The 127003-nt window shown below is 58.9% G+C and overlaps 6 protein-coding genes and 3 long non-coding RNA genes across 23 annotated transcripts in view; 4 read left to right on the forward strand and 5 right to left on the reverse strand.

Moving 5' to 3' along the window:
• The first annotated feature begins 20390 nt into the window (after nucleotides 1-20390).
• On the forward strand, nucleotides 20391-54314 carry WNT3A (Wnt family member 3A). 3 transcript variants are annotated; one of them, XM_002723853.5, is made up of 4 exons: nucleotides 20391-20625; nucleotides 30225-30463; nucleotides 50916-51181; nucleotides 53835-54314. In XM_002723853.5, exons 1-4 carry the CDS (start codon nucleotides 20555-20557, stop codon nucleotides 54312-54314), a joined length of 1056 nt encoding a protein of 351 aa, XP_002723899.2. In that variant the 5' UTR covers nucleotides 20391-20554. The 3 variants fall into 3 exon arrangements, with proteins under 3 accessions (XP_002723899.2, XP_069932033.1, XP_069932032.1); XM_070075932.1 differs by lacking the exon at nucleotides 20391-20625 and adding an exon at nucleotides 28623-29213; XM_070075931.1 differs by lacking the exons at nucleotides 20391-20625; nucleotides 30225-30463 and adding an exon at nucleotides 41331-43950.
• Nucleotides 52828-54284, reverse strand: LOC138850108 (uncharacterized). The gene is made up of 2 exons (XR_011389623.1): nucleotides 54160-54284; nucleotides 52828-53536 (listed from the first exon to the last, which is right to left on the reverse strand). It is a non-coding gene; the product is annotated as an uncharacterized lncRNA (long non-coding RNA).
• A 12034-nt stretch (nucleotides 54315-66348) lies between the features above and the next one.
• On the reverse strand, nucleotides 66349-69195 carry LOC138850035 (basic proline-rich protein-like). Its single transcript, XM_070075731.1, has 3 exons — nucleotides 69167-69195; nucleotides 67379-68628; nucleotides 66349-67121 (listed from the first exon to the last, which is right to left on the reverse strand). Exons 1-2 carry the CDS (start codon nucleotides 69193-69195, stop codon nucleotides 67560-67562), a joined length of 1098 nt encoding a protein of 365 aa, XP_069931832.1. The 3' UTR covers nucleotides 66349-67121; nucleotides 67379-67559.
• Nucleotides 66902-81192, forward strand: ARF1 (ARF GTPase 1). Of its 7 annotated transcripts, none has more exons than XM_070075936.1 (6): nucleotides 67700-67806; nucleotides 71216-71266; nucleotides 79063-79246; nucleotides 79361-79471; nucleotides 79625-79749; nucleotides 79887-81192. In XM_070075936.1, exons 3-6 carry the CDS (start codon nucleotides 79099-79101, stop codon nucleotides 80046-80048), a joined length of 546 nt encoding a protein of 181 aa, XP_069932037.1. In that variant the 5' UTR covers nucleotides 67700-67806; nucleotides 71216-71266; nucleotides 79063-79098; the 3' UTR covers nucleotides 80049-81192. The 7 variants fall into 7 exon arrangements, with proteins under 7 accessions (XP_051696045.1, XP_051696046.1, XP_051696044.1 ...); XM_070075937.1 differs by lacking the exon at nucleotides 67700-67806 and adding an exon at nucleotides 68204-68309; XM_051840085.2 differs by lacking the exons at nucleotides 67700-67806; nucleotides 71216-71266 and adding an exon at nucleotides 66902-67078.
• On the reverse strand, nucleotides 80284-84256 carry C6H1orf35 (chromosome 6 C1orf35 homolog). The gene is made up of 7 exons (XM_002723855.5): nucleotides 83911-84256; nucleotides 83779-83824; nucleotides 83593-83675; nucleotides 83426-83498; nucleotides 83202-83287; nucleotides 82500-82631; nucleotides 80284-82404 (listed from the first exon to the last, which is right to left on the reverse strand). Exons 1-7 carry the CDS (start codon nucleotides 84153-84155, stop codon nucleotides 82287-82289), a joined length of 783 nt encoding a protein of 260 aa, XP_002723901.1. The 5' UTR covers nucleotides 84156-84256; the 3' UTR covers nucleotides 80284-82286.
• A 3528-nt stretch (nucleotides 84257-87784) lies between these two features.
• On the reverse strand, nucleotides 87785-90014 carry MRPL55 (mitochondrial ribosomal protein L55). 4 transcript variants are annotated; one of them, XM_051840083.2, is made up of 5 exons: nucleotides 89848-89969; nucleotides 89419-89596; nucleotides 89262-89344; nucleotides 88856-89057; nucleotides 87785-88010 (listed from the first exon to the last, which is right to left on the reverse strand). In XM_051840083.2, exons 3-5 carry the CDS (start codon nucleotides 89285-89287, stop codon nucleotides 87861-87863), a joined length of 378 nt encoding a protein of 125 aa, XP_051696043.1. In that variant the 5' UTR covers nucleotides 89288-89344; nucleotides 89419-89596; nucleotides 89848-89969; the 3' UTR covers nucleotides 87785-87860. The 4 variants fall into 4 exon arrangements, with proteins under 4 accessions (XP_051696043.1, XP_008250900.1, XP_008250899.1 ...); XM_008252678.4 differs by lacking the exon at nucleotides 89419-89596 and having other exon boundaries at nucleotides 89848-90014; XM_008252677.4 differs by lacking the exon at nucleotides 89419-89596 and having other exon boundaries at nucleotides 89262-89347; nucleotides 89848-89983.
• Nucleotides 90015-90050: 36 nt separating this feature from the next.
• Nucleotides 90051-106755, forward strand: LOC103346516 (uncharacterized). Its single transcript, XR_011389624.1, has 2 exons — nucleotides 90051-90144; nucleotides 99116-106755. It is a non-coding gene; the product is annotated as an uncharacterized lncRNA (long non-coding RNA).
• A 9081-nt stretch (nucleotides 106756-115836) lies between these two features.
• LOC127489113 (uncharacterized) lies at nucleotides 115837-116537 on the reverse strand. The gene is made up of 2 exons (XR_007917095.2): nucleotides 116413-116537; nucleotides 115837-116076 (listed from the first exon to the last, which is right to left on the reverse strand). It is a non-coding gene; the product is annotated as an uncharacterized lncRNA (long non-coding RNA).
• A 2027-nt stretch (nucleotides 116538-118564) lies between these two features.
• The window catches only part of GUK1 (guanylate kinase 1), an 8933-nt gene continuing 494 nt past the window's right edge, over nucleotides 118565-127003 (forward strand). Inside the window, exons 1-7 of one of the 4 annotated variants that reach the window (XM_070075942.1) lie at nucleotides 118565-118721; nucleotides 123930-124043; nucleotides 124294-124335; nucleotides 125507-125603; nucleotides 126175-126313; nucleotides 126388-126472; nucleotides 126865-127003. The exon at nucleotides 126865-127003 is cut by the window's right edge and continues 92 nt beyond it. In XM_070075942.1, the coding sequence (XP_069932043.1) occupies nucleotides 118661-118721; nucleotides 123930-124043; nucleotides 124294-124335; nucleotides 125507-125603; nucleotides 126175-126313; nucleotides 126388-126472; nucleotides 126865-127003 (677 nt within the window). In that variant the 5' untranslated portion in view covers nucleotides 118565-118660. Of the gene's footprint in view, nucleotides 118722-120015; nucleotides 123169-123929; nucleotides 124044-124293; nucleotides 124336-125506; nucleotides 125604-126174; nucleotides 126314-126387; nucleotides 126473-126864 lie in introns of those variants that run through there. The other 3 variants (XM_002723851.4, XM_070075944.1, XM_070075943.1) reach the window with 3 other exon arrangements.

A 127003-nucleotide genomic window follows, 5' to 3' on the forward strand; every position in this document is an offset into this window, starting at 1 on the left:
ATCTTTCTGGCGTTTCCACATCTGCCCAGGCTGTCAGCGTCAGCCCAGCCCCACGGTGCACAGCATCTGCACCTGCCGGGAGGTGTGTCTCCCCATCTGTGTCGACTTCCACCTTTCTCCTGTGTACAAAGGGGACAAGAGCTGGGAGAGGAGGGAGGCCCGTGAGGTGGGACAGGGACAGGAAATGGCTGGCGTTCTGCACCTCCTGATGCTGAGCGGCTGGAGGTGATGGCTGCAGCGGCTATTTGATGGAAGACCATTAGCGAGCACCTGCTAAGCCCCTCCCTAGATGGCAGACTGGGCCCCTAGAGCCTGGCAGAATTCACCTGCCTGTGGTGCACAGCAAGCTGGGGGGACAAAGCCTGCACTGGCTGAGCCATGTCAGGGTGGTTTCCCCAGTCTCGGGCAGTGTCGGGAAGGGGTACTCTGCAGGGAGGGCACACTCTCTGCTGCACCCATGTGGTGCACTGCAGCCAGTGGTCCTGTGTCCTGCTAGTGAGGCGGGACTACTGGGTTTCCCTGGCTCCCCACCATGGCCCCCAGGCCAGAGAAGTCACCTAAGGAGGTTGGAGGGGGTGGGGGGCAGCCCAGCGGCTGCAGGGCCAAGTCAAGTGACCAGAGGTCTGATTCAGTCTTAACAGAAGCGCATGGCCCCTGAACCCCAGGCTGGCACCCCTAGGCCCCTTAGAGCAACAGAGGTTGGGTCCCCATGATGAAGAACCCCAATAAATGGCCACTCAACCCAGGCTGGCACCCCTAGGCCCCTAGAGCGACAGAGGCTGGGTCCCCTTGATGAAGGATCCCAATACATGGCTGAAAACTTTACTGTTGCTCTTTCAGCTTCTCCAGAGGGACCCCAAAGGACTTTTGTTGGGGAAAAAGAAGTAACCAGACCTTTTGAAGATGCCAGGACCTTGACTCTGGCCTGACATTGGTTCCAGAAGACCCCCGACATCCCTGCATCCTCCAGTGTGATAGGGCTTGTGGACCCAGTGGTCATGAAGTCTGGCTCCATCTTAGGATGGCCTCATGGCTGCCAAAACCTGTCTTGTGTTCATTTTCCCACTTCCAGAGGCAGGATTGGAGTGGACACACCCAGCAGCTAGCAGAGTCACCATGGGTGCAAGGGAGAGTGAAAAGAGGCTTCAGGCTGGGCTGGATCTGCCTCTGCCCCTGCCCCATACACCCAGGGTTTAGAGCAGGGGCCAGCACAGGCACAGCCCTGCCAGGGTGGCCTTAGTGTTGGGAAGGGGGCGTCCACTCAGAAAGGAATCCCCCGGCTAAATGGAGAAGCAAGGGCAGCAGCCATGGATCCAGGTACAGCATCAGGGAGACTTCTGCCTTGTGAGCTGCTAGCATCCACACAGCTGTGAGTCCCTGGTTATGCTGATAGGAGGGGGTGTCTGCTGGGACCCCAGCCTGAGCAAGGACAGCCCACCTCCCTGGGCCATGCCCACCCTCTTCCAGACCCAGCCTGGATCCTGATGCCTCAGGGCAGCAGCAGAAACTGGGAATTGGAGGGCTCAGGGCTTGCAGCCTTTCATGACGGGGCCCTCTAGTAAGCCAGGGAGCCCTGTTAGGCAGAGCAGAATCCCAAAACTGAGTTCACCCCTCTCAGAAGCAAAGGCTCATCCCTGGAGACCCCTCAGGAAAAGTGGACGCTTCAGAGGCAAGACCCTCAGGGAACTCTCGCCAGGGCTCCTGCTGCATCTCTTATGTATGACAGCGACCATGCGGTGCACAGTGGCTGGGCTGGGCCTCAGGACCATCAGGGATTCCTCCCCTGTCCCTCTCACCCAGCCACAAGTGTCCAAATCTGAGCCAGAGTCAGAGATGGACACAGACAGCCTCACTTCCCAGACATGTGCCAGAGTCAAAGATGCACAGAGACAGCCCCGCCTTCCAAACCCGGAACACGGTCAGAGATGGACAGGGACAGTCCTGCCTCCTAGACCTGGGCTACAGGCAGAGATGGACAGGGACAGCCCCGCCTCCTAGACCCGGGCCACAGTCAGAGATGGACAGGGACAGCCCCACCTCTTAGACCTGGGCTACAGGCAGAGATGGACAGGGACAGCCCCACCTCTTAGACCTGGGCTACAGGCAGAGATGGACAGGGACAGTCCTGCCTCCTAGACCTGGGCTACAGGCAGAGATGGACAGGAACAGCCCCACCTCTTAGACCTGGGCCACAGTCAGAGATGGACAGGGACAGCCCCACCTCCTAGACCTGGGCCGCAGTCAGAGATGAACAGGGACAGCCCCACCTCTTAGACCTGGGCTACAGGCAGAGATGGACAGGGACAGCCCCACCTCCTAGACCTGGGCTACAGGCAGAGATGGACAGGGACAGCCCCACCTCTTAGACCTGGGCTACAGGCAGAGATGGACAGGGACAGCCCCGCCTCCTAGACCTGGGCCACAGTCAGAGATGGACAGGGACAGCCCCACCTCTTAGACCTGGGCTACAGGCAGAGATGGACAGGGACAGCCCCACCTCCTAGACCTGGGCTACAGGCAGAGATGGACAGGGACAGTCCTGCCTCCTAGACCTGGGCTACAGGCAGAGATGGACAGGGACAGCCCCACCTCTTAGACCTGGGCTACAGTCAGAGATGGACAGGGACAGCCCCGCCTCCTAGACCTGGGCCACAGTCAGGGATGGACAGGGACAGCCCCGCCTCCTAGACCTGGGCCACAGTCAGGGATGGACAGGGACAGCCCCACCTCTTAGACCTGGGCTACAGGCAGAGATGGACAGGGACTGTGGGGAGCAACTGGGAGCAACTCGGACTAGACTAAGTTACTGGAATTAAGACTTATTCTATGCATCTGCTCTCCCACAATATGGCACTGGGAGAGGAGGAAACAGCTTCTACACAGCTGCCTCCAGTTCAACCAATAAACTGTAGGACCTGCTCCTGATTGGAGGAGAGCAGCGTACTCGGCGTGTGGGTAGCAGAGTTGGGATTGGTGGAAGAGGACTATAAAGGAGGAGAGAGACAACATGCACCAGGAACATCTAAGAGGAACACCTGTGCAGCCCCCGAGAGAGCCGGCCGGCGGTGTGCCGCTCCCCCGCGGAAGTGGGGAATGTGGCAGGGGGAACCGCCCTTCCACGGAGGTGGAAGGGACGGTAGCCAACCCGGGAAGGACCAGCAGCCAACCCGGGAAGGACCAGCAGCCAACCCGGGAAGAACCAGCAGCAAACCCGGGGAGGGCCGAGCAGACAAAAGAACAGCGCAGGGTCCTGTGTCGTTCCTCCACGAAGATGGGGAGCGACAGGGACAGCCCCGCCTCCTAGACCTGGGCCACAGTCAGAGATGGACAGGGACAGCCCCACCTCCTAGACCTGGGCCACAGTCAGTGATGGACAGGGACAGCCCCACCTCTTAGACCTGGGCTACAGGCAGGGATGGACAGGGACAGTCCTGCCTCCTAGACCTGGGCCACAGTCAGAGATGGACAGGGACAGCCCCACCTCCTAGACCTGGGCCACAGTCAGGGATGGACAGGGACAGTCCTGCCTCCTAGACCTGGGCCACAGTCAGAGATGGACAGGGACAACCCCACCTCTTAGACCTGGGCTACAGGCAGGGATGGACAGGGACAGCCCTGCCTCCTAGACCTGGGCTACATTCAGAGATGGACAGGGACAACTCCACCTCCTAGACCTGGGCCACAGTCAGGGATGGACAGGGACAGCCCCGCCTCCTAGACCTGGGCCATAGTCAGGGGTGTACAGCGACAGCCCCGCCTCCTAGACCTGGGCCACAGTCAGGGATGGACAGGGACAGCCCCACCTCTTAGACCTGGGCCACAGTCAGAGGTGGACAGGGACAGCCCTGCCTCCTAGACCTGGCCACAGTCAGGGATGGACAGGGATAGTCCTGCCTCCTAGACCTGGGCCACAGTCAGGGATGAACAGGGACAGCCCCACCTCCTAGACCTGGGCCACAGTCAGGGATGGACAGGGACAGTCCCGCCTCCTAGACCTGGGCCACAGTCAGAGATGGACAGGGACAGCCCTGCCTCCTAGACCTGGGCCACAGTCAGAGATGGACAGGGACAGCCTCACCTCCTAGACCTGGGCCATAGTCAGGGGTGGACAGGGACAGTCCTGCCTCCTAGACCTGGGCCACAGTCAGGGATGGACAGGGAAAGCCCCACCTCCTAGACCTGGGCCATAGTCAGGGATGGACAGGGACAGCCCCGCCTCCTAGAGCTGTGGTGCGCAGCAATCAGCGCAGGACATGTCCTAGATGTGTCCAGGCAGATCTGGGCTCAGTTCATGATAGAAGTTTCTGCACTTCACCCAGCAGAGTGAGGGTGGGAGAGGGAGAGGGATATGTGGGCCCTCCTGAGGACTCTCAGAGGCAGAGAAAGAGTGGACACCTTCTCCCTAGCTGACAGAGTCCTGAGGCTCCTGGCTCCCTGCACTGGGACCTGGGAGATCATGTGAGAGGCTGGGCTGGGGAGACCAGCTGCCCTCTAGGGTGGTCTGGAAGGAGTATGGAGAGGGCCCCTTATCAGGAGACATTGCCGAATTGAGAGGGTTATGGGGCCAGGCAGGGGGGTCTCCCTGGGGAGAAGTCAAAACCTACTCATGAGTCACTTGAAATGGAGCCTGAGAAAGAGCTCAAGCAGGAAAGATCTCACCCCAACTGCCAGCCACAGGCAGAATGAGCTCAGCTCATGAGCGTATAGGCACGCGCCCACGTGTGTGTGTGTGTGTGTGTGTGTGCACGCACACCACAAATCCAGGCTGACTCAGCCCAGCCAAGTGCACTTACACCAGGCTGCCACCAAGGCCAAGGAGGGAAGCCCATGCACCCTGCAACAGCACCCACATCAGCACCACATCAGCACCCACATCAGCACCACATCAGCACCCTGTAACAGCACCCATATCAGCACCCACATGGCCCCTGCAACAGCACCCACATCAGCACCCTGCAACAGATCCCTCTGACAGCCTGGGTGATCCTGCAGGACACACACAGTGACTGCGCTCAGCCACAGAGGGAGGGGTGCTGCCCCTGTGACAGCCTGGGTGATCCCGCAGGAGACTATGGTAAGTGAAGTAAGTTGGGCACAAAAAGGCAAGACCCACTGGTGGGAGTTCTCTAAAGCATTCCCATTTAGTGTGCTGTCTCCTGGGCTGGGGACTGGGTGTGGGGAAGGGGTGGGGTCGGCTCTCGGGAGCGCACAGCAATGCAAAGAAAGGCCCCCAGGGATGCGTGCATTTGGCAGCTGTACCGTGCTGTGCACACGAGAATGGCTAAGGAGCAGGATTGCATGTACTGTGTTTCAGAGCACAGTAAATCAGGACACGATTCCACATCTGTGTGGTAGCACCTGGAGGTGGGGCTTAGGGCAGGAGGAAGCCTTGAATCAACTTTGGTGCCCTGGGAAAAGAAGATCCACAGACAGTCGCTGTGTCTGCCAGGTGAGGACCGGGAGAGGCGTCTCCTACATACCAGGAGGCAGACCTGCCTTGCTGGGTCTCCAGTGTCCAGCCCACAGACCGTGAGAAGCAGAGCTCATGGCCAGCACCATCCCATCCACGGTCCACACTGTGTTCATCACAGGCAGCCCCAGCCGCCACAGGGAAGCATCAAGAAAGAAAAATAAATAAAACAAAAACTGGACACGGAGAACCGCTGTGCAGGATGGGAAGCCAGCCCGCGCCGAGGGGCGGGGTCTGCAGCCCTGCAGACTGCATGGCCTCTGTGAGAACTCAGCGACATGTTTGTCTAAAAACACAGAAGCAGAAAATCTGATCTGAAAATTTATATCAAATCTCGGAGACACTGATAGCCACAGCAACATTCAGAGGAAGAAAGCTGAAGTTCGCATGCTCCCTGACTTCAAAAGTTGCTATAGTGAAGTCATCAACACAGGGCTCTGGACCAAGAGCCGGAGAGAAGCCCTGTACTTGGGCAGTTACGTCGACAGGGATGGCAGCTCAGATGGACAAGGTCCCTGTGCCCACAGTGAGGGGCGGGAAGGTGCAGTTCAGATGGTGGAGGTCCCTGTGCCCACAGTGAGGGGCGGGAAGGTGCAGTTCAGATGGTGGAGGTCCCTGTGCCCACAGTGAGGGGCGGGAAGGTGCAGTTCAGATGGTGGAGGTCCCTGTGCCCACAGTGAGGGGCTGAAAGGTGCAGCTCAGATGGTGGAGGTCCCTGTGCCTACAGTGAGGGGCTGAAAGGTGCAGCTCAGATGGTGGAGGTCCCTGTGCCCACAGTGAGGGGCTGAAAGGTGCAGCTCAGATGGTGGAGGTCCCTGTGCCCACAGTGAGGGGCTGAAAGGTGCAGCTCAGATGGTGGAGGTCCCTGTGCCTACAGTGAGGGGTGGGAAAGTGCAGTTCAGATGGTGGAGGTCCCTGTGCCTACAGTGAGGGGCGGGAAAGTGCAGTTCAGATGGTGGAGGTCCCTGTGCCTACAGTGAGGGGTGGGAAAGTGCAGTTCAGATGGTGGAGGTCCCCATGCCCACAGTGAGGGGCATGAAGGTGCAGTTCAGACGGCGGAGGTCCCTGTGCCCACAGTGAGGGGTGGGAAGATGCAGCTCAGATGGCGGAGGTCCCTGTGCCCACAGTGAGGGCTGGAATATGCAGTTCAGTTGGCCGAGGTCCCTGTGCCCACGGCGGGTTGGGAGCTGTAGGCTAGGCCCCTGCCAAGGCCTCGTCCTGGTGTGTAGGAGACCATCTCCTCTCCGTGCCCTCAGGGATCTCCCTTTCACCGGGCACACTCTAGGAGCGGGTGCCCAGGTCTCTGCTGCTGCTCTCCCCAGGCCAGTAGGCCTGCCCTGGACCCTGATCACCTCCAGGGAGGTCCCAGCTCCATAGGCAGTTGGTGTACAGATTCCATGCAAATGGTCAGCTGATTCCAATGAGGGTGTCAAGACCATGTAACGTGGGAAGGGGGTTTTTCTGCAAACTTCCTGAGGCCATGAGAATTCCCAGCTTCGAGTGTCACCGCAAGACCCTCACAGGGAGACACGGCGATCACGGCACTGGATCCTGCAAGAGTGTCTTAGCCGAGACATCAGAAGCAGAAAAATAACAGTACTTTGTCATAATTTAAATCTTTTGTGCATCAAAGGACACAGAGTGAACAGACAGGCTATAAGATGGGGGAAATACTCACAAACCATGTTTTGGATGCCAGATGAATGTCCAGAAAGCACACGGGCCCTGAGGACCCAGAACCAGGTCTCAGAGTCGCACCACAGGGACCCAAGTGGGACCTGGCTCTGCCCAGGAGCCTCCTTTTTTTAAAAAAGTGACTCTTCCTCATTTAAATTTTTTTTGACGGGCAGAGTGGACAGTGAGAGAGAGAGACAGAGAAAAAGGTCTTCCTTTGCCATTGCTTCACCCTCCAATGGCCGCCGCGGCCAGAACGCTGCGGCCGGCACACCGCGCTGATCTGATGGCAGGAGCCAGATACTTATCCTGGTCTCCCATGGGGTGCAGGGCCCAAGCACTTGGGCCATCCTCCACTGCACTCCCTGGCCACAGCAGAGAGCTGGCCTGGAAGAGGGGCAACTGCTTTTAATTATTTTTATTGTCATTTATTTGAAAGGTAGAGAGACAGAGATCTCCCATCTGCGACTGACTCCTCAGGTGCCAGACAGGTGGGCAAGGCTGGTGCCAGGAGCCAGGAGTTTAACTCAGGTCTCCCATGTGTGCACAGGGTCCCAGGTCCTCGAGCCATCACTGCTGCCTCCCAGGGTGCAGGTCAGCAGGGAACTGGAATGGGAAGCAGAGCTGGGGCAAGTGCCCAGGCACTCCGATACGGGGCACTCATGTCCCACGTGGCAGTTTAGCCTGCACAGAATGCCTGCCTGCTGGATGCTCTTTCTAAACAGGCGCCTTTGGGATGGCCAAGGACCCTGGAAAGTGGTCACGGGGCAGGTTAGCGTCCTGATTTCAGCTGTGGTTTTCAGAGTCCCCAAGATTCTGCCTCCTGGGCACCCACTTGTCATTCAACCTGACCTAACTCCTCCCCCAGCCCACAGCTGCTATCCTCGCCCCAAATCTCCCCAGGCTACTAAGATTTAAAATGTTGGTGGAGGGGCTGGCACTGTGGTGTAGCCTGCAGTGCCAGCATTCCATGTGGGTGCTGGTTTGAGTTCCGGCTGCTCCACTTTAAATCCAGCTCTCTGCTATGGCCTGGGAAAGCAGTGGAAGGTGGCCTAAGTGCTTGGGCCCCTGTACCCGCATGAGAGACCTGGAAGAAGCTCTTGGCCCCTGGCTTTGGCCTGGCCCTACTCCGGCTGTTGTGTTCATTTGGGGGGATAAACCAGTGGATGGAGGATTTCTCTCTCTCTCTCTCTCTGTGTCTCTGTACCTCTATCTTTCAGATAAAATAAATGACTCTTTAAAATGGGAAAGCTGGTGGAAGGGGTGAGGACGTCTCATGCTGTTGGGGAATTTGAATTGGGTAGAGGTTTGCGTGAGACTGAATGACAGATGTAGCAAGTGTGCAGGTGCCACCTTTGGGGGTTAACCCACAGGAGAGCTCCAGGGAAGAGAGACCACTCACCTGTCCGCTGGCGGCAACAGGCACCTCCAAGGAGTGGGGCTCTCTCTAGCCCCACGCCCTGTCCACCCTCTCGGCCTTCAGCCTCTCAGAGAGCGAACTTCCCAGAGCAGCCTGGCCAGGCGGAATGGAAACATCTAGGGCGCACACTCAGCAAACAGACCGTGGGGTTCTCTTGTGCCTTCTCTGGAGAAGGTCAGCATGGGCCTGGGGGAGGAGGGGGTGTCCCAGGGGAGAGGGAAGGGTGGTGAGGCAGCGCCTGCATGAGGAAGGCACGCAGGGGAGGGGGCGGCCTGGAAGGGATGGCCGAGCAGGGGCTGCAACAGAGGCCAAGGTGCCCAGCAGCAGGAGGAGGGGACTGGATGGGGTGGGGTCTCTATCACACAACACACCTCGGGAAGTAAGACCCCTGCTGCAGGTGCAGAGTTAGGATCTGTCTTCGCCGTGTCGTGTGGACTGCAAACCCTACTGCCTTCTGAGGAGGCCAGGGCTGGGTCCAGTGCCTGCCCCACTGAGCCTGACTCAGCTGGGATCTGCCAGCTGCGGCCCACCTGGGGCAGGTGAGCTCTCCACGGCAGATTTCGGGCACAGCCAGAGCAAGCTGAGCTTGTGAGCTGGCCAGACTGCGCGGAGAGGAGGGTCTCAGAGCAGGGCCCACTCCAGGGCAGGGCAGGGCTCTGCTGAGCTGCTCCTGGCAGTGGTCACTTGCGTGCGAGCTGGAGTCAGAGTACATGCCAGCTGCATGTGAGCTGGGGCACAGACACCAGCTGTTTCCACCAGTCAGGCAGCCCTGTGGATCAGGGCTGTTGACACAGATCCCTTCATTCAGCTAACAAGTTGTTTGGTAAGTGCTGGGGGCCGAGACCTGTCCGGGATGCCGGTCAGACCCAGGAGGTGGACCTGGAGGCAGGCAGGTAGATGACAGGACCCAAGAGTTTGTGAGAAATGAACTTAGAAGACAAGTTTTGCCTGGTACAAAAGTATTTTGAAATCATGGGCCAGTCTTGTGGTGTAGTGGGTAAAGCCACTGCTTGCAGTGCCAGCAACCCATACGGGCACCGGTTTGGGTCCCGGCTGCTCTACTTCCAATCCAGCTCCCTGCTAATGCACTTGGGAAACCAGCAGAAAATGATCCAAGTCCCAGCCATATGGGAAACCGGATGGTGTGCCTGGCTCCTGGCTTTGTCCTGGCCCAGCCCTGGCCTTGCCTCCATTTGGGGAGTGAGCCAGAGGATGGAGGATCTCTCTCTCTCTCTCTCTCTCTCTCTGTAACTCTGCTTTTCAAATAAACAAGTAAATCTTTAAAAGCCAGTTTGAAATGCATGCATACAAGGGGTCCTCAAGAAGTTCATGAAAATGCATCTCATGAGAAAACTGCACCTGCAGGATTTTCCTGCAAAAAATAAGCCCTTGTAGGCGATGGGCAGTAAATAGATGGATACACTCAAATCCAAAAAACAGGCAGCTGCCTCGACAGGTGTCGGGAAGGTGTTTGACGAGGTCTGGCATCCAGGTGGAAACTCAGTGGAGCAGGGACGGCATGGACTGCCTCGGCCGAGCAGCCGCCCGGGGTAAGCAGAGGTGCTTGGAGCCTGCACGCCATGGAGACCACCGTCCAGGAACCTGCACAGAGCACTAAATGCATGTGGCATCCCAGAGAGGCCCTCGTGGGGGGTCTCCAGCGAGCCTCGTAGTCAGAGCCTGGGGAAGCAGCCTCAGGGCTCACAGTCGCTGCTGGAGTGGGGGGAGGGGGAGGCCTGGGAAGCTGGTGGTCTCAGTTCCCCTCTGACATGGGACAGGAGATGCCTGCAGACAGAGAGCAGGCCAGGAGGCAGCTCAGGGCCTCGCAACTCCTGGCAGCCAGGGGGGATGCAGTGGGCAGTGGGCCACAGAGCTGAAGACAGAGGTGCAGGGTACTGGGGCCCCGGCCCCTGCCCCTGCCCAGGGACCACCAGGGCAGTGGGCAGAGGTGGACAGGAGCATCAGGGGTTCCAGGCTGGGGGTATCCAAGGACCTTGAGCTGGGCGCTGAGGCCACAGCCCTGATGTTTTCTCCCTAGCAGCCTGCGGAGCAGGCAGGGTGCGTTGCCTTCTTTCTTCACTTCCCGGCATCTGGGGCCTGGGAGCACCTCTCTTTGGTCTCCCAGGAAATGGTTCCAGTTCTGCCCTGAGCACACCAAGCCCTTCCTCTTGCCTCACTCTGCTTCGGAGCAGGGTCCCCAGCTTGCCCTGGAGAGCTCTGGCAACCTCGGTTCCACTTTGAGATCAGCATTTAAGCTCCTGCCCGGACGCAGGCTGTGTCTCTATGCTGGAAGCCTCATTCCCCTGCACGCTGTCAGACAGTTCCATGTCCCCTGGGAGGCTGAGTGCACCCGACACGTGTCCACCCACTCCCACTACACTCTGTACTCCCTGGGTGCACCCCAAGTGTGTCCACCCACTCCCACTACACAGTGTACTACCTGGGTGCACCCCACACACATAAACCCATTCCCACTACACTCTGTACTCCCTGCGTGCACCCCCACGTGTGTCCACCCACTCCCACTACTCTCTGGACTCCATGGGTGCACCCCACGTGTGTCTACCCACTCCCATCACACTCTGTACTAACTGGGTGCACCTCACGTGTGTTCACCCACTCCCACTACACTCTGTACTCCCTGGGTTCACCCACATGTGTCTACCCACTCCCACTACACTATGGACTCCCTGGGTGCACACGACACGAGTCCACCCACTGCCACTACACTCTCTACTCCCTGGGTGCATCCCACATGAGTCCACCCACTCCCACTACACTCTGTACTAACTGGGTGCACCCCACGTGTGTCCACCCATTTCCACTACACTCTGTACTCCCTGGGTGCACCCCACGTGTGTCCAGCCACTCCCACTACACTCTGGACTCCCTGGGTGCACCCCACACGAGTCCACCCACTCCCACTACACTCTGTATTCCCTGGGTGCAATACTACATGTGACCACGCACTCCCACTACACTCTGTGCTCCCTGGGTGCACCCCACATGCGTCCACCTACTCCCACTACACTCTGTATTCCCTGGGTGCACCCACGTGTGTCTACCCACTCCCACCACACTCTGTACACCCTTGCTGCAACCCACACGTGTCCACCCACTCCCACTACACTCTGTACTCCCTGGGTGCACACCCACGTGTGTCCACCCACTCCCACTATACTCTGTACACCCTGGGTGCACCCCACACGTGTCCACCCACTCCCACTACACTCTGTACTCCCTGGGTGCACACCCACGTGTGTCCACCCACTCCCACTATACTCTGTACACCCTGGGTGCACCCCACATGTGTCCACCTACTCCCACTACACTCTGTACTCCCTGGGTGCTCCCCACATGTGTCCACCCACTCCCCCTACACTCTGAACTCCCTGGGTGCACCCCACATGTGTCCACCTACTCCCACTACACTCTGTACTCCCTGGGTGCACCCCACATGTGTCCACCCACTCCCACTACACTCTGTACTCCCTGGGTGCACCCGATGTGTGTCCACCCACTCCCACTACACTCTGTACTGCCTGCGTACATCCCACACGAGTCCACCCACTCCCACTACACTCTGTGCTCCCTGGGTGCACCCCACACGTGTCCACCCACTCCCACTACACTCTGTACTCCCTGGGTGCATTCCACACGTGTCCACCCTCTCCCACTACATTCTGTACTCCCTGGGTGCACTCCTCCATGTGTCCACGCACTCCCACTACACTCTGTGCTCCTTGGGTGCACCCCACATGTGTCCACCCACTCCCACTACACTCTGTGCTCCCTGGGTGCATCCCACACATGTCCACCCACTCCCACTACACTGTGTACTGCTTGCTGCAACCCACACATGTCCACCCACTCCCACTACACTCTGTACCCCCTCGGTGCACCCCACGTGTGTCCAACCACTCCCACTACACTCTGTACTGCCTGGGTGCACCCCACATGTGTCCACCAACTCCCACTACACTCTGTGCTCCCTGGGAACACCCCATGTGTGTCCACCCACTCTCACTATGCTCTGTACTCCCTGGGTGCACTCCTACATGTAACCACGGACGCCCACTACACTCTGTGCTACCTGGGTGCACCCCACACGAGTGCACCCACGCCCACTACACTCTGCACTTCCTTGCTGCAACCCATACGTGTCCATCCACTCCCACTACACTCTGGACTCCCTGGGTGCACCCCCACGTGTGTCTACCCACTCCCATCACACTCTGTACTAACTGGGTGCACCTCACATGTGTCCACCCACTCCCACTAAACTCTGTACTTCTGGGTGCACCCACGTGTGTCTACCCACTCCCACTACACTATGGACTCCCTGGGTGCATCCCACACAAGTCCACCCACTCCCACTACACTCTGTACTCCCTCGGTGCACCCCACATGAGAGCACCCACTCCCACTACACTCTGTACCCCCTGGGTGCTCCCCACATATGTCCACCAACTCCCACTACACTCTGTGCTCCCTGGGTGCACCCTACATGAGTCCACCCATTCCCACTACACTCTGTACCCCCTGGGTGCACCCTACGCGTGTCCACCCACTGCCACTACACTCTCTACTCCCTGGGTGCACCCCACATGTGTCCAGCCACTCCCACTACACTCTGGACTCCCTGGGTGCTCCCCACACGTGTCCACCCACTCCCACTACACTGTGCTCCCTGCGTGCACCCCACACGAGTCTATCCACTCCCACTACACTCTGTACTCCCTGGGTGCACCCCCACGTGTGTCCACCCACTCCCACTACTCTCTGCACTCCCTGGGTGCACCCCCACGTGTGTCCACCCACTCCCACTACACTCTGTACTCCCTGGGTGCTCCCCACATGTGTCCACCCACTCCCCCTACACTCTGAACTCCCTGGGTGCACCCCACATGAGTCCACCCACTCCCACTATACTCTGTACACCCTGGGTGCACCCATATGTGTGTCCACCCACTCCCACTACACTCTGTACTCCATGGGTGCATTCCACACGTGTCCACCCACTCCCACTACACTCTGTGCTCCCTGGGTGCACTCTTACATGTGACCATCCACTCCCACTACACTCTGTACTCCCTGGGTGGACCCCGACTTGTGTCCACTCACTCCCACTACACTCTGTACTCCCTGCGTGCATCCCACACGAGTCCACCCACTCCCACTACACTCTGTGCTCCCTGGGTGCACCCCACGTGTGTCCACCCACTCCCCCTACACTCTGAACTCCCTGGGTGCACCCCACACGTGTCCACCCACTCCCACTACACTCTGTGCTCCCTTGGTGCACTCCTACATGTGACCACCCACTCCCACTACACTCTGTACTCCCTGGGTTCACTCCTACATGTGACCACCCACTCCTGCTACATTTCCTCCCTGGTGCTGAGTTCACCCCCATGTGTCCACCCAATCCCGCTACACTGTGCTCTTTGGGTGTTGGGTGTACCCCCACGTGTTCACCTACTAGCCCACTGTCGTTTCTGCATCTCAGCTACTGTGAGCACAGCAGCAATAAATATCAAATAATGTGACGTTTGGATTTCCGTCTTCCTGTAGGCCAGGAGTGAACTATCAGCTCCACCGAGGTCCCCGCGTGTTTCCACAAGGTGGCAGTGTTCACTCAGAAGCGCAGCTGTGGCAGGGGCTCCTGACACACAAACCCAGCTAGCAAAGGCTGTGCTCTAAGGCCTTGGCCTCACGGGGGCGGAGCCTCGGCCAGGGGTGGAGCCAGCACCCTAGCCTGTGTAGACCCTGGAGTTCTGAGCCCAGATCTGCGACCCCCAGAATCCATGAAGCCAGACTGGTTGTGTCCCCGTGGGCCATCTCTGGGATTCCAGGACGCAGCATGCAGGGCTGCCCGTGTAGGGACCCCAGGACTTGAGCTCCATACCCTCCCTCACTCAGTGGCTCTGGGTCCTGAGATTGGTGGTGGCTCAAGAGCTTGGGACCCTGCCCGCCCTCACACGGGAGACCTGGATGGACTCAGGTCATTCCAGGCAGGTGGGCAGTGAGCCGGTAGATGGGAGCACTCCCTCTGCCTCTCAAATCCATAAATAATGTAGCATTGGGACTTGAGCTGTGGCATAGAGGGTAAAGCCATTGCCTGCAGTGCCCGCATCCCATATGGGTGCTGGTTCAAGTCCCGGCTGCCCCATTTCCAATCCAGCTCTCTGCTATGGCCTGGGAAAGCAGTAGAGGATGGCCCAAGTCCTGTGGGAGATTGGGAAGAAGCCCCTGGCTTCAGATCGGTGCAGCTCTGGCCATTGCAACCATCTGGGGAGTGAACCAGCAGATGGAAGTCCTCTCTCTCTCTCTCTCCCTCTTTCTCTGTGCCTCTGACTCTCTGTAACTCTGGTTTTCAAATAAATAAATCTTTAAAAATAAATAGCACTATTTTTAAAAGAAGAAGAGGGAGAGAGGCCAGAGCACACGACGCGGGTGCAGCCCTGGGGCTCTGCCTGACTGGCGCCTCCAGTTTCACCTCCACATGGGCAGAATAGTCCTCGGCTCTGCCTGAGCTGGCAAATTCAGATGGAATTCTAACTCACAGCCTGAGGAGGCTGGGTGGGTCGGAGCAGGCAGTGCCGCCGGACAGAACCTGGGAGCCACACCCACCCTAGCCTGCCCCACCCCAAAATCAGCCAGCGCTCTGGTCTTGCTCTTGTGGGAGATGCAGCCCACAGAGAGAGGTGCCTGGGGTACAGTGTTCTGTCCAGGGGTCCCAGCAGGGAGCTGCGCACACAGCGGGCACCCCCAGCGTCCACTCCAAGGTCTTGAAGAAGTCATCCAACCACCTTGCCCTCCAGTGTGAACCTTCAGGAGAGCTGAGCAGTCACGGGAACCAGGGCTCTTGGCTGGACCCCCCCCAGCCCATGGGGGCTCCGTTCCAAGAGCTCAAGGGATGCCAGAGACCCTGGGCCATAAACTCTCCCTGTTCTTTCCCTGCACGTGCACATCTCTGATGGGGCTGAATTAGTGCATCATGCACAGTAAGAGATGAGCTGACGATAAGACGGAGCAGTCATAGCAATCAGCTGCATGGAAGTCCGGCAACCCTTTCCTTGCTGGGGATGCTCTGTCATTCCAGTCAGTGTCGCCTTTTATGCCGTGGGGTGCACCGAGGAAAGCCGGTGCCTCAGACCAACCAGGACGGGGCGGCAGGAGTCTCGCCATGCCAGTCATGGTGAGGCAGAGTTTGAATCGCCCTCTCGGGGACTTCAGACTGTAGCAACTGAAACCATGGGGTGGGGGGGGGCGGGTAAAGCGACTCTGTAACCCCAAGTGCAAAGGACAAGCGAGGAACAGACGCATGCACAGCCAGGATGGAGGCCGAGGAGGAAGGCAGCGGGGGAGGGACAGGAGAAGCAGAGAGGCCCGGATCACCGCATGCATGGAGGGGTCGGCAGGGCAGAGACCCTGGGTTTCAGAGCTGGCAAAGGAGCAGCTTGGAAAAGTGCATGGGGGAGGCAGGGACAGCCGAGCCGCACACAGGCTAGGAGACCCTACACAAACACAACACACAGGACCAAGTGACCCTCGGGAGATGGACTGTCCCAAGCTTGGAGCTGCCACCGCCAAGGGCAAGCAGGGACACACGGCTCCCAGGCTGAGCAGCAGGGAAGAGGGTACAGGGACGTGGAGCTAGACAAGTGCGTGGGAGGGCCCACGGCTGTGACAGCAGACACCTGCGGACCAATGGAAAGACAAGACAAGCAAACCCAGGCATGGCGGGTGGGGGAGGCAGGCAGAGCCAGGCCTGCAGCCCCAGGGGAGCCTGTGCCTTGTGGCTCCCCTTGGGTCTGGCTCAGATGAGCTGAGCACCAAAGGACCGGCCCTGGCTGCCTCTTCAGAGCCAAGGCACCCTGGTGCTGCAGCAAGTGTCCAGAGACTGCAGAATCCCCTGGTCCCTGCAGGTGGACATGACGTGCTGGCTCCTTCCACAGACCCCTCCCCTTGTGCAGCCAGGTTTGGGGCCACTGCCATGGTTGGCAGGGAGGGCCTGGTACGCATCAGTGTGGCTCGGGTGGGTGGCACAGGTGGTGGCACGGTGGTGGCAATGGGTGTGCAGGCATCGCTTGGCACAGCAGGTGACTGCAGCTATTCGGGAATGAAATTTAAAATGTCTTTACTTCTTGGAGCAGGTGTCAGGCACAGGGTGAAGCTGCAGCTGGGGACGCCCACATCCAAGGTCAGTGCCTGGGCTCGAATCCTGGCTCTTCTCCTGATTCCAGCCTCCTACTAATGTGCATTCTGGGCGGCAATAGTCACTGCTTGAGGGGTGGGGGACCTGAACTGGGCTCCTGGCCCCTGGCTTTTCCTGACCCAGCCTCTGCCGTTGCAGCCATCTGGGGAGTGAACTAGCAGATGGAGATCTCTCTCTCTCTCTCTTTCTCTCTCTCTCCTCTTTCCTGTTACTTCCAAATAGACTTAAAATTTTTAAATACATTATTTAGGGCTGGCATTTTGGTGCAAAAGCTTAAGCCCCTCTTACGACACCCAGCATCCTATATCAGAGTGTGTTCAAGTCCCGGCTGCTCCACTCCCAATCCAGCTTCCTGCAGTTGAAGGTGGCCCAAGTACTGCCATCTACGTGGGAGACCAGGGTGGAGTCCCTGGCTCCTGGCTCCAGTCCAGCCCAGCCTTAGTTGTTGCAATCATTTGGGAAGTGAACCAGTGGATGGGAGGCCTCCATCTCTCCTCTCACTGTCATTCTGCCTTTCAAATAAATATATAAATCTTAAAAAAATACATTATGTCTTTAATGCACATAAGTTTTTAGAAACTACTAATTATTACATCATTTGAACCTCATCACATAATACACAAAGCGGCTAGGTATTTCTTTTTTAAAACAATTAATTTATTTGAAAGGAAGCATGAGAGAGAGAGACTTCCATCCACTGGTTTACTCCTCAAATGGCCACAATAATGGCCACAATGGCCAGGGCTGAGTACGCCAAAGCCAGGAGCCAGGAGCATCCTCTGGGTCTCCCATGTGGGTACAGGGGTCCACTGCTTTCCCAGGCATATGTGCAGGGAGCTGGATTGGAAGTGGAGCCGCCAGGACTTGATCTGGCACCCATAAGGAATGTCTGCACTGCAGGCCAGGGTTTTACCTGCTGCACCACTGTGCCAGCCCCTGTTAGGTATTTCTGTTCACACAAAGGGAAAGTCTGGGGCCCTTTGCCTCTGAGCTCAGAGGACCCACCCTGCAGGTCAGAGAAGCTTCCGGAACAGATGAAACCCCCACTGGCCAGGGGGTGGGGGTGGAGGGTGTTGCCTCTTCTGACTCCTGAACCCCACTCTGTCCTGCTCACTGGACCTCATTCTCCAGCTCTGTGGCTCCCCAAACTCTTCCCTGGGTCAGGCAGAAATACAGGCTCTGCACCACCACACAAAGACCGCCCATCAGGGATGGTGGCCTCCTCTAGGTGCTTGCTCTGGAAGCCCACCCCAGGGCCCTCCAACAGCCCCACGATGGACCAGAAACCTGTCTCCTGCAGACTCACCCATAACTGTGGTCTCTGTGTCATCAAGCCTGTGGCCGCCCCTCCTCCCAGGTACCCCCACCATCACCACAAGCCACTTTCCCACGTGGGCTCCGGAGGTCTCGCTCTCCTCCCTGTCTGCACCTACGTGCTCTCCAATGGGCAGGCCAGGGCTGCGGGCTGCTCACCAGATGCCTGTCCCATGCCTGCCCCATGCGGAGCAGGGTCTGGCTGGTCAGGGACATCTTTCATTGTCAGCCATGGCCAACACGGAAGGGGCCCTGGCATAGTGCTTAGCACTTCTAGGGCAGTGAGCACAGCCTCAAGTCGGACTGGACGCTGGCACAGTGCGTAGCACTTCCAGGGCAGTGAGAGCAGCCCCAGGTCGGACTGGATGCTTCAGGCTGCAAATCAGAGATCTTGTCTCCTGCCTCTGCTTGCACTGACTGGAGATGGCCTGGGGGACCCCAGCTCAGCTTGCCCCAATCAAACCATGCTCAGGGCCTTTGATGGAGCCCAGAAAACAGTTTCTGTGCCAGCCTGTGCCAGGCACAGGGCATCCCCTGCCACCCAAGCAAGAGTCCCTGCCCCTGCTCCCCTCTCCACCAATTCCAGCCCCACATAGCTGTCCAAGGCCAGCATTCTCACATAGACCAAAGGAGGCAAAGGCAGAGCCCCCTCAGCAAGGGGCCCCACACAGGGAAGGGCAGCCCTGAACGACCCCAGCCAAGCACCACCTTGCAGCCCATCCTGCCAGCGCCCCTCCACGGGTATCATTCCAGTCTCTGAGAGTGTGCCGGGGAAGAGCCCCCGCCTGGGAGCTGAAGCCTTCTCTGCCTTCTGGGGCATGGCGAGCGGCCGGGCACCCATGGGCAGGGGGCAGGGGCTCAGCAGGATCCATGGAAGCAGCAAGGCAGAGGCCAAAGGGGCAGGAGGCCAGGCTGCAGGATGGTGCCTGCCTGACAGCTGGGAGGCTGCTGGGCAGCTTGGGCATGGCCACCCTGATCCGTGGCCCCACCCACCTCGTTCCATGGCCCAGGTCCCCCAGGAGCACAGTATGTATTCGGGATCTCCACGATTGGACAGAGGGTGCTCAGAGGAGAAGCCAGCCCCTGCCCCTTCTCTGCCTCACCCCAGAATTCTTCCCCCTTCCCCTGGGGTGGGAGGCATGCAGCCACTAGTGGGGGAGCATGAGAACACTGAACTGGGTCCCCAAGGTGATGTGAAGGGAGCTCCTCCTGAGTGGGAACAGCGCTCTCTGTGCCTTGGGGACAAAACCCCAACTGCACGGCTCCCTTGGGACACCAGGAAGTGGGGAGTGGTCAGCCTTCTCTGACTGTGCAGCCAGGCCTCTCCCCACACCAGGCAGCAAGGCTTGGGGCCGGGAGCCGCAGGGTCCCCAGGGCTCAGTCTGAGGCCGGCATCTCCAGGAGCCTGCTCAGCTCAGGGACAGGACCAGGGTGGGGTCTCCGGCTTGGGTCTTCCCTGCTCCAGCCACAAGGGTGACCTCAGCAAGCCACTCTCCCTCTCTGTTCTTCGCTGCCGTGTGGCGTCTAACACAGAAATGATTGCCTTTGGAAGGTCCGGGTCTGGAGCGCTGGAGCTGGAGCAGAGGCTGCCTTCCCCCGGCCCCCGCCCCTCCCCGTGCCGGGCCGTGTGCTCTCTTCCCCGTGCGTGTCAGAGACAAGCGGAGGGGCCTATCCTTGGGCCGCAGGCAGGGCCAACTCTTCCCGGCGTGACCAGAGAGCGCCCATCGGGCCGCTCTCCCTAGGCCAGGTCACGCGCTCCCCGGTCTTGCGCACCGGCCAAGACTCTCCAGCAGCGCAGATCGTGGCTGAGCAAGGTCTGGTCGAAGACAGAGGAGCCAGGGGCGGCCAACACTGCCCCTGCACGGTGACGGGACACGACAGAGGAGCCAAGCCATCTTGGGGCCGAGACGCAAGTGCTCAGAAAGCAGGAGCGCCAATGCGAGGCAGACCGCGCGTCCCACGGAGAGTACAGGGCGGGCGCCGCGCGAACCCCGCGGGTGCCAACTGACCGTGCAGTCCCGGGCCCCAGCTGGCCCGCTCCACCCACGCACTCCGGCACTGGAGCACACCTGGACACGCCACCCGAGCGCGCCGCGCACCCCGCGCACCTGCAGCAGCTCGAGCGCACCCGCGCACCCACGGCCTCACGAGGGGCCGGCGCCGCCGCCGCCGCAGTTCTAGCTCCCCAGCCCCGCCCCGCCCCGCCCGGGCGCTGGCCCGGGCCCCGGCGGGCGCCCCCCGCAGCGGTGCCCCGCCCCTGCCGCCCCGCGCCGCCCCGGGCCTCGGCCCGCCGCCGGGCTGCCGGCCCACCTGGCGCAGCGCCGCCCTCGGAGCCCGCACTGCCGCGCACTGCCGCGCACCCGCGGCCGCAGCAGCCGCAGCTCCCAGGGCCCAGCCCTCACGGGCGCCCGCGCTCTCAGGCGGACTTCGGCCTTGCGCGCTCTCGCGCGCGGCGATGGCTCCGCTGGGATACTTCTTGCTGCTGTGCAGCTTGAGGCCGGCGCTGGGCAGCTACCCCATCTGGTGGTGAGTGAGCCTCCCCGGGGCCCCCAGGGCGGCCGTCCCCTCGGGAGTCTGCACCCACGGGCAACGGACCGATGCCTTCCACGGCGGCGCCTGGGACTCGGGTGGTTGAGCTTCCGGGGACATCGACTCCCGGAGCCCGTGGAGGGGGTCGGGCAGGGTCCCGGCCAACCCTGGCGTCGGGCAGGGAGAGGCGGGCAAGCTATGTTCACATCTTGCGCTGGGCGAGAGCGGAGGGCAGGCGGCGGCCGCGCGCGGAGACGGAGGCTCGCGGGGACTGTGCTTGGTGGCTGCATCTCTCCCCCCCACCCCCACGCCCTAAAACAAAGTCGCTGAGACAAGACCCAGCTCGGCGGCGCGGTTACGTAAAGGCGACCCGGGCCCGGGCGCACTAGGCAGTCCCAGCGTGGGGACCCCGGGGCCTCTCCCGGAGCGCCGGCCCGCAGCTGCCTGCGGGCGGGGGTGTCGCGTCGGGTTAGAGCGAGCGGCCCGCACTGGGGAACCCACTGCCCGGCACCTTGTGGTCAGATCCTCGCCAAACCCAAGCGCCTCCCGGTCACACATCCCGGGAGAGAGGGGAACCGAGGGACCCTTCCTCAGGGCGCGTCATTCCGCAGAGCCTGGGTCACTGAGCCAGGATCCTCCGGCCCTTGGACGCCCACGGTGCGGAAATGCGGGTGCCCGAGGGCGGGGGCGCGCGGCTAGAGACCCGAGGTGGAGAGAGGCTTCCCTGCCCGGGAACCCGCTCCGACGGCTCGCCTGGAATTATAATAATTACGCCGAGGGGAAGGGGGAAGCCCGAGCGAGCGAAGTACATCTAATCCGATAATAATTTTTCTCTCCGAGACGGTTCAGGAGCTGGGGAGCCGGGTCTGAGGCGCGGGGCGGGGCGGGGCGGGGCGAGGGACAGCCCCGGCCCAGCATGGGGCCTGGGAGAGGTGGCGGGGTCCGCAGGGACTCCTGGTGCGCTCTGGCTCCCTCCGCACGTACGGCTCCCGGCTCCCGGCGCTTCCCCGAGCGGGCGCGCCCTGGGGCGCAGGCCCTGAAGCGCATGCCGCCGGCCACAGGGAGCTGGGACTGCTCGCCCGAGGGCGCCCCGGGAGCTGCCCCATCCCGCGCCAGGCTTCTAATTAGGACCCGCCGCCGCCTGCAAGGCGCTGAAGGGCGCACCCCTTCCCCGCGCTACTCCTAAGCAAGGGCCCGGCCGCTGCACCTGGCCACCCCGCGCCCCGGCATCTGCGGTCCGCAGCCTCACCCAGCTCCCCACGCGCAAACACTACTCTTATCATCTGGGCCGTCCGCGTCCTGTGTCTGGGCCTCTCAGGGGCATGCGCGCCCTCTAGGGCAGGGGGCAGCCCTTGGCCCCAGGGCAAAGGGGCACAGGGAGCCCCCAGGACTGCAGGGATGTGGCTAGGACCCTGTCTCACCTCCTCCTCCGCGGCGCCTTTGTTCTCGGTGGGACTCCACACTTTGCGATTCTCTGCTTCCTGAGGAACCCCTTGGGGAGGTTCCCCTGGGGACACCAAGACTCCCACCTCCAGCCCTCTTTGCCTAAGGGGGGGGGGCACTCGTCTGGTGAGGAGGGGGCTCACGGAAAGAAAGGAACAGCGCCTTGGGGGGAGGGGCGCCTGCAATCGGAGGAGGGCCTCGGGTGAGGGCTCCTGGTTTCGCTCACCCTCCCCAGGTAGGCATCCCCCTGGGAGGAAGGAGGTGCTCCTGACCGCGCTGGGTTAGCCCCGGCTGCGGCAGAGCAGAGACCCAGCCTGGGAGACCTCTCTCTAAGTTGCCACCTGTCCTCACCCCTGGCTGGGTGGTCTGCTTTACCCTCCCTCCCTAAAGGGAAGTGGGGGGGGGGGGCGGGCTGCCTTCCAGCCCTGCCCCTCGCACCTTGCATAGGAAAGAGAAAGTGACTTCAACCTGGGAACCTCTGTTCACCTGGAGAAACCAAGCCGGAAAGCAGCCCAGCCCAGCTCTGGGTGGAGTGGCCCGAGGTGTCTAGGTGTCCGGAATGCCAGGACCACCAGGAACATCTCTAATCCGTGGTGGCACGGCAGACCCCAGGTCCACTCTAAAGGCAGAGGGGTCCCGAGTGGGCCACTCTTGCGCATGCCCCTCCCCCCACACCCTTGTCCAGACTGAGTTCTCTTCTTGTGGAATTGGAATGAATGACAGAGACTGTGGGCGCAGAAGACTGGCCTGGCTTGGTGGCACCGGCTCCCTCCTGCCCCAGCCTCCGCCAAGGGCTTCTCGGGATGTCCCTGTGTCTCCCAGCAGGCCCTAGGGGTCAGCCAGGGTCCGAGCCCACAGGGGCCAAGCACTCCATCCCTCTGTTCCTTGCACTGTCTTCATCCCTAGTCCTCAGCCCATCCCGTTCCTCGGGCCCCACACCCTCTCAGCAGCCTGGACTCATTGCTTGCAGTGGCCGATACCCTGGCTGTCCTCAGAGGCGGGGTGAGGTCCTTTATGTTCCAAGAGTCCCACCCTGGCCCCCTTTCCCTCTGGGAACCTTCTCACCAGCCCCTCTAGTGCCCTCTGGACTGTGGGCTCCACGAGCACCCAGGCAGAGCCATCAAGTGCAATGGTCACTCAGTGTGCAGCCCGTGTCCAGCCTTCTCCCTGGCCATGGACTGTCAACAGCCTGAGACAGGCTGAGCCAGGACAGAAGCCCATCAGTGACCCCTACTTCTGCAGGGCCAGCCCCAGATCCCTCTCAGCTCCCCTTCCCACACACCTTCCAGGAAGCCAGTGCTCAGCCCTTGCCCCCTGCTGCCCCAAAGGCTGGTTCAGCTGTCACCTGCCTCCTAGTCTGCACAGCCCCTGGCCAAGGTTGCCCCCAGGGGGCTCATCACATGGAGTCTTCACTGTCCTCACATGGCAGTGAAGGATGGGGGGCCACAGGTCTCACCACATGCCCACGGACCATGGGGTGAGTGAAGTAGGTGCCCATGGGGTTGAGGCACAGACGGAGGGGAGAGTTCCGGTTGGGATGTACAGGCACATGGAGGTACTGGAGACTTTGTGATAGGTGAGTGGTCAGCTGCAGCATGGAGAAGAGGTGGAGATGGGAAGGGGACATCTGGGCAGGGACAGGCGGCCCTTGGAGACCCAGGAAGTTGAACAGGTGTCTGAGCTTCTCAGGCAGCCAGTTGCACCTCTGCTAGTTCCTGCAAGGGAGCCTTCTCCTTCCTCCTTGTCTTCTCCCTGCACCTGTATCTGCCTCTCCCTGTCTCTCTCCATCTCCCTCTGCCTCTCTGCACCCCCCAAAGCCTGGGGGTGACTAGCAGGTGAAACTTGCAGATGAGAGAATGGGACTCCAGGCTGACCTCCCCCCCCCCCCCAGCAGTGCTGTCAGCTTGAGGAGTTCGGGGGCAGCCCTGCCTCCTGCAGCTTTCCTCAGGGCACTGTCACAAGTGACCACAGCCAGACCACCCGTCTCAAATCACCGGGATCCGGGGCCCGGACCAGCCACACAGTCCCCCACCTGGCGTCCTCAGCCTGCTGGCCCATCCATGTTATCAGACTCGTTGCCTTGACTCCCTTTTAAGTGTGTTACGTTCATGTGGCAGAGAGCACAGGATGCGTCCACAAGCACCTGCTGGCCACTTTTTCCCTGGGGGGAAAGTGGGGCCACAGCCCACCTCTGAGCACTGGGTTGCCTGCCATGAAGCACAGGCAGACCTGGGGGAAGTGATTGGTGGCCTCGGGGCCTGAAGGTGCCGTGGCACTTCCTGCGCCCAGGCCTCCCTGGGAGGGGTTTCGGCCCCAGCGGGAGATTTCACATTTGCCCCGTCTGAGAAGGAAGGGGAAGGAGCTGCTGCTGCTGCCCACTTCGTGGCATGACTGGTGGTTGGAGGAGGCTCAGACTCCGTGTGGCTCCACAGGCACTGGGAGCAGAGGCTGCAGGTGGCAGGGAGGCAGATTTGACACAGGGTGGGCAAGAGTTCCTAAGAAGGTGAGCTGCCAGAAACAAGCTCGAGAAAGGGGGCTGGGCTGTGGGTGCAGACAGGGCCAGGGCTCCGTGGTCCCCAACTCTGTGAGCTACTCCAGGGTGAGCTGAGACCCTGGACCTGAGCTGTGTGATGGAGGAGGTGCAGATCCCGTGCAGAGTGGGCCAGGTGTGGCTGTGTCTCACTGACCATGGGACCTTTTGGAAACGTGTCCGTGGCACCCCCAGCACCTGGGCACGGCTTTCAGTGAGTGGACATCACCATTCTGCCTCCTTTCTGGCATCTCCAGAGTCGCCTGTTGCTAAGCAGTGAGGCTGGGGTGGACGGACTCTTGCCTGTGAGAACCGGAGCGTCATGGTGTGAGGATGAAGCTTGCTGTCTCTGCAAGTCCCCTCCTCACCCTCAAGGAGGTCCCAGCCCTGAGCCTGGGGCATGTGGCAGCCTCTGCCTCAGTCTCCCTCCTGGCCTCTCAGGTGACACTCTGCCCGTGTCTCACCCGTTGGCACGTCCACATTCCTTCCCAGGGAAACGTGCCGCTGCCGCCCAGGGAGGCTGGCAAATGCCTGGCCGCGGGCACGGGGCCTCCCCGCCTGCCGGGACTCGCCCAAAGTATGTGTCGGTAATCCTGGCCCTGCGGGCAGCACCAGGCGCTGCTGGGAGGGCTCCCGGCAGGGATGGGGAGCCCGGGGCGGGGACGCCTCTGGCCCTAGCTGGGAAGAGAAAGCGGAACCTTGGGGGCAGCCCCATTCCAGAGGGGACAGACTGTCCCGGTTGGCTGGGGGCCGCCCACCCCCAGGGGCCACTGGTCTGAGGATGGGACCCTCACGCCCCTCCATGAAAAGGCCCTGACCCTAGCAGCACGGAGGTGCCCAGGCCTCGCTGTACCTGCAGAGACCGCGGCTCAGCCAGGGTCCTCCATAGTGCTCCGCCTTCCCAAGGCGCTGGCTCTGGGCGGCCCTCTTCCTCACGGCCAGGGAGGTGGCTGACAGGGCTGGGGGCATCCGGTGCCTCCTTGAGGTGCCCTGTCCACTGACACGCCCAGGTGGCACTGAATGACCCCCAGCCAGGCAGTGACCACTGCGCATCCACTCCTCACCGTGCTCTCGCAGCCTCAGGCAGAGCCGACCTCGATGGATGGGGAACAGGCCTGGGAGGGGGCGCCGCTGGAGCTCCCCGCAGACCCCTGCCTGTAACCAGAGTCCCCCAGGACTTCTGCGTGACCACTCTGGGTCTGTCGGCTTCAACCACAAGGAGAGAGGTGCCGAGACGTGGCACCTCTTGCTGGGGCCTGGCAGGCGGGCTGGGTGGCTGCACGAGGCGAGGGTGTCACGAAGCCCCTCCCCTTGCCCCAAGCCGCTGTCCACAGGGAGCGGCCAGCATCAGCATCGTATGGCCACGCACAAAGACGATGAAATTCACACGGGACCAAACAGAAGCTGGAGGCCCTCGGCTCGGCCGGGCTGGGCTGGCCGGCCGCCCGCCTCCTTCCTCCCCTGCAAGTCACAGCCAGCGCCTCTGCTACAGCCCTGGCCAGGTGCCCGGCCTTTCGGCAGGAGGAGGGGAGGAGGGGGAGAAAAACCATTAGTGCTCGTGGGCTGCAGGCGTGGCTCACATGGCCACGGCCACGACTGACACTGTGAGGACAGGGACAGGCAGAGTGCAAGGCAATGGCTTCCCTGACAAATGGGCTGTGCACACAGAATGAAGCTGGGGCCTGGAGACACACGAGGGGGAGAGCAGTCCCTTGGGGTGAGTTCTGCACCCTGCAGTCCTTCTGGGGTCCTCTCGACGGCTGCCTTGTGGTGACACAAGCTCCACGGTGCACACCTGCGGTGCAGGAGGCTTCTCCCAGCTGGGCCGGGGGAAAGGCAGGGTGACAGGTGGGGATGCCCCATCCTGGGGGCTGGAGGGGCTGGAGTTCGGTGTCACACTCCTCCCAATCGCATCCTCCCATGGAGCTGGCGGGGAGGGCAGGTGTGGGCAGGTACGTGCCACGAGGGTGGTCTCTCGACCTCTCCCATGGACCCCGCAGCACGGCCTGGATCTCGCCATGCCCAGGACAGAGGAACCCAGGTGTGAATGTGAAATGACCAGATGCCTCCCCGATCTGGGCCAAAGACAGGGCTACGGCCTGAGCCCCGGCACCCTGGCCCCTTCAGCAAATGACCCCAAGGCAGGCCCCTCGGGACACAGGAGGACGGGTGGCAGACCTCATACTAGGGACCCCAGCAGGTGCTCAGGGCTGGCACCTGGGGCATAATTAGGGCAGTGCCCACTCAGGCCAGGAGCCATCCCAACCACCTTCCCAGCACCTGATGCCACGGCCCAGCCTCTTCTGGGGCTCCAGCTCCTGGGAGGCTGTCGGGACCTGCCGTGGAGAGCAGGTGCAGTAACCAAGGGCCTCCCAGTTCAGCCGGGGGACAGGGGTGAGGCTTGAAGGTGGGGGGGCTCCACCACATCCCCCCTGTGACCACGCCATGTCAGCAGCAGGGCTGCAGTAGGCATGGTTGGTACTGGACGGGCTCACAAGTGTCCCCTCGCTCATCCTGGTGTTTAGTGCATTTTGAGGGCCTTGTAGGGTATTGGAAAAGGGAGTCCCTGGGAGGCAGATGTGCCAGGACCTCTGTGCTGCTCCAGGAGGGCTCTGGACTGTCTGGCTTAGGTTTTGTGGGCCTGTGTGCGGGTCATCGCTGGGCTTCCACAGGTGACAAGGCAGGTGGGGCCAGCTGAGGGGCTGAGTGGTTGGCAGGCGGCATGCCGGAGCTGGGGCGTGCAGGAGAAAGGCACCTGGGTGCAGGCAGAGGTGCAAACCCCACAGAGACCCCCTCTGCAGGTGCCCCAGTGAGCAGCACAGGGAGGCAGCTTCTGTTAGCGCTCAGGGACAGAGGGGTCCTCCCAGCACCCAGCTCGGGTCGGGCTTGGGGTGGGCTCAGCTGCATACGCCGCTTGAGGCTCATGGGAAACACCTCTGCCCTTTGAGGCCAGGTTGTCCAGCGCCATTCCCTCAGGCACTGTCCAGCTGTGGCCAGGATCAGTCACAGCGGTCCGGGGACGCCGTGACCTGAGGGCAGCAGTTAGCTCCCTCCAGCTGAAAACTTGCAGAGGCCCGGCAGCCTCCAACCTCCAGCGTCTCCCGCAGGCAGCCGTGCACCAGACGCGGGGTGGGGGTGCAGGTCTGTGAAGCCAGTGTTCGTTTGGCATCATGTTTTAGGTGTCCTGAGAACTGGGCCCTGGAGAGACGCGTCCCCCAGGATGGGGACCTGGCGCCCCATTCTTTCCTGGTGAGACCCCCCGACAGGCCATGCTGCCATCCTCGGAGGCCCACTTGGGCCGTGCAGCCGTGGGTCTCCCCCAGAGCCCCCAGGCCAGAGCCTCGCCTCTTAGAAGGGCTTCGCAGGCGCCGCCTGCTGGAGCCTCGCGTTCTCCCTGCCTGCGACGTCTGAATCCGAGGGCTCTGCCGGGAGGTGTGGGACAGGGCACGTCTGCGGTGGGCCCCGTCCCCCACCCCTCCAGGGGCCACACTGCCCAGCTACTCAAGGAGCTCCAGGCGTCCCGGGGCCCCGGGAAAGCAAGAGAAGCCCCAGGCACTCCAGGTCTCTGGATTCGAGCACGAGGGAGCCAGTCAGGGCTGGCGGGGGCCGGAGCAGCTGGAGCAGCTGGCGCTGCCGCCTGCGCCGCCGCCGGGGAGGTGCGAGCCGGGGCCTGCCCGGAGCCTGAGCAGGCTGAGCTGACTCAGCAGCCCGCGCAGGGAGTCCCCGACACTGTCCCCGCCAGGTGAGGCAGGCAGGGGGCCAGCGGCCCCGGCTCTGGGCTGTCCGAGGAGGCTTCAGGCTGCCCGGTGTCCAGCAAGGAGCGGCCAGGCTCGGTCTCAGCAGAGTCCTCTGCTCTGCGCGTCTCCGGTCTCCCCAGTGTGGAAAAGCCCGGTCCAGCAGGCAGACCCTTCGCATCCACCGGAAAAGTCCGCGGGGCTCACACAGACGCACAGGGACCACCTGCCAGCGCCCCAGTCCTCTACCCAGCCCCACGCACACGGCCACCGGCTCTGCGCCCTCCGCACGTGGGCATGCGCGTCACTCCCCTGCGCCCTGAGCACGTGGGCAGGCGCGTCGCTCCCAGAGCCCCCACCACGTGGGCAGATACGTCACTTCCGCCACGCCCTCAGCACGTGGGCATGCGTGTAGCTCCCCTGCGCCCTCGGCACGTGGGCATATATGTCACTTCCGCCGCACCCTCAGCATGTGGGCAGGCGCGTCGCTCCCGGAGCCCCCATCACGTGGGCATATACGTCACGCTCCTGCGCCCTCAGCACGTGGGCAGGCGCGTCGCTGCTTTGCTCCGCATATCGAGGATAACACCGCGAGGAGCGGCGCCGCGTGGCCCGGTGGAAGCAAAGGTTCCCGCCCGTAGGGCACTGGCGGGCACCTGCTGGAAGCCACGTTGGCCCTGGGCAGCTGAGCAGTGGCCCGCAGCCTCGCAGGGCCTTGCTGGAGCTCCTCGAGACTCTGAGGTGCCGCAGACAGTTTCATGGCCACCTCCGCCCTTTCTCCGCTGAGGAAGAGGGGGTTTGGGGAGCTGACAAGGGCCCTGGACACCGGGTGCCCCAGGCGCCGTGTGCTGGAGCAGCACGAGGCCCTCCCATGTGCGGTGAGTGTCAAGTCAGGGCCAGCGCTCACGGGAGGCTGCTGGGTGGAGGGCAAGCAGAGGCCTGGCAGCCGTCACCCCCACCGTCAGGCATGCGGGGGAGGCCTGGGGGCCCGCTCTGCGGCGTTCACTCGCTTCTGGGCGCTGGGCCCCTGGGCTGGTCTCTCCTGTCCCGGAGGCTGCTGATCGCAGCTGCGGGGCCGCAGGTGTCCCCCGGGAACGGAACTGTGCCCTCCTTGGGCCAGGTCTCACAGCTTCCAACCGCAGGCGGCTGTCCAGGCTGTCCCCAGAATCACCAGGACCCAGGCAGGGGACGCCAGCCCCTGGACCCCACAGACGCCTGCAGCTGCTGCGGTGGGTGATTGGGGGGCCCGCACTGGGGGGCCTTGGTCCTGTCGCTCAATGGAGACAGACGGAGGCAGGGCCCTGCCAGCCCAGGGCCGCAGGTCGCATCTGCTGTGCCCCCTGTGTCCATGCGTCCCCTGTGCACAGTCAGCTGGGTGTGGACGCACGAGGAGCGAGAGCGTGAGCACGCAGGCGCCCACTTGTGGACAAGCGAACATCCGGGGAGGAGCTGGCGGTCCCGGCCACCCCATCAGCTATGTCCCGGTGCCTCCCACCTTGCACACTGGGTCGGAGTCTCCAGAGTGGGGTTCAGCAGCGGGTCTACCAGGAGAGGGGGTGCGATGTGGTCCCCACCCCAGAAGCCTCCCAGGGCTGACCTGTTCCCATCTGCCCCAGGGTCTACCTGAGGCCCCTTAGCGGCCACCACCCACCCTGCCTTCGGGAGCCCAGTGTCCATGGGGCCCCTGCAGCCAGACAGCAGGGATGGGCTCTGGCCGCCTCACGCAGCAGCTGCTGGAGTGTTGTGTTTGGAGCTACCTCGAGGGTGCAGGGTAGGGCAGGTTTCCTTACAAGGGAGCTGTCTGCTCCCCAGGGGAAGGCTGGCCTCCGCAGATTTCGCACGTGTGGCGTCCCGGGCCTGCAGCACTGACCCTCGTCCCTCCTCCCCAGGTCCCTGGCCGTCGGGCCGCAGCACTCCTCGCTGGGCACGCATCCCGTGCTGTGTGCCAGCATCCCCGGCCTGGTGCCCAAGCAGCTGCGCTTCTGCAGGAACTACGTGGAGATCATGCCCAGCGTGGCGGAGGGCGTGCGGCTGGCCGTCCAGGAGTGTCAGCACCAGTTCCGCGGCCGCCGCTGGAACTGCACCACCGTCGACAGCCTGGCCATCTTCGGCCCTGTGCTGGACAGAGGTAGGCGGGGCCGGGGGTGGGGGGACAGCTGCTTGTTCAAGGCCCCATGGGAGGGCTTTGGGCAGGTCCGCCACAGCACAATCACCTGGGGCCTTGTGGGCTGTGTCCCTTCCCTGTCGTGGGCAGACAGGAGGGACAGAGACAGAGGCAGACAGATGACAGAGATGGAGGGAAGCAGACGTAAAGACAGATAAGTAACAGCACACAAGGTGCAAGCTTAGCGCCTTCGTTTAAAATCCGGGAGAGTTGTGTTCTGTGGTCTTTGTGTGGATCCAGCAGCTCCTGGGATGCTGGAAACGTGCGTTCCTCACCTCGATCCACTCCCAGAATGCCCTGCTCCTCCTGAAAAGGCTCAGGGCTGCTGTGTGCCCTGCAGTGGCCGCTGCACGCTGCCCTGCGGGAGCGCCTACCCCTGCCCCTCCTGGATGCAGGGTCCGCTCCTCTGGCTGAGCCACCCCTCCTGGATGCGGGGTCCTCTCTGGCTGAGCCGCCCTTCCTGGACACTGCTCCTCTCTGGCTGAGCCGCACTTCCTGGACACTGCTCCTCTCTCACTGAACACCCTGCCTTCTGGCTCACCCCCACTGCAGCGGCCTTCTCATGAGTGAGTCCTCCACAAGTGCGAACCCGGGTGCCCATGCGGGTCCTCTGAAGCTGTGGCTCCCACTGCTTGGATGCTGTTGATGAGCATTTGCTGGGATGCTTGCTTTCGGTTCCTATGGGGCTTGCACCTGGAGGCAGAGTTGCTGGGTCCTGTGGCGATTCTGTGGTGTTTGGAGGCATAGTCCCATTTCCTGCAGTGCCTGCCTTGTTTTGCATCCCGACCTGCAGCTGCATCTGTGCAGTTTCCCGTTCCTCCACGTCCCCACAACACTTGTGGGTCCTGCTCCTTTGGCCACCACAAAGGCTGGGAGCTGGCGACTTGGCCTGGTTTTGTCTGCACGTCGTATGGCTGACGTGATGTGCTATCTCTGGAGAAGGAGTCTCGGTGTCTGTCTGTCTGCTGTGAATGGAGGAGGAGGAACCTCAGGTCGTCTGTCTGTCTGCTGTGTCTGGTGGAGGAGGAATCTCAGCTCGTCAGTCTATCTGCTGGATCTGGTGGAGGAGGAGTCTTGGTCGTCTGTATCTGCTGTGTCTGGTGGAGGAGGAGTCTCAGGTCATCTGTCTGGTGTGTCTGGTGGAGGAGGAATCTCAGGTCATCTGTCTGGTGTGTCTGGTGGAGGAGGAATCTCAGGTCATCTGTCTGGTGTGTCTGGTGGAGGAGTCTCAGGTCGTCTGTCTGGTGTGTCTGGTGGAGGAGTCTCAGGTCATCTGTCTGTCTGCTGTGTCTGGTGGAGGAGGAGTCTTGGTCGTCTTTCTGTCTGCTGTGCTGTGACTGGTGGAGGAGGAGTCTCAGGTCATCAGTCTGTCTGCAGGATCTGGTGAAGGAGGAGTCTCAAGTCGTCTGTCTGCTGTGTCTGGTGGAGGAGGAGTCTCAGGTCATCTGTCTGTCTGTCTGCTGTGTCTGGTGGAGGAGGAGTCTCAGGTCGTCTGTCTGTCTGCTGTGCTGTGTCTGGTGGAGGAGTGCTGCTGTGGATTTGTTCCTGAGAGGAAGAGGTGGTGAGGGCAAGAGGCACGGAGTCACCCCACATACCCACCACACAGATCCTGGGAGTCCGGTGAAAGCAGGCCTGAGGCCAGCAGCCTGTAGACTCGTTTATATCAGTTGCTTCAGCAGCTTATGTAGCCAAGGCAGCCAGTCTGGTCAAGGGGCGGTCTATGCCCGAACCAATCACAGCCTGTTGCCAGGCAGTTTCTGTTGCTAGCGGCCATCTTGGCATGACCTCATTCCACCACAGAGGAGGAGTTGGTCCTCTGTCTGTCTGTCTGCTGTGTCTGGTGGAGGAAGAGTCTCGGTTGTCTACTGTGGTGTGTGACTGGAGGAGGAGTCTGGGTCGTCTGTCTGCTGTGGTGTGTGACTAGAGGAGGAGTCTTGGGTGTCTGTCCGCTGTGCTGGATCCCTCTGTCTCTTTGGACACCAATCCCTGCTCAGGTGTTTGACTGGCAAACATTCACTGCCTCGTGGCAGTTGTCTTTTCTCTTAGGTGATTGGGTAGGGTTTTTTTTTTTTTCTTTAAGAGTTATTTATTTGAAAGAGAGGGTTTCCATTTGCTGGTTTTTTCTGCAAATGGCCACAACAGTCAAACTGAGGCAAGCAAAGCCAGGAGCCCAGAATGCCATCTGGGTCTCCCACATGGCTGGCAGGGGTCCAGTCTTCTGCTGCCTTCCCAGGCCATAAGCAGGGGCTGGATCAGAAGTGGAGCAGGCTGGCGCCACGGCTCAATAGGCTAATCCTCTGCCTTGTGGCGCCAGCACACCGGGTTTTAGTCCCGGTCGGGATTCTGTCCCGGTTGCCCCTCTTCCAGTCCAGCTCTCTGCTGTGGCCCAAGTGGTTGGGCCCTGCACCCGCATGGGAGACCAAGAGAAGCACCTGGCTCCCGGCTTTGGATCAGCATGGTAAGCCGGCCGCAGCAGCCATTGGAGGGTAAACCAACGGTAAAGGAAGACCTTTCTCTGTCTCTCTCTCTCTCACTGTCCACTCTGCCTGTCAAAAATTAAAAAAAAAAAAAAAGAAGTGGAGCAGCACCCATGGGATGACAGAGCTGCAGGTGGCGATGTAACCCCTGCGCCACAGCACCAGCCCCTGACTGGGTTTGTGCACAGAAGTCCTATGCTGTGATCAAGCTCAGTTCATCCAGATGTCCTAGGAAGACAGCAGCCTCATCTGAGTCCCACACCGGCCTTTTGTTCCCAGAGTGTGACGTTCTGTCTCACGCATTCAGGTATTGGATCTGTGCAGAGGCAATCTGCAGTTGGCAAGATAGGGGTCCAGCTGTGTCCTTTTCTGCCCATGGTGTCCATTGTTCCAGGGCCTTCTCCTCCTCTAGAATGGGCATGGCTCCCTCCCCAAAATCTGCTTGCCACAGGCGAGCTGGGCTGTTCCTGGCCCTCAGCTCCTCTCATCAGCCTGTGTGCCAGCCCTGCTACCCATGCCACTCCTGGGGTTCTTGTAGCTCTGTGGTGAGTGTGAAACCAGCCAAGGGGAGTGTCCAGCATTGGTCAGGTTGGGTGGCCATGGCTGTGGCACTTTGCTCCACGTGCAAGGGCAGTGACTCACTTTTGATCTTGTGTCTTTAAACTGCTTAATTCACTAGTTCTGGGAAGTTGTGTGTTTCCTGTAGAATCTTTTTTTTATTATTATTTTTTGACCGGCAGAGTGGACAGTGAGAGAGAGAGACAGAGAGAAAGGTCTTCCTTTGCCGTTGGTTCACCCTCCAATGGCCGCCTCGGCTGGTGCGCTGCGGCCGGTGCATTGCGCTGATCAGGAGCCAGGTGCTTCTCTTGGTCTCCCATGGGGTGCAGGGCCCAAGCACTTGGGCCATCCTCCACTGCACTCCCTGGCCACAGCAGAGAGCTGGCCTGGAAGAGGGGCAACCGGGACAGAATCCGGCGCCCCGACCGTGACTAGAACCTGGTGTGCCGGCGCTGCAAGGTGGAGGATTAACCTATTGAGCCACGGCGCCGGCTTTGTAGAATCTTCTACCTGTAGTGCCATCTTATTTGGGAATATACAGTGTTGCTACTTTTTTTAGGGGCCATCACCGTGTCATAGTCGGCTAAGCCTCCGCCTGTGGTGCCAGCATCCCATATGGGTGCCAGCAATTCATGTACTGACTGCGTCTCCAATCCAGCTCCCTGCTAATGTGCCTGGGAGAGCAGCAGAAGATGGTCCCAAGTCCTTGGGCCCTGCACCCACGTGGGAGACTCAGAAGAAGCTCCTGGCTTCAGATTGGTGCAGCTCCAACATTGCGGCCATTTGGAGAGTGAACCAGAGGACGAAAGATCTCTGTGTTTCTCTGCCTCTTTCTCTTATTCTGCCTCTCAAATAAATAAATAAAATCCTTCAAAAATATGTATTTATTTGAAAGGGGCAGTTACAGAGAGAGACCTTCTGTAGAGAGCTGGATCGGAAGTGGAGCAGCTAAACTGAACTGGTGCCCATTTGGGCACTTTACCTGCTGCCCACAGCACTGGACCTGCTCTTTCTGATCGGACACTTTTCATTTCTTGTCTTCAGCTAATTCCTCTGGCTGGGCCCTCGGTGCACACTGAGCACAGGTGGCCTGGGTGGGCCTTTGCCGCAGGCTTTGGGTTTTCCACAGGTGCCTGAGTCTCAATGAACAGCTTGCTGAGCTGCCTCAGCCCTGGCAGAGTTCCGAGTCAGGTGAAACATAGGCTTTGGCCCAGACAGGTCCACACAGCTCCTGGGGTGCGGTCCACCCACCCTGAGGAGGCTGCTCTCTGTCTTCCAGATATCCTGGGACTGTGAGGCTGGGGCGTGGCTTCCTGGCAGATGCTGGTCACCACTTCCGAGAGATGCAACCCCATGTCCTGCTTTTGCCCACTGCAGTCAGAGCTTCCCTGGGTTCCTGTGTGGGACACACTGAGCTCTCTGGCGCCCCCAGACCACCCTGGGAGAGCAGCCTGGAGCTGGGATATGCATGCTGTGGCGGCTTAGAGAAGTGCCGTCCACACCAGGGTGTGCTCCCTCGGTGCCGTCCGCACCTGGGTGTGCTGTCTCAGTAATACCGTCCGTGCCTGGGTGTGCTGTCTCGGTAGTGCCATCCGCACCAGAGTATGCTGCCTTGGTGCCGTCCTCACCAGAGTGTGCTGCCTCGGTGCTGTCCGTACCAGGGTGTGCTGTCTCGGTGCCGTCCTCACCAGGGTGTGCTGCCTCAGTGCCGTCCTCACCAGGGTGTGCTGGCTCGGTGCTGTCCTCACCAGGGTGTGCTGTCTCGGTGCCGTCCTCACCAGGGTGTGCTGTCTCGGTGCCGTCCTCACCAGGGTGTGCTGCCTCAGTGCCGTCCTCACCAGGGTGTGCTGCCTCGGTGCCGTCCTCACCAGGGTGTGCTGACTCGGTGCCGTCCTCACCAGGGTGTGCCGCCTCGGTGCCGTCCTCACCAGGGTGTGCCGCCTCGGTGCCGTCCTCACCAGGGTGTGCTGCCTCGGTGCCGTCCTCACCACGGTGTGCTGCCTCGGTGCTGTCCTCACCAGGGTGTGCTGCCTCGGTGCCGTCCTCACCAGAGTGTGCTGCCTCGGTGCCGTCCTCACCAGGGTGTGCTGCCTCGGTGCCGTCCTCACCAGGGTGTGCTGCCTCGGTGCCGTCCTCACCAGGGTGTGCTGTCTCGGTGCCGTCCTCACCAGAGTGTGCTGTCTCGGTGCCGTCCTCACCAGGGTGTGCTACCTTGGTGCTGTCCTCACCAGGGTGTGCTGACTCGGTGCTGTCCTCACCAGGGTGTGCTGCCTCGGTGCCGTCCATGCCAGGGTGTGCTGTCTCGGTGCCGTCCTCCCCAGGGTGTGCTGCCTCGGTGCCGTCCACTCCAGGGTGTGCTGCCTCGGTGCCGTCCTCACCAGGGTGTGCTGCCTCGGTGCCGTCCTCACCAGGGTGTGCTGTCTCGGTGCCGTCCTCACCAGGGTGTGCTGCCTCGGTGCCGTCCTCACCAGGGTGTGCTGCCTCGGTGCCGTCCTCACCAGGGTGTGCTGCCTCGGTGCCGTCCTCACCAGGGTGTGCTGACTCGGTGCCGTCCTCACCAGGGTGTGCTGCCTCGGTGCCGTCCTCACCAGGGTGTGCTGCCTCGGTGCTGTCCTCACCAGGGTGTGCTGCCTCAGTGCTGTCCTCACCAGGGTGTGCTGCCTCGGTGCCGTCCTCACCAGGGTGTGCTGCCTCGGTGCTGTCCTCACCAGGGTGTGCTGCCTCGGTGCCGTCCTCACCAGGGTGTGCTGCCTCGGTGCCGTCCTCACCAGGGTGTGCCGACTCGGTGCCGTCCTCACCAGGGTGTGCCGCCTCGGTGCCGTCCTCACCAGGGTGTGCCGCCTCGGTGCCGTCCTCACCAGGGTGTGCTGTCTCGGTGCCGTCCTCACCAGGGTGTGCTGCCTCGGTGCCGTCCTCACCAGGGTGTGCTGCCTCGGTGCCGTCCTCACCAGGGTGTGCTGCCTCGGTGCCGTCCTCACCAGGGTGTGCTGTCTCGGTGCCGTCCTCACCAGAGTGTGCTGTCTCGGTGCCGTCCTCACCAGGGTGTGCTGCCTCGGTGCCGTCCTCACCAGGGTGTGCTGCCTCGGTGCCGTCCTCACCAGGGTGTGCTGCCTCGGTGCCGTCCTCACCAGGGTGTGCTGACTCGGTGCCGTCCTCACCAGGGTGTGCTGCCTCGGTGCTGTCCTCACCAGGGTGTGCTGCCTCGGTGCCGTCCTCACCAGGGTGTGCTGTCTCGGTGCCGTCCACGCCAGGGTGTGCTGTCTCGGTGCCGTCCATACCAGGGTGTGCTGTCTCGGTGCCGTCCTCACCAGGGTGTGCTGCCTTGGTGCCGTCTTCACCAGGGTGTGCTGCCTCGGTGCCGTCCACGCCAGAGTGTGTTGTCTCTGTGCTGTCCTCACCTGGGTGTGCTGTCTTGCTGCCATCCGCGCCAGGGTGTGCTGTCTCGGTAATGCCATCTGTGCCTGGATGTGCTGTCTTGGTAATGCCATCCACGCTTGGGTATGCTGTCTTGGTGCCATCCGTGCCAGGGTGTGCTGTCTTAGTATTACCGTCTGTGCCTGGGTATGCTGTCTCGGTAGTGCCATCCGTACCAGAGTATGCTGCCTCAGTGCTGTCCGTACCAGGGTGTGCTGCCTCGGTGCCGTCCTCACCAGGGTGTGCTGCCTCGGTGCCGTCCACTCCAGGGTGTGCTGTCTCGGTGCTGTCCACGCCAGGGTGTGCTGCCTCGGTGCCATCCACTCCAGGGTGTGCTGTCACGGTGCCGTCCATGCCAGGGTGTGCTGTCTCAGTGCCGTCCTCACCAGGGTGTGCTGCCTCGGTGCCGTCCACTCCAGGGTGTGCTGTCTCGGTGCTGTCCACGCCTGGGTGTGCTGTCTCGGTGCTGTCCACACCAGGGTGTGCTGCCTCAATGCCTTCCACACCAGGGTGTGCTGCCTCAGTCTGCTCTCTGGCTCTAACAGGGGTCTCATGGAGTGCCTGGTTGTGGAGGGTCGAGAGGCGGTGCTGGCATCTGCTCAGCCACAGTGAATGCCTGAGACAGGGAGGCTGACCATTCAGCACAGCTCCCTCATGGCCCCACGTGCCCACCAGCACTCTGGGGACCATGCCCCCAGTGGGTTTCAGCAGATGCAAGCCACAGCCTAGCTGAGGCCACATGGCAACTCACCTGTCCACACACTTGCTTCTCTTCTGACATTGTCGTCTTGGAATGGGCACCATACCTTCTGTTCTCATGCCAACAGACTTGGGGTCCCTGGCAAGTTCCCCCTTGGGCTGCTGTTCTGGCACTCCCTGCAGAGACCGTGGTTCTGCCCAAGGCCCGTGCCCCTCCAGGGATCTCTGCTCTCTCGGGCCCCCAACCCTAGCCTTCCTCTCTCCCTACACTGTGGTCTGAAAGTCTGTGTCCCCCAAACCATGGACTGAGCCTGCACCCTCGGGATGCTGTGTCAGCGGGCAGAGGGGCCTCAGGTCCCTCAGATGAGAGGCTCACTAGGGGCAGAAAGCAGCATGGAGAGTGTACCTCGGAGCCCAACACGAGAAGGACGTTCTTAGCGGGCAGGAGCTGGGGCTGAGGGGGCTCTTGTGTACCTCCTGGAACCCTGAGTGTGAGCATGGAGAGTGGCTACAGCCTGCCACCCCGAGAGCTGGCCAGAGCACTGCATGAGACTCTGCACAGAGGGGATGGGGCCCAGGGTGGTGTGGCTCATCACACCCACCCAGTGCGAGTGGAGCAGTGTGCACACATGGTGCCCGTGTGCAGATATGCTGTGTGTGCACAGGTGTAGTTGTCACCCACATGGTGGCCTGTCGTGGGGTAGGGTAGGGAGGCCCAGAGCCAGGATCTAGTGCCCAGCTGAGAAGGAAACACGAGAATTTTGTGAAGAAGCAGGGAGGACGGCAGCAGCCCTGGGGGTGGAGGAACTCGTTGGGGAACCCCTGAGGGACGCGCTCACTTCCCAGAGGCCCCACTACCACGTGGAGGTCCTGAGGGGTCACTGCCACCGTCATCACCTCCCTGCCTCCACGAGCGGTAGGAGGCCCCTCCCTGTTCACAGGGAGGGTGACCGCTCCCCTCCCACCGGGATCCACTGGCAGCACACGGGAGCATGCTGGCACACCGGCTTGAGGCAGGCTCAGTGCTTCGAGGTGGAGCCTGGGGGCATCCCATGCCCAGTACTTTCTTTAAAAAAAAAAAAGTGTTAACTTCCAAGGGCCCAAACAGGATCACTGCTCTTCTCATAAATGTCACTTTTTTAACAATTTTTTAATTTTTTTGAAGAGTTATTTATTTGAAAGGTGGAGTTGCAGAGAGGGAGAAGCAGAGGCAGAGAGAGAAGTCTTCCATCGGCTAGTTCATTCCCCAAATGGCTGCAGCCTCTGGAGCTGGGCCAGACTGAAGTCAGGAGCCAGGAGCTTCTTCCTGGTCTGCGCATGGATGCAGGGGCCCAAGAACTTGGGCCATCTTCGGCTGTTTTGCCAGGTGTCTTAGCTGGAGTTGCATTGGAAGTGGAGCAACAGGGACTTGAACTGACGCCCATATGAGATGGTAGCACCCCAGATGGTGGCCCTACCCACCCGGCCACAGCACTGGCCCCAGGCCTGTGGCTTGCTGAGGTTTGAATGTTGCATTGTGTGGATAAAGCACTTTGCATCTGTCTTGTTGCCCCTGCTGGGCTGTTGCTGAAGGTGCTGCTCTCCTGTGGGCGCACACATCACACCTCAAGTGCACACCTGGGGATGGGGCTGCTGGGCTTGCTATCCCGTGGCCATTGTCCAGGGCTCCCATTCCCCTGCCCCCACTGCTCCATCACCTCCCAGCTGCCCTGGGTGGGGGTCTTCGCCCTTCCCTGATGCCCAGGGGTGGTCGACGACCCCTCGTGTGTTCCTCTCTCAGAAATGCCTGTGCACCTTATTGGGCTGCTTATCTTTTTGTGGTTGAGCTGTGAGTTCTCTATCTGGTCTGCATACTGGTCTCTTAGGAAACAGATGGTTGGCAAATGTTGCCTTGTCTCGTTCTTTGATTCTCTGACGGCACCCTAGGAAGCACAGGTAAGGAAATCTAGCTCATCTACTTGTTCTTTGCTTGCCCCTTGGGCCCAGCCCCAGCTCAGGAAAATTTGTTTTTTTGTAAAAAAACAATGCTATCTTTTAATTTCATTTGCCACAAACTTTTATTTTTATTTATTTGAATGTCAGAAAGAGATTGACAGAGATCTTCTATGTGCTGGTTCACTTCTCCAAATGTCTGTAACAGCCAGGACTGGGCCAGGCCAAAGCCAGGAGCCAGGAGCTCCATCCAGGTCTCCCACGTGTGTGGCAGGGACCCAAGTACCAGAGCCCTCACTGCTGCCTTCCAGGGTGCATCAGCAGGAAGCTGGAATTGGGAGCAGTCAGGATTTGTACCAGGCCCTCAGAAGTGTGATGTGAGATGGGGTGGGTCTTCAGTGTCTCTCAGTGGTATTTTGTAGTTTTCCGTGTACATTGTCTTGCATTTTGTTTTGTTAAATTCATTTCTTTTTTAAAAAAAGATTTATTTATTTTGAAAGCCAGATTTACAGAGAGGCAGAGATAGAAAGAGAGGTCTTCCATCCACTGGTTCACTCCCCAAATGGCCACAACAGTTGGGGCTGGGCTGATCAGGAGGCAGGAGCTTCTTCCAGGTCTCACACATGGGTGAAGAGGCCCAAGGACTTAGGTCACTGCTGCTGCTTTCCCAGGCATACTAGTAGGAATTGCATTGGAAGTGGAGCAGTGGGGACTTGAACTGGAGTCCATGTGGGATGCTGGCACCGTAGGCGGTGGCTCTACTCACTACGCCACAGCCCCAGCACGCTGTTAAATTCATTTCTAAGTATTTTACTCTTTTTTATGTGGGTATAAGTGAGTTATTTTCTTGCTGACATGTAAGAATGCAACTGATCTTTAATAGGGCCTTTGTACTCTGTAGCCTGGCCCAAATCTTCTTTGTTTTAATGGATTTTTTTGGTGCCTCCTTTGGCCTTTCCACGAAGGCACCTTTATTCCTTTTTCTTGCTCAGTGGCCCGTGCTGAACAGCAGCGTAAAAGTGGACATCGCAGCGGCCTCCCTCATCTCTGGGGCAGTGGCCGGCCTGCACTACTGCAGGTGCTTCGGAGCCGTCTGGTGACTGTCAGTCATCAGTTTCAGGAATCTGTCAGCACAGCACTGGAGTAGGTCCTCCTTGTATTTTGTGCAGATGCTGGTCTTCACAAGGCCCAGGCACAGTCCACAGCCATTGCTCAGTTTCTGGGCCCGCTCCCCAAGGCTGCGCACACCCCAGGGAGATCCAGACACCACCTAGAATGAGAGCTGGACCCTCAGGGATGGTCCACAGGCCAGGTGTGTGATCTCCCCTGGACTCTGCCCTCTGGGTAGCAGAGGCTCTGGCACAGGAGTTGCTCCCCAAGGGGGTACTGGGGGAGTGATTGGGAGACGGTGCATGCTTTGGGGGGGGTATAGAAGTGTGTACCTAGGGGGGATAGAAGTGTGTAAGGGGGGGACAGAAGTGTGTTCCTGGTGTGGGGGACAGAAGTGTGTAGGTGGGGGGACAGAGGTGTGTGCCTGGGGGGACAGAAGTGTGTGCCTATTGGGAACAGAAGTTGTGCCTGGGGGGATAGAAGTGTGTAGCTTGGTGGGGGGGGGAGGTGTGTGCCTGGATGGGGATAGAGTTGTGTCTGGGGGGGACAGAAGTATGGGGGCCCAGGGGGACTTCCCAGGGGAGGGGCGCTTGGCTGACTCTTGAGGCTTTTTTCCCCTCCTCCCTAACACATCTTAGTTCTCTCCAGGCACACGGAAGCCAGCTGCCCCCAGGGCTGGTAGCCTTGCTCTGAAGGTGAGGAGGAGCTGGGGTCCCCAGGCAGAGGTCTGGCCATCCTGAAGCAAGCCTGGGGGGCTGGAGGGAGGGGCCTGGCTCCTCTGCACTTGCCTCTCCTGGCCTGGAAGCTGCTGGTGGGGGGCGGGGGTGTGTGTGCCTGTTGGCCTCCCCCACAGTCCCCCCAACCTGCTCTCTGCTCTCCTCCTGAATAAGATCTCTGAACCCCACCCCCACCCCCACCTGGTTTAAATAGGGAAGGGGAAGCCCTGGGCCAGATCCCTGGTGGCTGGGAGAGGAAGGAGCCAGCCAGGTGCCCTAGAGAGGGGCCAGCTTGGGAGGCCATTGTGGAGGCCCGGGCTGCCTGCTGACTGTGCTCACAAGTAATCAATCTGATTGGATTAGGGTCAGGGCGACCCTAATCGTGTCAAAGGTCACCTAGCATTGTGGCAGGGACTGTGGGGTGCCTGGCCACCCCTGCTGAGGGGGCCTCCTTGAATGGCGTTTAACACCACCCAGCCAGCTATGAGAGAGGGCCAGCTCCTAATGTGTGCATGTGTGTGTGCACAGTGCATCACATGTGCAGGTGTGCTTGTGCGTGTCCACGTATGAATGTGTGTAGGTGGGCATGCCTGTGTGCACACGTGTGCAGCTTGTGTATAGGGCATGTGAAGAGATGAAGGAAGGAGCAAGTGCCCACATCTCCTGTTCCGGCCCCTCCACACCTGTCTGTCCGGCCTGAGACGGGTTGGGCCACAGAAGCTGAGCCCTCTGCTCTTGGATGCCAAGGCATCAGGACTGTTCAGCCCGCTGGGGCAGAAAGCATGTCAGGCATCTCAAGTACTGGGACCTGGGGCAGGCACGCACCCCCCTCTCTTGACCCCTGGCCAGGTGAAGTGGGCAGGGCAGCCTGTTTGAGGAAGGCCCCTAGCATGGCAGCTGGAAATTCAGGGGACGAGCCTGGGATAAGGTGGAGGGGATGTGCCATGGGGGTAACCCAGAGGCCAGGGGTTACCTCACCTCAGAGTGAGGTCCAGAGCCAGGGGCCCAGTGCCTAGCGCTGCCAGCCCGCTGTAGCAGCTGTCTGGGGAATCCAAGTGTGGGTTTGCTGCTGGCAGCCCCTACTGAGCCCTCCCCTTGCGGGGAGGAGAGGTGGAGCCTGCATCCCTGCTGGTCCCCAGGGGTCTGCCGGGCTGGGTGCCTGGTGGTCAGAGGCCGGGTGGCTCCCCTCATTGTGGGCCAGCAGTCTGGACTGTGCCCTGGGCCAGTCCTGGACAAGCCCCCTGTCCCTGAACTCCCTCCATGGGGGAGCACCACCGTAGGCCCACTGCTCCTCTGGGGTGGTCGCCCACCGCCCTGCCTGTCCGCAGCCTGCATTGGAGTCGGCAGCATCCCCAGACCCAGGTTGCGACCCCGGCCCCCTCGGAACGTGCTGCCCGGGGATGGCTGGCGCGGGGCCTCGGGCTGCGGGGGAGGGCGGCCGCGCCCCGCCGCGCCGGCTCAGAGCACAATGTCCCCGCGACGACGACAAGATTAAGCCCGGGGAGGAGCGGCCCCGCGCCGCGGTTCACACGCCCTTCGCCGTGGGCGCCGCGCAGCTGAATGGGATGGCGCCCGCAGCCGGGCGCGCATACCTCGGGGTTGCCATGACGGGCGGCCGGCCGGGCCGCGCCGGCGGGGCCTTTGTCGCCTAACGCGGCGTGACGGCGGCGCACAAAGCCGGTTCCCGCGCCGCCGCGCTCGGGCGTGCCGCTCGCCCGCCGGGGCCGGCCTTTGTGCGCCTTGATGACCGCGGGCTGCCGGCGCCCCGCTGGCCGCGAAAGGAAGGACGCAGCGGCCTTAGCTGGGAGCCCGCGTGGTGTGCTGGCCGCTGGGGCCGCAGCTCGACAGTGGGCAGGCTGGGGGCAGTGGGTGGGCCGAGGGCCAGGGAGTGCTGGGAGCTGGCCCGCCGAGCAAGCTGTGCTGGGGGCAGAGGGTGCCCCCTGCTTTCCAGGGTGGGAATGAGAGGGCCCACAAGGGCTCAGCAGAGCCTCCCTGGGAGCAAGGGGGCAGTAGAGTAGGATCCAGGGCTTTCCCCAGGGTCTGGGAGTTGTCCGCCCCTGGCCTGCATGACCCTGACAGTGCTGGGGGCGTTGGGCCAGGTGATAAGAACTGCCCAGGGCAAGACAGCCTCAGAATCCAGGGGCTAGTGCAGGGTGCAAGGATGACCCTAATGACTGTGGCCGGGCAGTTCTCCCCAGGGGCTAGCCTGGGTGAGCCCACTGCAGGAGGACTGTCCTCCTCCCAAGGAGCCTGATCTCAGTGTCCTGTGGCCACACTGGAGTGACAGTCCCCATCCCGGTGACTTCCCCTCCCCTGGCTGCCTAGGCTCCCCAGCCCACACAGGAGTCCCCTGGGGCTCAGGAGCACCCCTCAAGCCCAGGCCTTCACTGTCCTCTCACCCAGAGCTAGCGCAGGATGGGCAGCCTCCCTCCCCATGCGGCTGCAGCCATTCTGGAGAGGAAAGGGTCTGTTCTTGTTGCTGGGCAGCCTGGGGCTGCTGGCCGCACCTCGCTGAGCCTTCTTCCTTCTGGCTGGGGTCTCGTGGGTAAGTAGAGACTCGCCTGGACCTGTGCTCCCCACTGCTGCCCCAGCCCAGAACAGTGTCCAGGCTGTGTTTGCTCTCAGACCCTTTATATAAAAATGTTTGTTTTATTTTCATCTACTTCAAATGAAGGGAGAGTGAGAGATCTTCTGTCTGCTGGTTCACTTCCCAAATGGCTGCAGTGGCCAGGAGCCAGGAACTTCATCTACTTCTCACACATGTGTGGTAGGACCCAGGCACTTGGGCCATCATCTGCTGCCTTCCCAGGATGCTTTAGCGGGATAGTGGACCAGAAGCAAAGGAGGCAAAATTTGAACCAGTGCACCAGCGTGGAACGCGGGTATCCAAGCAGTGGTTTAACCCACTGCTCCGCAGGGCCTCCCCGGACCTAACTTCTGAGTGCACACGGTCCCTGCCAAGTGGCACTGGGGGTGGTCTCCCCGTGAGAAAGTCAGATCCACTGGGATGGAGGCTGTGACCCTTCCTTCCTTCCTTTTAAATACTTACTTGGAAAAGCAGAGTGATGGAGGTCTTCCATCCATTGATGGATCCCCAAGTGGCCGCAGTAGCTGGGACTGGTTCAGGCCAGAGTCAAGAGCCAGGGGTGCAGGTACTGGGCCGTCCTCTGCCGCTTTTGAAGGCCCATTAGCAAGAAGCTGGGTCAGAAGTACGAAGCAGAGCAGTGACAGTGGGCACGGGTGTACAGTGACAGCTTATGTGGGTGCCTCATCCATTGCTCAGCCATTGCCTGCCAGGTTTTCCCATGGCTGGTCAGTATCTTGGGGACCTGCTTAGGGGCCTGTGGGTTCAGGTGTAAAACAGACCCTGTGCTTGAACACGCCACCTTGTGCTTTCCTGGTCCATGGTCTTGTCCCTGACCCTCCTCTTGTGACCTCACTCGCAGGGGTTTCCGGCCTGGTGGTCTGAACTTCTTTGTGGATACCTCTTGCCTCCATCTGCCTGAGCCAGTTGAATGCCAGCCTCCTCAGCTGGCCGTGGCTGATGCAGCCCTGCTCTGGCTGCCAGGACTTTATCGGGAAGGAACTCCACTTTCCCACTTGACAAAAGGAGAAACAGGCCTGTGGGAGGGGGAGGGTTATCCTCAGCAAAAAGCCTGAGGGCTGCCCCCCAAGTGTCTGAGTGGTGATGAGCAGAGCTCTCCCTGCAAGCTTAGGCCTCAGCACCCCCACTTCCCACTCACCCGTCCCCTCCCCTGTCTCAGTGGTGATAAGCAGGGCTCTCCAAGCCCTTGTACTGGGCAGGGCAGGGGCGAGGCCGAGAGTGTCTGGGCCCCAGGCTCTCCTCTTAGCTCTCAGGGTCTGCTCGGAAGCCAGAGAAGGGCAGGGTGGGAGGTGCTGGCTGGGAGCACACACCTGGCAGGCCTGCCCGTGAGACCTGCTTAGCCCAGCCTTCCAGGCATCTGGGTCAGGAAGACCAGCCCCAGGAGCCCCCAGCCCAAGCAGCAGGGAGGGAAGCCAAGCTCTGAAGGGTGAGGAAGCAGGGATCTGAGCCCAGCACCAGGTGGGGGAGGCTGGCCCAGGCCTTTAAAGATGAGACAAGGGCAAGGGGTTTCTGTGTGCAGGGCCAGGTCTGTGTCCAGCCCACACTGGTGCTGTCCACTCAGGTCTTCTGGGCCCAGCAAAAGGCCGCCTCAGGCCTGCTTGTCAATTGAAGAGTTGTATTAGGGAAGCAAAGTGGGGTCTGCCAGGGGAACTGTCCTGGGTGCATCCAGGGTGCACAGCAGGGCAGGCGTCAGTCCCTGCAGAGGCAGGGCTCCACCCACCCAGAGCAGACCCTGCCCCCACACTGGGCTCCTGCCCTTTCCTCTGACCCCACAAGCATTTAGAGGTCAGGCTCAGTGCTCCTGGGCAACAAAACAGTTCCTGCTCCAGGGAGCCTTGGGCTGGGGAGGGAATCACATGGGCGGGTCCTCTCGGTGGAGGAGCAGCCTGGAGCAAGAGGAGCCCTCAGCAGGGCTTGAGGGAAGCCAATGGCTGCTGCCCAGCAGAGCTGGTGGGGCCTTGGTGGGTGCAGCATGAGTGGGGGACGGAGTCCTCCAGGGTCAGGTGGGAGGCTCTCAGAGGAGGACAGGGGAGAACTGGGCTTCCTCAGGAAGCCAGAGCAGCTGCTGGGGCTGCTGCTCACTTTCAGACGAGGGCAGCCCTGGCAGTGGACACAGAAGAAAGGGAGTTGTCCTCATAGGTTCCTGGTTGGGGGCAGCAGGTGTCCAGGCCTTGGACAGAGCCCAGACAAGGGTCAGCAGCCAGCGCCTGCAGAGGGCGGTCGTGGGGTGTGGAAAGTCTGCAGAGCAGGTTGCCACAGCAGGCCTCTGCCAGTCAGCACGAGGGAACTACACCCACGTGCCTTGGCGTGAGAGTGCCCATGATGGCCGCCTGTCCCCTGCCAGATAGAAGCTCCCCGGGCGTCCAGGTGGAGTGAGGAGGCTGCAGCTTCCTTGTGAGGACCCTCCTGTCACCTAAAGGCCCACTGCCTGTCCCCCAGGAGAGCCCTGGTCAGGGCCTCAAGCAGAAAAGGAGGGTCAGAGCCAAGCAAAGGCACCCCACCCCCCCACGGTGGCAGTGGCGACCAGGATACACCAGGCCCCTGAAGCCTGGAGCACTTGTAGGTGGGTTTGCAGAATCGCTGCTCATCAGCGCATCAGATTCTAGTCCTGGCTCCTGGTTGTTGCAAGCTCCAAATACAGTGCTTGGCCAACAGTTGGGCGTAGTGAGCACTCTCTGCCAGCAAGCAGCCCCATGCCCTCATTCTGCCCTGGCAGAAGCACCATGCACCCCAGACTACCTCACGCGTGCCGTCCCTTGTGCAGCAGGCCCCTGGGGAAGGAAGGAGGGGCTTTGGAGCAGCGGGGAGTGGGTAGCTGATTCCAGCTGCACCCTGTGAACATCTGCAGCCCTTGGTGTCTGCTAGTGTTAGCAGAGGCTGGGGACAGCCTGGGCCCATGTGGCTGGCACTGGGCAGGGTACAAAGCAGAGGCCATCTTGAGAAGATTGAGCAGCAGCCCCACAGTTCAGCCACGTGAAGATGCCGGGAGGGGCTCGTCTTTGTGTGCTTGCTCCTGCTGTCAACACAGTTGTTTCCAGGTCTGTCTCTTTCATCCTGGGGCCTATGTGTCAGCACCCCCCGTGGATGCAGGAACCGTGGGTGGATTCTGCCTTTCCTAGACACACATGGCTATGATGATGTTTGGTTGATAGATCAGGCACAGTGAGAAGATGTGCACGTAGCCTCCTCCTGGAGTGTCTTGTGGGGCCGCGGATCACAGCCTCTGCATGGTTTCTCCTCTCTGGAGCACCTCGTGGCGGCTCCCCCACGCTGGGGATGGACACAGGCGGGGTGTGCTGAGTGACAGTTGTACGGGCTGTGCACAGGGGCACTCCATCCAAGGCGGGACGGGCTACTCAGAGAAGTGCGCACTCTAAACTTCGTGTTGGTTGTTTCTAGAATTTTCCCTCTAATATGACCAAGGGTAACAAGCTGCAGGGTGCCAGCTGCAGTGAGGTGATGTGGTGTGGGGAACTGGGTCCCCCATGGTGGATGTGCTGTGGTGCTCCACCTGCTCACAGGTGTCGGGGGCTTCAGGCTTGGGGCACTTAGAAGCAGCCCTGTTTTACCTTGGCCTCCAAGTCGTAATGGTCATGCATACGTTGTCACAAAGCTGCCAGAGCACTTTCCAAGGGGGCGGCACTGTTGCCTGCCCACCCAGCTGCATGCAAGGCTCTGGTTCCTCCACGTCCTCACCAGCACTTGCTGTTCTACTTACTGTTATTATTGTTATGGGGGGGGGAGCAGAGAGAAATAGAGGCAGACAGCTCTACTATCTTCTGGCTCACTTCCTAAACACCCACAACAGCTGGGGCTGCACCAGAGCTGGAGCCAGGAGCCAGGAACTCAATCCTGGTCTCCCACATGGGAGGCAGGACCCCACTGACCTGAGCTGTCACTTGCTACCTTCAGGGTGTGCATGAGCAGGAAGCTGGAATCAGAAGCAGAGCTGGGACTCACACCCAGGCCCTCCATGCAGGGTGTGAGTGTCCCACGCAGCAGCCCCACTGCTGGCCCAGATGCCCCGTTGTCCTCTGACCTTTGGTCCCAGCCTCACTCTGGTGCTGGGCAGCACCTGGCCTGGTTGTGATGTGCACTGCACCAGACCAAGGACAGACATATTCCCACATGTGCGTTGTTGAATTTCTGGATTTAGTTTTTGTTGGAACGTAGCAATTGCATATGTGTATGGAGTGCTAATGTAGTGTCCCAAATCTCATACAGTGTGCAGCGACTGAGGACGGCCAGCTTGTCAGTCACCTCATGCGCCCACCATTTCTTTGTGATGAGGACGCTACTGATCTCATCTGCCAGCTGCTACCCACACTTCCCCTGCTGTGCAGTGGGACACCTGACCACAGCCGTGCTCCCTACAGTCCACCTGTGGGTCTCCTCAACCCACTTCCTATCTGACTCAGCCTCAGTGGATTCTCTTTTTTTCCTTATAAAGATTTTAATTATTTATTTGGGATGTAGAGTTACAGAGAGAGAGAGGGAGACACAGAAAGTGCTGGTTGACTCCTCAAATGGCCGCAATGGCCAAAGCTGGGCCAATCTGAAGCCAGGAGCTTCTTCCAGGTCTCCCTCATGGGAGCAGGGGCCCAAGCACTTGGGCCATCTACCACTGCTTTTCTAGGCCATAGCAGAGAGCTGGATCAGAAGAGGACCAGCCAGGGTATGAACCATTGTCCCTATGGGCTGCTGGCGCTGCAGGCAGAGGCTTAGCCTACTATAATACGGCTTTGGATGCAGTGAAGTTTTCTCACATGGATGTCTTCAGTTTCCATATATGAGTGGAAATATGTTCTGCTTGTATTTCTGTGCCAGGCTTGTTTCAACCATAATGTCCTCTAAGTCCATTCCCGTAGTCACAGGAGACAGATGTCACCCTTTGAATGGCTGAGTGGCCTTTCACACACCACACTGCAGATGTACAGGAGCCTTTGTCACACCCCACAGCACAGATCCACAGGGGTCTATGTCACACATCATACCACAGACCCACAGGGGCCTGTGTCACACCTCACACCACAGACCCACAGGGGCCTGTGTCACACCTCACACCTCACACCACACACATGGGCCTGTCACACCCCACACCACAGACCCACAGGGGCCTGTGTCACACCCCACACCACAGACCCACAGGGGCCTATGTCACACCTCATACCACACACACGGGCCTGTGTCACACCCCACACCACAGACCCACAGGGGCCTGTGTCACACCTCACACCACAGACCTACAGGGACCTGTGTCACACCTCACAACAGACCCAGAAGGGCCTGTGTCACACCTCAAACCACAGACCCACAGGGACCTGTATCATACCTCACACAACAGACCTATAGGGGCCTTGTCACACCCCTAACCATTGACCTACAGGGGCTTGTGTCACACTTCACATGACAGACCTACAGGAACCTGTGTCACACCCCATACTGCAGACGTACCGGAGCCTTTGTCACACCCCACACGACAGACCCACAGGGGCCTGTGTTGCATCTCACATGACAGACCTACAGGGGCCTGTGTCATACCCCACACGACAGACCCACAGGGGCCTGTGTCACACCTCACACCACAGACCCACAGGGGCCTGTGTCACACCTCACACCTCACACCACACACATGGGCCTGTCATACCCCACACCACAGACCCACAGGGGCCTGTGTCACACCCCACACCACAGACCCACAGGGGCCTATCTCACACCTCACACCTCACACCACACACATGGGCCTGTCACACCCCACACCACAGACCCACAGGGGCCTGTGTCACACCCCACACCACAGACCCACAGGGGCCTATCTCACACCTCACACCTCACACCACACACATGGGCCTGTCACACCCCACACCACAGACCCACAGGGGCCTGTGTCACACCCCACACCACAGACCCACAGGGGCCTATGTCACACCTCACACCACACACACGGGCCTGTGTCACACCCCACACCACAGACCCACAGGGGCCTGTGTCACACCTCACAACACAGACCTACAGGCGCCTGTGTCACACCTCACACCACAGACCCACAGGGATTTGTGTCACACCTCACACGACAGACCTATAGGGGCCTTGTCACACCCCTAACCATTGACCTACAGGGGCTTGTGTCACACTTCACAGACCTGCAGGAACCTGTGTCATACCCCACACGACAGACCCAGAGGGACCTGTATCACACCTTACACGACAGACCCATAGGGACCTGTGTCACACCTGACACCACAGACCCACAGGGGCCTGTGTCACACCCCACACGACAGACCCACAGGGACCTGTGTCACACCCCACACGACAGACCCACAGGGGCCTGTGTCACACCCCACACGACAGACCCACAGGGGCCTGTGTCACACCCCACACGACAGACCCACAGGGGCCTGTGTCACACCCCACACGACAGACCCCCAGGGGCCTGTGTCACACCTCACACCACAGACCCACAGGGGCCTGTGTCATACCCCACACCACAGACCTACATGTCACAGTGTATACCACAAGCCTATACGGAGTGAAATAATTTGGTCTGCAAATACAATGAAGGCTAGGAACACCCACACATTCATGTTCATTGACCCACAGAAAAGGTACCACAAGACACAGTAGGGATGCAGGGTGAGGTCTATAGATGGTGGGATAGCCCTGTGTTCCCACCTGGAGTGGGAGTGGCCCCTGGTCCCTGCCTTGCACAAACCCCCTCAAAGCAGATGAGAGCTGACTGGCCATTGCGAGCTCGGGCAGGAAGCACAGGAGGCCCCTGGACGCCAGCCTGGGCCTGACTTCTCTCTGAGGCTGCACAGGAGTGCCTCCCCTGGGGAAGCCCCCCAACTCCGCCCCGCAGCGGGCTGGCACAGCCTCAGCGGTCGCCTGCTCTGCCCTCCCCACAGCCACCCGGGAGTCAGCCTTCGTGCACGCCATTGCCTCCGCTGGCGTGGCCTTTGCTGTGACGCGTTCCTGCGCAGAGGGCTCAGCCACCATCTGCGGCTGCAGCAGCCGTCACCCGGGCTCCCCTGGTGAGGGCTGGAAGTGGGGCGGCTGCAGTGAGGACATCGAGTTTGGTGGGATGGTGTCACGGGAGTTTGCCGACGCCCGGGAGAACCGGCCGGATGCCCGCTCAGCCATGAACCGCCACAACAACGAGGCCGGGCGCCAGGTAAGAGCACAGTCCTGACCGCCTCCCTCAGGTGTGAGCCCTGATCTCTGGAGGTGGGGCCGGGGGCGGGACTGGGGACCCCCTGCCCGGGGCTCTCTGAAGCTCAGCATCCATCTGCTGCACCTAAAGCCTGTGGTTCAATCACAGTGTGCACTTGGGGTCACCAGGAGGGAGGCATGGGTCAAGTCCTGGCTGACAGCCCCTCACAACCCAGGGAAGGAGACGGCGAGGCAGCCTCAGCACGTCACGGGAGGCCTGCAGTGAGAAAGTGTGCGCGTGGGGACCCAGACGCCAGGGCCAGTGGGCAGTGCCTGGGGGAGCCCAGCAGCACCTCCCAGGGAGCCTTGAGGGGATGGGCCACAGTGGCTGGGTCTGAGGAGAACATGGGGAGTACCCTGGGAAAGGGGCAGGGTCTCCAGGCACGAGCCTGTGGTCACCCAGCCCACCGCAGAGGAGGCAGCTAGTGGGTGCATAGGGGCCGTGCTGGACGCTCAAGCCCAGTGCCCCAGCGTTGGGAGCTGAGGCCACAGGAGGCCTGGGTCCTGGCAGCTCCACCCCACTGCACAGAACAGTGCCACTGGCGGCACCAGCTCTGCTCCTGCCTCTCCCTCCCTCACACGTGCAGGTGGCAGAGGTGCGGCCCCGATGGCTTCACAGAAACTGTGGGCTTGGAATTGGAGAGAATGCCTTGCAGGGTTGCACAAGGACACACAGCGAGGGAGCCCGGGGAGCAGGGACCCCACTTCAGGTGGAGGGCAGCAGCGTGAGGTGGGAGCAGCTCACCCCGGAGGGCTTTGTATGCCCCGCCAGCAAAGGCAGGCTCCCCAAGAGGAAAAGCAGCTCAGACGCGGAAGGGCTCGGGCCCAGCAGGGCTACCTGCTGGACTGCCTGGAGCGCAGGGGATGCTGTGGGCTGTGTTTTGTCACATGTAGCGTTCATCATGTCTGTACTTTTGCATACATAGTGTTCTTCCATAAATGGTTGGTTGATTTAAAGGCAGCGCAACACAGAGGGAGTTTCCATCTGCTGATTCACTCCCCCAAATTGCACAACAGCCAGGTCTAGGCCAGACCAAAGCTGGGAGCCAGGAACTCCATCCGGGTCTCTCACGTGGATGCAGGGGCCCAAGCACTTCCCAGGCATCTTAGCAGGGAGCTGGGTCAGAAGTGGAGCAGCCGGGACTGGAACAAGCACTCCAGTATGGGATCCCAGCACCCCAGCCCCTTTCAGCATCAAATAGCTAAGCACCACGTGAGGAGTGAGTGGCTCCAGACCCAGCAGAAGACAGGACCCAGCCTGGGGGCTGCTTGCTGATCCGAGGGCGTGCAGAGGCCGAACAGGCCCTGGCAGAGACCCAGTCCCTCAGGGGAGTGGTCTTCTGTGAGCCCCTTTTCGGTATGGGCCTGGGCCCCAAAACCAGGGGTGTCCACAAGTGGACCAGCCCAGGAGAATCTCAGGACCTAACCTGGGTGGGGTGACTGCAGACAGCAGGGACCCCACGCACCTGGGAAGGCAAACAAAGCCCTCCTCACTCTAGTCCTAGGAACGCTTTTCAGACCCAACACACAACACCTGACCAAGAATGACCTCTCATGGGAGCTGGTGACACAGGAACCCCCGAGGCTGGAGTGAAGACACAGTGGGGACAGTGTGCCTGTTTTTATACCCGAAGCTAAGACGCAAGCTCGGACAGTCCAGCAGGGAAGTAAGAAAGACAAATCACAACTGCAGGGTGAATGAGGACTTCAGTGAGGGGCAGCCACCCGTGGAACCACAGGGAAGCCGAGGTTCAAACAGATAAATGGATACAGATCCGAGACAGGTAGGAGTGATAGTGATTGACAGATGAGATAGATGATAGGCAGACACTCATGAGACCAGGAAAACAGAAGAGACGGTGATAGCACCACTTTGAGAACCAAAAAGCAGATAAAGTGAACACTTGGTGTCTTAGCAAGGAGCATGAGTTTCAAGCCAGTGAGAACCAGGCTGAGTTGCTAACATCAGTCACCCTGAGATAAATCTGAGGCTGAAAACAGGAAGACTGGTTAAAGTGCTCGATCAGCTGCTGCAGGCTATGCAGGAGGCTGGGGTCTGCTCCCCCTATCACCCGAGGACCCTCCCTTCCCCGTCGCCCAGCCGGGCAGCAGACTGGGAGTCCTCTCCGGGGACACCCAAGTGGGATGGTCGGCGGGTTCACTGCAGCTGCAGGCCTGTGTCTGCCTGGATGCTTCCCGCAAGGTGTCCACTCCACGTGGGAACACACAGCTGGGGAGGCGCTCCCAGCATCCTTCAGGCGCAGTGCACGCCCCAGAAGCGGCTTCCATGTCCTCAGAGGAGGCAGAGATTGAGGAGCTGGCAGAGGGAGAAGTGGGGTCAGAGGGTGGTCGCTTGGGATCCTGGCTGTCCACTCCCATCCCGCTGCTTACTGGGCTCCTGGCCTTGCCCTGGCCCAGTCTTGGGCGTTGCAGGCATTTGGGGAGTGAACCAGCAGATGGAAGCTCGCTCCCTCCCTCCCTTCCTCCCTTTCAAATAAATCTTAAGTAAGACAGTAGGATGTGGGTGGCATCCAGGTGCTATGGGTTAAGACTTTGAAAGAAAAGTGGGAAGGGCCCTGTCTGGCCCAGGCTGCCCTAACGCACGTGTCCCACAGGCCATCGCCAGCCATGTGCACCTGAAGTGCAAGTGCCACGGGCTGTCCGGCAGCTGCGAGGTGAAGACCTGCTGGCGCGCGCAGCCGGCCTTCCGAGCCGTGGGCGACCTGCTCAAGGACAAGTACGACAGCGCCTCGGAGATGGTGGTGGAGAAGCACCGCGAGGCGCGCGGCTGGGTAGAGACGCTGCGGCCGCGCTACGCCCACTTCAGGGTGCCCACGGAACGCGACCTGGTCTATTACGAGGCCTCGCCCAACTTCTGCGAGCCCAACCCTGACACGGGCTCCTTCGGCACGCGCGACCGCGCCTGCAATGTGAGCTCACCCGGCATCGACGGCTGTGACCTGCTGTGCTGCGGCCGCGGCCACAACGCACGCACCGAGCGGCGTCGGGAGAAGTGCCGCTGCGTCTTCCACTGGTGCTGCTACGTGAGCTGCCACGAGTGCGCACGCGTGCTGGACGTGCATACCTGCAAGTAGAGGCCGCCGTGCCGCTGTGACTGCCCGCGCTCCGGCCGCGGAGGGACGTGACCGTCCTGTGCCTTGAGCCTGGCCTTTCGGTTTCAATTTTAATTTCAGTGCTGCTCTACCCGCCATCCACTGGAGTTAGACAAACAGATGTGGTTTTGTTCTTGTCCTTTCTTTCTGTGAAAGAAATTTTTTTAGCGATAGCTTATGAGTTCCAAACAATGGAGAAAGTAAAAAAAAAAAAAAAGTTTCCAACAAGCTTGTGGTTTCTTATGTCTCTTTCGTGGGGTCAGGGAAAGGGAGGACCAGTGCCTCACCACCTGCTGCTCACGGCACTATGCCACAGCCTGGGCCAGAGACCCACTGGGGGGCCCCCAAGAGCCTCCAACTCTAGGGTACCTGGGGCATCGACACCCCGTGATTCCAAATACACTTGGCACCCCACCCAGGGCCATGAGACGACAGAGCAGGGCGAGGAGAGACAAGATGGGGACAGTCAGGACAAAGTCGGCCGGGACCTTGGAGGGCCATGGGGTGGAAGGCTGGGCCTGGGGCTGCGATGCCTGCATCTTTCTCGCCTGCTAAAACTGCTCTGCCCCTCTACCCAGCAAGGCCTCCTTGGCTCCATTCCCTGCTCAGCCGTTCCTGGCAGGTACTCGTGGGACAGGAATTCCCAGGTGGGGCCAGCTGCAGGAAGATGCTCTACAAAGAGGTAGCCAGCGACGAAGGGCACAGGACCTGGGCCTTCCTCCCTCCTGGGGACTGAGTCACCAGCGGGAGCAGTTGGGGGACCCTGCACCCACCCTGCCCACCACGTGGAGGGGTCAGTCCCTGGGGTGCATGTGGAGCCTCCAGCCTCTGAGAGCCTGGGCTGGAGCCCAGCGTCAGGGACACAGTGGGTGAAAGGGCAGAGAGGGCGGTGGGGAGGGGGGCCTGCAGGGGGCAAGTGCCCCCAGAACCCAGCAAGCAGGGCTGGGTTCGAGGGGAGCAGAGCCCATGTGCCAGACACAGCAAAGCCACCTTCGGCTCCCAGGCCCCACACTCCTGCGAATGGCAGCACTGGGAAGCCCCCAACACCCAGGCCTGTGCCCAGAGGGGGTGGTGCTGGTCTGACTTTGGACACTGCACCCCGAACCTGCCCACCCTAGTGTAGGCCCAGCGTTATGGTCCACTATCCCCACCCCACACTACACCCCTGGACATGGACAGAGAGCAGAGCCCATGAGTAGAAGGCCAGGCTATGTCTCAGAAGGACAGTCGCTGGGCTGCAGGACAGAACCCAGCCAGTGGCCCCAGGGGCTGCTCACTTCAAGCCAGGAGCAAACCCAGCCCCCTTTCCAGGCTCAGTTTCCCTTCTACGCAGGAGGAAGTGGGCTGGGGCCCCTCACCTGCCAGGCTCAGGCACCTCCGCAGGGAGTCTACAGCCCTGCCAGCCCTGCCAGGGAGGAAGTGGCTTGTGGGCCTGTTCGCAGGTAGTTGAGACAAGACAGGAATAACCATATAAAAGGCCCCCTTTGGTCGCCTCTGCAGATCTCACACTCCGGGGCTTTGAAGTTCTGGAGGGGGTGTGGCCGGCCCCCACCGGCCCGCCCTCTCTCTGTCACCCCCTCCTCTGGGCTCCCACTTTTTGCTCCCCCCAGGGAGCAGCCCAGAGGCTGCCCTCCTGGCCTCCCCAGGAAGTTCAGAGCCGTCAGGCTGGGACAGGGCAGCAGGTGCCCATGCCTGGCTCAGGGCAGCAGGAGCCAGCGGCCACCCACACCCAGTCCCCAAAGCCCTGCACCGTGGCCTTGCGGTCTGAGCGAGAGGGGCACAAACTTCCAAAGCCCCCAGGAAGGAACTGCCCCACCCCTGCCCTGCCCTGCCCCAGCTACTGGGCCCTCCTGGGGAAGGACCTTCCAGAAGCTCATCCTGGAGGGGTGGTAGTGGGGAGGGGCCAGTGTGGCAGGAGGAGGGAGAGACCTGGGCTGTTTCCTGTCCTGGGCGTGTCAGCAGTTCAGAGAGGTTGCCCTCTGGCTAAGGCCTGGCAGGAGCCCACTGAGGAGGTGGCCTCATCACTTCACTCCAGAGTCTGAGCCTGTGCCAGCTCCCAGGTGCGTTCATCAGCCACTCTGGCCATCTCCCGTGCCGACACCACAGTGCCAGGGATGAGTCATAACCTTGCTGCAGGCCTGCCCCGAGCCGGCTGTCGTCATGGCGGGCAGTACCAGGCCCGTGGACAGTCCACTCCAAGCCAAAGCCTAGAACTGAGAAGTCATGAGATGGAACTGCCCAAGTCCACTCTCTGACCTCTGCCCCAAGCCCTCCACTGAGGAGGGGACACTGGCCCTTGCCCTGGGGTGGAGGTGAACACCCCCACCCAACCCCGCAGCCTGTCCTTGGGTCTGGCTGGTGGCCTGCGATGGGCCTTCCTTCTCTCCAGCTGCCCCCTGGCCATCCAAGAACACGGGCCCCCAGGCCCTCTCCTGGGTACTGGGCCTCTGGCCTGCCCGATGGACTCTGCTGCATCCCGGGAGGGGCAGAGACACAGGACACACCGAGGTCTGAGCCAGGGCAGCACCATCCACATCCTCTCCCACAGCCCTTGGCCTCCCAGGCTGGGCAGGGGCAAGGCATGAGCTGTTTCTGTGGCCCCTCGGAGCCTGGAGCTGCTGCCCCCCAGGCTGGGGAGCTGTCAGAGGTGCTAATTGCTGTTTAGCTCCAAGCTGCCTCCTTGCTCTTGCCTTTTTCCCTCTTTCCTTTTTTTCATTTGAGCCTCTGCAGCACAGGGTAAACAGTCATTTGGCTCACGGGGCCCTGCAAATTGGTGTTTATGGTGTGAGGGTGAGGAGGACTTGTCCACCCAGACACAGGCAGGGTGGGGGGCAGGGGGCAGGGGGCAGGGGTGGCGGCGGCTGGGCAGCCCTCCCACCTGTGGCCTATGGAGCCTGCCCCTTGGGGCTGAAGAGGCGGGCTGGAGTTGTGGCTGATCCAGGAGGCCTTTTAGGAAAGGGTGAGCCTTCTGCATGGGGCAACACCTCCGAAGGCTGGCCCGGGCCCTTTTGCACCCCTGGGGGTCTCGGGCCTGGGGCAGGTGTGAGGAGTCAGGACGCTGTGCACAAACGGCTGGCCCAGGAGGCCATCTGCGGAGCTAAGACGGGAATGCGGGAGGCCTGGGCCTCCACACGGGAGGTGCCCAGTGCAACTCTAGGCACGGACAGGCAGGGCTGGGAGAAGGGCCTTGCCCGGCTGCCTGCCCCTCGCTGTGGAGAGGCCCCTGCTCAGCCAGCCCTTGCTCGTGCGCCGGGGCCCCCTCTGATGCCAAAATTCACCGCCCCGTGCCCAGCCAGCCCAGGGCCCAGGGGCTCAGCCTGTGCCCCTCCTTCCCTGGCACCACCAGGAAGCCTGCAGCCCAGAGAGATGCCACGTGTGTCCCTCTCGCTGTCCACAGCTGGGCTGGGGCCTTCGCTGGCACAGCCCTGGGCCCGCACCCCCACCTCCAGGTCCAGCTGTAGCCGCAAGGAGGCCCCTGATCTGTGGAGCAAGAAACAGGGCCCAGGCGTCCCTGACGGCTGTAACTGCCTTCCTGGCTGTCAGACTCTGTTCTATAATAACCTCCAGGGGCTCCCACTGGCCCCAGGACAAACCCCTGCTCCGTGGACCACGCTCCACAACCCACTGCTCTTCCCCCAGGGGCTCTGGAAGACGGCACCAGCTGCATCGGCCTGCGTGCGGCTCTGCAGTGGGGGCCCTGGTGCACAGCCCTCCAGCCTTCTCTGGCAGGCCGGTCTGTGTGAGCTCCATCAGCATCCCCCGCCCACAGGGGGACTCCTGTGATAGAGGACTTGGAAGACCTGCAGTGTGGTCCATGGGCACACGCATTCAGGAGCCATGCTGAGTCCCAGGCCATGAGGAATGGGTAACGGGTCAGGCCGTGGTGGTCAGGTGTGGCTGTCTCCCCCAACGACCTGGGCCACAGGCAGATCACTGAGGGCCGTGCACTGGGTCTCTTCTTTTTTTTTTTTTTTTTTTTTTTGACAGGCAGAGTGGACAGTGAGAGAGAGAGACAGAGAGAAAGGTCTTCCTTTGCCATTGGTTCACCCTCCAATGGCCACCGCGGCCAGCGCTCTGCGGCCGGTGCACCGTGCTGATCTGAAGGCAGGAGCCAGGTACTTATCCTGGTCTCCCATGGGGTGCAGGGCCCAAGCACTTGGGCCATCCTCCACTGTACTCCCGGGCCACAGCAGAGAGCTGGCCTGGAAGAGGGGCAACCGGGACAGAATCCGGCGCCCCGATCGTGACTAGAACCTGGTGTGCCGGTGCCGCAAGGTGGAGGATTAGCCTAGTGAGCCACAGCGCCGGCGCACTGGGTCTCTTCTGTCCCAGGAAGGGGCAGGCGTCTCCTCGGACGGCTCAGTGCGGTGCTGCCTGGACATCCTCTGTGGTGCCCAGGTCAGTGACCTTGCTATGGCCTGAGGCCCCTTGAGTCCACGATGCCCACCTGCAGAGGGCTGGGCACCTGTTGGGCCATCCGAGAACTACCTTGGCAACTGCCATTGACCACGGACCTCAGAGGTGCAGCGGGCGCTGCAAATGTGGAAGCCCTGGTCGTGGCCCTGTCCTCCAGCCTCTTCCCTGGGTTCAGGGTGGAGGTGGGAGCCTAGTTCCTCCCCATCCCTCTGTGCTGGGCGCGAGCCTTGTGTGGGTTCCGTGAGCTTCCTCCGTGCTGGCAAGGTCAGGAGCAGAGAGGAGGGAGTGACAGCTTCCTATGTCCATGGCCAGGCCCTTGCTTGGGGGACACCAAGGACACCCCTGAACCCTGGAGAGCCTGGCGGGTCCTGCCCGGGGAGGCCCCACTCTCACCTGTGGGGAGGACCCGCTTCCCACCCCCAGCATCAGAAGCACTGGCTGTGTGGGACCTGTGTGTAGCCCTGTGGTGGGACCTTCAGCCGCCCACCTGCCTGCTGTGTTCCTCTCCGTTACCCCCGGCTGGCGCCCTGCCTCCCTCACCACAGTGGAGCCTAGGGGACAGGAGGCCCCCAGGCCCCCAGTTCTCACCTGGGGAGTGGCGTGGCCCCCCTCCCCTCCCTGCCAGACTCCTGTCCTGCCCGGACCACACCCCTCTCCACCACAGGTCAGCCTCACGGGTGAGGGCAGGGGGAGCCCATGTGGGCCACAGCAGGGCTCTGGAACCCTGTGGAGTTCGCCTGCTGTGGAGACAGAGGAGGCTGAGCACTGGAGTGTGGATGCTGCAGGCAGCCCCGGGGCATGGTCCTGCGCAGACCCCTGGGCCAGCCTTAGACACGGATGCCGGGAGTGGGCAGCACGCCAGCGGCAGATGCCGGGGACACAGCGATGCTTGCAGCTGAGCTTTTTAATTAACCTCAGCAGGCTGCTCTGAGGAGCCCAATTAAGTGGAGAATGTGAGGCAGAGTGGGGTCACACGGAGGGGCGTGCTGTAATTGCAGAGTGGTGGCCAGGGCAGGAGCGCCCCCGCCTGGCCGCTCTGGGAGCTGAGCGTAGCTCTCTGGCACAGACCCTGGCAGCAGACCAAAGAGACACCGGGTCCCCTCTGGCCCCTGCTCACCTGTCACCGGCCCTGGAAGCATCTCTCGCACTTGCTCCTCTGCAAACACAGCTCAGAGGTGCAGTGCAGACCCTGGCGGGCAGCAGCGATGGCTCAGGGCACGCGGGGCATGAGCCAGTGGACGGAAGCGCTCTCTGTCTCCGTCTCTCTGCGTCTCGCGTAAGTGAACAAATCTGTTTTTACATGGTCCAGATATGCATGCACAGTGGAAGAGAGAAGCCATGGGAGGGGCTGGAGACCCCTAGAAGGGAGCCGGGGTGCTCCTGGAGAGGGGACGCCTGGAGAGCAGGCTATGGTGCGGGGGGCCAGCCTCAAGCCAGAGTGACACACAAGACACACATCTCCAGAGAAGACAGCAGCAAGCAGCCTGCACGTGGAGGTGTCACAGAGAGACGACTGCTGCTCCCGGGGTTTGGCGCAGGCCAGGGCTCCCTGCCATGCACATCCTGGGAGGCAGCGCTTGGGTCCCTGTCACCCACATGGGAGAGACCTGAACTGAGCTCAGCCTGGCCCAGTCCGTTTGGGGAGTAAGCCAACAAACAGGAGATCTCTGTCCATCTCTCTCCTTCCAAAGAAAACAAAAGCACCATACAGAATGTCACAAGGGTTGCTGAGGCCGTGAAGCTGCTGAGTGACAGAAACCAGGGCTGCCTCCTCCCCAGGCCCGGGGCCCCTCCGCTGCCTCCTCCAGCCCCTGGAGCCCTGGCTAGCCACCTCCTCCGACACTGTCCAGGGTGTCAGGGCCCACCCCAATCCAGGATGGCCCCATCTCAGGGTCACTCAGTGGCTCGATCTGCCAAGACCCCATTTCCAAAGAAGGGCTCCTCATGAGGTTCCGGTGGGCAGAGGTACTGCAGAGCCCTGCGGGAGGAGTCCCAGGCCCCATCACCTCCCTGGAGACCTCAGGCCAGCCCTGACCCCAGAATGCCACACACCCATCAGCCCAGAGTTCACATGCAGGTGTGGCGGGGATGGGGAGGTGGTCAGGGTGCAATGCGGTCATGGCTCCTGTGGCTGAGTAACCAGAGGAGACGCCCAAGCTGGCACCTGGCTCCAACCCCACACACGGCTCCATCTCCACACGTGCTGCGTCCCCACACGTGGCTGTGACCCCACACACACTCTGTCCCCCCACACAGCTGTGACCCACACATGTGGCTGTGACCCCACATGCACTCTGTCTCCACACACAGCTCTGTCCCCACACACGGCTGTGACCCCACGCATGTGGCTGTGACCCCACCCACACTCTGTTCCCACACGCAGCTCTGCCCCTACTTGTGCTCTGTCCCCATACACAGCTGTGTCCCCACATGAGGCTGTGACCCCACATGCACTCTGGCCCCACACACACTCCCTCTTGGCACCTGAGCCCCTGTGCCCCGGCAAGTCGCAGCAGGAAGTCCTCACCGGATGCTGGCACCATGATCTTGGACATCTCGGCTCCACCGTGAGCTGGGCAGGCTTCTGTGTGTAGACCACCAGTCTCAGTCACTGAAAAAGCACAGACTAAGCTGGGGCCAAGGGCTTTTTTGGCGCCCACCCAACCGTGGGCTTTCTGGACCCCCAGTGTGCACAAGGTCCCGTGTGTGTCCGCGGCACAGTCCTTCCTTGTGACCCATGTGACGTGGGGAGCCCTCTGGGTCTGGACAGGCACGTGTGGGGTGAGTCTGTGAAGCCCTGTGCTGGGGAATGTGGCCTCCTCCCCTCTGCTGTGGGCTGGCCAGGGGAAAGGGGCTGAGGGAGGGGCGCAGACACCGGCCCCCCAACCTGTGGGTAAGGACAGCTGCATCTTGCACAGAGAGCCTGGGGCCCACACGCTGTGCTCTGGTCCGCAGTCCCCTCCCCCACATGCTGGGACCCACCCCAGGGTGGCCCTGGCTCAGTGCCCTCGCCAGCCTCCTGCTGGGCCCTCACCTCAGCCCCACTGGGGATTCACGCAGGGGAGACCCCGTCTGTCTGCCCTCTCCCCTAATGAGGCACAGCCAAGTCACTCTCTCTCTCTTTACATTTTGTTCGACAGGGAAGGAGGGTGGGATGGAGAGGTCTTCCATCCACTGGTTCATTTCCCAGATGCCGGCAACATCCAGGGCTGGGTCAGGTGAAAGCCAGGAGCCAGGAACCCCATGTGGGTTGTAGGGACCCCAGTATTTGCACCATCACTTGCTGTCTCCTAGACTGCACATCACAAGGAAGATAGAATCAGGAGCAGAGTGGGAACTCAAACCCAGGCACCCCAAGCAGTGTCAACTACCGTGTCAACTGTGCATCGGCCAGCCACTCTCCCAGGACAGAAGCAAGCCCCAACTCCAGCCGTCTCCATCAACGCATCTCTGATGTCTTGCTGCACAAGAAGCAACAGCAGATGCCTACGCAGCCGTCCTCTCTTCTTGTCCAGCTCAGCTCCCCAAGCCCGCCCCCCTCCCTGTGCCAGGCGCAGCCCCCGCGCTCTCCCTGGGCTCCTGCCCAGGCTCCTTTCATGTCCTGGAGCAGCCCTCGGGCAGGGGAGCACTTGCCCAGTCCACAGATCTTCCCAGAGGGCACGGGCGGGGCCCAAAGGCCAGGCCGAGGGGTGGGGGCAGTGCAGGGCCGAGCTCCTCAGCCTCCAGGTACCTGTGCGTGGTCAGCTCTGGACGATCGGGGACCCTCTGCTCACCCAGCTGCCTGACCCAGGCCAGCTGCTGACACCAATTATCAATGGCGATCAACTCAACCTTCAGCCCCTCCCCATTCCCTGAGGCTTCCGGCACCAGTGAGCTCATCAGATTCCAGGGATTTCAGGGTTACTGCACGGGGCAGCATCTTGTCGGCTCTGAGCTGCAGGGAGGAAGCCAGGACTGCACTGGATAGCGGCTCTCAGCGGAAGCCTTGTTGCTGCTGCGCAAGGTTTGGCCCTGAGCCGGCTGTTGCAGACAGAGCAGTGGAGCAGCAAACCCTAGAGAGGTGGACAGACAGCACAGCAGGCCGACAGCTGCAGGAGTGCGTCTCCGGGCCACGCTGCAGCCTGCGCAGGTGGACTCGTGTCCTGCCCACCCTGGTGGACAGACAGCACAGCAGGCCGACAGCTGCAGGAGTGCGTCTCTCAGCCACGCTGCAGCCTGTGCAGCACCGGAGCACTTGTCTCCCAAGAGGCACGGTGGGGTCAGGACAGAGGCAAGCTGGGGCAACACCCAGACCGGGTGGACTAAGCTCAAGGACTTTCAGGGCCTGGCTGTGTGATGCCCCACACGTACATGCGTCCCAGGACTCAGCACCTGCAGCCAGGCAAGGAGCCACTTCCTCACAGACCCCGGGCAAGGGGCTGCCGCTGCCTCACAGACCCGCACTCACAGCCCCATACTCACACACTCACTCACACACCATCACACACCCACACTCACAGCCCCACACTCACACCCACATCACACACCCACACTCACAGCCCTGCACTCACACACCCACACTCACAGCCCCACACTCTCACACCCACACTCACAGCCCCACACTCACACACCGTCACACACCATCACACACCCACACTCACAGCCCCACACTCTCACACCCACACTCACACCCACATCACACACCCACACTCACAGCTCTGCACTCACACACCACACTCTCACATCCACACTCACACCAACATCACACACCCACACTCACAGCCCCACACTCACAGCCCCACACTCACACCAACATCACACACCCACACTCACAGCCCTGCACTCTCACACCTGCACTCACACACCATCACACACCCACACTCAGCCCTGCACTCTCACACCCACACTCACAGCCCTGCACTCACACACCCACACTCTCACATCCACACTCACACCAACATCACACACCCACACTCACAGCCCCACACTCACACCAACATCACACACCCACACTCACAGCCCCACACTCACACCAACATCACACACCCACACTCACAGCCCTGCACTCTCACACCCACACTCACACTAACATCACACACCCACACTCACAGCCCTGCACTCACAGCCCCACACTCACACCCACACTCACACCAATATCACACAACCACATTCACAGCCCTGCACTCACACACCCACACTCACACTCCAACATCACACATCCACATGCACAGCCCCACACTCACAGCCCTGCACTCTCACACCCACACTCACACCAATATCACACACCCACACTCACAGCTCTGCACTCACACACCCACACTCACACCAATATCACACACCCACACTCACAGCTCTGCACTCACACACCCACACTCACACCAACATCACACACCCACACTCACAGCCCCACACTCATACACCCACACTCTCACATCCACACTCACAGCACCACACTCACAGCCCACACTCATACACCCACACTCACACACCTGCACTCACACATCCACACTCACAGGCCCACACTCATACACCCACACTCTCACAACTGCACTCACACCAACATCACACACCCACACTCACAGCCCTGCACTCCCACACTCACACACCCACTCACAGCCCCACACTCATACACCCACACTCTCACACCCACACTTACACCAACATCACACGCCCACACTCACAACCCTGCACTCACACTCACACACCTGCACTCACACACCATCACACACCCACACTCACACACCCACACTCACACCAACATCACACAACCACACTCACAGCACCACACTCTCACACCCACACTCACACCAACATCACACCACACTCACAGCTCTGCACTCACACACCCATACTCACAGCCCCACACTCACAGCCCTGCACTCACACACACTCACACACCATCACATACCCACACTCACAGCCCTGCACTCACACCCCCACTCTCACATCCACACTCACAGCCCCACACTCATACACCCACACTCTCACACCCACACTCACACCAACATCACACACCCACACTCACATACCCACACTCACAGCCCTGCACTCTCACACCCACACTCACACCAACATCACACAACCATACTCACAGCCCTGCACTCATAGCCTTGCACTCAGCCCCACACTCACAGCCCTGTACTCACACACCCACACACAGCCCTCTACTCAAATCCACACTCACAGCCCCACACTCACACACCCACACTCACAGCTCTGCACTCACACTCCAACATCACACACCCACACTCACAGCCCCGCACTCACAGCCCTGCACTCACAGCCCTGCACTCCCACACCCACACTCACAGCCCCACACTCACACATCCACACTCAGCCCTATACTCACACACCTGCACTTATAGCCCCACACTCACACACCCACACTCACACGCCCACACTCACACACCCACACTCACACGCCCACTCACACACCCACACTCACACGCCCACACTCACAGCCCTGCACTCTCACACCCACACTCACAGCTCTGCACTCACACTCCAGCATCACACTCAAAGCCTCTCACTCACACACCCACATTCACACCCTCCCTCACAGCCCCACACTCACACACACTCGCGCTCACACACCTGTACTAAGCCCCTTACTCACAGCCCCACACTCACACACCGCACAGAGGCCGTCTGCAGGGCTTGCCTCACCAAGTTCCACCGGGTCTCCATTGCCCCTGCATCCAGCCTGGGCTGCCCTGTAGGCCTCCTGTGGCGGCCCAGTCCTTGTCTCCTTCCCCACCCCTTTCTGACCTGGCCCTCAGGGCTGTGGCCAGCATCTGAGCCTGAGGGCCCACGCCTGAGTGTGAGGGCAGCCTCTGACGCTGTGGGGGCCCCTGCTCAGCCTGGCCTCCACCTGAAATCCTTCCAGCCAGCTCACCTGCCCCCTCCTGGCCAAAGCTGGCTCCAATGGTGGGGGGTTGTGTGTGGGGGAACCCCTGGGCTTGTGCCTGCAGGACTGCCTGGCTGATATCCACCCCCTGATGTGCCCAGCTGGGTCTCCCTCACACCTGTGCGGCTTCGTCCTGACCGAGGGGAGGGGAGCTACACTGAACACACAAGGGGTACAAGTCCAGGCCACACAGGACCTAACATGCATTCCTTGTAGGTTTCTTTCCTCTTACTAAAGTCTTTATCCCCCGCCCCCCCTCCTTTCTTCCGCGGTCTCTTTCCCTTTTAAAAGAAGCATTCGTTACTTAGGACACAGGGCAATTCTACTTGTTTACAGGTACAGTGTGATGTTGCGATACATGTAATGTTTAATGCTCACCACGGTACCTACCATTTCTACCACACTTTCTAAGTCTTTTAACAAATTTTTTTTAAGTAGGGGGAAGCGGGCTCTGGTTCCTCTCAGGGAGCCTGGGGCCACCCTGCTGTCCTCTCCGTGGCCCCTGCACTTTTAAAACAGTTTCATCTACTGGGTGTTGTGGTGCTGCAGGTTAGGGTTAGGCAGCTCCCTTGCTTCTGACCCGGTGCCCTACTAACGTGGCTGGGGCGCAGCAGGTGACGGGACCAGTTCCTGGCTCTGGCCTGCGGCCTGGCCCAGCCTCAGCTGTCACAGCCATCTGGGGAGCAAACCAGCAGATGGAAGGTATCTCTGTAATTCTGCCTTTCAAATAATCTTTATTAAAAATATAAAAACGTATTTATCTGACAGAGGGAGCCCTCAGCAGCAGGCCAGCCACTGCGGCCTCCCAGGGTGCACACTGGCAGGGAGCTGGCCCGACGCTGGCGTGTCAAGTGGTGACCTCCCGGCTGTGCCCAGGTCATTTGGTGTCTGGGGCCTCCATGGCCCTCCCTGGACTTCACGTGAGCATCTGCTGTGTGTTTAAGGTAACAGGGACAATCTCACCACGGCCTGAGGAAGGCGACATTTGTCCAGGAGAGACAGCTGGACACTGCTGCCTGCGACATGGCAGCCTCAGAAGGTTCAACCAGGGGACAGCTTGGGAAGTCCTTGCCACTAGGGCTCGGTGAGGCCAAGGGCCAGGGAGCCAGGAAGAGGACAGGAAGCTGCCCACCAGGCAGGAGCCCCCTCGGCCCACCCTGCTCACCATCCCCGTGCAGCATCGGGGGAGGGGACGGCTGGCTGGAGGGACCTCCCCGCGGGGGGCGGAACCCCTCACAGCTGCACCAGCGCCGGGGGGCGGTGGCCAGAATCAGACCTTGCGCCAGCGGGACCACAGCGCGGTGGTGACGGCTCTCTGCCCTCCTGGTCAGCCTGGAGGCCTTCCCGGAAGTGGCGCCTCCATTCGGTCTGCACGCCGGCTTGAAGCCCTGGACCCTCGTCAGAGGCCTGGCCGGCTATCCTCTGCGTCCCTCCTTTGTCTGAGGTGCGCTCGCGGAGTTCAGCCCCGGGGGCGGCCAGGGCCTGCTCTGGGGGCGGGGACACAGCGTGAGTCCTGACCTACTGGTCCCTGCCAGCGGCGTCCGTTTCCGCAGCGCCCAGGCGCGCGGCCCTCTTGGGCGGTGGGGGTACCAGGGACCCCGTGGATCCCGCGGGCCGACAGCAACCCCACGTCCCCGTACTTAACACGGCCCTCCCGCGGCTCGCGGCTACTGCTAGGCCGGGCCGAGAACGCAGCACCCCGGCCCTGCCGCCCACGCATCCGCCGCGGCCCCCCACTCCACACCTGCTACACCCGCAGGCGCAGACGCACTCGGAAGCCACGCCCCGCGGCCGGCCCAAGCGCGCGCTCCTGTGGTCGGGGAGCGTGGGGGCAAGCGTCTGGATCCCGGGCGGGGCGTCGTCGACCCCCGGCGCAGCCAGCCCCAGTCCCCGGCCCCGACTGTGGGGCCAGCGCGCGTGCGCCGCTAGCACCAGGGGGGCGGGCCTCCCGGCGTGCCCGCCCCCTTCCCGGCGTGCCCCGCGGCCGCAGGCGCTGACGTGGCTGCCGTCAGAGCCGCCATCTTGTGGGAGCGCAACCAACGCCTGGCTCCGAGCAGCCGCCGCCGAGGTGAGGGCGCGGGGTCGAGCCTGGGGCCGCGGCGGTCCGGAGGCTGGGGGGCCCGAAGACGTTTCCGGATCGCGAGGGCCCTCGCTTTCCGTGGCGGCGGCGAGGTCCGGCCGAGTGAGGCTGGGCCGGACGAGTCCGGGCGGGGGTCGGGGCCGAGCAGGCCGGGCCGAGCTGGGCAGGGCGGGTCGAGACGCCCCGGAGCCCCGTCAGGCCCCCGGCGGCGCTCCGCGGCCTCCTGGCTCTCTCCTGTGTCCTCCCTCTCGCCGCTGGCCGCAGCCCGGAAGTCCGCCCGGGACGGCGGCTCTCGGGAGTGCGGGGTCGCCCTCCCCTCGGCCTCGCTTCCTGCCCAGGGCCCCCCGAGTGCAGGGGGCGGAGGCGGCCCGGGGACCGTGGGGTCGCTTCCGCATTCCGGGGCGCGGGCGGGTGGCGTGCTGGCGCGCCCGTCGCCTTGGGGGCCGGGAAACTGAGGCGCGGGCGGCCCTGCGACGCCGTCAAGGTCACGCAGGTGGCGAGTCCGGGTCCTGTGTGCCCCCAGGGCGGCGGGCCTCGCGGACGCCTCGGAGATGTGGTTTCGGTGCTGCGGTGGGGGCTTGCGTGAACGCCGGGGGTCCGTAAGAACGACTCGCCCTCCCCCGCGCCGGCCGCGAGCAGCTTGGACGGCGGGGGCCGCTGTGCGGCTCCGAGGGCTCGGCGCTGTCCCGGGCCGGGGCGCGCCCCGTTGCGCCCGGCGGCGAGCTGGGCAGGACCGGGCGGGGTGCCGGGGCCGGCCCCGAGGCCGCCGTGGGCGCCGCAGCGTCGGTGCTGCTCCCGGTTGGAGCGGCCAGGCGGAAGGTCTCGTGTCGGCAGTTTTTCCGCAGGGTGTGCGGAAGGGGTCGGGTGGGGTGGGCAGGGCAGTGGCGCTCTGGGCTTGGGGTGCGTCCGCGTCGCTGCGGCGGGAGGGCCGTGCTGTGAGGCAGATCTGCGGAAGTCCGGCTGGAGAACCATTGGAAACGGCCGGTTTGGCCAACAGCTGACTCACCGGTCTGCTCGCGTTGAAGGAAAGTTAGGAAGCAAAAACTGGTCGTGTGCGCGCCTTCCGCGCCGCGCTGTGTGGAGAATCCTGAGACCTCTCCACCCGCCGAGCCGCCGCTGCCCAGACGAGGTGGTTGAAGCCACAGGAAGCTGTGCTTGGCGTCCCTTTTCCCTTCGGTGGAATTTGGTTTGGTGACCCCCTGGTCAGATGGCCAGGAGGCAGAACCCGCAGTGTTCCTGGGGGCCGAGAGGGTTGCATCCGTTGTTTTGTTCGGGATGCTTCGCTTTTGGGGCTGCCTTGACGGCAGGACCTGAGTGTGCTCTTAATCGCAGACTAGGTCAGCCGGCCAGGCTTGCCGTGGCGCTCCCTGTTCTTCCGAACTTGGAAATGAAGTGCCCGTCTCTCAGAGGTGTTTGGGAGGAGAGAAGGGTGAAAGAGCCTAAGTGAGATACCAGCGGGCCCTTTTTGTCCTGGCGTGCATGCTTGCTGGGGAGTCCCTGCCCGCAGCATCTGAGGTGGTCTCCTGGGAAGTAAAGGATGACTGGGGGTGGGGGGTGTGTACCTGTTTGTGAGCAAGATAGACTTCGGGATTCCTAGTCACACTGTCAGCAACATCAGATTCGTGGCTCTGGTAGTTAGAAACCCTTGCAATGCAGTTGTAGCTTGCCAGTTGCACTGTTCTGGAAGATAATTTGTCGTTTCAGGGGTAGTGCGGTGGTTCACATGGGCTGATTCGCTTAAAATAAAAATGTTGCACAGAATTTGACACAGACAGGCTCTTTATTCCTCGACAATCTCCTGGCTCCTCTCCCAAGTCTCATTCCTCAGCCTCCGGCAGGATTGGAAGGAATGGTGAGGTTGTCTGATCCGGTCTCACTTTGAAATGTCCCTACTGGGTCCTTGTGTTCTGGCTTTTGTACACACTATGCTAACACAGTGTCCGTTGATAGCAGACAGGAAGGAGTGGTGCTTCTTACAGGCCCTGGTCATAGGGGAAATTTTTTAAGTGACAAGAGAAAGAAAAACATCCAAGGTGACAGATTTTTACACACAAACACTTGGGAATGGTGTGATTTAGAAAGCATCTTCCCACATCTTTGAGGCCTGGGTGGAGGATCACTGCTAGTGTACAGCATGAATGAATGGGAGACTTGGGGGTCTTGATTCCTGTACGTTTTAGGGCATTAGACATGTATAGTAGGGGCAGACATTTCTTTCTTTCTTTTTTTTTTTTTTTTTTTAAATTTTGTTGATTGATTTGAGAGGCAGAGAGGGAGAGGAGTCTTCCATCTGCTGGGTCACTCCCCAGATGGCGGCAACGGCCGGAGCTGCGCTGATCAGGAGCCAGGGCCAGGAGCTTCTTCTGGGTCTCCCACGTGGGTGCAGGGGCCCCCATCTTCTACTGCTTTGCCAGACCATAGCAGAGAGCTGGATGAGAAGTTGAGCAGCAGGGACCCGAACCGGCACCCATATGGGATGCCAGCACTGCAGGCAGCAGCTTATGCTATATGGGATGCCAGCACTGCAGGCAGCAGCTTACGCTCTATGCGACAGTGCCCAGACCCAGGCATTTAGTACCTGGATTTGATACCTGGCTCTGGCTCCTGACTATAGCATGCTAAAACAGACCCTGAGAGGGTCCTATCAATTTTATTTAGGTGCACATGGCCTAGAAGACAGTTTGTAGATTTTTTTTTAAGGTTCATATATTTATTTACTTGAAAAGCAGAGTGACAGAGAGAAAGAGATCTTCCATCTGCCACTTCACTCCACAGATAGCTGTGCAACAGCCCTGGCTGTGCCAGGCTGGAGCCAGGAACTCCATCTGGGTTTCCCACATGGTGGCTAGAACTCGAGTACTTGAGCCATCATCTGCTTCCCAGGTACATTAGCAAGGAGCTGAATTGGAAGCAGAGTAGCTGGGTCTGGAATTCACACTCCAACGATCTTAAGCAGTGGCTTAGCCTGCTATTGTGTCACAACACCTGCCTCCATCTCTGGGTTTTTATCAGGCACGTTCCTGAAGAGTGAAGGCAGAGTTAGATGCCCCAGCTTCTGATCGCAGGATGCAGGACAAAGTGCATTTTACTGTGGGGCTTGCTGTTCTCTGGGTGAGAATGCAGTTCCTAACCATCCAGTCCATTAATCTTTAGGGAAAATGCTATCTGTTAATTTTGGTGTTGAATCTTTGCTTAAAATATTTAGAGCAACTTGCAGTTTTTGTGTTGTGTCAGGGTGATACAAGAGCCTGCAAATCCCTGGGAGAGTAACTGAAACGTGTTCTTGCTGTAGTTGTCAGATCCCTGTGGAGAGCAGTGGAGAGGGTTTGGAAGGTGCTGTGTGTGCACCTCTCCCTCCTGCCTCATTTGCTCAGCTGACCCACACTTTGATGTAACTGTAGAATAGCTGCTATTCATGGTTGAGTGGTGTGGAGAAGCCTATCTGTAGATGTGTATGGCTGACCTTCATTAATGTTACTTTATGACTGTTCTCTACTTCAGGCAAGTCACCTGTGAGGTGTCCCAAGGAAGACGGGGAGGAAGCCCCTCTGGGTGAGCTTGGGGGCTGTGGCAGAGAGGGAGACAGAAAGCTGCTCAGCTGGTGTGGCTTGCATCCCAGTGTGGGGGGGTGTCACTTGACAGGTGACATTTGACCAGAGCTGTGAAGAGTGAGTCTGCCAGAAGCTGCTCTTAGGCCTGAAGGTGGGCTACATGGAGTGTAGAAGGGGTGCAGAGCCGCCTGGTCCCTGGGGGGCCTCTGTGGCCCCCAGAAAGGGCATTTGGCAACTGTGGGAGCATTTTTGGCTCTTAGGTTGGGAGGCAGCAGTGATGACACATTTCGTGTGGCTTTCCTGTAGGTGGAGAACTACGTGTCATTCTCTATCCCTGATGTGCTTTCTGTACAAAGACACGACTTGTGAGTGTGTGTGTGTGCATAGTTTTTTCAGATGTTCTGAATTTTCCAGGAATGCAGCTATCTTGTATATCAAGGGTGATTTATTCTCTCCAGAACCTTCCCAAGAGTTCTTTGCTTCCAGGAAAAAAGTTGCTTCTCAGACACGGTGCTGCCTGGAGGGTTGAACGAGGGTTGAACATGTGGCCACACCTTACCCTGGCTGCTGGCTAGGGTGGCTCTCCCGTTGCCACCTCTGTCTTCTGCCTTGAAAAGCACAGCGCTGGAGCACACATTTCATTAGCAATCAGTCCCTTGGTCTCTGGGGGCAGTGTAGTGGGGCTCCTTGTGGTTGTGTGTTGCTAGCAGAGGCTGTGTTCTAAAGCACACACACCAAGGGCACCGTGTTGCACACCACAGTAGCCAGACAGGTCTGGGCCGAGGACTGGCCCTCTTGGCTGACTGTTGTGCTGAGAATGGGTGGAGGTGGGGGAGGAGGGAGTTGCTGGGCATTGTACTGGGGAAGGTCAGAGCCTTTACGTTTTGGGAGGGAAGGAGGGTGATTTTGATAGGAAGCCTAGGAGTGGAAACACAGTGTTGCCTGCGGATCAGCGTTGGTACCAGAGGAGACATGGGACCCAGGCACTCTCTTAGGCCAGTGAGAAGCTTCTAGGACGTGGGAGGCCTCAGCGGGTGTGTGGTTACAGGGCTTCCCTGACAGTGGGGCTGCAAGGACCTCGGTGTGCAGACAGCGGCCTTTTCCGGGGTCTGGCTGACCTGGCAGTTGTAGAGAGCTGGAGGGGCTTAGTGACGGCTCTTACCCTGCTGCTGGCTCTTTACTTCATGCAGAAGAGCAAGTCTCTTGCTCAGGAAAAAAGACTGCATGCTTTTTAAAAATTTATTTATTTATTTGAAAGTCAGAGTTAGAGCCTCCATCCACTGGTTCACTCCCCAATTGGCTGCAACGGCTGGAGCTGTGCCGATCAGGAGCCAGGAGCTTCTTCTGAGTCTCCCACGTGGGTGCAGGGGCCTTTTATTTTCAAAATGAAAATTCCCAGAGTGAGTGAGTGGTACAAGGATTAAGGTGCCTCTTAACCATATACATATCCCATACTGGGGGTACCTGGGGTGAATGATCTGTGTTCCTGCTAACTGTGTACCTTGGGAGGCAGCAGGTAACCACTTAAGTAGTTAGGTCTCTGCCACCCACATTGGGGACCTAGATTGATTTCCTGGCTCCTAGCTTCAACTGTTGCAGTCATTTGGGGAGTGAATCAGCAGATAAAAGATCTATTCTGTGTCTACCTTTCCAGAAATAATTTTTCTTAGGAAACAAAGTTCCCTGAAGGCAAAAATCTAGTACTGGAGATTGGCATAATCACTTCTGAGGCGCTGGGTTAATTTTCTTACAACCTCCTTCCTGCTGGGAAGCCTGCCCTGGCCCCTCAGAGCAGCTGGAAGAGAGTCACTCAGCACTAATTGTTGGTGCTGTTTCTGTTCTTCAAGTGTTGTGGAAAGGGGCCTCCAGGACATTGGAAGGCACAACTAGGACAGGATCTGCCTCTTGGCCACACCTTGCTGAGGAAGCAGGTTTGTCATCAAGAGGTCAGAGGGCCAGGGTCTTTGTGAATCCTGACTGGGTGGGTTGAGATTCAGGAAGGCTGGCCACTCTGTGTCTTTGCCATGCTGCTGTGGTGACCATGGTCTCCTCCAGTTTGATTTGATGGTGTGGGTTGTTTTGGTCTGGGTTTTTCCCAGTGGCAGATCCTTCTGGCTTCACCACTTTTGAGGTCAGGTAGAGGCCATCTGTTCTTTGTAACAGAGGAGAAGGGAAGGCCAGGATATGTGGGTTTACCCCAGAAGCTCTTGTGCTTTGTGACAGACTAAGAGGTCTGTTAGAGCAAGGCAGAGGGAAACACCTGCAGCGCCCAGCACCTTCCGCGATTTTGTGCATAGCAGCATACAGTTGGAGGACGTGCAGCAAGACTCGCCTTCCCCTAGCAGACACCAAGCCAGCAGCCTTGAACCCAAATGTTGACTGCCTCATAAATGCCTTTTAGCTCCATGCAGAGACTGTGGGATGCTTCGAGGACTTGATAGCCCAACTGGCTTTTTGCTCAGCTGTCCACATACAGATTTCAGAGGGACACACATGTGTTTGGTGGAGGTGACCCGATGCTTAAGAGGGAAACACAGGATGTAAATATGCAGTCAGTAAGTGGACAGGGCACTTTAGTGTTCCTATCTCTGAAGTCCATGAACTCGGTTCACTGGCTAGAATCACTTGAATGAAACTTATTTCTATTTCTAATCTGATTTAAGGGTTTTACCTTAAATTTTAAGCAAGGAGCAGTTTAAATTGAATTTTACTGAATAAGGTAGGCAGTGCCAGCATTGGTTCAGATCTCACCTGCTCTGCTTCTGATCCAGCTTCCTGCTGATGCGCCGGGGAATGCAGTGAATGAAAGTTCAAATATTTATGCCTCTGCCACCGGTGCAGGAGACACAGATGGAGCTCCTGACTCATGGCTTCAGCCTGGTCCAAACCTGGTTGTTGTGGACATTTGGCAAGTGAACCAGCAGATGGGAAAATCTCTGTGCTGCTTCCTCTCTGTCTCTGTGGACAGGCACAGCACAGAGCAGCTGTGTTGCAGACTCATCCTCTGATGGGCAGGGGTCCCTACATAAAGGGAGGGGCTTTCATGCCTAATGGGTTCCTACAGAACATCCTCAGTGTTGTGTTCTACAAAACAAGCAGCAGACTCTTTGGAATTTGCCTTCAGATGTATGACAGATTTCTAGAATTTCTCTGGTTGGAAGTTCAGGCAGCCTGACTTGGTCCACGGAGCCTGTTGGGCTGTGTCTGCTGGCATATTGTGTGACACGATGTGTGCTGCAGCCTGTGAGGTGTGCTGCTTGTCACTGGTATCTGCACATTCATTTTCCTGTTACACAGGTTGTCATTAGATAGTAATGATGTCATATGGTTCTCAGTTGTGGAAAAGCATCAGATCAGCAAAAATAAGGTTGTGGCTGATGGGCATGATAATGGCTTGAGACTTTGAGTTGAGATGTGCTGAATTCTTGTGTTGCTGTACAAAAAGCAGTTTTTGCACATTATGACATGACTGTATCACATATGAAAGCAGGAGAGCTCCTGTAAAAGTCAAAGTCCCCAGGAGTTAATCGGATGCTCCTGAAATTTTTAGTGCAGTTGGAAGGCTATTGCTCCTTAATGAAGCCTCTGAAGAAAATGTTTTATAAGGTAAATAAAATTTACATGTTTTGCATTGGAAGTTGTCAACTTTGTTATTTTTCCTCAAATTAGGTATTAAGGATTTATTTATTTGCTTGAAAGAGTTACAGAGAAAGAGGTAGAAACAGAAAGAAGTCTTCTATCTGCTGGTTAACGTCCCAAATGGCCAGGCTGAAGCCAGGAACCTGGAGACTTCCATTCAGGTCTTCCCCCATGGGTGGCAGGGCCCAGTCACCCAGGCCACCTTCCACTGATTTCCCAGGCACCTTAGGTATCTTAGCTAGCAGGCGGCGGCTTAACCCACAGTGCCACAACACCAGTCCCTCAAGTTAGACGTTACAAGCTGTGATTCAGAACTATGCTTGGTTCATACTTGAGTTGAATAGAAGGACAGTTGATGTCACTGGCTTTCCGTTTGAACGGGGCGAGTCCTGAGTCCTCTTTACCCAAGGGAGGAGCAGCCTGTCGGCTGAGTGCAACCCTGGCTCTCTGTCCCCTTATTTAGCAGCAGGGGGGTTGTATGGTCAGCTTCCTGCCTGGGCTGTTTCCTGCCTACCTTTATTTTAGTCAAGGGCTCTGGCTTCTGCTGCAGGGTCCCCAGGAGGAATGACAGAAGGTGTTGGCTGATGGCGCAGATTCCCCTTTAGCAGCTGAGCCAGCGAGATTGGATCTACTCATTGATACGAATAGACCGGAGTTCACAAAGTGATGTTTTCTCCTAACCCTCATTCAGGAGGCCCTGCCCCTGACCAAAAAGTAGCAGGGATGGGATGGAGTGAGCAGAGCTGCGGTCTGCTTTGCTGTGATGTGTAAAGGCCAGCTGGTCCTAACCAGAGAGAAGACATTCCTCTCAAAGCACCTTTCCTTGCCAAAGGAGAGAGCTGTGGTCTGGCAGGAAGGAGAACCGTCCAGGGCAGCCCTTCTGGTGGTGTGGGGAGGATGCCCTCTGGGAACCTGTGTTTTCACTGCTTACCTAATAACAGTATAATTCAGGTGAACTTGAAAAACAGGTTTAGCTTGTGTGCAGGTGACATTGTGGAGGAAATGGTGAATTAGCAGTTGGGCTGGGCAGTGACTGCAGGGGTCACTGGGACTCACCCCCACTAGGATTTTGTCCGTTGTGGGCCTGTTAACAGAGGGATGTGCCAAAGCAGGAAGTGTTGCCTACCATTGGGCCTGTGTAGGTAGCAGGGTGTGCTTGTGTGCTAGTCAGGTGGTGTGACAAGAACCACTTCTCCAAGGAAAAAAGAGAAGCACTGTGGGGAAGGGGCTTGGACCACTGGTTCTCACAAGCCCTGCTGCTCAGGCAGGGTGAGGGTTAGGGCTGAAGAGCAGGCCAGGCCCAGTCCATTGGATTCTGGAGTCACAGGCAGTGTATGTGTATGCAAATAGAATCGTGGATGAGATCCCTGCAGCCTAAGTCCTGGTAGCCCCCTCTTCCTCACCTGCCTCTAGGCTCGACACAAACGATGTGGGCGGGGAGGGCAGGCCTCCTACTGCACAGGTCCTGCCTCCGTGTCCCAGCGTCCAGTGGTGCAGTGACAGTGTTGGGACCGTGAGTGCTGTGTGTGCAGAGTCAAGTTGACGCTGATACAGGCTGCTCTGGGGTGCATTGTAAGGGGACCTCTCCCCTTCCGTTCACCTTTGTCCTCATGTGTTGCTTTTTCCCAGTGCCTCCAGGAGTTGCCAGGCTTAGTGTGAAAATACGTTGCTGCCTGGTGGCATCTCCCTCCTGTGCCATTCTGGACAGGGTCATGAGGAAGGGGCAGTTTGCTGGTTTTTCTTTGTGTTGTGCCCAAAGCCTTCATTTTGAATTTTTCATTTTGGCAATCTCTTGGTTCTCCAAGACTTTGTATAACTTGTTGATGCCAGTGTGGTTTGTGTTTGGTGATTGGGTCGCCCACCCTCCACGCTACTCTTTAAATAGTCTTCCGTTTCTTGTCTTGTGTGTTTTCCTCCAAGTTCTGTTTGTTTGAGGCTTTTCAAAGAGGCGGCAGCTTCACTTTATGGAGGGCCTTCAGGTGCCACAATCCATATGTTTTTTTTTTTTCTTTTTTAAAGATTTATTTATTTATTTGAAAGGCAGAGTTACAGAGAGGCAGATGGAGAGGGAGAGAGGTCTTCCATCCGCTGGTTCACTCCCCAGATGGCCACAATGGCCAGAGCTGTGCTGATCAGGAGCCAGGAGCATCCTCTGAGTCTCCCACGTGGGTTTAGGGGCCCAAAGACTTGGGCCATCTTCCATTGTTTTCCCAGGCCATAGCAGAGAGCTGGATGGGAAGTGGAGCAGCCAGGACTCGAACCGGCAGACATACAGGATGCTGGTACTGCAGGCGGCAGCTTTACCCACTGTGTGTGTGGACAGATCTGTGGGGCCTTAGACCTCTGTTTTCTTCTGGAAGCTCCTTCAGCCCAGTGTTTCTCCCTGCACCCTGCAGGACTGAGGACATGCCCTTGGCCCGGCCCTATCTCCAGTATCCCAGGCACACCAGCCGCCGCTTCTTCCCTCCAGGTGTGTCTAGTCCGCTCATTAGCACAGTAAAGGTTTCCTTACATCTCAAAACTCCTGTGGTTCTTTTTGGATAGATGATGCGGTTCCCAACCAGACAGAACAGCAGTATCCAGGGCACAGACGCCAAGGTGAAGGGGCCCTGCTGTCTGGGGGGCTGGTGGCATCAGATCAGCAAAGGGCACTTGGGCAGGACAGGGAGGCTGTCCTTGTGGGGTGCTCAGCAGCGGCTGGGAGGCTGGTGTTACGACACAGTAGCTAGAGCTGCTGCTTGTGACACTGGCATTCCCTATCAGAGCGCCAGGTTGAGCCCTGGCTGCCCTGCTTCTAATCTAGCTACCTGCTAACACACCTGGGAAAGCAGCAGAAGATGGCCCGCGTGCTTGATGTCCTGCCACCCATGTGGAAGACCAGTATATAAATCTATTTAAAACAAAAACAACCAAAAAAAAAAAAAAAACAGCTGTAATTAAAGACATGTCAGGAGTCTGGCCATCTGAGGTGCAGTGTGTGCCGTGTGTCCAGCTGTCTCCTTCAGAGAGCCTCTGTTGCACACAGGGGCAAGTGCCGTAGGCAGTCCTGGCCTGGGCACTGGAGGGGCATCCCAAAGTACAGAGCCTCAAGGAGTGTGGCGAGGTCTCCAGCAGCAGTTCAGCAGTTAGGCGCCAGGGAGTGTCTGGGCCTTGCCTGCGCTCCTGTTGGAAACTGTGTCCAGTGCAGCAGTGTTGGAAGTGAGGCCTTTTGGGAGGAGCCTAGGTCAAGGTCCTGCCCTTATGAGTTCATTGGTGCCGCTGTGTAGGAGGGCTTGTAGGAGTGGGTTCGTGTCCTCTGAGGTCAGAAGGTGATCCTGACTTCAGTCTCCAGAGCTGTAAGCAGTATCATCTGCTGATGGAGATGCCCAGGCGGTGTCAGGACCCTCTGTCCTGTACCTGCTAGTCAGCACACAGTGAAGGCTGCATTCTTAGAGTGCTTTTTAAATTTGGAGTTAAACTGAAAGTGCCTACTGGGTGGTACGACCAGGGCCCCCTGGGCAGTGCAGTGGCTGGGAAGGTCCTCAGGTGTCTCGGGCTGGGCTCTGATGATTCTGATTCTGTATCCCTGTGTTGGTGTCCTGCTAGTGGACCCTGAGGGCCATGTGTGGGTCAGACATGGTACATGTCCCTATGTGATGCCCAGGGCTTCTTGTCTTGTTCTGTGAGTGCTGCCTGTAGATTGTATGCATAGCTCCTTGGCCTGTGCTCCTGAGACTTGCCGTGGGCAATCTTCTCTGGCCCCGGGGGGTGGGGGGTGGGGGGTGTTGGCTGCTTGTCTGGAGTTTTGTGGGGAAGAGGTGTTAGGTGATGCTGTGTCAGATCCTTCCGCATGCCCTGGGAAGCACGACTTCAGGTGGTGAATGTTCTCCCCGTGCTGCGTGGCCGGGGGAGTCAGGGAGTCCCTTGCAGCATCTCTGCTTTCCTGGATGAGTGGGCTTGGGAACTGCCTCCCGAGATGCCGACATCCCTTTTCCCCAGCCGTGGGGAGCCTGAATGGATAGGTAGGCAGGGTTCCTTTTCTGTTGCTCGTGTCCTGCCCTGTGAATTGAAGCACAGTGATGGGAGGTGTGTGTATCCTCAAGGGATTGGTCCCTAACTGTGCTGCTGGGCCCATGACTCGCCCCACAGAAACAGACCCAGCACCCTTTGTCTTCCCAGGTCTCTGGCTGTTGTAGCTTCCACGTGTGCACGACCATGGGGAATATCTTTGCAAACCTCTTCAAAGGCCTTTTTGGCAAAAAGGAAATGCGCATTCTGATGGTGGGCCTGGATGCTGCAGGGAAGACGACGATTCTGTACAAGCTGAAGCTCGGTGAGATCGTGACCACCATCCCCACCATAGGTGAGAAGCTAGGCCCTGGGCGCAGGTTTGGGGGGAAGCCCAAAGCGGGACTGTGGCTGGGGTCTGGGTTGGGCCCTGGTCTTCCAGGAGACACTTTTGCAACTCTGCTCCCAGGTTTCAACGTGGAGACTGTTGAATACAAGAACATCAGCTTCACCGTGTGGGACGTGGGTGGCCAGGACAAGATTCGGCCACTGTGGCGCCACTACTTCCAGAACACCCAAGGTGAGAGGAGGGCCTGACCTCCAGAGCATGAGTCCAGGGCAGCATGGAGGCCAGGAGGAGCCAAGCCCTGCAGCCACAGTGGCCAGCGGTGACCTTCAGGAGCGGGGTATGTGGGGGTGTTTTTGGCATTGTGTCGTGCCGGCTGTGTTGCAGGCTTGATCTTTGTGGTGGATAGCAATGACAGAGAGCGAGTGAACGAGGCCCGGGAGGAGCTCATGAGGATGCTGGCTGAGGATGAGCTGCGAGACGCAGTCCTCCTGGTGTTTGCCAACAAGCAGGTAGGCAGGCACCCAGCCCAGCCTTCAGGGCTGTGCCCTCAGTGGGGTGGACGGGGAGGGCTTGAGGTAATCTGGGGCTTTTGCTCTGGGGCTGGGCAGTTTTGCAGCCCCTTCTGCTGACTGCTGCTTTTCCCCAGGACCTCCCAAATGCAATGAACGCAGCTGAAATCACAGACAAGCTGGGGCTGCACTCCCTACGCCACAGGAACTGGTACATTCAGGCCACCTGCGCCACCAGCGGGGACGGGCTCTATGAAGGACTGGACTGGCTGTCCAATCAGCTCCGGAACCAGAAGTGAATGAGAATCCCCCTTCCCCACCTCCTCCTCTCCACCCTCCGCTTTCCTCTCATGTGGCAAACGTGCGACTCTGTGGTCCTGAGTGCCAGAAGCTGTCTCCATGGGTGGGTCACAGTGTGCATCGCACCCTGCTGTCCCTGTGCAGACGCAGCCTGCAGCCAGGTTCTTATTTAATGTAAATAGTTTCTGTTTCCACTGAGGCAGTTTCTGGTACTCCTATGCAATATTACTCAGCTTTTTTTTTTTTTTTTTTTTTTAATTGTAAAAAAAAAATCAACTCACTGTTTAGTACTGAGAAGGGATTTGGGCACATTGACACCTGCCCTCCAGGAGTCCGTGGCTGTGTTAAGAGCTAGATGTACCTCTGGGTGTTAGATCTGCTGAGATCCATTTAGTGGTTGGTTTTAATCCGAACTCAGTGCATTTTTAAAAACAGTTTAAAATACAAGATGAGAACACTTGAACACACAGCAGGGAGACTGCCTAGTGTGGGGTTTGCAGTAACAGCCCGAGTGCTGGTCCATTGGATCGTCTGCTCCCCTTTGGGGACAAAACCACCCCATGATGCACTCTGCATGGCTGTCTCTGGGTCACCCTGCATTCCATAGCGTTGTGCTTGTGCTCCTGCTCACATGGTCACCTGGGGGAGGGGGCTGGGAGGCCAGGGCATCTAACTTTTCCCTCAGGCCCCCCTTGGTGAAGCACGCGGCCAGAGTAGGAGCCTGTCGTTCCTGGCACCCACTCGCTCACGCACTTGCTCAGACACGTTGGCGGGATGTGTGGGGTCTCACCAGCAGGAGCGCGTGCAAGCTGAGAGGGTTGGCCCGTTCTACAGCCACAGCCCCCGGAAGCACCCCCACCTCCATGTGTGAAGTAGCTTTCTCTCCCTCAGCCTGCAAGGGTCCGATTTGCCATCGAAAAAGACCTCTACTTTTTTTCTTTTGTATTTTGATAAACACTGAAGAAGCTGGAGCTGTTAAATTTATCTTGGGGAAAACCTCAGAACTGTTTTATTTGGTGTCGTGGAACCTCTTACTGCTTTCAATACACGATTAGTGATCAACTGTTTTGTATACTTGTTTTCAGTTTTCATTTCGACAAGCACTGTAATTATAGCTATTAGAAATAAAATCTCTTAACTATTCCCTGGCTCTCCAGTGTTTCAGTGCCTCAACCACCAGTCTGTCCCCTGGGGAGGGGCCGAGTGACCCAGGAAATGGTGCTGTATGTAGGCTTCACGTGGTGCTCTGCAGCCCAGCCTAGCTCAGGTCAGGTCTGTCCTGCGTTTAACCCCACCACCTGGGACAGAGGCTGCCAGCTGTTCCTGCCTGCAGCCCCCACCCCCAGGCAGAAAACAGCATGGAGCCTCCCTCAGCTCCTCTGATACCTTGCCCTCTGTGGGCCACCGCCCTGGCCAGGTGTCCCTGCCTGCCTTCACCTGAGCACAGTCTCAGCTCTGGCTGGCCACCTGCAGGGTGAGGACCTGCAGAGGGTTAGGGGTGTGGTCTGGATCTTAACCCCATCCTCACAGGAAAGGTTTCCTGTGTGCACAAGCACACACACGGGAGCACAGGCTGGGCTGTCTGTCCACACCTACAAGTGCCAGCACCTTCATGTCCCCAGAAGCAGTCCTGCCCAACAGCACCTCCACAGGTGAGCAGGCAGGCAGGTGGGCCCTGGGGGCCTTTGGCTCCCTGCAGGCCCCCCACTCCCAAGCTGCCCCGACACTGTCGTCCCTCTGGGGGGGTCCTCCCACGGTTCTACCCTGGCCACGTGGGAGCACGAGGGGCTCCCTTAGGGTGTTAGCGGTCACCAGGGCCCTGGACAGGAAGGACAGGTGCTGGGGCCACCTTCCATTCTGTGATGATACACTCTGCTTTTAATATAAACTGAAGTACAAAACTGATGTAAAGAAAAATAGAAGTAGCCACACTCAGCCATAGCTACAGCCTCGGGAGGGCCGGCCTGGGGAGGCTGCAGAGGGAGACAGGACAGAGAAGAGACCTGTCCTGGAATACAGGCTCCCCTGTGCTGGGAGGGCCGGGGGCTGAGGCAGGGCCACAGGGACACCCTGGGCTCGCAGTCTCCCTTCACTGGGACCTGGAGGAAGTTCACAAAACAGGCCCCTGCTCCTGAAGCCCAGCAGGCAAGGCTAGGGTCCCTCTGCCTCGACCTGGACAGGAAGGGCACCCTGAGGGGGGTGCCCCCGGGACCTGCACAGGCCTCCAAGGCAGGGTCTCAGGCATCAGAGTCTCTGGCGTGCCGCTGGCGGGAAGGGCTCCTCCCACTGTCCCTGCTGTCACACCGCCTCTTCTTGCAGCAGGGGGAGTTGCAGTCACGCTGGCGGGGTTCAGGCCTGGGCAGACAGGGATGGTCACTCAGAAAGGACCCAGCGTGCGGCAGCTGCCCATCTAGCCCAGCTCCAGTCCCCCTCCCCCTGGGCTGCCCTACCGAGCAGGGGATGGGGACGAGGAAGAGGAAGTGGCCCCTCTCCTGTGCTCCTTGTCTTTCTTCTTTTGTTTCTTGTGTTTCTTCTTTTTCTTTCTCTTCTTCTCTTTCTTGCTTTTCCTGTGGCTCTCAGAGCTGCAAGGGGGGTGCAGAAAGGGCCTCAGCCCCAGCCCTCGGGAGACAGGAGACAGCAAGCACAGGCGGCCAGTTCTGTCCCGGCCAGGGGAGGAAGATGGACACGCTTGTGCTGTCCAGGGCGGCAGCCACCAACGTAGCGGCCTCTTCATGCTTGGTCCTGGTCAGCCCCTCAGCCAAACAGACCACATCTCAAAGTGCTGGGCGGTCACGTGTGGCCAGCAGCCGCACCCTCACTGTGGCAGAAAAACTCCCCAGCAGATCCAGCAGTGACTCAGCTCTGCCTCCCCCCAAGCTAGCCAGGGCCAGGCGCCATTGCCTGCGCCTCACCCCAGCTCAGCAGCTGTCCTGACCCCAACCCCTCTCGGCAGGCACATTCAGCCTGGAGATGGAGACCGGCCCTGCTCGCCCGCCGAGGGCAGCCCAAAGAGGGGCTCAAGGCCAACCAATCCTGGCCCTTTCGTGGGTGCCGTCTCTGAGCACACGTCTGTGGGAAGAAATCCCGAGCTGCACCCCCGCCCCTACTACACACACACACCCCTGGAACTCCGGCTCACGAATGCCCCTTACTCAGGCTCCGCCTTGTCCTCGGCGCGCGGTTTCCTCCTGGCTGAGGCCGGCGAGGTCCCCCGCCCGCCATTCTCCACGCGGTGGTGCTGCGGGGGAAGCGGCGCTTTGGCGAGGGCGCGCAGGTTGACCCCACGCCTCGGGGAGACCCGCCCTGGGCGTCCCCCATCCCCCCCCCCCGCCGCCCCGAGGACCCCAGCGCGTTCGGGCTGGGGCAAAGAGGTTACCGTGAACACCGACAGCCCCAGCTTGGCAGCCTCTTTGTCCTCCCGGGACAGCGCCACTCGGCCCGCGGAGCCACTGCGGGGACACGGAGGTGAGGACGCCCCTGGATCACCGCCCGGACCCTGCTCCCCGCTGGGCACCCGGCTCCTCCTCCCCGGGACTGCCGCACCTGGCGCTGCCCAGCCCCAGCAGCCGATCCACGCCCTTCTCCTCCGGGTCGCCGGCTTCCCGCTTGCAGATCTCCACGAAGTCCTGCGGGGTGCGCACAGGGCCGGGAGAGAGGGCCCGGCGCCGCCCGGCCCCCGCCCCCGCGACCCCCGTTTCGGCCCCCAGCTCAGCCCCCGCCTGCGGTTACCTCTTTGCTCAGGCCGGTGGGCTGCTTCTTCACGTTCTTGTAGCCTCTGCGAGAGGGCCGGGGCACCGTCAGGGCGCCGTCGACCGCCCGCGCCCTCCGCCCGCGCCCTCCGCCGCCCCCGGGGACACTCACAGCGCGGCCAGCAGCGCCTCGCGCTCCGCCTCCCGCACGGCCGCCAGCTCCTCCTCGCGGCTGGGTCCTGCGCGCGGCTCCCGGCCCTTGGCGTACCAGGTGAGGTCGCGGCCCTTCTGCCAGCGGCCCACCGGCGCCATCAGCGAGTTGCCCAGGTAGTTCTCCCGCTGCTTGTCGGTCTTCACGTCCTCCCAGTTGAACTGGTCCTGCCCGCCGCGCACCCCGCCGCGGCTGGACCCGAACATGGCTACAGTGCCGCCGCACGGGCCCCGATGACTGTCGCCGGCTTCTGGCCTGTCGCCGCGCCTAGCCGCGCCGCGACGTCACGCCTGCGCCGGGCCCCGGGGCGTCGCACCTGCCAGCGCGTCACGCCCCGGCCCGGCCCCGCGCGCCTGCGCACCACCACCCACCTCGCAGCGAGCACCGACGCAGGCACCGCCCGACTGGGCCCCCGCGCCTGCGCAGTGCCCCGTCGCCGAGCGGGCGCTGGAGGGGCTGTGGAGCCCGGGTGGGCGCGGGGCCGCTGCCTGAAGTCCCCGCCGATCGCTGCGATACAGACCCAGGAGGACCAGGTTCCGGGTGCGGCTCCGGCGAGGGCCCCTGCCCCCCAGGCCGCGCTCTCCCCGCAGCCGCTGGGCGTCGCGGGAGGGGACAGCGGTTACCGGAGCGAGTTTGGTGGGTTCTTTTCCTCAGCTTAGTATGGAAATAAGCTGGAACAGCTTGCAAAGAAGTGGGAAGTTTGCTTCCCGTTTTGCAAGGCTTTCGGGAAGTGCACACGGTTTTAAGGCTTTGCTGTCTTCGTTGGGTCTTTCTGTGGGGGTGCCCATTGGACCGGGTTCCACATACTGCATGCCAATAGCAGGGGTCTCTCGGAGACAGCCTGATTCCCCGTAGGGGGCTCAGCTAAGTTGAAGCGGAGGCCGGCCTCGCAGCCATTCTGCACGAGGCGTTCCAGCAGCGTCTGGGGGCCCGCAGACCCCTAGCCCCCAGACAGGGTCAGGTGGCAGGCCAGCGGGCTGTGAGCAGCCCGGCGACTGCTCGGCCTGGCGCCGCGCTCCCGCCAGCTCGCTGCTGGCCGCGGCGCGGGGCACCCGCTTGCGGCTGCCGCCCCGCCCCGGCTGCTGCGGGTGTTTGGGGGAGTGAACCAGCAGATGGAGGGCTCCTGCTTTCTCTCTCTGTCGCCCTCCGCTCCGCCCCGTTCTATCACATAAAAAATTAAGAGATTTATTTATTTATTTATTTGAGAGGCAGCGTTACAGACAGAGGGAGACACAAAGAGGTCTTCCATCCACTGGTTCACTCCCCAAATGTCCACAACGGCTGGAGCTGCGCGGATCAGGAGCCAGGAGTTTCTTCAGGGTCTCCCACGTGGGTGCAAGGGCCCGAGCACTTGAGCCATCTTCCACTGCTCTCGTAGGCCGCAGCAGAGTTGGACTGAAGAGGAGCAGCTGGGACTCGAACCGATAGCCATATGGAATGTTGCTGTCACAGGCAGAGGCTTAACCTGTGCTTAACCACAGTGCTGGCCCCATAAACTCGTTTAAGTGTGTGCCTTAAACTGCTGTAACATTACTAACAAGAAAGTCCAGAGCAACCAAGAAGCTGCTCAGAGCTGGCCCTGGGTCGCTGTCGTCACTCTGAGCCTGTGACTCAGTGTCAGGGAAGACAAGTCAGTGCACTTCTGGAATTCTCAAGTAATTGGGTTGCTGCCCCCTACAAGGGAGCCCTGTGTGGAGTGCATGGCTCCCTGCGGGCATGTGGGGAGTGAACACACACACTCTTGCTTGCTCTCAAATAAATCAGGAAAAATCAATAAAAATACCAGCTCCCCCCCACCACCACCAACTTTGAGTGCATTCACAGGCCAGGTACACCCCAGCCCCTGCACAGCACTGTGTTTGTTCTTCCTAGACTGGATCGCACTGAAGTCGTCTCCTCAAGTGTAGTAGCAGGTGGTGGGTCGCAGGTGCAGCCCTCGTTTATGCCATTAGGGACCACAGGGGTGGGGTGTTCCAGGTCCAGGTTAGATTCCAGCTTGGGACACCTGTGTCCCGTGTCAAGAGCGCCTGGTTCTGGTACTGGCTCTGCTGCTCTGATCCAGCTCACTGCTAATGTGCACCCTGGGAAGTAGCAGGTGACGGCTTAACTGCCTGGGCCCCTGCCACCCACAGGGGAGACCTAGGTTGAGTTCTAGACTCTTCTGCCTGGCTGTGTGGATGTAACAGGTGGAAGGTCCCTGCCTGTCTCTGTTGTTCTGCATTTCAAGTAAAATGAAAATAAATTTCAAATTTTAAAACTCTGTAGTAGCATCAACAGGACTGGAGAAGACATCAAGGAGCTGGCTGCCTGCTTGATTCTGGGCGTTGTGGCTTCCTCCAGACCCTCCCATTCTTTGTGTCCCAATGGGTAACCACCCAGGACCTTGACTGCTCTGACCAGTCCACCTGCAGGATTTTCCCAGCAGGCTTGAGCCCAAGCTGGGGCCTTGAACGTTCCTAGACACCGAAAAAGTCCCTGTAAGACACCTGTCCTAGCCCGAGCCAAGGAGAACCTCGTATAACGTGTACGTCCTGGCTCTGCTGCCGGCCTGGCTCAGTGGGACATCGTTCTCACACTGTGGAACCATCAGCCTGGCACTTGGTGCTTCTTTCTTTGGGATCCCCTCCAGCCCCATCTCAGGACGGTCTGGGATGCCCCCTTAGGGGAATTTCTATGTTTCCACCTGGACTATCCATCCATGGACTCAGCTTGGCAAAGCAAACACTGTCCAGAACCAAGCGGTAAATTTGCTTATAAATCAGTCTGTTATTTTTAAAGTAGCCTGAACAAACAGCTTCACATCTTGTTCATCCCTTTATTCTGACTATTGATTAAGCGTTTACCAGGCACGATGCCAGGTGCAGGGACAAGCCATGAGCTTGCAGTCTGGTTGGGAGGACATGTACTGTGTCTCAGGGAGACTGGAGCATCTGAGGCACAGGTGGCTCAGCCACAGGGACAGAGGACCAGGGAGATGGGAGAGCAGAGTCAGTGTTGAGCTTACTTGCCCAACAAGCCACTGGCCACAGGGCAGATGTCACCTGGGCGGCACATTCCTGGGTGTGCTGAGCAGATGTCAATCTGGATGACAGCTTAGCTGGACTGAGAAGGGGGGGAAGTCAGGCAGGGGGAGAGGAGCCCAGAAGTCCATCCCAGCTGGACACTGGAAGGCACCGTGATCTTGCAGGGAGTGCAGACAGGGCTGGGCATCCATCCTAGAAAATGACAGAAAGGGGACTGGAGGGAAGTCACTTCTGTAGCAACCCCACAGAGCAGCTGCAGGTGGGATGGACATGCCTAGGCGAGGCCAGAGGGGACAGTCAACAAGTTCAGACAGGCTGGTCCCCAGGACACATGCATGGATGCTGGGAGTCCTGGTAAGGCACAGGACAAGGAGCTGCAAGCCTTCTCTGGGTCTGGTGATGGGTTGGGTGTGCAGGAAGTGGGCGCAGCATGATGCGAACCACAGGAGCACAGGGCAGCAGCTGGCTGCACACACTGCCTGCACTGGCGGCTCCCCAGGTAGCCTCATTAGGGAAGGCCCAGGGTGGGTGGGGAGGCGGCTGAGGCCCGTGCTCTGGAACATCCAGCTACAGAGGACCACCGTGCTCAGTCTGGAGACCAGCAGCCCTGGGTGCTCAGAGGCTGGGGTCAAGGGTACTCTCTGACTGGCTGCCATGGGCGCCAGGCCCTCAGTCACTGTGAACACTCACAGGCTCTGTCCTACATGGAGCCAAGACCTGCCCCCCACTCTGCACCTGGGAGCCCCACCTGGCTCTGAGCCAGTGCTTTTCAGAGGTCTGGCACACACCAAGGAAGACGCTGACACATGTGGTGGCTTGGAAACGCATCATATACAGACAGGCACCCTGCGGTCCTCATCACACAGGCAGACAGCTCTGAGTCACATTTCACTTCTGGGTCCAAAACCGTCTGTAACGCTCCACGTCAAAGTCATCGGCCAGCTCTGGGTCCTCCTCCTTGGGTCGGAGCTGAGCCCCACGCTTGTGGAGCCGGGCCCGGCGCTGCTCGGGAGACAGGGTGTCCAGGTCCAGGGGCATCTGTGGGGAGCAGAGGCCAAGGTGTGTCTACCTTCCTCTGACCCTAGCTTGTTTTTATTTTAGTGAGAGAGAGAGACAGAGAGAAAGGTCTTCCTTTTACCATTCGTTCACCCTCCAATGGCCGCTGCGCCCATCTGAAGCCAGGAGCCAGGTGCTTCTCCTGGTCTCCCACGTGGGTGCAGGGCCCAAGTACTTGGGCCATCCTCCACTGCACTCCTGGGCCACAGCAGAGAGCTGGCCTGGAAGAGGGGCAACTAGGGCTAGAACCTGGGGTGCCAGCGCTGCAAAGCGGAGGATTAGCCTATTGAGCCGCGGCGCCGGCCCCTAGCTTGTTTTTAAAAGCTTCTTTATTTGAGAGAGAGAGAGAGAGAGGCAATCAGAGAGCTCCCACCTGCTACTCACGCCCCAGATGCCTGCAATAGCTAGGGCAGGGCCAGGGACGAAGTTAAGAGCCAGTATCCCATGCGGGTGGCAAGGCCCAGGTCTGTGCGCCATCACCCGCTGCCTCCCAGAGTCTGCACTGGCCGGAAGCTGCACCCAGGAGCTACAGCGGGAATTCGCCCAAGTCTTCAGATCGGGATGTGGGTGTCCCAGCCACCATAACTGCTGGGCCAAATGCTCGCTGCCCCTGCACTCGATTTTTCTGTTCTTTCTTTCCCTTCAATAACTTTATTCTTTTAAAGACCTTTTTCTGCTTGTTTCCCTCAGATTTGATTTTTTTAAATACACAACTCACTGATCCGATCTGATTTTGCTGCCTGGAGTGGACCTGCCTGCTACCACGTGGTGCGGTGGCCACAGCTCCAAGTCTGTCCCGAGCTGACCGGCCGGGGCAGGCGGCTTACCAGCAGCATGCGGCGCGGCTCCCTGTAGCGGATGTGGATGGTGGAGCCATCTTGCTTGACCAGCAGCACGGGGTAGAGGCGCGCGTAGGCCTGGCGACGCAGGCGAGAGAGAGAGGCCCTGCTGCTGTCCGCCCACCAGGGGGACACGTGCAGGCCACGGGGCCTGGGGGCAGCCGTCTTCATGGCAGTGCGCCACAGCAGGCTGCACACAAACGCAGCCGCTGGTCAGCCAGCTGTGTGACAGCCTGGTGACCCGTTAGGGGCGGGAAATACTGCAGACTCGTGAGGAAGACACAGGCCATGGCCGGGCAGCTGACCTCGGGCACCACCACAGGGCGGCCAGGCCTACGGACGGGGAGGCAGCCCTGTACTGATGGTGCTCCAGGGCCCTGACGGCCGTGCTTACCCCAGCGGGCTGCCCGCAGCTGCCATTCCTCCTCAGAGCCCCGGGGACACGCGCAGGGGTCAGCCGCCGGCCCTGCTCTCCACCTGCTGGGCAAGGGAAGAGTTCTTTGCAAAAGTACTCCTCCCACCCACTTGGCCCTGAGGAAGCCCCAGAGAACCTAGCCGCTGCCGGAAAGGCACACAGAGCGGCCTTTAGGATGCAATGGGCTGCGAATCCCACGGTCGGAACAGGCGGGTCCTGACGTCAGCCAGCGCACGCCGCGGGGAGGCCGCACGGGGCGCACTCGGTCCCGCTGGTCTTCACCGAGTCCCGGGACGGAGGACTCCTCCGGCTGCCTGCAGGAGGGACGCGGGGCGCACTCGGTCCCGCTGGTCTTCACCGAGCCCCGGGACGGAGGGCTCCTCCGGCTGCCTGCGGGAGGGGCGCGGGGCGCGGGGCGCGGGGCGCGGGGCGCAGGGCAGTGCCGCCGCGACCGCGATTCTCGCCAGAGTCCCCGCGGATGGCAGGGGGCCCGGGGAGAGCGGCTGTGCCGCGGCTCCCTCTACGCGACCCCCGGGACTGCTTCCGGGCAGCCCCAGGCGCTCACCTGCCCGCCGCTGTCACCGTGGACCAACTTCGCTGGTCAGCAGTTCGGATCCCGCTGGCCACGAGAGGGTCGCGGCCCGCGTCGCGCGGCGCTGACGTCCAGCTGGGCGGGGAAGGCGCGGCGGTGACGCACACCCGAGGGCGGGGCCGCGCGGCGCCGGGAGTCTCTGGGGGCGGTGCGTGCGGCGCCGGAAGTCTGGGGGCGGTGCGTGCGGCGCCGGAAGTCTCTGGGGGCGGCGCGAGCTGTGTTCTGCTTGTTGCTCCGGGGCTGGAGAGGCGGGCCGGCTGTGGAGTTCAGGTGTGTCCCTGAGGTGTGGCAGAGGTGGGCGGGCGGCCGAGGCGGGCTGCAGCCACGTGTGTCCCTGAGGTGTGGCGGAGGCGGGCGGGCATTGCTCAGCGGGTTCCTGCGGGGCGGCCAAGACCGCGGGTGTGCGTGGGGGTGCTCAGGTGTGTGTGCGGGACAGGGGGCGCTCAGGTGTGTGTGCAGGGGAGGGGGGCGCTCAGATGTGTGTGCGGGGCAAGGGGGCGCTCATCTGTGTGTGTGCAGGGCAGGGGGCGCTCAGGTGTGTGTGTGTGGGCAGGGGAGGGGGCGCTCAGGTGTGTGTGTGTGCGAGGGAGGGGGCGCTCAGGTGTGGGGAGGCAGGGGGGCTCAGGTGTGTGTATGCAGGGCAGGGGGGCTCAGGTGTGTGTATGCAGGGCAGGGGGCGTTCAGGTGTGTGTGGGGGCAGGGGCGCTCAGGTGTGTATGCGGGGCAGGGGCCGCTCAGGGGTGTGGGGGGGGCAGGGGGCGCTCAGGGGTGTGGGGGGGGGCCGGGGGGCTCAGGTGTGTGTGTGCAGGGCAGGGGGCGTTCAGGTGTGTGTGCAGGGCGAGCGGCGGATGAGGGTGGCCCTGGTGACGGAAGTGCCACTAGGGACTCTCCTAGCCATAATGTCCTGCTCATCCACTTGGTGCTGTGGCCCATGCGTCTCTGTTTCACACCGCTGACGTGGCATTTCCTCCACCCGGCTTGTGCTGGAGCCGCCCCCAGGCAGTGGCAGGGGGCCTCGCGGGGAGGTGGCGCGGCTTGGGACCCCAAAGAAATTACTACCACGTGGGAAATAGCCCACCTGAGGCCATCTGCATGCAGCCACTGCCAGACCAGGGTCGTTCAGAACAAAGCCTGGGAGGGGCTCACTCCGTGGTGACCGGCAGAGCGCCTCCTCCCTTACAGACTGGTGGTTTCCGTGGTGAGAAGCGGGCAGGGAGGGGCTTGGGTCCCCGCCGCAGCTGGGCTACTGCTAAAGGTCCTGTGAGATTGTGTGAGCTGGAGGGCGTTTGGGGGAGGCTGAGCTGCTGATGGCGGGACTCTTCAGAGTGAAGCAGTTCAAGCAGGGCAGGGCGGTCAAGGCAGGCTACAAGGAGAGACCTGGGGGCCAGCTTGTCATGTAGGTGAGCGGTCAGCGTGGATCCAAGGCTTTGTCCTTGCTCCAGCACCACCCGCTCACCAAAGGATGGACTCAAACGTGCAGGAGGCAAAAGGAAGCAGAAAGGGGAGTGTTTATGAATACTGGGTCTCTATTAATACTGGAGGCAGCTGTTCAGTTCCTTTATAGCTGGCATGCAAAGGAGGCACAGTCTAAATACAGCAATGCAGGGAAGAGTTGGTGGGCATGGGGTTTGCTGAGCAGGTAAGTTAGGGGAAGGTGGTTCCATAGTTGAAACTGTTAGGAAGTTACAAATTAGCCTGTGTGTGATTGAGGGTCTAGAACTAAAGTTTCTTTGAAAAGGAACCTCTGGCTGGGGCTGGGGCTCACTAGGCTAATCCTCTAGTCCCAGTCGGGGCGCCGGATTCTGTCCTGGTTGCCCCTCTTCCAGGCCAGCTCTCTGCTGTGGCCTGGGAAGGCAGTGGAGGATGGCCCAAGTGCTTGGGCCCTGCACCCACATGGGAGACCAGGAGGAAGCTCCTGGCTTCAGATTGGTGCTGCACACTGGCTGTAGCGACCATTTGGGGGGGTGAACCAACGGCAAAAGGGAAACCTTTCTCTCTGTCTCTCTCTCACTGTCTAACTCTGCCTGTCCAAAAAAAAAAAGAAAGAAAGAAAGAAAAGGAACCTCACAGGCGGGAGGTGCTGTGGAGCCAGCATCCCATATGGACACTGGTTCGAGTCCTGGGTCCAGGCTGCTCCATTTACGATCCAGCTCCCTGTAATGCACCTGGGAAAACAGTGGAAGATGGCTCAGATCCTTGGGCCCCTGCACCCACGTGGTAGACCTGGAAAAAGCTCCTGGATCCTGGCTGTTGGGACCGTTTGGGAAGTGAACCAGCAGAGAGAAGATCTCTCTGTTTCTCCTTTTGTTTCTCTGTAACTCTGCCTTTCAAATAAATAAATCTTTATAAAAGGAAAAGAAGGGGCTGGTGCTGTGGTGTAGTAGGTAAAGCCTCTGCCTGCAGTGCCGGCATCCCACATGAGGAGTCTCAGCTGCTCCACTGACGATCCAGCTCTCTGCTATGCCTGGGAAAGCAGTGGAGGATGGCCCAAGTGCTTGGATCCTGCACCCACATGGGGGACCCGGAAGAAGCTCCCAGCTTCTGATAAGCCCAGCTCTGGCCCTTGCAGCTATTTGGAGAGTGAACCAGTGGATGGAAGACATCTCTGTCTATCTTTGTGTCTGCCTCTCTGTAACTCTGCTTTTCAAAAAAGTGAATAAATCTTTAAAAAGGAAAAGAAAAGGGATGTCACAGCCTTGGAGGCCACCTTAGAAGCAGCCCAGCACTTTACACTGGGGAGTCCTGCCCATATGCCAAAGGCTCCGTGTAGCTGGGCTCAGCCTTCCCCTAAGGGGACGGGGTCTGTCAGACACCAGGTGGGCTGCCCTGTCTGATAACACTAGGTGATAAAACCTTGGGAGAAATTCTACCTAATTCACACTCAGCACATCCTTTGTCCAGGAAGAGGGAGGACAGGGCCACTCCTTCAGCAACCCCATTCTGAGTGTAAACTGGGCACCCTCTCAGCTCCTGTGCGTTCTGACAGACGCCCCACTGCATCACAGCTTGCTGCCTTGCTCGCCACTCCTCTGTCTCACGTCTGAGTTCCTTTCTTGTGTGAAAACAGGAATCTGCCCACTCATCTCCACCGAGCGAGTTTGTCATCTTTTTTCTTAGCCCCCTGTGCGGCTGGGGACGAGGCCCTGGCATCATGGCTGTGCTGTGCTTACGCCAAGCTAAGCTCCTGGGAAAGCACACCACTGGTGCACTGCTGTCAACTAGATGTCCGGGTGTGTCAGAGCTGTTGTTGCTGGGAAGCGCTAACTTAGGCACCTGTTCCCAGCCAAAAGGGGTGTTCCACCTAGGCATGGGGTATATTTAAGGGTTTAAGAAATTTGGTTCAGGTCAGGGCTGGTTTTTTTCCAAGTGTTTTGAGCAACAAGCTAGATACATTTGTAAAATCAAAGCTCTGGGAGCTAACATTTCTGCGATGAAAGAGTGTGCGGGCCCGCCGCACCAGTCGAACGGAACCTGAAGGAGGGAGTGGGAGTGAAAAGAGGGACAAGGGCGCAGAGAATGGAGCCAAGACAAAGAGCTGATCAAGGCTCGTTTAGAGTCTCAGTGGTATTTATACATAACCAGCTGCAGAACAAAGAAGCACCAAAGATAACAAAATATGTAAGCAACTTATCGGGGCCTCCTGCAGCATAGATAATGTTAACAGAGTGTTCTTGAGTAACGTGCTCCTTCAGGATGGGAGTATGTGACTTTCTTATCCCAGGAATTCCACAGCCCTAGATTAGCCTTGACCTGTCCAAAGGCTGCCTACGAAAGGGATCACTGAGAGGTAATCTCATGGACAAAAGACCAAAGAAAGCAAAGGGCTTCAGGAGGAGAAGTACATGCAGGCTTGACAGAGCCCCAATCCTTTGTCTTTCTCTGCTTTTCCACCCTAAGTTAGCAAGGCAGTTTGGGGGGCCACCCTATTATCTTGGGCCTGCAGGGATTAACAAGTTGTAACTGCAAGGTAAGATGGTTTTAGGGTAGAGGAACTAGTAAATAACAACCTGGAGGTAATTTTCAGGAGTCTAAGGTATGCGACCAGGCTTCTATGGCAGGTGGGGAAAGGGTTTGTAAAGTCTGCACTGGTTTGCTTAGACCCAGCTGGCCCTCTGATAACGAGCAGGAGGGGGGTCTCTAACTGGCTCCTTAATGGCAAGCAAGGAGGGGGAGGGGGGTCTGTAACATTCCCTCCAACTGGCCCTTTAATTGCCAGGAGAGAATTTGTAACAGTAACAGATGCTAGCCAGAAAGAACAAGGTCTGGGACAAGTTCCTGTAGTGACCAGCAGCATGGAAGATAGCAGTTAGAAAAATGCTCAAGGGACCTAAAAACCAGGCTGGGTTATGATGACAGTCTGGGGGAAGGACGCATGAGTGATTGCAGTGAGCCTGCGCCGCGCTGGCTGTAGAAAAGAGGCAGGACGGCCTTAACGTGTGGTGGTTGGCACTGTAAGCAGACTTCCATGCCTGCTGATTGAATGGAGGTCTCAGCATACACTTAGGAAGGCAGAGCAGGTTTTGTGTAGCTTGGCCTAAAGCTGTTAAAAGATTTATTACTTATTTGAAAGGCAGAGTGACAGAGAGGGAGAGAGTGAGATCTTCCATCTGCTGGTTCACTCCTCAAATGGCTGCAACAGCTGTGGCTGAACCAGGCCAGGAGCCTGGAACTCCTTCCCAGTCTCCCATATGGGTGCAGGAACCCAAGTACTTGGGCCATCTTTGGCTGCTTTCCCAGGTGCCTTAGCAGAGAGGGAGCTGGAGCAGAAGTGGAGCAGCTGTGACTCTTAACAGAGACTCACGTGGGACGCTGGTGTTGCAGGCAGTGGCTCAGCCTGTGCCGCTCTGCTAAGGCCCTCTTCACATTCCAGCTACTATTCCTGAGACTGGTGCTCTTTGTTTGCCTAAGAATTTCAGGAGCCTGACCTCCCACCACTACCCTTTATCCTTTGAAAGTCACCCTCAGTCCGGCATTGTGGTACACTGGGTTCCATCCATATTACTGCTGGTTTGATTCCTGACTGCTCCACTTCTGATCCAGCTCCCTGCGATGGCCGGGGAAAGCAGTGGAGGATGACCCAAGTGCGTGGGCCCCTGCACCTACGTGGGAGTCCAGGATGGAGTTCCAGGCTCCTGGCCTAACCCTGGCCGTGCAGCCACTGGGTGGTAAACCAGCCAGATGAAAGAACTCCGTCTCTCTTTGTGTATCTGCCTCTGTCGCTCCCCCTCTTCGTGGAGGAACGACACTAAGCCCTGCCTAGGCTTCATATCCGAGTCACGGCACCATTATGTCGCTCCCCCTCTTCGTGGAGGAACGACACAGGACCCTGCGCTGTTCTTTCGTCTGCTCGGCCCTCCCCGGGTTTGCTGCTGGTTCTTCCCGGGTTGGCTACTATCCCTTCCACCTCCGTGGAAGGGCGGTTCCCCCTGGCCGCTTTCCCCACTTCCACAGGGGAGCGGCACACCGCCGGCCGGCTTTCTCGGGGACTGCACAGGTGTTCCTTCAGCTAGATGTTCCCCTTAGATGTTCCTGGTGCATGCCGTCTCTCTCCTCCTTTATAGTCCTCCTCCGCCAATCCCAACTCGGCTGCCCACACGCCGAGTACGCTGCTCTCCAATCAGGAGCAAGTCCTACAGTTTATTGGTTGAACTGGAGGCAGCTGTGCGGAAGCTGTTTACTTCTCTCCCAGCGCCATATTGTGGGAGAGCAGATGCATAGAATAAGTCTTAATTCCAGTAACTCAGTCCAGTCCGGGCTGCTCCCCACATGCCTCTCTCTCTAACTTTGCCTTTCAAATAAATAAAATAAATCTTAAAAAAAAAATAAGTCCTGTCTTGCAATTTGTGGCAAGAGTCATTTGGGACCACAGGGCCCACCTTCCTTTGGGCGACCCCTGTGAAAGCCTCAGGGTCTCCTTCTCTGGTGCCATAGTGGCAGGTGTGTTCTGGCAACACCCGCACAGCCAGGGCTCCATCCAGGCCTCCCGTGTTGGGGCGGGAACCCGAATACTTGAACCATCGTCCTCTGCCTTCTCAGGCGCATCAGGAGCTGGATTGGAAGTGAAGGAGGGATATGGGACGCAGGCATCCCTGGCAGTGACTTACCCTGCTTTGCTGTGGTGCCTGCCAGGACAACTTGCAGCTGTGTGTGTGAGTCACAAAACAGTCAGGACTCTGGTTTTTCCATGCGGACACAGTGCAGGATGAGGGGAACTCAGGGGCCCTGTAGTCTACCCCTTCCCTGGCTCCTACAGTCTCACATGCCTGTGCCTTTGTATTGTGTCCCAAGCTGACCGGAGTGGGTGGCGTTACCTGTAAGGGCTATGATTTTGTGAAACATGTATGTGGTATTGATCGCTGTTTCCTGGCATACAACTTCCAAAATCTTGTATCTTCCGAGTGATGACTCTTCATCTGTTGGGCAGGCATTTAGTACAGCAGTTAGGATGTGGCTTGGGATGCCTATATTCCACAAGGGAACGGCTCTGTTTCTGTTTCCAGCTTCTTGGTAATGCACATACATACCAGGAGGCAGCAGTGACAGCTCAGATACTTGTTCCCTGCTACCCACATGGGAGACCTGGATGGATTCCAGTCTCCCGGCTTTAGCCTGACCCGGTCTTGGCTGTTGTACACATCTGGGGAGTGAACCGTTGTTTGTAAGATCTTTATCTCTTTTTTTTTTTTTCTCTGCCCTTCAAATAAGATGAAAATAAATATGCCTTCTTTTAAATGTCTCTTTATGCTGGCGAGCCAGTCGCTGACTGGCAGTCATGGTGAGTCTCAAAGCCAGGCACTCTGATATGGGATACAGGTACCCCAAGCAGTGCCTTTGCTGCTGTGCCAAAGGCCCACCCTCCCTGTTCCGTGTTTGGATGCTGGTGAGCCAGCCTGCTGAGCTGTTTTCCGGGTAGTGTGGAGCCTCTAGAACTCCCTCTGATGCACTGCTTCTTCAGGGGTGACACTGCCTGGGCTGGGGCCAGGGCGTCTGCTTCTGTGTTTCTGCCAGTGGGAATGGCTTGGTGGGCCAGCTGCTGTGTGACGCTGGGACATTTTCAGCCACAGTAGGTGCTGAGTCCAGGTGCATGCCACGTCCCTGAACAGTGCCTGCACCACATTTGGGACAGGAGCACACATGGCTGAATCAACTTCCTGGGCTCTACCAGGTACTGCACAAGACGCGCTGTCCCAACCCCGTTCTCGGATCTGTTGGCTTCCCCGCGGCCCCAGACTCACGCTCCCTGTCTGAGGAATTCCATCTGGCAGCGTCTCCACCGGGGATATAGGATGGTTGTGGATTCTAGATGTTTTCTTGCCCCGTTAAGGGGTGGTGGTGGAACACAGGCTCGTTCCAGCTATAGTTGCTCCTCTAACTGCCATTCTTCACTTCCAGCTGAGCCTCTGCTGCAGGAGGGCACTGGGGAGTGAACCAGCAGATAGAAAACATCCATCTCTGACCCTCTGCCTTTCAAAGAAAAAAGGGGGCCGCCCCATTGCGTAGTGGATAGAGCAGCTGCCTGTGATACCAGCATGCCCTATGGGTGCTGGTTCTGGCTTTGGCTGCCCCACTTCCCATCTGGCTCCCTGCTGATGTGCCCAGGAAAGCAGTGGAAAATGAACCAAATGCTCGGGCCCCTGCTACCCACATGGGAGACCTGGAAGAAGCTCCTGGCATCGCCTGGCCCAGTCTTGGCGGTTGTGGCCATCTGGGGAGTAAACCAGTGGGTGGAAGATCTCTTGTCTCTCCCTCTTTCTGCCTGTAATCCTTTAAAATAAATAAATAAATCTTGAGAAGAAGAAAGCTGCATCAGGCTGGTCAAGGCGGGCACTAGTGCCCAGGGTTACCTATGGCTTTGAGCAAAGGTGTCACAGAGCCCCCATAGACCCTACCGGCCACTCTGGGGTCTCCCTGCAGCAGGCCTCTGCCCTTGCATGTTTCTTTGGGATCCTGCCAGCTGTGCCAGTTGTTCTGTCTAACCAAACCTGCAGCTTGAGAGGCCACACAAGTAATGGCATGGGAGTTCCCACAGGAGAGCCCAAACATTCTGAGATGGTAGAGGCGTGCAAAGAAGGCAGCACTAAGTACCAGGTACTCGGTCTGCAGCAATGCAGGGGCCGCTCAGAGAGCAGCACACTATGGAGATGGGCCATGAGGGGCTCCCCTTGGGCACTGTTGTGGTACCGTTGGGGCATGTGTTTTGTGAAAGGACTTAAGGCGTTGTCTCAGGGATAAGGACACTTTCTTTACCTGTTTTGGGCAACAAACCATACACTTGATCAGTGCCTGTGAATGTTCAAGATAATTGCGATGTTGGCTAGGACCCAGAAAGAAAGTGGGGGACCTTGGAACCCTTACAAATGAACGTCTCTTCTGCCTTGCCCTGGCTCCCTAGGATGCACCCATGCTCTACCACAGACATGTGTTCCAGTGTTACTATTTCTGTTTTATTTGAAAGGCAGAGTTTAGAGAGAGAGAGACAAACAGAGAGAGAGGTCTTCCATCCGCTGGTTCACTCCCCAAATGTTCACAATGGCTAGGGCTGGGCCAGGCTGGAGCCAGGAGCCAGGAGCTTCTTCCAGGTTTCCTGTATGGTTGCAGGGACGCAAGCAATTGGGCCATTCTCCACTGCTGGTGACTGTCGCTCCCCCATTCGCGAAGAAACAACACTAAACCCTGTGCTGTTCTTTTGTCTGCTCGGCTCTTTCCCAGGTTAGCTGCCGGTCCCTCACTCGCGGAGGAACGACGCTGTCCTGGGTTAGCCTCCACGGAGGTGGAGGGGCGGCACCCCCTGCCGCTTTCCCCGCTACCGCGGAGGAGCAGCACACCGCCGGCCGGCTCTCTCGGGGGCTGCTCATATGTTCCTCAGGTGTTCCTGGTGCATGTTGTCTCTCTCCTCCTTTATAGTCCTCTTCCACCAATCCCAACTCTGCTGCCCACACGCCGAGCACGCTGCCCTCCTCCAATCAGGAGCAGGATCAGCTCCTGCGGCTTATCAGTCAAACTGATGAGGCAGCTGCGTAGAGGTTGTTTGCTCCCTCTCAGCACCATATTGTGGGAGAGCAGATGCATAGAATAAGTCTTAATTCCAGTAACTTAGTCTAGTCTCAGTTGCTCCCCACAGGTGACTATATGGGATTTTAGGTGTCGCAGGCAGCGACTTAACCCACTGCGCCACAGCAGCAGCCTCTCCTTGCTGTTTCTGAATAGCTTGTTTAGAGGAATGTCCTATCACTCATTTCAGGCCGACAGAAAGAGGACAGCCTTTCCTGGCTCGGCAGCCCCTGTAATCGTGTGCTGCCCCTAAGCCTGCGGCTCGTGCGCCTCCACTCGCCGCTGGACGGTAAGGTCCCTCCTTGGACCCGACTCTACCCGGGGTTTGCCTCTGCTCTCTGGGTGTCGCTGAAACATCTGTGAGGAGCAAGTGACATCCCAGGGTGGATGCAGGTTGAGCACAGGTGCTTGTCACAATTTCATGAGAGTGTCTAGTCTCCGAAGTCAGACTCCTTTGAAGCAATAAACTGGTCCCTGCCAGGTGAGATTACCTCAAGGGGCCTGCCAGGGTCAGGGAACTGTGTTGCAGGTCAGACGAGTAGAGCAGAGCCGTCCATCCCTCCGGCAGACGCTTTGCCCACTACTCCTGACGTCCTCATGGGAAACAGAATGGGATCCTCCCGCTCCAAAGCGTGGCAGCACACCGCTCCGTCAGGGACTCCGGCCAGCTCTAAAGCGTGGCAGCACACCCCTCCGTCAGGGACCCCGGCCAGCTACATGCTCACCCACTGTGGGTCACACGCTTGTGCGTTTCTGAGCTCCTGGGTATATTACACCAGGAGTAATGTAGAGCTCCAGTGGCCGCAGTGGGGATCGTTTGAACTTCCGAAGCTTGCTTTCCTCAGAAATAAGTTAGGAGAGCTTGGCTGTGTGGTCCAGCCTTCAGAATGGGATGCGTTTTTCAAGTGGTATCTGGAAGCTTCAAGCCGTGCTCAGCACGCAGAGGTTGCCTCCCTGCAAGGCACCATCTCCCAGCTTGCTGATGCAAACAGACAACTCAGAAAGGACATCAAGGACTTGGAAGCCAAGGTTCACTGCTCCCTGGAACGTCCTCCTCCCTCCTCGTGCACCACCTCTGCTTCGGAACCTTCCGATGACATGGCTAAACCCAAAGCCTCCTGTGTCCCCTGGACTAAAGATGAGCTCCGAACCATCGTCAGGGCCTTCCCAAAAGTCACTGAAGATCCTCAACGATTTGCTGATGAGTTCAGCGTCATAATCCGGGTCTATCAGCCCGATGTCACTCATCTCCTCCAGCTAGTCCGCATGCTTGTTGACGAAAGTCAAGCCAAGCACTGGATGGCTAAAGCTAACTGGGCCCACCTGGAGCTGAATAGCCAGCAGCAGACACCCCAGTCCCCGTCCCAGGCTCAAAGTCTGGCCAGGAGTCTCCATAGAGCTATCTTGGAGGCATTCCCTAAACGTGCAGATTGGAATAAGATTTATGCTTGTGTCCAAGAACCCAATGAGCCAGTTTATCAATACTACATTCGATTCGAGCTTGTCTTTAAGGAAAACTCTGCATTGCCTGTGAGTTCTGTTTCTTACAGCCCACTCTTTAACTCTGCATTTGTGGGTAACCTAACCCCAGAGCTGTCCCTGCTTGTTAAAAGATCTTCCATGGAATGGCTAACCATGTCCACTGAGTGTCTGGTAGGTCAGGTCAGTAAGTTAGCCCGCTCCCTGGAGTACACCAATGCACAGAAGTCTGCCGATACCCTCAGTCACTTGCTGCAGCAGCTGAAAGCTCCCCAGAGGGTTCCTCCTGGCCTCTGCCATTACTGTAAAAAACCAGGCCACTGGAAGAAAGATTGCTACAAGCTGAAGAGAGCTAAGCAGGCCCTCCCTCAAAACCCTCAATTTTGGGTAATGGATGTGTTTTCTGAGTCGGGGCCCCGGGGCATCACGGGAGCTCCTGTCAGTCCTAGGCTGTCGTGGGTCGAGAGCTCAGATTCAGAATGAGGCCCTGGCTGTCCTTGTGGACCTGGGAGCCACACTCCAGTGCCCAGCCCAGTGCCTTCCACCAGCCCTCACCTTGGAGCACAAATAGTGGTATGTACCCCTTTATCACATCCTGTGTCCTCATGGGAACCCCTCCTTTCTGCTTGGTGTTCAGCACCTATCTTTCTCCTAAAAGGAAGAAATAATTTTGGAATCTGACAAACCAGATTGAGTTGACTCAATTCTAGAAGCTCCTCACTCTCCTAGTTCCCACATTTGACTACAGAATGAGAAGGCTCTCTCGGCTTTCAACCCATTGCTGACTGTCAAACCTACAAGATCTCGTTGTCCCAAATGCCAGTCCTACCATGCCCTGATCCTGCCAGGAGAGAGACCTAATGGCTGTGGGTGCTGTTGGATCGAAGACCTCAGTGGTGACCTCCGACACGTCACCTCAGCCCTCACCTGCAGCGAATTCCCACTGGTGGTGACCTACACAGTGCCTGTTTCAGTGATTTGTCCACGAGGTCAGGCACGCCTTCTCCTTCACTAGGGACAGCCAGCAGGTGCCTGGACGCTTGATGCCTTTGCCTTCATCAGGGACGGTCGGCAGGAGCCTGAACGCTCGGCATCTTTGACTTCTCCAAGGACAGCCAGCAGGCGCCTGGACTCCCAGTGCCTTTGACTTCTCCAGGGACGGCCAGCAGGTGCCTGGACTCTCGGTGCCTTTGACTTCTCCAGGGACGGCCAGCAGGCACCTGGACGCTCAGCATCTTTGACTTCTCCAGGGACGGCCAGCAGGTGCCTGGACTCTCGGTGCCTTTGACTTCTCCAGGGACGGCCAGCAGGCACCTGGACGCTCAGCATCTTTGACTTCTCCAGGGACGGCCAGCAGGTGCCTGGACTCTCGGTGCCTTTGACTTCTCCAGGGATGGCCAGCAGGCGATTGGATGCTCGGTGCCTTTGACTTCTCCAGGGACGGACAGCAGGAGCCTGGACTCCCGGTGCCTTTGACTTCTCCAGGGACGGCCAGCAGGTGCCTGGACGCTCGGCATCTTTGACTTCTCCAGGGACGGCCAGCAGGCACCTGGACGCTCAGCATCTTTGACTTCTCCAGGGACGGCCAGCAGGTGCCTGGACTCTCGGTGCCTTTGACTTCTCCAGGGATGGCCAGCAGGCGATTGGATGCTCGGTGCCTTTGACTTCTCCAGGGACGGACAGCAGGAGCCTGGACTCCCGGTGCCTTTGACTTCTCCAGGGACGGCCAGCAGGTGCCTGGACGCTCGGCATCTTTGACTTCTCCAGGGACGGGCAGCAAGCGCCTGGACGCTTGGTGCCTTTGACTTCTCCAGGGACGGCCAGCAGGTGCCTGGACTCCCGGTGCCTTTGACTTCTCCAGGGACTGGCAGCAGGTGCTTGGACGCTTGGCACCTTTGACTTTTCCAGGGACGGGCAGCAGGTACCTGGACGCTTGGCACCTTTCACTTCACCAGGGACGGCCAGCAGGTGCCTGGACTCCCGGTGCCTTTGACTTCTCCAGTGATGGCCAGCAGTCGATTGGACGCTCACTGCCTTTGACTTCTCCAGGTACGGCCAGCAGGTGCCTGGACTCCTGGTGCCTTTGACTTCTCCAGGGACGGCCAGCAGGTGCCTGGACTCCCAGTGCCTTTGACTTCTCCAGTGATGGCCAGCAGGTTCCTGGACGCTTGGTGCCTTTGACTCCTCCAGTGATGGCCAGCAGGCACCTGGACGCTTGGTGCCTTTGATTTCTTCAGGGACGGCCAGCAGGCGCCTGGACGCTTGGTGCCTTTGACTTCTCGAGGAACGGCCAGCAGATGCCTGGACTCCTGGTGCCTTTGACTTCTCCAGGGACGGCCAGCAGTCGATTGGACGCTCGGTGCCTTTAACTTCTCCAGGGATGGCCAGCAGATGCCTGGACTCCCGGTGCCTTTGACTTCTCCGGGGATGGCCAGCAGGAGCCTGGACTCCTGGTGCCTTTGACTTCTCCAGGGACGGCCAGCAGTCGATTGGACGCTCGGTGCCTTTGACTTCTCCAGGGACAGCCAGCAGGAGCCTGGACTCCCGGTGCCTTTGACTTCTCCGGGGATGGCCAGCAGTCGATTGGACGCTCGGTGCCTTTGACTTCTCCGGGGATGGCCAGCAGATGCCTGGACTCCTGGTGCCTTTGACTTCTCCAGGGACGGCCAGCAGTCGATTGGACGCTCGGTGCCTTTAACTTCTCCAGGGATGGCCAGCAGATGCCTGGACTCCCGGTGCCTTTGACTTCTCCGGGGATGGCCAGCAGGAGCCTGGACTCCTGGTGCCTTTGACTTCTCCAGGGACGGCCAGCAGTCGATTGGACGCTTGGTGCCTTTGATTTCTCCAGGGACGGCCAGCAGGCGCCTGGACGCTCGGTGCCTTTAACTTCTCCAGGGATGGCCAGCAGGTGCCTGGATGCTTGGCACCTTTGACTTCTCCAGGGACGGCCAGCAGGTGCCTGGATTCCCAGTGCCTTTGACTTCTCCAGGGACGGCCAGCAGGTGCCTGGACTCCCGGTGCCTTTGACTTCTCCAGGGACGGCCAGCAGGCGCCTGGACGCTCGGTGCCTTTAACTTCTCCAGGGATGGCCAGCAGGTGCCTGGATGCTTGGCACCTTTGATTTCTCCAGGGACGGCCAGCAGGTGCCTGGACTCCCGGTGCCTTTGACTTCTCCAGGGACGGCCAGCAGGTGCCTGGACTCCCGGTGCCTTTGACTTCTCCAGGGATGGCCAGCAGGCGATTGGACGCTCGGTGTTTTGACTTCTCCAGGGACGGCCAGCAGGTGCCTGGATTCCCGGTGCCTTTGACTTCTCCAGGGATGGCCAGCAGGTGCCTGGACTCCCAGTGCCTTTGACTTCTCCAGGTACGGCCAGCAGGTGCCTGGACTCCTGGTGCCTTTGACTTCTCCAGGGACGGCCAGCAGGTGCCTGGACTCCCGGTGCCTTTGACTTCTCCAGTGATGGCCAGCAGGTGCCTGGACGCTTGGTGCCTTTGACTCCTCCAGTGATGGCCAGCAGGCACCTGGACGCTTGGTGCCTTTGATTTCTTCAGGGACGGCCAGCAGGCGCCTGGACGCTTGGTGCCTTTGACTTCTTGAGGAACGGCCAGCAGATGCCTGGACTCCTGGTGCCTTTGACTTCTCCAGGGACGGCCAGCAGTCGATTGGACGCTTGGCACCTTTGACTTCTCCAGGGACGGCCAGCAGGAGCCTGGACTCCCGGTGCCTTTGACTTCTCCAGGGACAGCCAGCAGTCGATTGGACGCTCGGTGCCTTTGACTTCTCCAGGGATGGCCAGCAGTCGATTGGACGCTCGGTGCCTTTGACTTCTCCAGGGACGGCCAGCAGGAGCCTGGACTCCCGGTGCCTTTGACTTCTCCAGGGACAGCCAGCAGTCGATTGGACGCTCGGTGCCTTTGACTTCTCCAGGGATGGCCAGCAGGAGCCTGGACTCCCGGTGCCTTTGACTTCTCCGGGGATGGCCAGCAGGAGCCTGGACTCCCGGTGCCTTTGACTTCTCCGGGGATGGCCAGCAGGAGCCTGGACTCCCGGTGCCTTTGACTTCTCCAGGGACGGCCAGCAGTCGATTGGACGCTCAGTGCCTTTGACTTCTCCAGGGATGGCCAGCAGGCACCTGGACGCTCAGTGCCTTTGACTTCTCCAGGGACGGCCAGCAGGAGCCTGGACTCCCGGTGCCTTTGACTTCTCCAGGGACGGCCAGCAGTCGATTGGACGCTTGGTGCCTTTGACTTCTCCAGGGACGGCCAGCAGGCGCCTGGACGCTCGGTGCCTTTAACTTCTCCAGGGACGGCCAGCAGGTGCCTGGATGCTTGGCACCTTTGACTTCTCCAGGGACGGCCAGCAGGTGCCTGGATTCCCAGTGCCTTTGACTTCTCCAGGGACGGCCAGCAGGTGCCTGGACTCCCGGTGCCTTTGACTTCTCCAGGGATGGCCAGCAGGCGATTGGACGCTCGGTGTTTTGACTTCTCCAGGGACGGCCAGCAGGTGCCTGGACTCCCGGTGCCTTTGACTTCTCCAGGGACGGCCGCTCCAGCACTTCATTGTGAAGGCAAACCTAGACGATGTTACCTTGCTTCCAGGTTTCCATTTCTGCAGGCGTGGGTGAGCTGCTCTGCTCCCTCACAGACTGGATATGAGGACAGTGTACACATTTTTTTTTTTTTTTACAGGCAGAGTGGACAGAGAGAGAGAGAGAGAGAAAGGTCTTCCTTTGCCGTTGGTTCACCCTCCAATGGCTGGTGCACTGCGCTGATCCGAAGGCAGGAGCCAGGTACTTATCCTGGTCTCCCATGGGGTGCAGGGCCCAAGCACCTGGGCCATCCTCCACTGCACTCCCGGGCCACAGCAGAGAGCTGGCCTGGAAGAGGGGCAACTGACAGAATCCGGCGCCCTGACCGGGACTAGAACCTGGTGTGCCGGTGCTGCAAGTTGGAGGATTAGCCTCGTGAGCTGCGGCACTGGCCGACAGTATACACATTTTAAGAAGCTTTGCTGCCCAATGCCATAATTTTTCTAAGGAAAAGTTACTTGAAAGCCCAAGTAAGATATATTGGGCACAAAGTTTCAGAGAGCAGACTACACTTAGACCCAGCTTGGTGCAAGGTGTTGGGCGATTTTTAAAACCCTGAACTCTGCACCACTTTGTCTGCCTCTGGCGCAAGCCTCCTGCTAGAGTCCACCAAAGCTGGCGTCCCTGTTTGGGAAGCTGTTGAAGATGTGGCTTTTGACAAGGTAAAAAGGAGTTACTAGAGCTGCAGCTGCAGGATGCTCTGAGTGTAAACTCCCTTTTCCCCTCGGTTATGAAATGTATGGCAAGCATAGGAGTCTGTACTCAAAAGCATGGAGGTCACGTCGTCCCACAGAGTATGACAGCCAGCAGCTGGGTTGGGTGCTCGTGGGTGGTGTCCTCTGAGGCTGTCCCAGTTGCTGTCCTGTTGGTCAGATCCACTGAAGAAAGTCCTGGGATGTCCTTTGCCATCTTTGCTCGCACATCTGCCTGCTGGCCCCTCCTCCTCTGGGATCCTTCTGTTAGCTGTTCCCGTGCAGCTGTCTCCTCAGTCTTCCCTTCCTGGCTCTCCCTCCAGGGGATGCCACACAGCTTGTGACCCTTGAAGGCTCCACAGGGCTCTTCCCTAGGCAGTGCTGAGTTTCCTGGTTCTCAGGTGTCTGGGTCCTGCTCTGTCCACCTCCTTTGATGCTGTACCCAGCAGGCAGAGCTGTGGCCCTTGCTGGAGCTGCCACCCTGCCAGGGTTAGGCTGCTGCCGCTCTGGGGTCCTAGGGACTCAGCAGTGTTGTGGAGACAAGGGTTTCATCCCTTCCAGTGGAGATACGATATGAACCTCATGTAAAACCCTTAGTACAGCTATCTGCTGCCCTGGCCATTTCACAACTGGACTCTGGAGGTGGAATACTCTCCTGCTGCCAGTCTCTGCAAAGAACACTGCCCATGGTGGGGCAGCACCGTGGCAGATCAGGTAAAGCCACTGCCTGCAGTGCCAGCATCCCATATGGGCGCCGGTTCGAGACCCAGCTGTTCCACTTCCGATCCAGCTCTCTGCTATGGCCTGGGAAAGCAGTAGAGGATGGCCCAAGACCTTGGGCCCCTGTACCCGCGTGGGAGACCCAGAAGAAGCTCCTGGTTCCTGGCTTCAGGCTTCAGATTGGCACAGCTCCAGCAGTTGCAGCCATTTGGGGAGTGAACCAGCAGATGGAAGACCTCTCTCTCTGCCTCTCCTTCTTCCCTCTCTCTGTAACTCTTTCAAGTAAATAAATAAATCTTAAAAAAAAAAAAAGTCCCACTGATCACAGCTGCCATGGCCCAGCTGGAAATGTTTGCAAGTCTTAAAACAGCTACTAAAGATGTACAGAGTTGGACACGTGCAAGATGCTCACTCAGTGAGAAGAGTGGGTCCTTTCCAGGGTGCTGAGTTCTGAGCTCCCATTCTGGAAGCTCAGGGGCACGTGCTTGCCTCTCCCAGCTCTGATGAAGGCCCCGCGATGGCCCTAGTGTGCGAGATGCAGGGGCAGTGTCGGGCTTGCTGCTCACAGCCTGCTCTCAAGCCACGCTCCCTCAGACAGCATTTCTCCCACCGCAGGTGGGGCTCGGACGCTGGCTGGACGTCTTCCGGTTCAGCTCAGCTCTGCCACTGTCCACCTGCAGGGCGAGGGCTTGGTCCCCAGGGCTCCCCTGTGCTTCCACGCGGGTCACAGTCCCAGGTTTCCCTGTGCTCTGACGGTGGGGCTGTAAGTGGGGTTCCACAACCCCTTCCTTGGGTTTGTTAGTTTGCTCCGGCGGCTCGGTAACTCAGAGACACATTTCCTTTCCTTGCCTGGCTTACCAGAAAGGAGGTTACGAAGAGTGGGGTTGGGGTCACTTAGGGAGAGGGCGGGGGAGCACCTATGTCCTCTCCAGCCCTCTCTCCACTGCTGACCTTGTGGGCTTTGGGAGGCCTCCTCCTCAGGCCTGGTGGGCAGGGCGGGGCACAGGGCGGGGCAGCCTCCTCAGTTCTCCTGGGCCTCTGCAGAATCTCTTGCTCCTGAAATGGGTGTTGTGGGCCACTGTCAGATGAGGGGTCGGTCCTCATGGCCAGTTCCAAAACAGGAAGGTGGGGCAAGAGCAGGAGGAGCTAGAGCAAAGTCTGAACTCCCCAACGCTAGTCTAGTCTCTTAGGACATGACAAGGGTTACTGGGCCATGAACCAGGTGCCATGGATGCAACCCAGAAGGGACACATGCATGTCTATCATGTCACACCTCTTACAGGTCACCACACTGGGGACCAGGTCTCCAGCAGAGGAACCCTTGGGGGGCAAACTTCCAAACCCTGACTCTGGCTTCCTGTCCTGGCCCCCCGAGCTCATGGCCTTCTCACTGCACAAAGGCATTCACAACTTGCGAACCTCAGCTCATTCAGAGTCCAACGTCTCATCTGATACTCAAGGCAAATGTCTTCCGGCTATGATCCAGGTTACCCCCTATAATAAGGGGGTCCTAAGCCCTCAGCAGAGCAGACTTTGAACACTGCTGCCCACTCGGTGCCTGGCTGACATTGCTGCTGGTTGCTCTACATTTCTGGGGTTCCTGCTGCAGCTCCTCTCATGGCTGCACCAGGCATTGTCCAGGAAGACTGGCAGCTCCGTCCCTGAGGAAGACTTCTGTCTCCCAGGGTTTTTTTTTTGAAATCGTGATGGGAGTTGTCATGACGCCATAACTTTTTGCATTCTGCACACTGGCGAAACCTGCGTTGTGTGGTTGAGAAGCAGCAGTGTGAGCCACGCCTGTGCCCCTGTGGACCACGCTGGGTCAGCTGTGAAGTGCTGCCAGGGCTCACCCTTTGCACTCTGGACTGGCAGGGTGAGCCATGTGCGCCAGGGTGCAGAGAGCAGGGCTCTAAGGCACCCCCTCCCCACTGCTGCCAAGGCAGATGGGCCTGTGAGGTGGCCCTGGCTCTCTCCCACATGCCTCCTCTCATCAGTGCTGATCTTTGCCTAGGCAGGGTGCAGATTGTCCAGGTCCTGCTCTGTTTCCTTTTGCTCTCAACCTGAGCATTAGCAATTAAGTCACAAAACTGCAGCTGAATGCTTTGCAGTTCAGAGGTGTTTTCCACCAGTTTTTCTCCCTCCCTCCCTCCCTCCCTTCCTTCCTCCCTTCCTTCCTTCCTTCCTTCTTTCCTTTCTTTCTTTTGACAGGCAGAGTGAACAGTGAGAGAGAGAGAGAGAGAGAGACAGAAAGGTCTTCCTTTTCCGTTGGTTCACCCCTCAGTGGCCACTGTGGCTGGCGCACCGCGCTGATCCAAAGCCAGGAGCCAGGTGATTCTGGTCTCCCATGCGGGTGCAGGGCCCAAGCACTTGGGCCATCCTCCACTGCCCTCCCGGGCCACAGCAGAGAGCTGGACTGGAAGAGGAGCAACTGGGACAGAATCCGGCGCCCCGACTGGGACTAGAACCCCTGAGGTGCCGGCGCCACAGGCGGAGGATTAGCCTATTGAGCCGCGGCGCCGTCCTCCACCAGTTTTTCTATAAAGCCCTAGGGCTTAGACATTTCAGTCTTTGCTGCTGGGGCTGGCGCTGTGGCATAGTGGATAAAAGCCAAATGGGTGCCAGTTCGAGTCCCAGCTGCTCCACTTCCAATCCAGCTCTCTGCTATGGCCAGGGAAAGTAGTGAAGATGGCCCAAGTCCTTGGGCCCCTGCACTCATGTGGGAGACCCAGAAGAAGCTGCTGGCTCCTAGCTTCAGATCGACAGAGTCTTTGCTACTGCATAACAAGGGTGGCCTTTAATCCTGGCAGAATCATCCCCTTCTGGGAAGTGACTGATGCTCCACACAGGCCTTTCCCAGACTGCTCCTCTATGCTCTGCCCACCTCTGCCCTCTGCCCATACCCTACTTGGTCTGTTTTGTGTTACTGTAACAGAATAGCTGAGGGCAGGGTAGCAGCGGATGTGGCCCAGGCCCTGGAGACTGCACAGGGCTGGCAGACAGCTCTGCAGTGGTGGAGTGGTCATATGGCAAGGCTTGCTACAGCAGCCCATGCCTGGGGACTTCCTTCCACCAGGCCCCACCTCTTTTTTTTCTACTTTTTTTTTATTATTATTATTTTAAGATCTGTTATTTATTTGAGAGGAACAGTTAGGTGGGGGGAGAGAAAGAGCAGTCTTCCAAATGCTGGTTCACTCCCCAGATGGCTGCAACAGCCAGTGCTGTGCCAAGCCAAAGCCAGGAGCCTGGAACTTCTTCCAGGTCCCCCACATGAGTGCAAGAGCCCAAGGACTTAGGCCATCTTCTGCTGGTTTCCCAGGCACAGTAGCAGGGAGCTGGATCGGAAGCAGAGCAGCTGGGACTCTAACCGGTGCCCGTATGGGATGCTGGCCCTGCAGGCAGTTTTACCCACTATGCCACGGCACCAGCCTCTAAGGCCCCCACCCGCCAAGGTTCTGCCAGCCCAGTACTGCCACACTGGGGACCACTGAAACCATATCCAAAGCATAGCCGACAGGGCTGCTGGACGTGACGTGACTTTCTTGGCAGAAGCAGCGTTTCCTTATAAGGTAAAACCACCTGTCTGCTTTTCTAGCCTTGGCCAGCTCTTCTGAACAGGCCTCTGAACTTCCTGACCCTCACTGTGTCCTTGTGAATTCTGAGCTTTCTGGTGTTGCCATTTTTTTTTTTTTTTTGGACAGTCAGAGTGGACAGTGAGAGAGACAGAGAGAAAGGTCTTCCTTTTCCGTTGGTTCAGCCCCCAATAGCCGCTGCGGTCAGCGCACTGCGCTGATCCGAAGCCAGGAGCCAGATGCTTCTCCTGGTCTCCCATGCGGGTGCAGGGCCCAAGCACTTGGGCCATCCTCCACTGCACTCCCGGGCCACAGCAGAGAGCTGGCCTGGAAGAGGAGCTACTGGGACAGAATCCGGTGCCCCGACCGGGACTAGAACCCGGGGTGCCAGCACCGCCATTTTGAATCTTGCTGTACCCCACTGAGCTGACTGATCCAGTTCTGTCAGGGCGTGGCCTGGCTCTCTTGGCAGGCTGATCAGGGCTGGAGGTCACAGCTGCTCTGGGACAGAAACCTCAAGACCACGTTAGGGGAAAATACAACAAAGCCATTTTTCTGACGGGGACGTCTTGCCCACCCAAGTGAGCCTTGGGCACACGCAGGCCCTGTCAGGCTGGCCTTGCCAAGCAGCTCCTGCTCTGTGTCTTCTCTAGAACTTGATGTTAGTGTTTGCAAGCACAGACTTCAGGGAGACGCTTGTCATGGAAGGAGAAAATAAAGCTAATTAGAAGCAACTCAAAGGACATAAACTAAAAGTCTTCCACAAGTAGTATTAGGAAGCAGCTTTCACATCTGAGGTGGTCTCGGCAATCCCACAGCAGGGCCTTCTGGTGGGTCTTGAGTTCCTGGGCTTGGCAGGAGGCTGGGCGTTGTAGTGTGAAAGCTGCAAGATCCGCTTCTGTCTGCATGTCTGAGCCACTGGCTGCTGTGCACACGTTTTTACCCAGATTTGCTCATCAGGCTGATGGAAAGTCTTATGAACATTTCAAGCATAGATGTTAAGCATAAGTGAATAGGACTATCAGTAGGATAAGAGTTTCTAGATGACCTTTTCAATAATTATGTTTTATTTTATATACATATATATATGTATATGTACTTAAAAATAGTTTCAAAAATCTTTTTGGTAAGTTTTAACCTTAAAGTGAAATCAAGTATTCCCATTAAATGCCTCAATCATTTCTTTTTTTAAAATATTTATTTATTTAATTGAAAGAGTTACACAGAGAGAGGAGGAGAGGCAAAGAGAGAGAGAGAGATCTTCCATCCGATGGCTGCAACGGCTGGAGATCCACCAATCGGGAGCCAGGAGCTTCTTCCAGGTCTCCCATGTGGGTGCAGGGGCCCAAGGACCTGGGCCATCTTCCACTGCATTCCCAGGCCACAGTAGAGAGCTGGATTGGAAGTGGAGCAGCGGGGTCTCGAACCAGCACCCATAAGGGATGCCGGCGCTACAGGCCAGGGTGTTAACCCGCTACGCCACAGTGTCGGGCTCTCAATCATTTCTAAGTAAGTTAAAACACTGAAACATTAATAAGCTGAAGTTTATATATACTGGCATCTGTTTTTATGTGGTTTATTTGGGCCTGTTAAATGCGAAAATTGGTGGCCGCTTACATGAAACAATTCACAGTGCTTCTAGTCAGGTTCCGAGCACTAGTAGTTAGGACTGAGCCATGTGACTGAACCACTGGAAACAGCTGTGTGCAGGCAGTGAGACGTGTGTCATGGGCAGAGCTGTGCGGACACGTTTTGTTTGGACGGGTTGGTCATACAAGTTTGTGGAAATACTGCATGGTCAAGGCTGACTGGAGATTAAATCAGCTGTACTGGTGCGCTGATGCAGAAATAGAATTTGTGTTTTTCCCTTTATTGGTCTTTTTTCATTTCTTTTTATTTTTTGGTCTTTTATGTTAAAATGCCAGTTTTCTTATAGTATTGGTCAAGGACGTAAATGGGTTTTGTTTTGTTTTCCTCTCAAGTAATGGGCCTGGGGAACAAAACACATTTTATTGAGATTTTTTTCTTGTGCTTTGTGCTGTCCTGTGCTATGTCTTTGATCACTTAGGTAGAGTGAATCTTTTCAGTATTTACAGCTAAGTCAAGTCCCTCTGCTTCAATGAGTGACTGTTTTTCCTTGGTGGACTTGATCTTTTCATTTAGATGTCTTCAACTTTCTTGACATTTTTGGCTAATGTCCCTAAGTCAAATTCTATATTACGTCTTTCTGACCTTGACCTAACCCTGGCATGTTCCAGAAGACTTCTGGAACACCCACAAAGGACATTCTAAACCACTGGGGCTCTCTTGGTATGTAAATTAATTATATGGGAAGCATTGTGAAATAAATGGTGCTAAACATTCTTTGAGCTATATTTGTATGAAAATGTTATTACTATGTTTCCCAACAATTGTATGAAATTCCTAAAAACGGATATTAGCCACAACTTTGGTCATGTTAAATTGCTCTATGCCATGGGGCCGGTGCTGTGGCTCAGTGGGTTAACGCCCTGGCCTGAAGCACCAGCATCCCATATGGGCGCCGATTCTAGTCCCGGCTGCTCCTCTTCCAATCCGACTCTCTGCTATGGCCTGGGATAGCAGTAGAGGATGGCCCAAGTCCTTGGGCCCCTGCACCCATGTGGGAGTCCCAGAAGAAGCAGACAGCTCCGGCCGTTGCGGCCCTCTGGGGAGTGAACCAGTGGATGGAAGACCTCTCTCTCTGTCTCTACTTCTCTCTGTAACTCAGCCTGTCAAATAAATAAAATAAATCTTAAAAAAAAAAAAAAAGCATGTGTGTGCTGCCAAAGTGAGCACACTACTTCTCCTTTTAAAAAAAATTTGCTGTATGCCATAGAAATAATCAGATTTCCCTGTCAATTTTTCTATAATTATAATGAACTTTTGTCAGATCTTTAATTGTGAGCATTCAAGTCATTGTTCAGTTACTTTGTTTATTTTTTTAAAGATTATTTATTTTACTTGAAAGAGTTACACAGAGAGAGAAGGAGAGGCAGAGAGAGAGAGAGAGAAATCTTCTATCGCTGTTTCACTCCCCAATAGGCCACAGCAGCCGGAGCTGAGCCGATCTGAAGCCAGGAGCCAGGAGCCAGGAGCCAGGTGCTTCTTCTAGGTCTCCCATGCGGGTGCAGGGACCCAAGGACTTGGGCCATCTTCTACTGCTTTCCCAGGCCATAGCAGAGAGCTGGATCGGAAGTGGAGCAGCTGGAACCCACACCAGTACCCCATGGGATGGCAGCACTGCAGGCGGTGGCCCTACCCACTACTCCACAGTGCTGGCCCCTTCAGCTACTTTAATCCCATCCTTTTCTGGACGTTTTTTTCTGCAAGCAATGATAATTGTGAAAGTGTTGAGACTTCAAGGAGATGGATAGGTGGGATGAAGTGCAGGTTTCTGACAACTCTTGAGATTATAGCATTGGACAGGGTAAGAATTGAGAGTCCTAATGGAAAAATCTGACTCGTGAGACTCCTAACCTACACGTCAAACAGAAGCTGACTACATGAGACTGGTGAAGAATTGTGGGTTTTTATATTTTTTAAAAAAAATTTATATTCTTGGTCCTTTTAATCTTGGGTTTTCCATATTTAAGGGTTTTCTTTTTCTTTTAAGTGGTCTGTAGCATATAACAAGTTGGTAAAACAGACCTTTTTGAACAAAAATGTAAACATTTGCTTTTTCTCCCCACCTAGTGTCTCCGGAATTCAGAACTATTGATGATGGGCATTCTTGTTTTCATGGAAGCATAATTATTCGCATAAACTGTACATGAAGCTGTGTGCAGTGGAAGCACAGGTGTGCAGGGTCTCAGGCTCCTGCTGGGATGTTGTTTGCTGATGCACACAGGGCTGGTACCGTCTGAAGCCTGTGTTTTGGCTTCCTGGCAACGGAGAGGTTTGACAGTCCAGCCTGAGAGCCCTTATCCAAAGTTTCAGCCAGAGTCTATGTGGCTGATTGCCATTCTTGCTGAACTTTTGTAAACAAACAGCCTAGATTGGATGTGGCTAAGCCCATTTTGCTAACAAATTATTCTTACTCTGATTATTTTTAGTAGAAATGCAAGTGGCTTGTAAAGAGAAAGATTATGTGTGAAGGAGAAATATAGCACACCTGTTACTAGAGGGTATCTCAGTTCACTGCTTTCAGGTTTTTATTGCGTGCCTGGAGACTGGACTGAATCCTGAATTCTTCCATCTCCAGCTGTGGACAGGAGCTGCTCAGTTCCTGAAGCGTTGTAAGCTGAAGCTGGACATCGTGGGGTAAATTCCAAAGAAGTCTCATGCCTGCTGTGTGGGCCACAGTGTCCAGGCGAGCCACCCAGTGCCACAGCCCGAACACTGGAACCGCACACCAGGATGGACAGCTTTCCCAGGACACTGCCAGGAGGCTGGACTCCAACTTCTTAGCTGTTCCTTGGGTATGACTACCTTTTCCATTGGCAGGAAAATCCCACCGCCAGTCGCTCTTGCAGGCTGACGAAATGTTGGCTGCTCTGGCCAGACCCGTCTTTACGTGGCCTAAGAGGGTCTTTGGCTCACCTGGTGGGAAGCTTTGTTTGTGAAGACATGCAGACCACTTGCTTTCACTCCGTACCCTACCCTAAGCTAGCTCTAGGTGGCTGAGCAGGGAGAAGACTGGGCCGTGGCTGAAGCTTGTCACAGATGGGTGAATACACTGGGCCTTGTAGAGGCTCATTGCAAGCGTCAGTGGACAGGCTGCCTGGTTAGAGCAGGTGGACTTCACCTCTGGCTCGTGGGTGCCCTGGCTATGGAGCACACTCCAAAGTCTGTCGTCTCCCTGGTACAGTGTATTCTCAAGCCTACAGTTGTCCATCAAATGTCTGATGGCTTCTCATCATCTGGGACAGAAACTGAAACCGTGTGATGACAAGGGTGCGTGACCGAGGGAGGACACCCAGAATGATGGCACCTGCTGTGCCAATGCCCTTATGTTTTGGTCACATCTCACCTGGGCAAGAGCCTGACCAAAAGGGGGGAACTTTTAAACATTACAGGGTGGGGTGGCGGGGGGGGGGCTTGCTCTGGACTAAGCCACTGCTTTCACTCGGCCTAACCAGAGTGGAATTGCTCGTGCTAAATGCGGCAGATCCCAGAGCATGCTTCTTCTGAAAACAGGAGACTGCAGTCTGTCTGGGTCGGCATAAGGAAGTCCTCGCTGCTGCACCTGATGCTGACCAGAACCTGTTTCCTGCTGTTTGCCCTGCTCACAGTGGACTGTCTGCTGCCACCCACTGGGAACTGACGTCAGGGTAGGCTGGTGAGTGCCATACCAATGCCAGTGAAGTCCTGTTACGCTGTGAGGTTGACTGAGAGGGAGCGACTGTTGCGTCTGGCATCCTGAGGCGGCCCTACCCGGATGTTAAGCAGAGTGTAACCTATTCTTGAAGCATGTAGACAGTAAGGCAGGCTCATGCCAACCTCCCCATGTGGTGGAGCAGGACACCCTGACATATTTTTAAATTTATTTATTTGAAAGTCAGAATTAGAGGGGAGAGAGAGGGAGAGGAAGGGAGGTCCTTCTGTTGGTTCACTCTCCAGTTGGCCCAAACGGCCAGAGCTGCACTGATCCGGAGCCAGGAGCTTCTTCCGGGTCTCCCACGTGGGTGCAGGGGCCCAAGGACTTGGGCCATCTTCCCTTGCCTTCCCAGGCCATAGCAGAGAACTGGATAGTAAGTGGACTTGAACCGGCGCCCATAAGGGATGGTGGCACTGCAGGCAGTGGCTTTACCCACCATGCCGCAGCGCTGGCCCCCCACCTCCCGAAGTATTTTTGGTCCAGATTGGGTGTTTCTAGATTCAAAAATAAAGCCAACTGAGATCTGCAAAACAAGGCTGGTTGTAATTTTATTTAAGATTTATTTATTTATTTGAAAGGTAGAGTTAGAGAGGCACAGAGATGTCTTCCATCCACTCGCTGGTTCACTCCCTAATGTCTGCAATGGCTGCAGTGGGGCCAAACTGGAGCCAGGAGCCTGGAGCTTCTTCGGGGTCTCCCGCATGGGTGCAGGGGCCCAAGCACTTGGGCCATCCTCTACTGCTTTCCCAGGCCATAGCAGAGAGCTGGATCAGAAGAGGAGCAGCCAGGACTCAAACCAGCACCCATATAAGATGCTGGCACCGCAGGCAGCAGCTTTACCTGCTACACCACAGCGCCGGCTCCCCTGTAATTTTACTTTTTACTTACTGGGAACTGCCCTGTGCAAGCCACCTGCAAGTACAGCAGTCCCAGAGCTCATGCCGCTGTACCCACGTGTCAGAGGGAGCAAAGATGCCATGGGGAAGGGGAGAGGAAGACAGCCTTGTGAGGCACCAGGAGTCCTGGGCAGCCGCTGGGAAAACCGCACCCTCGGGCTCAGCCTGAGGAGCCGGGGGAGGGGCTGCGTGCTGCCTGCTCACCAGGCAGCGGCTCCTGCGCACGGCTGAAGTCCGCTCTCTGCACCTCCCGCGCCCAGGGCTGTGGGTCCGCGTCCTCAGTGGGCAGGTGGGCTGGTTTCTCAAAAACTTGGGGCCTCATCTGGATTCTGTGCTTGTGTAAAAGAAAACACCCAATAATAATAAAAAAAAATCCCACCCAACTTTAAATGATCTACTCCTCCCCAAACACCCTGTGTCTCCCCACAACAGACACAAAAAACTCAGAATTTACTTAAAAGACAAACATCACAACACAAAAAAGCTTTGTATCCAATAAAAACCAGTGCATAAACAATAAAACAAGTTCTGGAAAGCCTCTTTCTACAGCAAAAATAAATATACCTCACGTCACAAAAACATTCTATAAGTTATAAAACAAAATTACAAATAGGCCCACGAAACAAGCCCCCCTACAAAACGAATTAAACTAACATAACGCCAGCCATCCCTAAAATAACATTAAAACCCACCTACTTTAAAAACTACAAATAAAACCACCCAAACTAAAAACAAATCCTAATAAAAAAACCCATATTAAAAATATGTAGATTACATAAAAAAGCCACTGAAGTCTCCAAGTTACATGTAATACTTAAAAACTATAAATGCATAAAACTATAACATCAGGCCGGCGCTGCGGCTCACTAGGCTAATCCTCCGCCTTGCGGCGCCGGCACACCGGGTTCTAGTCCCGGTTGGGGTGCCGGATTCTGTCCCGGTTGCCCCTCTTCCAGGCCAGCTCTCTGCTGTGGCCAGGGAGTGCAGTGGAGGATGGCCCAGGTGCTTGGGCCCTGCACCCCATGTGAGACCAGGAAAAGCACCTGGCTCCTGGCTCCTGCCATCGGATCAGCGCGGTGTGCCGGCCGCAGCGCGCCAGCCGCGGCGGCCATTGGAGAGTGAACCAACGGCAAAAGGAAGACCTTTCTCTGTCTCTCTCTCTCTCACTGTCCACTCTGCCTGTCAAAAAAAAAAAAAAAAAACAAAAAACAAAAAACAAAAAACAAAAAAAAAAACTATAACATCACTAAATAAGGAAAAGGTATATAACATACCAAAAAATAAATTTAAAAAATTTTTAAAAACTACCAAAAAACCCCCCCTAGGTTAAAGCCATTTCAAAATATCCAAATAAATACAAAAACTACCTACAATAGGAAATACTTAATAGTAGTTAGAAGTCATTTTTGACTAAATAACTCCCTCTCACAAGCGCCATCACCAAAAATATCATCAAAATAGAACACATTTGGCCTGATAATAAAACTGTCGCCCTGCACCGCGCTGACGCCGGCGACACCGGGCCCTCCCGGATCAGAGGACCTCTCGGTCTCCCTCTAACTCCGCCTTTCAGGTAAATAAAATACATCTTTAAAAGTAAACAGAAACTACGCGGTCAGACTAATTCATAGGGATAAAATTCAACTCCCCACACTGCTTAACGCCTGCTCTCACACAATCTTTGCCCTAAAGCAAACACGTGCTTTAAAAGGTCATACGCTAATTAAACTACAGTACCAGAGTCAAGCAAGCTCTTTCCCCACCGACAGGCCCTTATTAATAAAATACTGTATGAGAAGTGCCCCACCCAACCGCTGGTCCACAGCGCAACACGGGCCAGAAATACCAACCCCGAAACAGTCCATTTAACCTCCAAGTCCTAGGAACATCCCAGTTCGCCAAGTAACTCCAAAAAATAAGATAAGACGCCTTAGCCCTTAGAAATTACAAACACCCAAGTCAGGTAAGTGCAGTTCTCAGTCCAAGCCTTCAATCACCGCGCTGCCCGTGGACTGCCGGACGGCCGCCGGCAGACAGGAGACGCCCGCTCCCGCGAAGTCTCCCGCGGGGCCCGTGCCAGAGTCAAAACGCGAGGAAAGTCAGACCCACGAAGTCAGCCATCACTCCTTCCCACCCTGGAAAACTCAAATCCGAGACCAGGGGTGACCACTCCCGCCTCTGGGCAGAACTCGTGGCTTAATTCAGCCCCGAATGCCGCTCGCCAGACACCACACACGTCCTTCCCAAAGCCCAACAAACTCTTTCGACGCCAGCGCGGCGCCCCCGCCGCCCCGTCTCGAGCGCCCGGCTCCAGGACGGCCTCCGCCGCTCGGCGCGGGCGGGCACGCGTGACGTCACGAGCGCGACGCGGCTGGCGCGCGGGAGTGACGCGATTCGCGGCGGGGCGGCCGTGTGACGTGGCCCCCGGCGGGCGGAGGCCACGGGACCTCGGATGCTGCGGCGCCCGCTGGCGGGGCTGGCAGCGGCCGCCCTGGGCCGGGCCCCCGCGGACGGTGAGTGCGGGCGCGGGCCGTCCTGGCCCTCGAGGGTGCGGCGGCGCCCGTCCCGCAAGCTTCCCCTGCGTCCCGGCGTCAGAACGCCGAGCGCCGGGCCGGCGGGGGCGCCCCGAGCTGCGGCGACCCCAGGGACGGCGAGCCCGTGTCGGGCTCAGCGGCCGCCCGCGCTGCCCCGCAGCACCGGCCCGGGGGCGTGGAGAGCGCAGTGGAGGCGGGGTGGTGCGCCGGGCGGGGCGGGCGCGCGTGCGGGCGCCCTGGTCAGCCCCGGGAAGCGCGGGGCCGTGCGGGCGGCTCCTCGACTGGGGCGGGGGCTACGCGGGGTGCGGGCGAGGAGCAGCCCTATCTCCCCGCCGTTCCCGAATCAGCCGGGAGGCACGTGGGACGTTTTGCGGGGGACGGGAAGAGTGGCGCCGTCCGTGTGCTGCCGGCTCCGGACTCCGTGCCCACGTGTCCCACGTGGCCGGGTTCCTGTCCCCCAGGTCGCAGACGCGGGCTGCGGTCCAGGCCTTGGCCCAGGCCCAGCCCCAGTCACGATGGGCATCTGGGCAGTGGTTGGATGATCTGTCTCTCAAAACAGATAAAATGAATAAAAACACTTCACAAATAACGTAAAAGGTATCCTGAGGGCTGGGTGGTTGCAGTCTGCCCTGGACAGTGGACCCATGCGGCCCTGCGCCAGGCCTTGCCCTGCCCAGAGCCTGTGTGTGAGAGCCCTGTGTGTGTGCTCAGGAGGGGCGGGGGCCAGACTGCAGCAGACTCCCCAGTCAGGGCTGCTGTGGAGATGGCCTCCTTGGCCACTGCCCTTGCAAGTTGCCCTGGGCAGCTGGGTGGGGAGGAGGACCGGTGAGGGGGCTGATGGGGTGCCCTGGGGCCCCCGCTCCCTACTGGGAGATGCTCTGACCTGTCCCCGCCAGTCCTCCCAGGCTCTGGGACCCATGTCAGGTTGGCGGCTTCCATCCCACTGAGGATGGCTGGAGCTGTGAGGCCTGGGCCCCGGCTCTGTGGCCCAGTGGGTATGCTGCTGTGGCAGGTGGTGCCGTGACTTCCTGTCACTGGTCACTGCGTGGAACACCCCCCCCCACACACACCTTCCAGGCTGGCAGGGGTCTTCTGGGGTATCTGTGGCTCCCCCAGAGCTCTGGATGGTGAGTGGGAGGCAGGGCCAGGCTGGGCCCTTCCTCTGTGGCCCTCTGCCGGTCCTCAGTGGGCTGGGCTCCAGGGAGGGCAGGAACTCAGGAGGAACACCCACAGGGTGGAGCAGGCTCTGACTTAGGCTGTGTGCTTGTCACAGCTGTGAGTGAATGGATGTACCTGATGCCCACTGCGTCTGTGGGCTCCCCCGTTCCGTGGGGTCCAAGGCGAGTACTGGTGCTGACACTGCATGTGCACACATGTTCCATGTGGGTTTGTCATTACGCGTGGTGGGTCCAGATCTTAGGAGCCGAGAGCCAGAGAATCTGGGGAACAAGGGGAAGGTTGAGGACAGTGCACACTGGGCTGGGGGCAGGCATTGGAGTGGGGCTGGCGGTCGTACTTAGGGTGAGGAGTGCAGTGGGTGGTCTTTCAGAGCCCTGCCTCTGTTCTGAGGGAGCTGCAGTGGGGTGGGGGTGGGGAACAAGTGGGCCTCGCCTTGGCGCCTCCTCCCCGGGGTCTCCTCTGAGCTCCCAGTGGAGTCTTCCAGGCAGGCACTAAGCTCAGGTTTTCCCCACATCTACGCCTGCACGTCACGGTTGCCAGTTTCTGGGCAGGCACAGGTCTTGTACTCTCTGGGGCCCTGGGGTGGTCTCCACACTGGTCCTTGCTGCACAAAGCAAATGTGAGTGAGCACGGCCCTGTTTCCCATCCTCACGGGCCCAGGACAGGAGAAGCACCTTGTGCTGGTGGCGGCACACAGGAGTTTCCAAGGTCCACTGTGTCTGTGTTCTCCTCAGGGACTTGGGGACAGGCAGGGTGATGGTGATGAGCCCTGCAGAGCACCACTCTGCTCCTGCTGGGCCGGAGAGTCAGGGATGGCCCCTCTCCATGGGGAGGTGCTGAGTGCTCAGGACTGGGACCGGGTCTGTGCCCTAGGAGCCTCCTGTGTTGACCAGCTTGAGCACAGACCGGACAGAGAACCTGACCCTTGTGGAAGCCCCACACGGTGACCTAGAGAGGGGCCAGTAGCCTGGGAGCTGCTGCGGCTCAAGACCAGAGGTGACACTGTGAAGTGCCCAACAGAGCAGGGGGACAGAAACCCACTGAATCAGGCACTTAGAGTTTTCTCAGGCTCCCAGGCCAACCTGCACCGTGCAGCACATGGGGCCCCTCTCACTGTTCCCCAGCATGTGGGGTCCCCTCTGCTCCCCAGAATTTGGGGGTCCCTCTCACTGCTCACCAGCACATGGAGTCCCCTCTGACCCTCACAGCACATGGGGTCCATCTGACTGCTCCCCAGAACGTGGGGTCCACTCTGACCTCCCCCCAGTACATGGGGTCCGCTCTGACATCCCTCCAGCACATGGGTTCTCTGTTCTCCAGAATGTGGGGTCCCCTCTGACCCCCCCAGCACATGGAGTCTCAGCTCCCCAGAATGTGGGGTCCCTTCTGACCCCCCTCTAGCATGTGGGGTCTCTTTGACCCCCTCCAGCACCTGGAGTCCCTCTGACTCCCCTCCAGCACATGGGGTCCCTCTGACCTCCCCCAGCACCTGGGGTCCCTCTGACCTCCCCAGTACGTGGGGTCAGTAGCTCTGCTGTGTTGACTCCTTTCACAGCACACTCAGCTCCGGTCCTCTTGTATCCCAGTGTTGAGGCTCAGTTCCCTGGGTTTGCAGGTGAAGTGCGGTGTGTGCTGTTTCCTCGGATCCGTGTGTTGAGCCTAGGAGGCTGCAGAGGCTGAACACTGACCTCAGCCCCTTTAACCCGGAAGGGAGCCAGGATTGAGCAGTTCACCCACATCGTGGGGCTTGCTGATCCTGCAAGGCCCTGGGGGGGCCGGGTCATGCAGCATTGTGGAGCAGTGGGGACAGCAGTGGCAGAGAGCAGGGTCAGGAGGGTGGGGGCCTAAGTTGAGGGCAGTGGTCAAGGTGAGGTGAAAGCTGTGTGTTGTGTGGGGCAGCCGTGAGGCTGCAGGAAGGAGCGGGTTGTGACTACTGAGGGCTCCCCTGGTCCCCTTCTGCCTTCAGGAGGTGGTGTTTGTCAGTGTGTGTGCCCATGCATGTGTGTACACTGCATGCACATGTATATTTGGTTGTGTGTATCATGTTTATGCATTGTGTGTGCATATGTTCATGTAGCCGTGTTGTGTGCACATGTGTATTCATGCATGTGATTTGTGCACTGCATGTATACATCCACTGCTCATTATGAAGGTGTGTTTATGCATGCATACAAACATGCATTGTCTGCATATCTGTAGGATGCATACATGAACAGTGTGCACGTGCACACATGTGTGTTGTATATGTGCACGAGCACCTGTGTGTTGTGTGTCATGTGTGCACACTTTGTGGTTGTGCCTGCGTACATTGTGTGAACATGTGTGCGTGTGCCTGTGTGCACCATGAACCCTCAGCAGTGGTGCTTGTCTGTGATTCCCGTGTGAACATGTGTGTGAGGTGTGTGCTCCTCCTGTGTGCAGCACTCCTGTGTGCACCATGAACCCTCAGCAGTGGTGCTTGTCTGTGATTCCCGTGTGAACATGTGTGTGAGGTGTGTGCTCCTCCTGTGTGCAGCACTCCTGTGTGCACCATGAACCCTCAGCAGTGGTGCTTGTCTGTGATTCCCGTGTGAACATGTGTGTGAGGTGTGTGCTCCTCCTGTGTGCAGCACTCCTGTGTGCACCATGAACCCTCAGCAGTGGTGCTTGTCTGTGATTCCCGTGTGAACATGTGTGTGAGGTGTGTGCTCCTCCTGTGTGCAGCACTCCTGTGTGCACCATGAACCCTCAGCAGTGGTGCTTGTCTGTGATTCCCATGGTGGCCTACTTTGGGGATTAAGAACCCAGCCCAGACCCCAGCTGAAGCAGCCCTTTCTGCCCTGACTGGACATCCTGCAGCCGCCGTGCCCCTCAGGTGGCGCTGCAGGTGTTGGTCCAGGGTGCCTGAGCTCCAGGGAGTCCTCCCAGTTTCCACCTGCCCAGACAAGCAGTGTGTGTCTCCCAGCCCCTACCTCTGCCTGGCTCTTCCTTCTGCCCCCCACCCCCCAGACCCTGCCCCTAGCTGCATGCCTTGTTGGCTGCCATTGACTGGGTGCCAGGTGCCCATCTCAAGGTCAGAATGAAGAATGGCCTTTTCTGCATGGTGATGGGCGGGGCCGGCTTTATGCAGGGACTGGGTGCTGGGCACTCAGGGATTTAGCGTGCAGAAGGGCAGGGCAGGCTGACTGGGATTAGTCCTCAGACCTCAGAGCAGAGCACCTGTCGCTGTGCCCCAGGCTGACCACAGAGGCTATACCCTACTGAGCAGGTGGGTGCCGTCCCCAGGGTTGGGGAGGGTTCCCACCAGAGGAATGAGGGCCTGCTTGAGGCAGGTGAAGGGCAGGTGGGGTGCATGGGCTGGCAGGGGTGGGGCCAAAGGGGGGTTGGCTCAGCTGGAACAGCTGTCACAGGCAGTCTGTCCTGGGAAGACCCCCACACGTTCCCCCCGTCCTCCCTGGCCACGCAGTGCCCTGACCTGTAGCAAATGTTAGCCCCACGCTGAGTCTGTCTCCCCCTGGAGCAGCCATCAGGGGAAACTTGAGCTCCTGCCAGCAGCCCATCCTGGGGTACAGACAGCGAGGTGGGGGTTCCCCTGATGGGCCTGGGTTCAGCGGACCTTGACGAGGCCACTCATGCAGGTCCAGGGACAGTGCCACAGTGAAGAGTCCAAGTCAGGCTCCATGTGGGCTGGGGGCCTTGGAGCTCTTGGAAAGGTTGTGAGCACGTCCACGAGGTGGGGAAGGCAGACCCTGTGTGGGCTTGACACCTGGGGGTGCGGGAGACGGGTCAGGCCATGGGATGCTCCTTGGGGGTTCTGGGCAGGGCGCTTGGCCAACACCTGTCAGCCTGGTCAGGCCTCCCTTGTTGGCTGTCTTTACTGAAGGGGTCTGGGGCAGCCCACGTTCCTCCTGGGTGGAGGGAGTTGCGCCCAAGGTCTCAGAACCCCTCCCTCCACTGCCCCTCAGTTAGGGCTGGGGTGCACTGAGACTTAAGAGCTCGGCTACTGTCTGAACATGCCGCCTCCCACAGGCATGTCAGGACCTAGGCCTGTGGTGTTGAGCGGGCCTTCGGGGGCCGGGAAGAGCACCTTGCTGAGGAGGCTGCTCCAGGAGCATGGGGGCGTCTTCGGCTTCAGTGTCTCCCGTGAGTGCCTGGGGCTGCCCTGCCCTGTGACCCCTCCTGCACCCCCCACTCTGCTCACCCCTCCCCGTGTTCCTCCCCTTGTCCCTGGGGGCTGTGTGTTTAGCCTGGGTCCTCAGGCACCCTCTCCGCACTGGGCTGGCTCCCCTATTATGGCTGCTGAGCCCCTCCTGCCTCCGTGGTGCAGCTCTGCTTGGCTTGCTGGGGGCTGGAGGATTCTGGTGTCCCCATGCTGAGTGACTTTTTTTCCTAGATACCACACGGGACCCACGGCCCGGCGAGGAGAACGGCAGAGGTTGGTCGGCCCTGGGCGCTGGCTGGCATAGGGGTGGGGTGGGAGGGGCCGGGAGGGAACCTCAGGGCCATAAGGCCGCTTGAGGCCTGCCTGATGCGTGACGCGGGAGCCCCCCAGCCCTTGACACCTGAGTGGGAGCCCCCAAGCCCCTGACACCTGAGCGGGAGCCTCCCAGCCCCTGACACCTGAGTGGGAGCCCCCCAGCCCCTGACGATGATGCGGGAGCCCCCCAGTCCCTGACGATGATGCAGGAGCCCCCAGCCTCTGACACCTGAGTGGGAGCCCCCCCGCCCCTGACACCTGAGTGGGAGCCCTCTAGCCCCTGATGATGATGCAGGAGCCCCCAGCCCCTGACACCTGAGTGGGAGCCCCCCAGCCCCTGACACCTGAGCGGGAGCCCCCCAGCCCCTGACACCTGAGTGGGAGCCCTCTAGCCCCTGACGATGATGCAGGAGCCCCCAGCCTCTGACACCTGAGTGGGAGCCCCCCAGCCCCTGACACCTGAGTGGGAGCCCCCCAGCCCCTGATGATGATGCAGGAGCCCCCAGCCCCTGACATCTGAGTGGGAGCCCCCCAGCCCCTGACACCTGAGTGGGAGCCCTCTAGCCCCTGATGATGATGCCGGAGCCCCCAGCCCCTGACACCTGAGTGGGAGCCCCCCAGCCCCTGATGATGATGCAGGAGCCCCCAGCCCCTGACGCCTGAGTGGGAGCCCCCCCAGCCCCTGATGATGATGTGGGAGTCCCCCAGCCCCTGACACCTGAGTGGGAGCCCCCCAGCCCCTGAAGCCTGAGTGGGAGCCCCCCCAGCCCCTGACGATGAGGCGGGAGCCCCCCCACAGCCCCTGACGGTGAGGCGGGAGCCCCCCCACAGCCCCTGATGGTGAGGCGGGAGCCTCCAAAGCCCCTGATGATGATGCGGGAGCCCCCCCAGCCCCTGATGGTGACGCAGGAGCCCCCACAGCCCCTGACGGTGAGGCGGGAGCCCCCCCAGCCCCTGATGATGACGCGGGAGCCCCCCCAGCCCCTGACGGTGAGGCGGGAGCCCCCCCACAGCCCCTGACGGTGAGGCAGTGGTTCCCTAGTTCCCGTGAGGATGCTGTGGGATGGAGCAGCCCCGTGCCGGGCCGGGTTGCCTGTGGCAGCTTCTGACAGTCTCTTCCTCTCCCCAGATTACTACTTTGTGACCAGGGAGGTAATGCAGCGCGACATTGCTGCCGGTGACTTCATTGAGCACGCAGAGTTCTCGGGGAACCTGTACGGGACGAGGTGGGCCAGGCCCCATGTGGGCCCATGGTCACCAGGGCCCCAGGAGTTGGGATGGGCAGTGGGGCCTCTCCAGGGTCACCAGGGCCCCAGGAGTTGGGATGGGCAGTGGGGCCCCTCCAGAGTCACCAAGGCCCTAGATCCTCTGTCCATGCTCCTGTCCATCCTGTAGAAGAATATATAGGTCTGCTGTGTCCTCACTAGTCTGTAAGCCACACAGCAACCTCTTCCCCCTGAACTGAGCAGTGGGTTTCGCTGACCTTTCTCGTGGGGGCCAGCTGCTGGGTCCAGTCATGTCTCTAGATACCATCGTCCTGGGCCATCCTGGCACTGTGGGGACAGCACGTGACACCTTGCACTCGCTGCAGGTGCAACAGGGAGGGGCCGGCAGTGAGCAGTGCCCCCAGGTCTTCCCAGGAGCTCTGCTGGGGCTGGCCCAGCCCTGGAGACCATTGGCAGTCTTAAGGGGTAGCAGAACTGGGCAGTGCCGCCATGTGCTCCTAGGGCTGCCAGCAGGTAGGAGTTGCCATGGTGGCTCGGGGAAGTGTCCCCTGCTGACTGACTGTCCCCACAGCAAGGCAGCTGTGCAGGCTGTGCAGGCCATGAACCGTATCTGTGTACTGGACGTGGACCTGCAGGGCGTCCGCAACATCAAGAAGACTGACTTGCGGCCCATCTACATCTCCGTGCAGCCGCCCTCCCTGGACGTGCTGGTGAGTGCCTGCTGTGGGCAGATGGGCCCGGGTATGGGCCTGGGCAGCTGCTGATGTCCAGGCCTGTGTTTCAGGAGCAGCGGCTACGGCAGCGCAACACTGAGACTGAGGAGAGCCTGGCGAAGCGGCTGGCCGCTGCCCGGGCCGACATGGACAGCAGTGAGTGTCCCTGGTCCTGGTGCCCCTACGTCTTAACCAGCAGAAGGTGTAGGAAGGGGATGTTCCCAGGAGGGGTCAGGGTCCCGTGAGGGTCTCATAAGGGTCTTTACCCCTTTGACACTCAGACTTCTGTGCATCTGCCCCCTCCCCTGTCTCCCTGTGAGGGCCAAGTGGGGGTAATGGGGCTCCTCCAAGGAGGGCAGAGTACCTGAGACCAGGTCCCAGGGATCCGTCACTCTGCAGCCCTGGGCAGCCCTGCCTGTGGCTGGGACAGAAAAGGGCCAACCTCCAGCAGCAAATGACATAGCCCAGCAGTCAGCTTTGTCCATAGTCATGTGGGAGCTCCAGGACCAGGGCACTCACTATGTGCTGCCCACCCCCACACTCCCCAGGCAAGGAGCCCGGCCTGTTTGACCTGGTCATCATCAATGACAACCTGGACAAAGCCTATGCGACACTGAAGGAGGCACTCTCTGAGGTGGGACCTGCCCCCAGGCTGTGCCCCTGCCCTACCCCCACGGACACCCCTCT

Source organism: Oryctolagus cuniculus, chromosome 6 (assembly GCF_964237555.1).
Source record: "Oryctolagus cuniculus chromosome 6, mOryCun1.1, whole genome shotgun sequence".
NCBI classification, from domain to species: Eukaryota; Metazoa; Chordata; class Mammalia; order Lagomorpha; family Leporidae; genus Oryctolagus; species Oryctolagus cuniculus.

Coding starts and splice junctions, on each gene's coding strand:
- ARF1 (XM_051840085.2), top strand. CDS start 79,099: ATGGGGAATATCTTTGCAAACCTCTTCAAAGGCCTTTTTGGCAAAAAG. Junction 79,247..79,360: donor GACCACCATCCCCACCATAG/GTGAGAAGCTAG, acceptor CTCTGCTCCCAG/GTTTCAACGTGGAGACTGTT. Junction 79,750..79,886: donor TGGTGTTTGCCAACAAGCAG/GTAGGCAGGCAC, acceptor GCTTTTCCCCAG/GACCTCCCAAATGCAATGAA.
- C6H1orf35 (XM_002723855.5), bottom strand. CDS start 84,155: ATGTTCGGGTCCAGCCGCGGCGGGGTGCGCGGCGGGCAGGACCAGTTC. Junction 83,499..83,592: donor CTGGGGCTGGGCAGCGCCAG/GTGCGGCAGTCC, acceptor GTGTCCCCGCAG/TGGCTCCGCGGGCCGAGTGG. Junction 82,405..82,499: donor TCGTCCCCATCCCCTGCTCG/GTAGGGCAGCCC, acceptor CTGTCTGCCCAG/GCCTGAACCCCGCCAGCGTG.
- LOC138850035 (XM_070075731.1), bottom strand. CDS start 69,195: ATGCACGCCAGGACAAAAAGGGCCCGCTG. Junction 68,629..69,166: donor AGGACAAAAAGGGCCCGCTG/GTATCTCACTTA, acceptor CTCCCGCCGCAG/CGACGCGGACGCACCCCAAG.
- MRPL55 (XM_008252678.4), bottom strand. CDS start 89,287: ATGGCAGCTGCGGGCAGCCCGCTGGG. Junction 89,058..89,261: donor GCTGCGGGCAGCCCGCTGGG/GTAAGCACGGCC, acceptor GTTTGTGTGCAG/CCTGCTGTGGCGCACTGCCA. Junction 88,011..88,855: donor AGCCGCGCCGCATGCTGCTG/GTAAGCCGCCTG, acceptor TGCTCCCCACAG/ATGCCCCTGGACCTGGACAC.
- WNT3A (XM_002723853.5), top strand. CDS start 20,555: ATGGCTCCGCTGGGATACTTCTTGCTGCTGTGCAGCTTGAGGCCGGCG. Junction 20,626..30,224: donor GGCAGCTACCCCATCTGGTG/GTGAGTGAGCCT, acceptor CCTCCTCCCCAG/GTCCCTGGCCGTCGGGCCGC. Junction 30,464..50,915: donor CGGCCCTGTGCTGGACAGAG/GTAGGCGGGGCC, acceptor CCCTCCCCACAG/CCACCCGGGAGTCAGCCTTC.